The sequence below is a fragment of the Populus nigra genome, chromosome 8, assembly GCF_951802175.1.
Source record: "Populus nigra chromosome 8, ddPopNigr1.1, whole genome shotgun sequence".
Lineage (NCBI taxonomy): Eukaryota > Viridiplantae > Streptophyta > Magnoliopsida > Malpighiales > Salicaceae > Populus > Populus nigra.
Window position 1 is genome coordinate 20,177,473 of NC_084859.1, and position 130,368 is coordinate 20,307,840.

General features: G+C 35.1%; 10 protein-coding genes, 1 non-coding gene and 3 pseudogenes across 22 annotated transcripts; 8 read left to right on the plus strand and 6 right to left on the minus strand.

Moving 5' to 3' along the window:
• Positions 1 to 350: 350 nt before the first annotated feature.
• On the minus strand, positions 351 to 6,580 carry LOC133702073 (probable ADP-ribosylation factor GTPase-activating protein AGD11). Of its 5 annotated transcripts, XM_062126262.1 has the most exons (15): positions 6,482 to 6,500; positions 6,257 to 6,339; positions 6,099 to 6,157; positions 5,845 to 5,952; positions 4,679 to 4,759; positions 4,251 to 4,331; positions 3,810 to 3,890; positions 3,410 to 3,490; positions 3,001 to 3,085; positions 2,359 to 2,434; positions 1,931 to 2,094; positions 1,621 to 1,846; positions 1,272 to 1,388; positions 1,057 to 1,152; positions 351 to 825 (listed from the first exon to the last, which is right to left on the minus strand). In XM_062126262.1, the coding sequence occupies exons 4-15, from the start codon at positions 5,876 to 5,878 to the stop codon at positions 544 to 546; spliced, it is 1,404 nt and encodes a 467-aa protein (XP_061982246.1). In that variant the 5' UTR covers positions 5,879 to 5,952; positions 6,099 to 6,157; positions 6,257 to 6,339; positions 6,482 to 6,500; the 3' UTR covers positions 351 to 543. The 5 variants fall into 5 exon arrangements, with proteins under 5 accessions (XP_061982246.1, XP_061982245.1, XP_061982247.1 ...); XM_062126261.1 differs by lacking the exon at positions 6,257 to 6,339 and having other exon boundaries at positions 6,482 to 6,580; XM_062126263.1 differs by lacking the exon at positions 6,482 to 6,500 and having other exon boundaries at positions 3,410 to 3,472; positions 6,257 to 6,469.
• Positions 6,581 to 7,881: 1,301 nt separating this feature from the next.
• LOC133700740 (ABC transporter C family member 3-like) lies at positions 7,882 to 13,885 on the minus strand. The gene is made up of 10 exons (XM_062124383.1): positions 11,423 to 13,885; positions 11,124 to 11,210; positions 10,385 to 11,035; positions 10,110 to 10,274; positions 9,535 to 9,826; positions 9,223 to 9,437; positions 8,844 to 9,149; positions 8,626 to 8,689; positions 8,305 to 8,544; positions 7,882 to 8,221 (listed from the first exon to the last, which is right to left on the minus strand). The coding sequence occupies exons 1-10, from the start codon at positions 13,748 to 13,750 to the stop codon at positions 8,094 to 8,096; spliced, it is 4,476 nt and encodes a 1,491-aa protein (XP_061980367.1). The 5' UTR covers positions 13,751 to 13,885; the 3' UTR covers positions 7,882 to 8,093.
• A 1,815-nt stretch (positions 13,886 to 15,700) lies between these two features.
• Positions 15,701 to 18,399, plus strand: LOC133700680 (uridine 5'-monophosphate synthase-like). Its single transcript, XM_062124291.1, has 6 exons — positions 15,701 to 16,555; positions 16,666 to 16,749; positions 17,345 to 17,427; positions 17,517 to 17,604; positions 17,696 to 17,950; positions 18,147 to 18,399. The coding sequence occupies exons 1-6, from the start codon at positions 15,767 to 15,769 to the stop codon at positions 18,273 to 18,275; spliced, it is 1,428 nt and encodes a 475-aa protein (XP_061980275.1). The 5' UTR covers positions 15,701 to 15,766; the 3' UTR covers positions 18,276 to 18,399.
• A 912-nt stretch (positions 18,400 to 19,311) lies between these two features.
• Positions 19,312 to 23,600, minus strand: LOC133700568 (E3 ubiquitin-protein ligase DIS1). Of its 2 annotated transcripts, none has more exons than XM_062124137.1 (5): positions 23,297 to 23,600; positions 22,274 to 22,377; positions 20,965 to 21,189; positions 20,425 to 20,811; positions 19,312 to 19,891 (listed from the first exon to the last, which is right to left on the minus strand). In XM_062124137.1, the coding sequence occupies exons 3-5, from the start codon at positions 21,172 to 21,174 to the stop codon at positions 19,571 to 19,573; spliced, it is 918 nt and encodes a 305-aa protein (XP_061980121.1). In that variant the 5' UTR covers positions 21,175 to 21,189; positions 22,274 to 22,377; positions 23,297 to 23,600; the 3' UTR covers positions 19,312 to 19,570. The 2 variants fall into 2 exon arrangements, with proteins under 2 accessions (XP_061980121.1, XP_061980120.1); XM_062124136.1 differs by having other exon boundaries at positions 22,304 to 22,377; positions 23,297 to 23,599.
• Positions 23,601 to 31,897: 8,297 nt separating this feature from the next.
• On the plus strand, positions 31,898 to 36,960 carry LOC133701796 (uncharacterized). 2 transcript variants are annotated; one of them, XM_062125890.1, is made up of 11 exons: positions 31,898 to 32,043; positions 32,301 to 32,362; positions 32,468 to 32,622; positions 32,745 to 33,041; positions 33,246 to 33,375; positions 34,001 to 34,108; positions 34,227 to 34,329; positions 34,423 to 34,548; positions 35,325 to 35,518; positions 35,736 to 35,863; positions 36,433 to 36,960. In XM_062125890.1, exons 2-10 carry the CDS (start codon positions 32,310 to 32,312, stop codon positions 35,830 to 35,832), a joined length of 1,263 nt encoding a protein of 420 aa, XP_061981874.1. In that variant the 5' UTR covers positions 31,898 to 32,043; positions 32,301 to 32,309; the 3' UTR covers positions 35,833 to 35,863; positions 36,433 to 36,960. The 2 variants fall into 2 exon arrangements, 1 of the variants encoding a protein (XP_061981874.1); XR_009843624.1 differs by lacking the exon at positions 35,325 to 35,518.
• Positions 36,961 to 37,366: 406 nt separating this feature from the next.
• Positions 37,367 to 40,013, plus strand: LOC133701797 (trihelix transcription factor ASIL2-like). Its single transcript, XM_062125891.1, has 2 exons — positions 37,367 to 38,883; positions 39,239 to 40,013. The coding sequence occupies exons 1-2, from the start codon at positions 37,839 to 37,841 to the stop codon at positions 39,286 to 39,288; spliced, it is 1,095 nt and encodes a 364-aa protein (XP_061981875.1). The 5' UTR covers positions 37,367 to 37,838; the 3' UTR covers positions 39,289 to 40,013.
• A 6,073-nt stretch (positions 40,014 to 46,086) lies between these two features.
• Positions 46,087 to 52,555, plus strand: LOC133700875 (putative disease resistance RPP13-like protein 1; annotated as a pseudogene).
• A 9,145-nt stretch (positions 52,556 to 61,700) lies between these two features.
• LOC133702197 (putative disease resistance RPP13-like protein 1) lies at positions 61,701 to 66,737 on the plus strand. The gene is made up of 2 exons (XM_062126464.1): positions 61,701 to 65,587; positions 66,230 to 66,737. The coding sequence occupies exon 1, from the start codon at positions 61,851 to 61,853 to the stop codon at positions 65,550 to 65,552; it is 3,702 nt and encodes a 1,233-aa protein (XP_061982448.1). The 5' UTR covers positions 61,701 to 61,850; the 3' UTR covers positions 65,553 to 65,587; positions 66,230 to 66,737.
• Positions 66,738 to 67,579: 842 nt separating this feature from the next.
• Positions 67,580 to 102,302, minus strand: LOC133702012 (protein LNK2-like; annotated as a pseudogene).
• On the plus strand, positions 96,780 to 98,130 carry LOC133701027 (DNA-directed RNA polymerase V subunit 5A-like). The gene is made up of 2 exons (XM_062124783.1): positions 96,780 to 97,064; positions 97,823 to 98,130. The coding sequence occupies exons 1-2, from the start codon at positions 96,780 to 96,782 to the stop codon at positions 98,018 to 98,020; spliced, it is 483 nt and encodes a 160-aa protein (XP_061980767.1). The 3' UTR covers positions 98,021 to 98,130.
• A 744-nt stretch (positions 102,303 to 103,046) lies between the features above and the next one.
• LOC133702013 (DNA-directed RNA polymerase V subunit 5C-like) lies at positions 103,047 to 107,980 on the plus strand (annotated as a pseudogene).
• Positions 107,981 to 112,801: 4,821 nt separating this feature from the next.
• On the plus strand, positions 112,802 to 117,406 carry LOC133701146 (putative disease resistance RPP13-like protein 1). Its single transcript, XM_062124967.1, has 3 exons — positions 112,802 to 113,304; positions 113,442 to 117,150; positions 117,248 to 117,406. Exons 1-2 carry the CDS (start codon positions 112,802 to 112,804, stop codon positions 117,106 to 117,108), a joined length of 4,170 nt encoding a protein of 1,389 aa, XP_061980951.1. The 3' UTR covers positions 117,109 to 117,150; positions 117,248 to 117,406.
• A 1,219-nt stretch (positions 117,407 to 118,625) lies between these two features.
• Positions 118,626 to 126,222, minus strand: LOC133700884 (protein LNK2-like). Of its 6 annotated transcripts, XM_062124603.1 has the most exons (11): positions 126,083 to 126,222; positions 125,847 to 125,960; positions 123,547 to 123,889; positions 123,321 to 123,441; positions 122,430 to 122,697; positions 122,229 to 122,318; positions 120,985 to 121,336; positions 120,549 to 120,898; positions 120,312 to 120,466; positions 119,063 to 119,437; positions 118,626 to 118,966 (listed from the first exon to the last, which is right to left on the minus strand). In XM_062124603.1, exons 2-10 carry the CDS (start codon positions 125,868 to 125,870, stop codon positions 119,071 to 119,073), a joined length of 2,070 nt encoding a protein of 689 aa, XP_061980587.1. In that variant the 5' UTR covers positions 125,871 to 125,960; positions 126,083 to 126,222; the 3' UTR covers positions 118,626 to 118,966; positions 119,063 to 119,070. The 6 variants fall into 6 exon arrangements, with proteins under 6 accessions (XP_061980587.1, XP_061980588.1, XP_061980585.1 ...); XM_062124604.1 differs by having other exon boundaries at positions 118,626 to 119,437; positions 120,549 to 120,889; XM_062124601.1 differs by having other exon boundaries at positions 118,626 to 119,437.
• A 1,893-nt stretch (positions 126,223 to 128,115) lies between these two features.
• TRNAR-ACG (transfer RNA arginine (anticodon ACG)) lies at positions 128,116 to 128,188 on the minus strand. The gene has a single exon. It is a non-coding gene; the product is annotated as a tRNA-Arg (tRNA).
• Positions 128,189 to 130,368: the final 2,180 nt, after the last annotated feature.

The window sequence follows — 130,368 nt, forward strand, 5'->3', positions numbered from 1 at the left end:
TATTTCTTCAGATTTTCCTGTTATTATACATTTCCTAAACAGCTAGTTTTGTTGAAAAGGATTTCTGTTCCCTCAGAAGAGTGATTGTTGCATAACAAAATGGCATTTGGTAAACACTACTCTATCATCAGAAAAGCTGCAGAAGACTATTTTTTAATCAACCAAACAAGGATTTGTTGGAACTACTAACCACTTGTTCATTAAAGTTTTGATTTGAACAATCATCTCAATTTAAAAACTTAAGTTGTTAGGTAAAACCCTATAAATGATTTTATATTACTATCTAACAGCAAATTTGGAATCAGAATAGAGGATACCCAGCCTGACTACTTTTTTTGAGCGCTCATTGATTAAAGCAAACAAACTATATACAATTCGTTAATGAAAATCCTAACAATCCCTGTATATTCGTAATGAAACAATGGCTAAAACAGCTTATTACAACAACAGCAGGCTAAGAGGTTTTTCCATTGCGAGTTCACCACTCAAAACCGGTTTAAAATATGGCATCACAATGTTTGAAGTTCCGTACTCTCTATGTAACTATTGAGTGAGAGGAACACATTCAAGCTCAATCTCCAGCACCCCTCTCTCAACGTTCTTTAGCTTGAGACTGATTTCTTGTTTTACCTTTCCGTCTGCTAGTGAGATAATGCCATCTTTAACAAGGGTGTTATCCTGGCCTGCTATCCATTTACCAAGCTGCATCGACTCGGTGATGGTTGAATTCTCATAAGCTTTGGCAGCAGAAACAAGTGGTTGAATGTCTATCTCAGCCTCACCCATGAAGTCATCAGTTGTGAATTTATCCTTGTCGTAAACAAGCTGCATACAGCCACCTGGAATTTTAAGCATCCAAAACCAAAGACCAAAAAGAAGAGCTTGCTAATATGATTGATATATTTTGGTATAAAATTACAAATAGGAATAAAAAATTAAGAAAAGAAATGATTAATATATCTATCAGAAGTGGCAAGTGTCATGAATCATGATCATCGAATTTATGATTTTCGAATTTGTGTTAATTCCACACCATAAAAATTTGAAACAAGTTACCACTTTTAGAGGAGGAATCTGTTCTGGAATTGACAACATTAGACTTTCATTCCAGATTGGATTCAAATTGTTCTTTATGACGCGAGTCCTCACTGACTGCAACAACAATTAACAAAAAAACAGCATTGTTAACAGGTTTGTTGCTCCACAGACCATTGAAAATCAACAGAGTTGTAATGCCAATGAGGCCAAAATGAAAGGGAGGAGAGTCTCACTTGCTGGCCCAATGTAAGGACAACATATGGGTCACTAGTCAACACATCCCGGACAGCTAGGTTGGTTCCTTTGACTACATTAACCTTGATTAATCCAACAAATTCAACCATAGCTGCCTATAAACAGAACATTTAAGCAATAGAATCAGCAAGTTTCACTGAAATTTCAAGATAGGATGCATCACATTTTTCCATCCATGGCAAACCATGCATAATGATGGCTTGTGATCAAGTTATTTCAGACTAGTATATTTGTAACAGATCTCATTCTAGCTTGCTTCAAAAAGAAAAGGTTAGCTCATAATCCTCAACATAATATAAATACATTAATGAAATTGGAATTCATTACCAAAGAGTTGCTCTTTTTATTGTTCTTGTACTCAGTGTCTTTTCTTCCCCAGCTGTTACGAAATGCATTCCCAATACGATGCCTGGTTGCTTGTTTTTCATACTGTTTCTTATCTTGGGGTGAACAATGACTTGAACAACTAGAGGATAATGTACTTCTAGGACCCGGAAATGGGCAGGACATTTGTCCATCACAGTTTGAAAATTGCTTCTGCTCATATTTTCTCCTGGGTATTCAGAAAGTAAATATCTGATTTAGAACACCCTGTGTTTTTTTTATAAAGATATGATCAGTGTGGTACTGACATTACCTAATAAAATCAGATCGCTCCTCTATTGAGGCATCTGATTTTGGTTTTTGATAATCATCAGGAATAAAAGCTTCATATTTCTTGTTTGCAGCAGTATTGCCACCCAAATCTATCAGAGTGTTCACTTGTTCATCTGTCCATTCATCTAATTTGATTGATAGAACCTGACGGAAATAGAAAAAAATATAGCATCAGCAAAACAAACCATTATGGGAGACAGAGACAGCACCAAGTAGCTGTGTTGAAAATGTTAGTTTTTGTTAACATCGCATCGGAAAAACTCATTATCGAAAAGCTGTGATTTCTCCTCAAATTAAATTTCACATGCCTGTGTGTACTGAATCACGAGAGTACAAGATCTAACAGTATAAAGTTCTAAAATTTTGATTTTACAGACAAGGCCAACGAGTCAAGTTTCAAAACTGCACCTTCGTTAGATGCACCCCGAGGCTTCTATGAACGCCTGAACACTTGATACAAATAAAAACTCCAAAACTTATTGACCTGACAGCCAAAAATGATTCAGTCAAAAGGAAAATAGATAGCCAAGCACAAGAAACACAGTTATCAGGAGTTGAGGAAAAGAAATTGCATCTGCTGCAGTTGTAAATGGGTGGCCCAAAGTGTAGTTTTGGTACTAACCGAAAAGACAAATATCCCTTGCTTTTATGTGAAATTGTGACCAAAACAGTGATAAGAGTAAAAGCATATTTTGCTTTTGAGATAATGATTTCAAGTATATGTGTGTGCTAAATCTGCAATTTCCTTTGCATTATCCATTCATTTGCAGGAACAATATTTGACACTGATTCTAATGTTATAAGACTATGTTCTGATATTCAAGTATTTTTCACTAGGCATTCATACTCCAACTATTACGTTTTGATATACAGTTACAATTAACAGAGAGTGAATTGAAAGAGTATAATTCTGTGCTAATAAAAAGAAAATGGGGCATAACACAACACAGTTAAATGCGTGAAAAACAGTACTGCATTTATTATCATAAACTGTACATTAGGTGAATAAAAGTATATGGAAATGCATCAGGTTCAGTCTTAACAACTTACACCCATTTTGGATCTGGAGATCCACAATCAGCACAAATCTTGTTCCCTGATTGACTTAGCAATTGCTCCAGTCTTTGTTGTGGACCTGATTAATGAACAGAAAGATAAAATATTTGACTTTCTTACATGAAATTCATAATTTCATTTTAATATAAGAGTATATCACTACTGCCTCTCTTTTATAAACCTAAATAGGAAACTAGTCCGCTTAGCACATCATATCCCAGCATGTAAAGCTAAATTGCATAACCCTGGGAACCAAATTTTGTTAACATAATCACATAGTGAAAGAATTTTGAGTCTGTTAATGACTTCATAATATACTTCAATAATATTTTTTAGAACGTTGAGCTATTGGAATCACAAAGAGTTTCAAACAAAAAGGTTCATAGATTAAAGCTCAAGATACCAGAAGATTTCTGTGGATCTCTACTGCTGCGGCAACTTCTTCTGCCAGAATGTAAGAGATCATCGAGACAAGGAGCCGATCCTATTAGTGCAATGCATTTAATCAATTATCAGATCATCATGGAAGACTATAATGTCAGGAATGACCAGGATGCAATTATTTTGTGTGGGTCGTTATAAACATAAATAGGGGGGGGGGGGTAATTGTAGAAAAATAGAAAACGAGTCCTCTTGATAGACATATCCCTGTATGTAAGGTCAATATATTGGCATAACCATGAGAACAGAAATTTGTAAGAGATAAATCATAGAAAATTTCAACTTATATTCTGCAAAGTGATGAGCTATTGGAATAACAAATAAACTCAAACAAAAAATTCAAAGATTAAAACTCAAGATACCAGAATGTTTCCGTTGATCTTTTTTGCTGCTGCAACTTTGTTCATCTGAATTTAAAAGATTATCGAGCCAAGAAGCCGATCCTAAAGAAAATGCAGTATATTTAATCAAATATCAGATCATCGAGAAAGATTATAACATTGGGAATGATGAGAATGCAATCATTTTGTGCAGGTCTTTATGAACCTAAGTGTGAAAAAAGAAGATAATAGTACAAAAATCAGAAAATGAGTCCTCTTAATGGATCATATCCCTGCATGAAAGGTCAATATATTGCAGAACCTTGAGAGCTGAATTTTGCAAGAGATAAATTATATAGTAAGAGAACTTCGAGTTTGTTTACGCCTCTGCAATATATTTCAACTTCTATTCTGCAGAGTGGCATGCTATTGGAATAACAAAAATTTTCAAATAAAAAGTTGAATGATTAAAGCTTCAGATACCAGAAGATTTGTGTCGATCTCTTCCACTGCTGTCACTTTGTTTGTTTGAATGTAAGAGATCATCTGGACAAGGAGGCGATCCTAAAATGCAATATGTTTAATCAAACATAAGATCATCATGGAAGATTATACTGTTGGGAACAACCAGAATGCAATAATTTTTATGAAGGTCTTTATAAACCTAAATAGGAAATACAGAAGACAACAGTAGAAAAAATAGAAAACAGATCCTCTTATTAGATCATATCCCTAAAGTAAAATTAGTGCATAACTTGAGAGCAGAGTTTTGTTACAAATAAATCACTCATACTGGATATTGAGTTTGTTTATGCCTTCGCTATACCTCAACTTCTATTTTGCAGAGTGATGAAACATTAGAATAAGGAAGATTTTCAATCAAAAAATTGAAAGATTAAGGCTCAAGATACCAGACAAATTTTGTTCCTCTTTACTGCTGCTGCAACTCTGTTTGTCTGAATGTAAGAGATCGTGTAGGCAAGGAACCAAACCTAAAAATCCAAATAGCCAATCACTTGTCGGACAATCATGGAAGATTATAGTGTTGGGAACTATCAGGACGCAATCATTTCTGTAGGTCTTTTCTTCATGTAATAGATCATACCAAATCCATATTAAAAATCAAAGCACAACATACACCATGCTGGAAAGTATTAGCAAAGTCATTAACTGCATGAACATCGTAGCAAATATCACATTCCACAGTTCTCAAGTTCTGAGAACCAGAAAACTATTAAGAAAAGATCCATCGAAAAAGGACTTTTCCCGAGTACAGCCATGCTTGACTCTCAACACCATGCAAGTACAAATATAGAGATTTCGTCCCTTGAACAAATTAGGGGATAAGACAACTTTCAAGAAGAGGGGTTATCATATATATCATGAGATCTAGAAGAAGATATAATATATGACTGATTGATCCATGCAACTTAGAGAGAACAGATTTAAATCTGGTTGTTAAAGGGTTGGAGGCTGATAATAATGGGGAAGGTGACCTAAGAAAAGAAATAAACTTACAGTAGTCTGCACTGCAGATGAAAGCATAATACAAAATTGGAATCAAAGAGAAGTGAACGGAGACAATTAGTTAAGAACAACAAAAAAAATCGTGAACAGACTTCGATAGAGCTTAAGAAAGATATCAGTTACTTTCTGGCAACCAAGAAAACATAATACTCAACACTCAAACTATAAATCGACTATGTCTATATCTATAAATCTTGTAAGTGGTACGGCATGCTTGTAATTTCTAACCCCAGTTGACCATGAGCTTGATTCTACCAGACGATCAAGGGAAAAGAGAGAGCCCATCTATGCAATTGGCAAAAAGTTGAATAAAAGCAAAGAAACATTTCATCTCTATCAAAATCTGAAGTCATTTACTTTCCTATGGCAAAAGAGTATTGAAATCATATCTTGTTAGAATCATTTGACAGCAACTGAGATGATGTTTGGTCGTTTTTCATTAGGAAAATGAACCATAGAAAATGTTAACGAAAAGAAAGAAAAGGGGAAGAGAACAAAACATGTTCGCCATAAATTTATGCACAAGATTTTCACAGGACACATGGATTACCTTCAGAATTCTTGTGACTGATAGGCATCTCCATCCTCCAAACAATGGAAACAGAAATTACATGAATCGCTGCTATAATCTCATCATAGCCAAAGAAAATCCCCTTTTCTGTGTCAAATGATATGGATATCAATAAGCAATCAACTGCTCATAAACATAAACTATTCTAAATCCAAGAAAGCTAAAATTCAAACAAGATTAGATCACAAGAATTAATAATTGAAAAAAACAACAGGAATCAAAAGGGTTCTTACATATTAAAGGAATCTCAACGAAAAAGAAAAGAAAAGGAGGGGCTTGATCAGCTTCTTCTCTGCATCAAACACGTTGGCATATGTTAATATGTAAAAAAGAATTTGAAATAATCAATAGAAAAACATCCTAAAAGCAAGAATTCAAAAAGGGTTCTTACGAAATCGACAAAGAAACCAGATGGCAATGAAAATTTGGAAAAACAAGGCATCGCCTTGATAGAAGTGGTGGTTAATGGATTAGCTGGCCAAAACAATGCAAAAAAATTTTTCCAAAAAATGCAAGTTTTGGATAATGTAAGAAACAATTATTAAAAGGAAACACAACAAAGCAAAGATTCAGAGCATAAAGTTGAAATGAACTGGATATGATTAGAAGAATCTACCATATGATGATTGTATTTTATTCTGTCAGTCTTTAATTTTTTTTCTATTATTTGCAGCACACGGATATAAAGTCAACCAACCAGATTTATTTATGAGGATGCTGTAATTTCCGTTCATTGGTTGAACTTACCAGACAAAACTAAATCCTGGTCCCACGCGCTTTCACTTGCTCGTGTCTTGCACATCGTTCATCACTCATGTCCGTAATTATTAAACGACTGCACTTGAGGGCCTAGCCGCTGTGGTCAATTGTGTGACTTGTTCCGCCCCCGTTCCGGGTTCGACCCTCTATGTGCACGCCTGTCACCCCCGCGGTGCCTTACCTGCTCCTGGGCTTGCAGGATGTCCAGCGGGCCGTGGGGAATAGTCGTGGTGCGCGTAAGCTGGCCCGGACACCCCACGTAAATCAAAAAAAAAAAAAAAAAAAAAAAAAAAAAATTATTAAACGACTCAATAAATTAAGATTCAATGAAATAGTCTTAAAATTTTAAAATTCAGACCTTCGTTCAAACTAAGATTCCGTTTATTTTCGTGTATTTTTTTTAAGAAAAAAATTAATTTTTTTATTTTTTAATTGAAGAAATCGGGGAGACTTATAATTTATTCATGTGATCTCTCATCGTCATGAGAGAAGGTAATGAAAGAAATATTTATTGATATCCTCTTGGACATGTGGTGCGTCGACTTGGATAATGCATCCACGTTGGCTCATTTTCCACATGCTCGGAACCCATTTTGAGCTGTCTTTCTTCGGTTTGATTTTTAAAATATTTTTTATTTAAAAATATATTAAAAAAATATTTTTATATTATCAAATTAAAATTATCTAAAATAAAAAAAAATTAAATAAAAAATCAAATTTAAGAATAGAACACAGTGAGGTCGGGCAATGTCCCTTCTCCACAATCACACACACGCATACACGGTTTCCATTCCAGTCTCCAAGGATGGAAGAGGTCAAGGCTCTGAATTTTAAAGTTTTCATGCCTAACCTTTCTTTTATTATTAAATTAGTTTGATAATAGAATACTCTAAGACTAATTTTATCATATTAATATCTAAATCTAATGTTTTATTTGGCTTAATGGTTAATTAAGTATTTTTTTTTATTAAAAAAATCAAATTTCAAAATCATCATGTAGATGAATTTATTGAGTTTTTCTTGAATGCAACATGTAAATGTTGATGATGGCTTCTAAAATCATATGAATAAAAGATTTAATTTTGATTGAAAAGCAAACTGGATTGAAGATATACATAAACCTGTAATTTGATTTTATTAAGAAACAAATTTAAAATAAAATTATTTTAATTATTTAAAAAAAATCTTCAAACGGTATTATTTTAATTTAATTGACCTGTAAGCTGTTCATGATTTAATAACTTTCAAGGACCCTGGTGACTTAAATTTAGTTTCTATTGGGATACATTATAATTTATTCTTTTTAAGTAGTGCCATCCATTTATGCTTTAATGGTGGACCACTGATACAGAAGCGTTAATGGCGTAAAGTTTTTCCACTTTATGGAGACATTATCTCCATCATAGCATGCTACAACATCCATCGCTATACTGTTTTTGCATAATACAATTACATGGTGTGGAAGCCCATCAATTTATTCCAGCTGATTTCTCGAAACTGGTATTTGATCTCATTGTGTACTCTGCTACAAGTTGGGAGAATGACGATGACTTGTTCTCTAACAACCTTGTTGGAGAATCATATTCCTCAATGAGACCTGAGACGTGGTTGCAAATACTTAGAGAAAATTGAGGATTCATATCATTTACAGGCAATGCTACATCAAGTTTCCATACTCACCATGACTTAGAAGCAAAACCATGTCACTGTCAAGAACAGAGGTTATTCGATGTGCAATGGTTATCACTGTACAGTCAGAGAAATGCTGCCTGAGCGTTTGCTGAATAAGATTATCAGTGGCTGTGTCAACTGAGGCAGTAGCTTCATCAAGGACCAGAACCTTACTTTTCTTGAGTAGCACACGCCCTAGACAGACTAGTTGCCTCTGGCCCATACTCCAGTTCTCCCCATTCTCAATAACTGCAGCACCATCCAGGATGACCATTTAAAAAGATGTTGTGCACAAAAACAGGGTAGCGGTGATTGGTGAGAAAGACAAACCTGTGGAATCTAGCTTCCTTTCCTTTTTCCTAACTTCATCTCCAAGTTGGCACTTATCCAGAACCTGGGATCATAACAAATTTAAGTTAGCAGTTGTGCTATGTTTCAATCACCAATCCTTGAAATACTGAACATCAATTCTATGAAGAAACACACAGGCACGTGTATAACAGCATTCACACGCCCCTCATTGAGCTAACATAATAGAGACAACACACCTCCCAGATCTGTTCATCTGTGTACTCTTCAAGTGGGTCCAGATTACTTCTAACAGTCCCTTCGAACATGGTTGGATCCTGGGGAATAATGCTCAGTCTTGACCTTAAATCATGCAGGCCAATCAGTGAGATATCAATGCTGTCAATCATAATCTGACCAGCTGCAGGTTCAACGGTTCGGAAAAGAGCCTGTATGAGAGTAGATTTACCACTGCCTGTTCTCCCAACAATACCAGTTTTCTTTCCTCCTGGGAAAGTGCATGAGAGACCACGCAGCACAAGTGGCATGTGTGGGGCATATCGGACCTGCATCGTATCCAACCATTAGTAACATAAAAATAATGCATGCCAATTGGAGCAACAAACAGAACAAAATTACTTGCAGATTATCGATGTCAATTTTGCCATGTGATGGCCAAGAATGGCTAGGCCTGTTCGCTTCAATTACAAGAGGAGGCTCGGCAGGTATAGAAATGTACTGAAGAATTCTCTCTACTGATATGAGTTTGTTCTCGCAATTGCAGAAACACCATATCAACACATATTGTGCCATGTGTAGGCCAAGCGCATACGTAACAGCTAAGCCTGCAATGGCTATGGAAAAGAAAAAAAAAACGTGTATTTCAGGTTCACTCATTGGTTGACAATAGGAAGGGAAATAGAGAACAGGTGCAAGACAAGAACTGCCAACCTGGATTAATTCTTTCTGGAAAAGAGACTAAAAGAAACAGACAGAAAGCAAACGTAATAGAACTGAACATATCCATTCGGAAGCAAAGCCATTGCATTGCAGCAGAATTATGAAATTTGGGCCGAGAATATGCATCTGTTAGTTTCATATTTATGTCTTCGAATCTTGATTCTTGATCAAAGCTCCTGATCGTTGTTGCTCCTGAAATTGTTTCTGCAAAATTTTGAATAACTGGAGCGTTGCATACTCCAATCAACCGTGAAAGCTCTCTTGCTGAGGGAATGTAATATTGCTGCAGGCATCAATAAATATGTTAGAACTCCTCTCTTTCTAAATGCTAAATCATAATATATGCTACTTGTCATAATGAAACAGGGGCTGCATCTAATTGCATGCCATTGACACTATTTTTAAAATTTTCTTTCAAGCTCAGCATCTTGGGAAAAGAAACGCTAATAAGAGACATATGAAGAGATTATAAGAAACATCAGGAGATCTAATGATATTATTAGATTTTGTTCACTGAAGTAGAGCTCGGAAAACAAAATGAGATTTTAAGAAACCACAAGGAGTACCTGATACCAGATACAGGCAGCAATCACAGGGATGGAAACCATAAAAACTTGCCATGCCACCTGAGACATCACCGCAATAATTCCCAGAAGCGTGATTGCTTGGATGGCAAGTTCCCCAATTATATATGGAATTTCCATCTCTAATGCACTTTGATCTGTAGAAGCCTACGTGAGAGGAAATAGATCAATGAGGTAAAAATACTGAACATGGTACTCTCCCCTAATTAATTATAATCACTTATATAAAGAGCACAAGACACACTGAAATTGCTTACTCTGTTAATGATTCGTCCACTAGGGGTCGCGTCAAAAAAAGACATGGGAGCACGAAAAATGCACAGATGCAATTTGTTGAATAGTAGAGTTGCAGTTTTGTACCCTGCTGTTACAAGAAGCATGACTCGAGCCAGGATGCCAAAAGAACTTCCAATAACCAGAGATACATAGACGATTAACAGTCTAGATCCACTAACAACAGGTTTCACATCCTTTGACACAGGAGTTGCCCATGCCATCCAATAAGTGCTACCAATTTGAAGGATCTGAAAGAGAAGTTGTGCCAGTAATATAAAGGGCACCAGAGCTCCTCCGTATGCTGTTGTGATATATTTCCAATAGATTTGAAACCCAACTCTGCCTTTCTCTCTCTCTTCTTCTTGAATGAGTTGTGCTTGTGGCTCAGCTACCTCATCTGCTTTACCAATTTGTGAATCTTTATTTCCTTCGTTATGTACAATCCCATCAGTACTGTTCTCGCCTCCATTGTTGTCTCTGACACTTTCATTTTCGGAAACTGGTCCTGCCAGTCTGGAATCAAGAACTGATAAAGCTGCCTTATGTGCACCAACAAGAACCGTAAAATCAGATCCTGAATTGAGAATGTCATCATACTTTCCAGCCTGCGCGATCCTTCCATCTTTCATGACCTAACCAGAAGGTGCAGTCGAAACAAATGAAATGATAGGAGACATGATAATCCCACAAGCAATGAAGAAAACAAAGCATATTACTCACCAAGATTAGATCAGCAGTGGATAAGAACTCAACCTGATGAGTAACATAAATAACAGTTTTTGAACTTAAAAGACCAAGCAAAGCTTCCTGTCATGCAAAATCGAACAAGTATAATGTAAGAGAAATGCCATTTTTTTTTTATTAGGCATGAAAAGAAGAATAAAAGAGGAAGCAACTAAAGGAAAATTAAAACAAAGGGTGGTGCTTTTATCTGGACTGGTGATTTTTTCTACAGAAATCGAAAGCAAAAGTTAGCATCCACTGCAAGCAATGGTTTCAAGGAAGAAGGGATAGTTTACTTTAAACAAATGAGATCCAGTATGAGCATCCACGGCACTGAAAGGGTCATCAAATAGATAGATTTGGGCATCTTGGTAGAGAGCACGTGCTATCTGTATTCTTTGCTTCTGTCCACCACTCAAGTTGATACCCCTCTCACCAATTACTGTTTGATCACCGAATGAGAGGATTTCCAGGTCCTTCTTCAGGGAACATGCTTCAAGTACCTTCTCGTACCTTTCTCTGTCCATCTCCTGACCAAACAATATGTTCTCTTCTATCTTACCACTCTGTATCCAAGGTGACTGAGCAACGTAGGCCTTTGTCCCGCACAGCTTAAGTGTCCCTGAGATCTTGGGTAATTCTCCTAAAATGGAGGAAAGCAAGCTCGACTTGCCTGATCCAACAGTACCACATACAGCTACCTTCATACCATTGAACACTTTGAAGTTTATATCTTTCAATGTTGCACAGGGTGAAGACAAATCCCAAGAGAAATTTCCATCAACAATCTCAATTGCTGTATCAGAACTGCCTACTGGAAGCTTCTCTATAGCATCAGGCTGCAAGTCATCGAGACAAAGAAAAGATGAAATTCTGTCGAGAGAAACCTTTGTTTGAATTAGCATAGAAACTGTATTGGGAAGGTTATAGATTGGGGATTGAAGAATCTCGAATGTTGCAAGTGCAGATAAGACCTTCCCTGAGTCAAGCGGGACTCCCATAAGCATGCAAGTACCAAAGGTGGCCACAGCCACAACAGTCGGAGTAACCCAGGCGACAACAGTGATCACTTCTGAAGTATATAAGTATTTTTTCAACCACCGTGTCTCTACTTTCCTGAGTTCAAGAATCTTAGACAAAAACTTCATTTCCCATCCCTGAAGCTTGAGAATTCTCATATTTCTCAAAATCTCCGTGGTTGCCTTCATTCGTTTATCTTTTGATTCCATTAACTTGTCTTGAAACTTCTCCTCCAATCTCCCGAAAGGATAGTTTAACGACATGACAATTACTGTCGCAAAAAAGCCAGCAACTGACCCGAGTCCCAAATTTCTGTACAGTATCAGCAAGGCCAAACAAACTTGCAAGATGACCAACCATGGATCGTGCATGTACCAACTAAAGATGCCAAGTCTATTAGCATCAATAGTCATAATATTGATTATTTGTCCACTCGAATGCCCTTGCTTCGAATGACTGGAAATGGTCAAGCTTTTGTTGTATATCATCGTGGCTGTTACTGCGCGGATCCTTGTTCCAATTTGCTGCAACCTAAAGCGCAAATGCCTCTGTGCGAGGCACTCAGCAAGCTTTGCAACCACAAAGGCGGAAGCCAAAATGTAACCTTGATTCTTGAATTCTCCTCGCCCATCAAGGCATTGAACAAAAACATCGATAAGGTAGGGACCAACATAAGAACTTAACGTGTGAATCAACGCCAATAAAGCTGTCCATAAAATTTCTTTCCAGACTAACAGGAACAAAGCTTTTGCGAACTTGAACCTTGTAACTCTACCACAATCCGACTCAAGCTTATTTTTAAAAACTGGAAAAGCTCCAACCACACTATCGACACCGTGAAGTTGAGGAACATCTTCAAGGTCTAAGGTTTTCTTGTTGCCAGCAGCAATTAAAGAATTCATCCAAGAAAAGGTTAGAATACTGAAAAGACCAGCGTTTCCAAAAGGAGTCACCGTATCTGCCCCCCTGTTCTCTAAATTATCAATCGAGCTAGAATCACCATTCAAAAGGGGTTCTTCAAGTACATCTTGAATATCACTTCTCAAAGACCCAACATAACAAAGAAACAATCCAGTAAACACAGAGACCACATCAGACACTAAATACCACTCGATCTCCAAAGACACATGTTTGTGATGAAGGAAAACATCTACAAAAAAGCAATAACAAGAAATAGCCAAATAGAAACCCCACCAAACTCTCAATAACAAAGGGAACATCTTTTCACCTGAGTTAAAAAACTGGGTATGCAAGTAAACAACAAGTGCACCCCAAGAGAGTGTTCTGAGCCCCAAATCCAAAAGGGTCATTGCTTCACCATCAGACCAGACATTTCCATACAGATAAAAGTAGCTCAACAAACACAAGATGAAATTAAACACTGAGACACCCAAACAACAGACCATAGTCGGTTTATACCACATAAACCTCCTCTTCATCTTTAACGTCTCTTTAGAGCCCTCCCCATCACCCCTCCTGCTCAGTTTCTTGCACACATATGAGACAGATAAAGCGAGTAACAAAACCAAGTGCAATGATCCACAGAACCCACGTATGAAAATGGATTTAAGAAGAAAATCAATGTTAGAACCTGGCGCATGCATGATGGAAGATGAGCTTGAAACAATGGCTGCCACACCGCTCTGTTGACTCGAAAAGTTTTTCCTTGATCTATGGGTCTTCGCAGGGATTATAAGTCCACAGACAGGGAGAAAAAACAGAACACGAGACAACAAAAGTCCCGCCTAAGCAAGTTTCTGTTGCAAAGGGGCTGTGAAGATTTAATCAAAATACATATTCATCCCTAGAATACCACAAACATATTTGTAAATTTGATACCCAAACAAAAATATTTCTCTATTGGATCCCTATTAATTGGACATTTATGAAACCATCAACCCTCACCTTAAAATTTTCCTTTCAATCTTAAGTTAATCATAAAACCTGAGAGCTTTTTCTTCTTAAAACAAAGTTTTTTTGCTGTAGAATTTCGTGATGGGGTTAAATGAAACCAAATAAATTTTAGATACGAGAGGATGTTTTTACAGTATTTTTAAAGTTTTAATGATCTATTTAATTTCATAATACTTTTAAAAGGGTTATCATTCCATCTACATAGTTGTTGTTTGATCCAGGAACCATTCTTCTTGAGGTACCCTGGGCCTCTGGCCTTTTTCTACATTGACTTGTCTAAGTATTATCTTCTTCTGTTTTTTTCTTTTTATCTGAAAAATTGCCCTTACGCGCTCGCAAACAAATGCTTGAGATATTTTTGAAACAAATTACAAGTTAATCAAAACAAAGTTTTTTTAAAAAAAAAAATATACTTTTTACAGTGATGATGGATTTAATAGATTTTTTCAAATATTGATTCTAGAATTAAAACTCAAAAATAAAAAAATAAAAGAGAATATATTTTCTGAATCATATACCGTCATCTCACCTGTATTGAACAGTCATGGGGATGATTGGCTTTCAGGTGGCCTAAACTCAGTTTCTATCTTTTTGTATGATGGGATGCCCTACTTGACTAGGACCATCCATTTCTACTTTAGTGGTGGATCATTGATATTTTCTGCACTGATGGCATGGACACATCAGGCCATTGTCTCCATTGTTATAGAATGCGATACTATGTTGTTTTTAAAGTGAAAAGAACTGGATTAGGGCAAAAGTTTTTTATTTATTTATTAATATAGGTATTTAGATCACTTTACACGTATTTAGGTTAATTTTATGAATTCTAAAATTAATAACTATATAAACCTCCAGTGATTCAAAGGTTTGAAGAACTCAAACTGATAACCTCTAAAGAAACATATAAATTATTTATCTAAATTTTATTTTAATTAAATTTTGATCAAAAATTACTTGAAAATAACCTAGATATTGAAAGTTTTTAAATGATTTTTTTGTGGTTATAACATCGAATATAATAATTGGGTTATAAATGGAAAGATTAACTTGCAAGTTGAGGTGTATTATTGGATTTTTTAATAAAATAATATTGTTTTAATAAAATAAAATAAAAAGTTAAAATAATATTTTTTAGATAAAAATAAAAATTAAAAATTATTAATCAAATCATATCCAAGTTTTGATTTGGTCTAATCCACTAGATGAACTTGGTTTGACTATTCTAATTTTCTAAATAGATAAAAAAATAAATCCAATCTAGATTTCATATTAATAGATTATTAGATTGGATGGAGCCACAATTATATGTCTCTCATATTATTTATATACACTTATTTAAAACCCAGCAAAAAATTACCTCTAACCTCAGGCAGAAAAAGTGTAGTGACCCTTATTGCTAATTTCCTAAAAAAGAAATTGATGGCCATAACAATTGCTACGATTCTAATAGGAAAAAGAAAAATAAAAAGAAAAAACAAATATTGTGATAAATAATTACTCGTCATAAAAAAAAATAACTCGTCATAAAAATATCTAATTAAAGAAACAACTTAGGGAGCAACAAGTAAAAAGAAAAAAAGAAAAGGGACGACAATAACTTTCATTCCTTCCATAAACCCTTCCGTTTCCACTTGACACTGACACTTGCTCCCTCTTTCCCTCGCTTCTCTCGGCGCAACTACTGTTATCGCCACCACCGCAAAATGTCCTCCATGGAATCCCTAATTCTCCAACTCCACGAGATCTCCGCAGTCAAATTTGGTTCCTTCAAGCTCAAATCCGGTATAACCTCTCCAATCTACATCGACCTCCGCCTCATAATTTCATACCCCTCCCTCCTCCGCCACATTTCCCAAACGCTGATCACCTCCATCCCTGCCACTACCACTTTCGACCTCATATGCGGCGTCCCCTACACCGCTCTCCCAATCGCCACCACCGTATCAGTCTCGAACGACATCCCCATGGTAATGCGCAGGAAGGAAGTGAAAGATTACGGTACCTCTAAGTCTATCGAGGGAAATTTCCAAAAGGACCAGACTTGTTTGATAGTTGAAGATTTGGTTACGAGTGGGACTTCTGTTCTTGAAACGGCTTTGCCGTTGAGGGCGGCGGGGTTGAAGGTGACGGATGCAGTGGTTTTGATTGACAGGGAACAAGGAGGGAGGGAGAATTTGGAAGAGAATGGGATTAAGTTGCATGCGATTATTAAGTTGAGTGAGATGGTTAGGGTTTTGAGGGAGAAGGGGAAATTGGAGGAGGAAGTGGAGAAGGGGGTTTTGAAGTTCTTAGAGGAGAATAGGAAGGTTAGTGTTGTTAAAGGGGTGGATAAGAGTGTTAGGGTTAAGGTTTCAGGTTTTGAGGAAAGAGCGAAGTTAGCAAAGAATGAGATGGGGAAGAGGTTGTTTGAGGTTATGGTTAAAAAGGAGAGTAATCTCTGTGTTGCAGCTGATGTTGGTACTGCTAAGGAATTGCTTGAGCTTGCTGAAAAAGTGAGTGTTTTGGTATTGGGATGGTTGGGGATGATTGGAGTGCTATGTTTGTTTGTTTTTGTTTGGCTGACATGGTTTTCTATATATTTTATTTTATTTTTTGAGTGTAGGTTGGACCTGAGATATGTTTGTTGAAAACCCATGTCGATATTTTGCCTGATTTCAATCCTGATTTTGGTGCAAAACTTCGTGCGGTATGTCTCTAGACTGTGGTATTTTGAAGTTTGCTGCTTTTGTGAGGTTTTTGTGGTGTTATGATAAAAGTTATTTGCATGGAGTTTTAGTTCTTCGGATTCTCTGGAAGCATGAAAATTCTGCTACATTATGTTTTGCCAGTTGATGATATGTTTATGCTAACCTTTGACCACCAATTATCATTTTGGATGGTGCAAAATGATAATTGCATGTTATGAAGCGGAGCTGTAAATTTCATTATGTTTTCAACTGATAACTTAGTTAGCCAAGGGGCAGTTTGAATTGACTTGTTTGATGACTGTTCTTCATATGTTTGGTAATTATGAGAATGAATCTTTTGAAGTTGTTGATGATCTGTAAATACCAGAGTACAAAATTAGCATATACCAACGTTCTTAATTTTTTGAATGCTTGTGGAATTTGGTTTGGTTGGTAATTAGGTTGAAGAAGTATTGATAACATGACTATATTTTTGTTAGATGTCTTGGCAGTCGAATGGTATTTTCCTCATCATTTTTCTACTATTCCCGTTTTCTTCTAGGTGCAAAGTAGTTGTTATTTCCTCGTACCTCATTGTGCTTTTGCATCCTGTAGATTGCAGATAAGTTCAATTTTTTAGTTTTTGAAGATCGTAAGTTTGCTGACATCGGTAACACAGTGACCATGCAGTATGAAGGGTGAGCATCAGTGTTATGTGACTTTTCTGGTTTCCTTTCTGCTGGTATCTTTACAGTAGTCTGAGGTTTCTTTGCTCTTTTATTTGCAGGGGTATCTTCCATATATTGGATTGGGCTGATATAGTTAATTGTCACATTATTTCTGGTCCTGGAATTGTTGACGGGTTGAAATTGAAGGTATGCCTCACACACAACTTTTATCTGGAATCATATTACTGAATTAGTCCTGGCAGTATCTAACTTTTGCTTACTCTTGGACTCTATTTAGGGTTTGCCTCGTGGGAGGGGCCTCTTGCTGCTTGCAGAAATGAGTTCAGCCGGCAACTTTGCTAAGGGAGATTACACTTCTGCGGCAGTAAAAATTGCTGAAGAACATTCTGATTTTGTGATTGGCTTCATCTCGGTAAACCCAGCCTCATGGCCAGGTGCACCAGTAAATCCAGCATTTATTCAGGCAACACCTGGAGTTCAAATGGTCACTGGTGGCGATGCGCTTGGCCAGCAGTATAATACACCATATTCTGTACGTTCAAATGACTGTTTCACTGTTTTTTGTTTCCTTCATAAATTGCTGGATTGGTGCATTTTCATTATGTCTATTTCGTTGGCATGCATTAGTGAAGTATGTAATATGCTAGCTTTATTGAAACTTGCTATAAACTCTTACTGAAAGGGTAATTATTATAGCTCTGATAATTGTGGGATAAATGATGTTTCAGGTCATCTTCGATAGGGGCAGTGACATCATAATCGTAGGACGTGGGATTATAAAGGCAGCTGATCCTGCAGTGGCAGCTCGTGAATACCGTCTTCAAGGATGGGATGCATACCTGGAAAAATGCACATGAGATTGCATTTAGGTTGTTTTTATGTGGTTTTTGCTGATGAACAGATCAGCCCAAGTTTTGATTGAATTCTGCCAGTCTTTTATTACGAGTTTGGAATTGTGATAAATGTTGGTTGTTTTTTGAAGTGTTTTTTTATTTAGAAATATATCAAAATAATATTTTTTTATTTTTAAAAAATTATTTTTGATATTAATATATTAAAATAATTTAAAAATATATATAAAAAAATAAATTAAAACTAACAAAATTAAAATTTTATGGAATGTGGTTAACAGTCTTTCTCAACTGTGTCGATATTTCCAATGAAAAAGATGAAAAGGTTTTAAGCCCTTTTTGGATTTTGTATACTAGTGGTTACAAAGTTCATGGTTGACTTGTCAGCACCTAATATCTTCCTAAACAAGTTAAATGTTATTCTGATTGAATTTCAAGTCTGACAAAATGTGGAAAGGCCAATATGAAAGAAGCCAAGAAGCTTGGTCGTCTCCTCCTTGGTCTATGAACAACAGGGTCAACAAGTTCGACCTCCATTGACTGACCTTGGGCGAGTTTTCGGGACTTGCGTGGTTTACCAGGCAGGTTGACGCCCTCTTGGGCAGGTAGGACCTTTCCCGCTTCCATGTACTTCAGAGGGATAAAAAAAGGTGATGCTATTAAGCTACCATCACGCAGGACATTGTTTTGAGCGAGATGCAGCTTTTGTACACTTGAATGCTTGCGCTGCCTCTATCCCAGCACCATATCCCCACTTGTCTTCAGGTTGGCAAGTTCAGTTTAGGCTGATCTGACCATGGTACTAAAACAGTGTTCACAGCACCAAATGTTGAATAAGCTTCACAGATATTTGTATCACAAAAAGAGACTGGAGACCACAGTATCCTACCATGCTCCCTCACGAGAGAGAACTTGAGCAAAACAGCTCCCAGCCATTCTGCAAGTATGGGGCATGCCTAGTCACTCTTTTCACATGGCCAATGACTAATAATGAGTTTCAAGAAGTCGGTGTTAATTAAAATGCCGCCAAAGTTCATGGATCTACTAGCAATGCAATCATTCATTAATTGTCCGTGCGAGCAATGTGGCACATCTAAATCTACATAGATAAATATTATAATTGCAGGGACAAGAGTCGTGCCTCCCACTCATGTATTGATGGCTAGACAAGCAAAGAGAGTTTGCCTCCTACAATTCAAAACAGTACATGAGCAGAAGATCATGGGACTACAAGAAGAAACCAGTCACTAGGTGTGAAGGTTAACTAAAATTGAAAGTTGTGACAGAAATTGGATATCCTGTCACTGTTCTTTCCAAATTCGACCAGTCACCCTAAGCTTCAATTCCTTCCTATCCCCACCAGAGAAGAAAAGGGCCATGTTGCGTTGAATGATCAGACCATCAAAACTGTCTCGAACCTTTCGGTGGCTGTCCCTTATGCTCCTTGGTACCCCTTGCCATATCATCTTCCTCCCACCACCACCCACTTCAAGACTGTAACTATAGTTCTTTGCCTCATTGTCATCCCCCATAAACCGTAGGAATGCTATGTAGACCGGGGCCATCCCAAGCTGGAATGCTTCAAAATGTAGACAAAAATACTGACCAAAGCAGCTAAAGACCTAAAAATCAGGGGAGAAAATAGTGAGCAATCTTTTATATGTCCAAAAGCAAGTTTCTGCAATAGAATCAAACAACAAAAGTTCAAACCAACAATAACCTAGAATGCCACGTCAAACTTTGATGACAGGTCCCTTTTAACTACTACAAAAAGAACATTTTTGTTCACAAGGATCGCTAATTGAAAGGTGTCCAATTTTCACAAATATGGTACTGTGCAGATGATTGTATCCACACATTCTACATATAAATAAGAAAACCCTTCTTTGCTAAGGATTAAGGAAAGGACAAAAAACAGAATGGAAACAAGGATAAAGCAATACAATACCGTCAGCATCCATAATGCATTTTCAACACGTGGACAAGGATAGTTAATTGAGAGATGTCCAATTTTCACAAATATGGCATTTAAAGGGAACTACGCAGATAATTGTATCCACACACATTCAACATACAAGTAAGAAAACCCTTCTTTGCTAAGGATTAAGGAAAGGACAAAAACCAGAATAGAAACAAGGATAAAGCAAAACAATACCGTCAGCATCCATGTTGCATTCTCAACTTCGTGTGGATTTGATTTGACATATCTGTGATTGAAAGTACTGCCATTATGCATGTCAACTTTGTGATCATCTTTCAAATGGGCCACCAGATAAGGAATATCACCAATAACTGTGCATTCTGATCCAGCATATGGGCAGTTATATGGTCTAAAAACACATTGGGATTCATGTTTTAGCTTGCTGTAATAAGGGTATATGCCTATGCACCCAAAACTCTGATATTTACATGGAAGTTCAAGAGATGCAGCAACTTTCTCTAGCGCAAGACACCTAATGTTGCCAAGTTCGTGCCTGCAAGTGGGGCATCGGTTTTGAACCCTGGGCTTGCAACCAGAACATAATGTGTGGCCATTTGAACACTGCAACAAAAGAGAACACCAATGAGATGACCAACATGCAAGCTGGACTTCTTAACCGGAGGGGGGGTATCAAAAGGCAGAAGCCTTATAAGAATTCCACAGGAATAGAATTTCATAAGGTTATCAAGAATGGGGGAAAGGCATAAAACAAACCTGGTGAATTGGAGGATACATGGCATTTAAGCACACAGGACACTCCAGTAATTCACGAACACTGCTAGACACAGTCACGTTAGGTTTTAGAGCTGTCTGAGCAGGATCATTTACACTTTCACCAATATCCGTCAAGTCTTCATTTTGAGGAGGATCAATAACCTCAGGTTTATTTCGGATGTCATCAAAAAACAGATTGCTTGATGCCATGGTAGTATGGTCAACCTATGAGAAAAAACAAACAAGAAGTCAGTTTCAAACTCCATAAATGCTAACATTATTAATTATACTCAAGCAAAAATGACATGTATGAAAGGAAGGAGACAAGTTTGACATATATGTTGTCAATAAATCAATCAAGTCAAGATGGCAAATTCCACAAGGAGTGTTTTCTCTACAAAAAAGAGAAGAAAAAAAATCTTCCCCTGACTCCCAAAGCAGACACGCCAGAAGAAAAACACAAAAATGAGGAACCTGATTACATCAGTATGTTAAACATATCACATTGATGCAAAGTGGGAAAAAATCTATTATTTACGTGGATGCAACCACAGTTAGCTTTTGTATATCTATTTTAAAAGATATTCGACAAGCGATGCCAGAATTTGACAAAAACTTTCATTTATGAAAGATACTCGGGACTGTTATTAATTTACAGGCTTCTACTTACAGATCAACATCTAACAATTTACTCAATTTCATGACAATAATGTCCTAACAACAATACCTTAGGTGGATAATTTAAAAGCATTTTCCTGGCAAAATTAAAAGCATTTTCATTTTCCCTGTGTCCAGTTTAGTTCATAACTTAAAAGGTGGATAGTTTAAGGAATATGGTAAAATTTAAATTTCAATGAATCCCACGTTCAGATATCGAAGACACACAAAGTTAATTGTATTCAAAAACAAATCAAGAGTAGCAGCTTCTAGACCCTAAAAGGAAGGTTTGTTACTTTAATTATCCCAACTAAGAAGTCCAATTCATGCATTAACTTTCTAAGACAAACAAGAGAAAGAACGAAAAGCAATTAAGAAAACAGCAAGGAAAAGAAATTGCCCGGCATTGGCAGAACCAACAAGTTTTATGAAGAAACAGACAGCTTAGTGTTATACCAGTTAGCAATCTCATATGCTATTATGATCAGTCATTTATTTTTGTTAAGTCTAGGTCAAATCTAAATACATATCAAGCACATATTAGAAGATATTCTAACAGCCATAACAACGTCAGTGTTCATGTTGAAGTCAATTAATGTCACTGAAAAAATATATAAAAAAAACAACTGGCTTTTAACAGGAACTAGCATACACTTCTCTGGCAAGAAACTCTTAGTCTTACCACCAAATCTTGTTCTCTCCTTTATCTCCTTCACTTAATTCTTTCAGTGTATTGACAATTTATGGCTCCTCGATCTATCAAAAACATTAAATAAAAAGTTAGGAATAGAAGGTAACAATATATACCACTATTAACACAGGAAAAACGAGCAATTCATGACAGGTGATGAGCAAGACAAATTATAAAGATCAATCAGTTCACTCACTCAAAGCAACCAAGTGAGACCCTTTATAAAGATCACAGAAATGGCAACATATCTTCCAGAAACAAGGCTCATAACCTAATCAGCCATCATATGATTCATCTACTCATGCGAATCTAAAGAAACGCCCTTATAGACCATATAGAGCATGGAATTGAAGATGTACAACACAAATTACTCAGTTACTCTCACCTTCCCAAATTAAGGAATTTATTCCCCGTGACCTAACTAGTCATCATATATACAACACGAATGCATGCATTTGAAAAAAGCCACATCAGGTTTACACACCGGAATTACCACATTACAATCATTACCACAGTGTGACACCATAAGTTCCTAATCACGCTCCCAGCATTACACACCGGACAAAAAAAAATCACCACAGCAAGACCATTTCCAGTAAAAACTTTGCCAATTAGAGAACTATAAAAGGAGACTGAATAATAATATCCACTCAAGCAAAAACTGTACTTGACATAAGAGATATACAGTATACATTTCCTCAAGACTACATCATAACCACTGAGTAGATCAAATAAAACAAAAGGAAGAATCATCAAATGCCAAAAAAAAAACGAAATAAACACACACACACACACACACATGCAAATCTAAAGGAAAAAAATAGATCTAGAATATTCCAAAAGGAGCTTTGACATCAAAAAAGAAGCAGACTTTACGACTCCAAATACTAAAAAAACCAAATCAATCAACAAAAAATCAAAACCCAGATAGGATACTCGAATAACATGCTCAAAAACTAGATTAACTTACAAAAAAGATGTTACCTTGGCACAGTTTGGTTGCAATCGAAACCCCACTAAAGAGACCGTTCAAGATCCGAGTAGCCCTTTAAAAGAGATCCAGAGATAAGGGGGGGAAAACCCTCTATTGAAAGATAAAAGGCAATAAACGCACGGAATGCGCCTAAATATACAGAGATGGAAATGAAGAGAGAATTTTCAAATTAAAGCCGGTGAGAGAGGGGAGCGTGTAGAGAGGGAGAGAGACAAGGGGTAAGGAGAGAGAAATTTCTCGAGAAAATACAAAAAGGAAAGGTTAAGTTTGTGGGTCCTTTACACCTGAGTGTTGTCTCTTTCTTGCGTTTTATGGTCGTGACTCTCTACAATTATAGAAAATTGTTGAACTTTAAAAGTGGAGCTTATATTATATTTTTATGAAAATATAGAATATAAATTAATATAGTTTGAATTCAAATTGTGAAAAGACAATGCTAGAATATTAAAAAAATAATAAAAAATATTTTAAAAAAAAACACATAAATTATTAGATTAATATGATTTATTAATTGATTTTACAATATGATCAATATTTAATGACACAAAATCTTATTTTTAAGCTTTTTAATTGCTATAATTGCTAGGTAGATTTTTCATGAGCTATTAATGCATGAAAAAACCTGTTGGGGACTTATTTAAAAAAATACAAAATTATTAAATTTAGTTCGAGGTATAAGTTTATAAGTTAACTCAAACTAATCTAAAATAATATTTTTTATTTTAAAAAATTAATTGTTAAAAAAAAATTAAAAATTAAAATTCTAATCATAGTTGATCTATTATATCAATCTAGTTATATTGGATAAACTTGGCCTTTAAATTTCAAACCTAAACTAAGTTAAAAACAAGATTTGCGTGTCATCAGTTTAATCTATCATATAAATAAAGTTTAATAATAGTGATGTAAACATACATTGAAGTAGTATAAAAAAAATTATAGCATTTATAATAATAATAATAATAATTTACGACTTTAATTGGTCGATTAAATTAGAGCACGTGTTACACTATAGGAAGCATGGTATGGTCGACTAATATTTGCAAACGAAACAGAAAATAAAAAGTAATTTTTTTTCATGGATGGGACATTACTAGATTCAATTACCTAGGAGAGAATAGTAATCGTTGTGAACATTTTTAATATAAGTTAAAAACTTTAAATTATGTAAGTTATTTTTTATTTCATAGTTTTTTTTAATGAAAAATATGTATTTATTTAAAAGGTGCAGTATGTACTTTAAAGAGATTGTATGTTTGAAAACAAAATCATCACGCCTCTCATGCAAACAAATACTTGATTTAATATTGTAACATGGTGATTGTTTTTAATGTTTAATTGTCATTATTTAAATATATTTTTCACTTCAACTCACAATAAAGGTTTGAATCCGATAAAATTTATAATTTATATATTTTATAAACATGTTTTTTTAAATGTAATAACAAAAACTATTATAATATCAAATACTTCTACCTCAAATGCCTTTTTGGCTGGCTTTGATTTTTGTTTCTTTGGTTTTTTAATTAAGATTTTTATTTTTTTTAAAATAATTTGATATTGAGATTTGAGATTTAGAGTGTGTTTGGCAGTGTGGTAGCGGTTATTTTTCAAATAACTTTTCGTGTCGAAATACATGCCAATGATTTTTTTCATTTTAAAAAAATCATTTTTGACATCAGCACATCAAAATGATCCAAAACGTACAACCCATATTAAATTCTAGTAAAAAAAAATTTGAATTTTTTGGGAACGCGGTTTGCACCGCGTTCTCAAACATATTCTTAGATATGTCATCTGCTAAGAGCTCATTTGTGTTTTGTGTTTCAATAATGTTTTTTAATATAATTAAATTTTTTTGTCTGTTTTCAGATCGTTTTGATATACTAACATAAAAAATAAATTTTAAAAAATAAAAAAAATATTCTTTCAATATATTTTTAAAAAATATATTGAAGAAACAGTTAACAACCGGAGAGATACGTAGGAATAGCATTTGTGGGAAAGAAAAGGCATTTTAACATTTTGTTTGGCTTTTCCCTTGAAATATGAAAAACAACCAAAAAAAAGTTTAAATATATTTTTAAACTAACCCTTGGTCGGGTCGCCCGGGTTTGGCCAGGTTGTTGCCACAACCGGTCTTTTATTAAATCCAGACCGGTCCAGCCACCGGCTCCCTGGTCGACTTGCCGGGCCAGGCCAGGTTTAATAACAATGTATTTTTAAAGTAAAAAATATTTTGAAAAACAATAACTAGCACAACACCAAACAAGTTGTAAACTAGAAAAATAAACCTGCCTAATATACAGCTTAGATCTCTAACTAATTTTAGTTTTTAGTAAAATCAAGGAAGGATTTTAAAGATTTGGAATGTAATAGATATTCATAAATCAATTTTATCAAAAGAAACTAAAACCTATCAAAAAAATATTGCAGCTCTACACTAAAAAACACTGTTGAATTTAAAAGTTATATATATATATATATATATATAGCTAGAGTTCTGGATTTGAATAAAGTTTAGATCCAGTTTTATTGATATTTATACCAGATATTATTACTTATCAGTAAATAACCATTTTTAAAAAAAATATCTAACCATGGAAAGTTTGAATTTCCTTTTCTTTTTTTGAAATTTTAAATTGGAAAGGCTTTGTGTAAACTGTAGAGAGAGGGAGGCAAAGGGCCGGGAATACTGTGAACGGCAATAATAGTGTTTCGTGGCCCTGCTGTTCAGCTGACAACAAATCTCCAACGCTTGAGTCCGTGCGCGTAGCTTCACGCTCTTCCAATTGGAATGCTGGACAAGATTTAAATCCAGGTTTAACTACATTGACGTCTACATGTATTCATTGATGTTCCAACTCTATATTTATAGTTTAATTTTTTTCAATATTACCCCTGTATTATCTAGGAAATAAAACATCATTTATTTCTTATACTCTCTCTTATTCTTCGATAATCTATCATTTCTCGTCAAATTAATTTGAAATATAGAAACTGAAAAACTTCAATGGTGGACTCGTAATTAGGATTCGGTATGTATTTAATCATTAGGGGTAAAATTGAAACTTTAGAAAACTATAAGGATTGTATTGATAGATTCTAAAAGGCTGTAAATCAAACAATGATGAAACTATAGAGATCAAACTGTAGTTTTTCCAAATTTATTTCCCTGGTCCAAACGATTGAACCACCCAATATCAAGGGTGATTTGCTTCCAGATGAGTTATAGGTGATGTTTTTTATTATTATTTTTCGATTATTTGATGCAACAATTAAAAAAAATAAAAAATAAAAAAATTTATTTTAATATTTTTTAAAAAAATATATATATTTTTAAAAGTAACCATTACTACTATAAAATGTATTTTATCACTGGAATAGATTAAACTAGAGGCAGAGAATTGCAATTTAAACAAATATTCATTGAAATGCTACAAACCAAGCAACGCACAATTTGCATGAACAGAGCGAATAAATGATGAGAAGGATTGACTTGCGTGAAAAAGTCACGAGACAAAGAAAGTCAATCATTATTAATTATCATCTTCAATGTTACAGCAGATATCACCATCGTGAAAGGGATGAAGTTATCATTATCATTACACTTCGTAACTTTTATATCCCATAAAAAAAAACAGTTCCTCACTTTTACCCTCTTTAAATCTTCTCTTTGCTCCCTTGACTCCTGCATGGCTGGAAAGTCGTAAGATATGAGTAAATAGGCCATGAGGTTCAACAACATTACTTGTGTGGAATTATGATAGCATTTATAATTTAAAATATATTTTATTTAGAAATCTACAAATGATATATCTTTATTTTTTTAAAATTATATTTTACATCATAATATTAAAACGATTTAAAAATATATAAAATAATTCATTTTAAATTAAAAAATACTAAACATGTCCTTAACTTATACGGGATAACTCCAGTAATTTGTGATTCAAATATAATATATGTTGTTTTAAATTAAACTAAAAAATATTTTTATCTGATTGAAATCTTAACGACCCGTTGAGATTCGAATTGAAAGTAGTTAGGCAAATTCTAAGATTTTTTTAAAAATAAAATCACAGTTTTTTAAACCAAGATGATTGATGCAAGTTGACTTTGACTTATAAAATAAATGTGGTGGTTCAAGACTCATCCGTGAAAATAAAACCATGGTAGTTGCATGATGGTTAATGCGTGAATTGAAATTTTAGTAATTACATATATTTAAATAAAAAAATAAAGATACTTATAGTATAAAAATTTAATACACTCGCATCAAGTGTACATGTCTGCGTGCCATGTGTTGATTCAATAAATGTATCATTTTGTATTTATCAGAATATAAAAATATATTTTATCGTACGAGATTTGCAAACTTATATATATTAAAATGATTTATTAGGTATATGATAAATCAGAGGACCCTGAGGACCCTGCTCTTGATTTATATTTGGAAAACCGTGTTTTATAAAAATTTAATTTTTTTATTAAAAATTTTTTATTTTCATTTTAGATTGTTTTGTTGTAAAAATAATTTTTAAAATATAAAAATATTATTTTGATGTATTTCAACATAAAAAATATTTTTAAAAAAAACCGCAACCTTACTCTCAAATAGTCAACCCAAAACTGTATGCTTTGGATCTTTTATTTTCACAATTTTATTGTTTAGTGATAGCTATAACTTTCCATAGCTAATTCAATTTGCTATTATGTTCTATACAATGCTGTTTTAATACCATGGTGGAAATAAATCTGGTAGAATAACTGGTGGTCCACGCGTCAAAGCACATGATTGTGATGAAACACTAAATGAATATATATAGTACAACTTAATTATTATAAAAATTATTTAAATACTTTTAACTGTTCATGCAAGCAAACTATTATTAAGTTCATGATAATCATCACCATCACCATGTTATGCACAGTTTCGAGATCATAATCATATGCACTCTATAATTCAAACCAACCAAAATGGGGCCATTTGAAGCTGCAGCTTCGTGATATTTTGCCTTCCACGGAGTATACGCTCACACGAGGCAACATTTCCTCAGTCATTTTTTTTCTTTAATTATTTAAGATTCAATTTGAAATGTTGAAACTCAAGCCTTGTTTTAATATTAAACTCTTCACGCGTTTTTCAGTGGAAATTTCCTGGTAAAAAACAAATTCATAGCTGTAATTCTTGTGCTTTTCTGGGGTGTTTGTGTGTGTGTGTGTGTGTAAATTATAATGTGGGTAAATTTTTGTTATATGGTGTTACAAAAAAAAAAAAACATTGCTGAAGAGAAGTTGTTTCCCTTAAATGGCGATGAAGGCCTGAAATCAAATACAATTGATTCTCTGTAGAAGAGGAGATGCGGGTCCCGGGTTTCATGGGTCAACCCGGGTCAACTCGGGTCAACCTGGAAAAATTAAAAAAAATTAAAATTTTAATATTTCATATGAAAAAATTCATGTAAATATAGATTATACATATTATGAAGTTTAAAAGAATATTTTTTAAAAAAATTTATCCCACATTGAAAAAACATAACTTTTTCCTTTGAAACATGGAATATATATACTAATAGGTTTCAAATCCCACATTGAAAAAACATAACTTTTTTCATGGGAACATAGAGTATATATATGAAAGGGCTTCAAATTCCAAATTGAAAAGATATTATATTATCATTTTAAGTTGAAGTATTTAAACCAAAAGGTTTTTTATCCCACATCGAAAAAACATGATTTTTTTATTGGGAACATAAAGTATGTATACTAATGGGTTTCAAATCCCACATCGAAAAAACATAACTTTTTTAATGGGAACATAGAGTATATATATGAAAGGGCTTCAAATCTCACATTGAAAAGATACTATATTATCCTTTTAAATTGAAGTATTTAAACCAAAAGGTTTTTTATCCCACATTGAAAAAACATGATTTTTTTCTTGGGAACATAGAGTATATATACTAATGGGTTTCAAATCCCACATCGAAAAAACATAACTTTTTTCATGGGAACATGGAGTATATATATGAAAGGGTTTCAAATTCCACATTGAAAATATATCATGTTATCCTTTTAAATTGAAGTATTTAAACCAAAAGGTTTTTTATCCCACATTGAAAAAACATGACTTTTTTCTTGGGAACATAGAGTATATATACCAATGGGTTTCAAATTCCACATTTTTTAAAAAAAAAACAGGGTCTTGTCCGGGTTTGGCCGGGCTGTTGCCACAGCCGGTCTTTTACTAAACTCGGACCGGTCCAGCCACCGGGTCGACCCATCGGGCCGGGTTTAATAACACTTCGGTGATTGTCTTTTCTACATGGTAATGAACTAATGATGTTAATTTTTTGTTTGAATATTTTTTTTTATTTTTTTTATTAACGTGAATGTCCAGACTAATTTGTATATACCTTGACTAATCTCACGGGTCCTGAAGTTAATGACCACGAGCCTCCGGTGGTCATGAAGTTTATGTAACTTGAACCGGTGACCTTTAGAAAATAAATCCAGGATCTGACCAATTAAGTTATACCATGGTTATTTTTTAAAATATTATTACTTGATGAATTGGCTTTTTTTTTTATAGTTAGTAGTTCTCGTCTTAAAGAAGATGACTTGATTTGGAGCAGTGATAGCATGACTCTTTGAAGGTGTTTGTTTATGCAGTAGTTTTAGCTTTTAAAGCCAACCGCGTCAATATCATGTTTGGTAACGAAAAAAAGCACTTAACTGTTTTGTGTGGGACCATGTATTTTGGGTTGAAACTACCGGTTTGCACACAGTAGCTGAGAGTTGCTTCTTGTGTCTGCCAGGTGAATAATTCACATAGGCACTGTTCACGTAAACAATACCATGATTCTAACTACATAGCACTGTTCACACTTCACATGAATAGTGTATCTACTATTTGTTGGATCACGTCCAACCCGATATTTTTTTTTTAAATTGTATTTTACTAAAAAAACTAGTGTTTAATATTATTTAATAACACTACATAAATTAGAAGAACATCATATGATGACATAACATTTGTGGATTTTGATCGCAATTCCAATTTTATTTCTGATGATATTTTACCTGATTTTGTTGCACGCTCAAAAAACCATAGAAACTATAGTTCTTATTAGATAAATTTCATATATGATGGAATTGTATATAAGTTAATTGAATAATAAAAAATATTTGATATAAAGTATTATTTATTTAATGATGTAATAATAGTAATTAAATCTATAATATTTAAATTAAAACTATCAATATTAATATATATATATATATATTTAATTATTTTATAATATTAATTTTAAAAACATATTTAACTAAATACATTAAACTATTTTTTATTTAACTTCAATTTTAATTATAATTTTAATTAAACATATATAAATACTATTCGAGTTTGTAACGTCAAATTCTTCGTGCATTTGTTAATGGTGAATTTCTTGGTAGGAGACAATTCCATTTATGTAAATTCCTGTTCTTTTCTGGGTGTTTATATATTTTAAATACAAATATAACATAAATACTTTTTTTTCGGTTTGACACTAGTTTCCTAGTAGTTAATGGTGGTGATGAATATGTTTATGTCAACAAATAAAGCTGAATCTTGAAGGAAAAAAAATAGCTTGCTCGGCACAATAATTAAATTTAAGGTATAAATTAATTCCAATACCAAATAATTTTTTTTAATAGATGTTAGATAATTATTTATGTTGCTTCTTGTTTTTTTTTTTAAATTATAGAATCATATTGTTTATTTTTATTGTGTGTTTGAGATTAATATGATGTATAATGTTTTTAAAATATTTTTTTATTTGAAAGTGCATGAAATAAATTTTTTATTTGATTTTTTTATTATTGATATCAGTACTGTAAAATCACTTGAATATACTAAAAAAATATTAATATAATATTTTTTTTATATTAAATATATTTTTAAAAAACTTAAGAACAATTTTAAACACATTTCTAAATGTTTTTTTAGTCGAGTTAATTGAACACATGAGATAACAATAATAAAAAAAAGCACCTTTTACCTAAACTCATATAACATCATTGAACTACTTTACTAATGTAATTAATCACTAATAATAGAGATATTTGATCAATAAAGATAAACAACAAATAGCTGCGTCTACTAATGTAATTAATCACTAATAATAGAGAAATTTGATCAATAAAGATAAACAAAAAATAGCTGCGTATCATTAATTATCATCGCTGATATTTCGAATTTCGCAACATTATTCTCACCCAGTCCAAATCGAGTTCAAAATATTATTCTCCCAATTAGATTCCTAAAGTCTCAATAAATCTTCAATCAAGTATCGCCATCCATTTCCGTTAACGGATTCCATCCACCCTCACACACTTTCTCATAATTTGCAAAGAGCATAGATGGAGACTTTAATTTCGAATTTCGCAACACTTTAAGGACCCAATTGAATAAATAAACTCTTCAAGGACTCAGTCAAGACCACCCTTATACCTGGAGTACTCTTACAAGGCTTGCCTAAAAATAGTCCCCGTTGTCGCAACCCGTTTTGCTATCCATTTCATCCAAACCGGGTCGAAAAAAGAAACCATTTCCTTTCTCCGTTGTAAAAAAAAATGCTAAAAAAATAAGCTTCACTGTGAAGCTCTTAAAACTCTCTCTCGCTCGCATAAGCTAAAACCTCTTCTCTCCTCTCTCGCTCGCGTTCGCATGCTTCTTCGATCTCCGCTCTAGGTATCTCTACAGTCTCTCTCTCTCTGATTTATCCTTATCTCCTTATTTTTTCCTAATTTTATCTTAAATTTCATTTCAGGTGAAATTTGTTGATTTTTTAATCACTAGCAGTTTTTCTATTTATTTATTTTCTTTTTTACTCTGCTTGATTGCCGAGGAAACTGTAGAAATGCGAAGAAATACTAGCTTCTAAAATACTATCGCGTTTTTTCAATTCCGCAAAAAAATATTGAAAACCACAACATTTTTTTTTGCAGAGGAAAATCATGCCGGACGTGCAAGCTCTTGTCAATGATTTTCTTATCAAGCTGAAAAAACGGTGATTATTTTTATTATTGTTATACTACCGTGCATAGAGTGATTTTTTTTTGTTTGTAAAAATGAGATTATAGGCTTACTTTTGGTTCGTTTGGTTATTTGGCAGTAAGATTGAGGGTTCGCAGGCGACGGCGAGGCAGGCTGCTGAACTGTTACGATCAGTTATTTCGCAACAGCGAGTGCCTTACACGAATCAGGCTGGAGCTTTAATTGATGCTGTGAGGGCTGTTGGGGAGCAGCTGATTGCTGCCAATCCTGTCGGTAAGCATTTCAATTACTTTAATAAATAGATACTATATTTGAGTGTTTATGTCCTGGATTGGCGTGTTTTGTGTTTTTCATTGATGTTTGTGTTGTTGGTTGGTTGTATGTGCTGTTTGCAGAGGTAGCTGTGGGTAATATTGTGAGGCGCGTTTTGCATATTATTAGGGAGGAGGACCTTTCTCTGACGACTGCTGCTATTGCGGGTTTGAATTTATCAGCAGCAAGTGATGGGGATGATGATGATGATGATTGTGAGCGAGATGAGCATACAGTTCTATCAGCTGCTGCTGTTGCTGCTGCTGCGAGAAATGCTTTGCGTCCGCCTTCCTTGCAAACCCTACTGGAGGATATGCCTGAGTCAGTTGCTATTCCTCATACTTATTCATCGGGAGGTGATTCTGAAGGAAAAAGCAAATGTAAGTCTCTCATGGTTGTTCAGAGTTTTTATATCACTGCATCATATCATATGGCAGATTACCATATGCTTCGAAGTTGGATAGATTTTGATTTGGTTGAACGAGTATTTATTGCTGAAACTTGGCTGATTGTTGTGGCATGGCATGTGGGGTGCACACGCGTGTGAGGAGTATCTTGACATGTAAAGATTTTTTCTATAACAGCTGCTGATAAAAGTTCAAGAACTCGAAGGTTGAAGCATGATGTCATTGAAGCAGTTAACGAGCTTATTCAAGATATTAACACTTGTCATGAACAGATTGCTGAACAAGCTGTGGAACATATTCATCAAAAGTAATTTTTTGCCATCAAGTTCATTTTGTTACCCTATTAGCTCCTTTTCTTTGCTTTGGGTTGCTGGCACTAAAGTTCTGGTTAACATTCAAGAATCAATATGATGGTCTTTAGTTTATTATGGTTTTCACTCTAATTTCACTATGCATACCATGTTTCATTCACGAGCATCCATGGACAAGCTTGTATTCCATAATTGGCTCTCATATTTCACCAGTTGTGTATCTAGTTTGATTCTGAATAGTGCCTTTTGTTTTCACCTAGCATTTAGCATTATGAAAATGATTTTGCTCAAATTAGTAGTATTTGAGTTGAGGTGATTGAGCGAAAGAATTAGAGACAATTGAGTCTATACTGTGGGTTATCATGGGATATTTGGATGTCTTCATTCACCAATTGAGTCCATCTGCGGGTTATTATGGTTAATGGGGTAGCCATTGTTAAATTGGGTGTCATTGCATCACTTTTACTGTCCAGTGAGCTCCTTTTTTGTGCCTTAAGTGTTGGAGTGTGATCTTTGAACTTACAATTGGAGTTTCAAATGTGGATTCTTAATTGCTTATTATATTAATCCATTGCTTTTGACACTTTGTTTTACTGATTCGATTATTAAACATCTTTTCAGTGAGGTGATATTAACTTTAGGTAGTTCAAAGACAGTGTTAGAATTTCTTTATGCTGCAAAGGAGAAGAAAAGATCATTCCGGGTATTTGTTGCTGAGGGTGCTCCTAGGTTTGTACAAGTCACTTTATGTTAGTTACATTGCAAAATAACTTTTTTTAGCTGGTTGGATTTTAGTCTTCTCTTTGTTAAATACAAATTTTCTCATTGGCAATTGGTATTCAACTAGGTATCAAGGGCATCTTCTTGCAAAAGAACTGGTCTCAAGAGGTTTACATACCACTTTGATTACTGACTCAGCAGTTTTTGCCATGATTTCCCGTGTGAACATGGTATGAGAGAGTTTAATTTTTTTCTTTTCTTGTCTATTTTTTTGGTATTGGTCTGCTTACTATTTTGATCCATCTTAAATTTGTTATGGAAAGGTTATAGTTGGAGCTCATGCTGTAATGGCCAATGGTGGTGTGATAGTACCTGTTGGGCTGAATATGGTTGCACTTGCAGCTCAAAAGCATGCTGTGCCTTTTGTCGTGCTTGCAGGCAGTCACAAGGTAATTTAGCAAAATAATATCCCTCTTTGCCCCTAGAGATTTGGTAGTGAGCAAGTAAACAAACTGCCATATTTGAATTGCTTGCTCTGTTTTTGCTATTGAATGGCATGCTGCTGTCATACTGCTTAACTTGTGACGGAAAATAATGACAACTATATAGCAATAAATGGAATGTCTCTTCTGTGGCCCAGAAGATGTTTGTCATTTCCTTCTCAGCTTCTTTTTTCTGTTAGTGTTGGTGTTTGTTGCAGGGCCATGTGTTAGCTCATACTGACCTAATGAAACCCAAATAGGCTATAATTTGATTGAACTACAAGCATAAGAATTGCAAGTTATAAAAAATAAGTCCCGCCTTCGGTGCTCCTAAAATCTTAACATTTTGTCTTTTTCTAACTTGTTGCGTTCTTCTGAACTCAGATCATTGTTTATTATATTGATTTCTAGATTGTTTTTTCTAATGTTTAATTGATAGAAATCTAGTACACATAACAGGGATGAAAATGCCCAGGGAGGACAGAAGTTTTTTAAGAATCCAAACATGAAGACAAATGAAGAAAAACAAATATGGAATTTCTTTGTTTAATTGTAACTGGATGGTGTCAATAGTTAATCCTTGTGTGTTTTGTCTCTGATTTTGTGGCCTTGCTAATTATACAGTCAGTAAAACGACTTGGATAATGTTAATGACTTTTGTGATGGTAGACTTTGAATTTTAAATACTGTTCTGATTCTTGCTTTAATCCTTCGTACACTTGGCTGTTTTTCTTGGACGGCAGCTGTGTCCCTTGTACCCTCACAATCCTGAGGTCTTACTAAATGAATTGAGATCTCCATCCGAGCTACTGGATTTTGGAGAATTCTCAGATTGCTTAGATTTTGGGAGTGGCACTGGCTCTCCTCTTCTTCATGTTGTCAATCCAGCATTTGATTATGTGCCACCAAAGCTTGTTAGTCTGTTTATCACTGACACGTAAGTTCTAGTACTTTTGAGGACATCTTTTAATGTTAACCACTGATGCAAATCATTGATTAGAATAATACTTATTCCACTAAACAGTGTTAGGTCTCTGGTACCAAATCAGATGGATTTGATATAATTATGTCCAGTTCCAACTTCCAAATCTTAACTTATTTATATTTTCATCTCATGCAATTCTAACCGCTGTTAATTTCTAATTACTTCACAGTGGAGGGCACAATCCATCATACATGTACCGACTCATTGCAGATTATTACTCCGCCGATGATTTGGTGGTGCGAAGAAGGGTTGCTTTGGGAAATTGAGCTCAAGTCACTTTTGTTTACAATATTATCTGTAAGTTTCCTCATTCATGTTGGTTTGTTAATGGAAGAATAGAGTTTGCCAAGTACATACAGATTTTCACCATGAAGAAAGTTTGCTATCTGAAGCACAAATCATGCTATCTTTCTTGTAGTCTTTCACTGAACAAATTGAAATGGAATCATCTCAGTTATTTCTTGTCTTTCTCTGTATGAATTTGCTGCCCCCTGCCCCCGCATTGTTGCTGAAGTTGTTTTCATTTCTCTCATCTACCGTGGCTGATCTCAATTCAGATTGCTTTTCACAAATTATGCATAGCAAAAGGATAAATGTTTGGGTAATGCCTGCCCTTGTGTTGTATATACATTGCGATTCCATTATGGAACATAAGCTGTATCCATAGTGTCCACATGAGGGTATCTCATGACCACTTAAAACTCAACTTCTTTGTTTCTCTTTTGTTGCCATTATGGTAAATTATGACAGCTTATAATGCTTAGTAAGTGGTTGCAAATACCAATAACTTCAACTTTCTTGGGACATAATAGGGCCATTGCTTGTTGTCGCCGCTTTTCTGATATTTTCCTGTTTTCACCTTTCAGGTAGTTTAGGAGTTACCATGGTAAGAAGTGATGGATGAGGATAGAGTAATTTTGTCTCAGTGTATGGAAGCATTTAACCATTGTTTATGCTGGAAGAGAAGCAAACTTGTTGATAGGGGGCAATGCGAGGGGTAGACTAGCCAGGAAATGACCATTTTTTTTAATTATTATTGAAGCAAAGGGCTAAGAGCTAAGAGCTACACTGAGAAGGAACGAATGCCATGATGGTTGTAGCAAGTTATAAACTGTGAAAAGGAAAGGAAAAAGGAGCAACAGGTTATATCGAGTTTAATCGAAAACTTGAGAACAATTTGCACGTGGAGAATGCTATGGTTAGTGGGCTGTGTCGTGTGAGCACATTTGAAAGTACTATAGTTTATTAGTTTTTGTTAGGAGGAGTTTTCGGTTTCCAATACCTTAAGTTTTTTTTTTTTTTTTATAAAAAAAAACTTTGTATTTATATTTACTTCTCCTTTTATCTTTAATTTCTCATGAATATGAATAAAAGTACCAGATTAATTTGAAAAACTTGAGCTTGATTAGGGTTGGGTTTTAAGAGACTCTTTTCAAGTGTGTTTTTTAAAATATTTTTTTATTTAGAAATGTATTAAAATATTTTTTTTTAATATTTTGTTTTATTTTTGATATTAATACAATTAAAAAAGTAAATTTAAAATTAAAAAAATATTTTTTTAAAAAAGCATTATATAATTGCAAAATTAAAAAATAATATTGATAGAGTCAAAACCTAGTTGATCAATAGGGTTGATTTATGTTCTCGTTGCCAAATAAACCCAGTGTCAAACTTGTTGAATCAGTATTAAGGAAATTGCAAATTTGAAGTTCAAATTTATTTGATCAACATGAAGTACATTTTTTTTAAATGAAAGATGTTTTTAAAAAATAATTAGCTTGATAATATGTGAGTTTATCCAATAACCTAATAATTTGGTTTTTTGGGAGCAGTTCCAAACCACTCTGATAACATCCATGTTGAATATGGAGAGAGACTCTTGATCACCTGTAAATTCTTCGGAATGTTCAAACTGACAAAAAAAGAGAGTATATAAGTTGATTTGATGAAATATTAAGATATAGGGACCAAACATGATTTTTATCAACATAGTAGTCACTCACATACACGTGCTTTCACCTAGCAAGCCGGCAACACAATTCCCAGTCCAACTTCCATCCTTGCCGGAGACGGAATATAGCCCCCACCAATCACATTCCTCCACCTCATCCTTTCCATTCCGTTCCTCTCCCATCACTTGTCTCCTCTTCACCGTCACCGTTTCTTTCCCGTCAACCATAAAAAACCCCACACCTTGAAAAAAAAAAAACCTGCCCTCTCTCATCAGAATCATCAAAATCAGATCTGATTGTTATTTCATCGACTGCCGATCATGGAAGACGACGATGAGATACAGTCACACTCAAACACCACCGAATATTCCTCACCGTCACCACCACCACCGAACGGAAGAATCACCGTATCTGCTCCCGCCGCCGTGCATCCACAGCCGGCACCACCGCCACCGCAACAGAACAACAAGAACCGCTTAGCACTTGTTTTGCCGACGAGGCCGAAAGTGAACGGAGGCGGAGGAGGAGGAGGAGGAAGAGAGGACTGCTGGAGCGAAGGAGCAACGGCGGTGTTGATCGACGCCTGGGGAGAAAGGTACTTAGAGCTAAGCAGAGGGAATTTGAAGCAGAAGCATTGGAAGGAGGTAGCGGAAATTGTAAGTAGTAGAGAGGATTATTCTAAGTCTTCGAAAACTGATATTCAATGTAAGAATAGAATTGATACCGTGAAGAAAAAGTATAAATTGGAAAAAGCTAAAATTGCTTCAGGTGGAGGGCCGAGTGGTTGGCCTTTTTTTGATCCTTTGGATAGATTAATTGGCTCCACAGCGAGGATTCCTGTTGTTGGAAATGGTAATGTGTGTGGTAAAATTCCTACTAGGGTTCGTAGTGGTAGTAGGAGGGGTGGTGTGAATCAGTATCATTTTCGGAATCAGAATGTGAAAATTCGGATTCTGAAACACGAGGAGGATGAGGATGATGAGGAGGAGGGTGAGGAAGAGGAGGGGGGTGCGGAATCGGATGATAGTTTTCCGCCGATGAAGAAGAGGAGAGTGGTGGTGGAGAGGAAAGTGAGGGGGAAAGTGGGGAAGGAAAAAAGAGGAGGAGGGTGGGGGAATTCGATCAGGATGTTGACGCAAGCAATGGTGAAGTTTGGGGAAGCCTATGAGCAAGCTGAGAGTGCCAAGTTGCAGCAAGTGGTGGAGATGGAGAAGACGAGGATGGAGTTCGTGAAAGAGTTGGAGTTGCAAAGGATGCAGTTTTTTATGCAGACACAGATGGGGATTTCGCAGTTGAAGAACGCGAGAAGGGGAGGGAATGATACCAGTAATCATTACCATCATCAATACCATCGTCATCATACTGGTAACAATATTAATGCTAGCAATAATGTTAACAACAGTGATAGTGATAATTAAGTGAATGTAGAGTTGTTGGTTAGTGTTAAAATTTTAGAATCTTAGATTTTATTAGGTTTGTGTGTTTTGTAGTAGAAGAATGCCCCATTAAGGGTGGAGATTTATAATGTTAGCTGTGTTGCTTCTGGTGTTTAATTTGGAGTACAGTGATGTGATTTCATACTTATTTGTGTCAGCATGCATTTTGCAAAGGGCGCTAGCTTTATTAATAGTTTTTTAGAGAGTCTGTTAACGTAGCAGATGTGAAGTTTACATTTCAAGGGACGAGTTCTAGTTCTACAGTTACTGCTTTAATTTTTCAGCGGCATCTTTACTCAATTTCAGCAAGGGATTGTCTGGTGTTCATCTATAATAGCAGCAGATAACTAATTGTAGCTGAAGAAAAGCTATTATAAAGAATGGTATGCGAGAGCGATTTCAGAGGGACACATCAAACGGGAGATAATTTCTGTCTCTTTTCAGCACTGTCTCCTCTCCCCTCTCCCCTCTCTCTTCGTGCTTCCTCCCCATGAACCCGCATCCTCCTTCCCTTCTGTTCTTTCAATCTATTGGAGAAGATGTTGTATTGGTGGTGAAACTGGTTGCCTACAATATTTGTGTTCTGACCTTCATTGGTGTTCAATGGCTTTGTTGCCGCCTTCTAGCCTTTTGGTGTTGCACGGTGCTGCTGCTTTTTGGCTGTTCCCTCATCTCCGGTGTTACATAGGCAGCTGCTGGCTCCTCTTGTATCTTTTGGGTTTTGGCATCATTTGGTTCCTGCCATTTTCTATTCTCCGGTCGTAGAAGCTGACTGCAATCCTCCGACACTCTTCTCATAGTCAGATGCTTCCTCTGTTTTCTCCTGGCATTAAAATCACAGCTCACCCTCAAATCTTATTGCCTTTGGTCATTTTCTTGAATGGTGCTTGGTGTTGTCTTCAAGTGTTTGCAGTGTCGTCATTTGCTGGAGTTTTTGTAGTATTTGAATTGTGGGTGATTGAGCTGCAGAATTTGTGCAATTGAATTGAATTTGTGCTATGGGTTATCATTTGATATCATCATTCATCAACAATTAATTGAATGGGTTTCTACATGAAATATTTTTAGTTTCTTAATCAATAATTTGAAGTTTTTAATTGGAAGTCAAATTATTCTTAGAGAATAATATAATTAAACTAAATCTTGGTTAATTGATTGCTAGCAAAGGTGTAAATTTACATGGCTTGAAAATGAAGCTTATCTTCCACTTAGTTTTATCAAATAATATAATTTTGAAATAAATCTTGGTATGACGTATGCAGATATGGATATGGGTCTGGGCTTAGGATGATAGATATGGGTCCAGTAGGAGCACAATATTTTTTAATGGTAAGGAATGAGTTACGCCGACCAGGCTGGTTGCTCAGTCTTCTTCTTCTTCTTTTTTCTAGAATTCATTTCTTTATAAAGCATGAACTGTAACCAAATTTGCATTATCTATATAAAATAAAAGCAATAATCTTTTTTCAAAAATTCCACCATCTTCCTCGACCAATTTTTTTTTTTTTTTTGTTTCTATACATATTATAATTAGTTACAAATATAATACCCAATTTAATAAAATCATAAACAAAATTCCAAGACTTTCCATGGACAAAACCCAATTTAATATATATATATATATATATATATATATATATATATATAATCTAATCACATCAATTTATTTTCTCTTTATATTATGAATAAAAAAAATCAATAAGAGATGAGGAAAAAATCAAAGAGGAAAAAAAATAAAATTAAAAATATCTTAAATGGAAAAAAATTAAAGAAAATAAAATTAATTATCGGTGTATTAGACGCTTTTTGCTATGTGCTCATAGTGTCACTATAAAAAATGATAAGTCTTAAATAATTATCGTTTTTTTTTATTCTAATAAGTAAGAGACAAACAGATAAGTCTTAAATAAAAGGACTCTTCGTGATATACAAACTCACGGTTAGGCCTCCAAACTGAGGCTGTAACGAGCCGAGTTACAGCTTGGATCTACAAACCCTGGATCAACAAACACTGAAGAAATTTCATGGGAAATGGGCTGATGTCAGATGGAGAAATTTCTGTGCTGATGCCAGCTATGTTGTTGCCACTGGACAGAGAGACTTCTTCAACCACCAATCAAATTACTCTTATTGACTTTCTGTGCAGTTTGGCACGGTTTTGCTGTCAAAGTTCAGAAACCCTAGCTATTAGAATAGTCAAGTGTTTGTCTTTGTCTTTGTATTTTTAATTATTATTTTTAATTGACTCCACAAGAGAGAGATGTCATCCCCGCAATACAAAACTCTCGAAAAAATAATGATCGTGCCATCACCGGTGGTTGTGCTGTTCTATCAATATCACAAGCCACACGAGTAGCTGATTAGAAAGATTTTTTATGGGACCCAGTCGTACGTGACAGGGGCTGTTTTTGTGTTTTTTCTTTCAATCATGGCTAGATAGTAGGCATGGCATGGTTGACGAATGACGGGGGAAGGGGCAATGGGAGCCACATGATCCATTTCATGGCTGTTTCTTGCTTGTAGAAAGAAGATCATGCCATCAAGGATCTTGCGGGATAGGTATCTTGCTCGGTGTTGATTTACAATAATGGCTGCACATGAACCCGTCCAGCAGAACAAATCCCAACAAGTAATTGTCTTTCACACTCAAATTAATTTGAGATTTCTGTTTCACTGCCTCCAGAGAAGAATATAGCTATTAAACCTCTCTCTTCTCCTTCAATATTACAGTAACGATGTTATTTTAAGATTTTTTTTTTTAAAAAAACAATTATTAAGCTTTTCTTTGAGTTCAAACAAATCAAGGTTGCTTATTTGACCTGCCTGCCGGGCTTTGCTCATAGAATAAGACATGTAAATCCAGGAAAGAAAAGGTCTAATATATAGTTTTAATTTTTTATTTGGTTTAAGACCCACCCAAAAATTTAATAACCAGAATGTAATTTGATGTTTGTGTTCCATGGCTTCGTGTTATGGATGCGTGCTATTACAAAAAAATAAACAATGTAACTTACCAAATAATATATATATAGCTGTGTCTTAAGTTGCTTATATAACTAATTATAATTTTTAATCTCTATAAGCCCAACTACATCATTAAAAAGAAGTTCAATTGCCATTTCTAAAATTAATTGAGTCCAAGTTATTGATAAAAGTATTAGGAAATTAAGTTTTTATTTATTTATTTATTGTGATTTTTAATATATTTATTTAGTGAATTTTTTAGAATGTGCATACATGAAAATGAAACATCAAATATGTTATTGATGGTTCGGAAATAATCCCAAACTATACCAAATATATAATTCCTTCCAATCAATCCACCCCATTCTTCTCTGGATCGTGTTAAAAACCATGCTGTATATATATGTTTGATAATGCAGTGAATATAATTTTACAAAAATATTTTTCAATTAATAAAATATTTCTTAAAGAAATTTTCAATCAATCCACCCCATTCCCTCCTGCTGTGCTGATGATGGGGAATGGGAGATAGTTCAAAGGATTTGCCTCACATTCAAGTATGCAACTGTTTATGGTTAGCCTCACATATAAATATACATATAAGGTTACATATATATACTATGACAAGTCCTTAAAATTCCTGTTGTGATAACCTAAATTTTTACTCTCTTTTTTACTATATATTTTTTTTCAAATAATAATAAAAAATGATGGAAAAAATAAAAAATTAAAAAAATAACGATAAAAAATGAAATGAATGAAGAATAAATTAAATTTTAGTTTAAGACAACATAATTGACAGTTCAGGGACTTAATTAAACTTTGGATTAGTTTAATTAACCAAATAAAGGGCTTAAATTGAAGAGTTGTTGAGTTTAGAGACTTAATTGAAATTGAAATTAGTTTAATTAATGAAATAAAAGGGTTTAGTTGAAAAAATATCAAAGTTTGAGGCTGATTTGGATCAAATTGAAAAGGTGGGGGTACCATAGGGAGCTTAATTGATTTTTCTAGGGGTAATTTTGAAAGAATTATAAGTTAAAGAGTCAATGAAAGACTGAATTGAGAAATTTAGAAACCTAGGATTGTTTCGTAAAATGCGCTGAGATGCAGGGGTCTAATTAAAGTTTATCCAGGGTGCTTAATTACAAAACTTCAAGGGCAAAAACGCAAATGACCATTGACATCAAACAATGCCATTTCCAGACGTTGTTCATCTTCTTCACTCGACCGAAAAACAACAGATGCCCTTGCCATCGCCAACCATTACCATTACTCCTGTAATAACGGTCTTAAATGTCTTCATTGTCAAGGAAAACGCATGACATTCTTTGGCTATAAAAGCTAGAGAAGGAACTGAACACAAAAAAGAAGAGGGTGGGCTGACAAAAGAAGAACAAAAACAGAGGAGGAAAAAGGGTGAAAACACGAAGAAACAGTGGAGAGAGAAGAGGGATAGAAAAAAAAAATAGAAGAACCCAAAGGAAACAACAAACATAAAAACAAAAAGTAAGAGGGTGGGCTGACATAAGAAGAGCAAAAACAGAGGAGGAAAAGGGGCGAAAACACGAAGAAACAATAGAGAGAGAAGGGGGGCGGAAAAAAAGAAAAGAACCCAGAGGAAAAATGAACAAAAAAACAAAAAAGAAAAGGGTGGGCTGACAGAAAAAGAACAAAAACAACGGAGGAAAAAGGGTGAAAACATGAAAATACTTTTTTTTCCTTTTATGTTATATTTTTTTCACACGATAAAGAAGAAATAAATTAATAAGAGTTTTTTATATTATATAAAAGTTGAGTGATTATAATTTTTTTTCATTTGAGGTTGAGTTAAATTTTCTTATTAAAACATGTTTGTTTTTGTGTTTTAAAAATGTTTTAAGAAAAATTGAATGTTGTTTCTTTAATTGAAAATAATAATTTTTTTATGTTTTTGTATTATTTTGATGTGATGATACAAAAAATCCATTTTAATTTCTTTTATCTTAGTTTTTTTTTTCATATGGTAAATAAGAAATAAATTGATGAGAGTTTTCAATACATCGGCAACTAATTTATTTTTCTTTATTTTTTTCTCTTTAATTTTTTTGTTCTCTTATTGATTTTGTTTTCATATTGTAAAGAGAAAATAAATTGATGTGACTTTTTTTTAATATTATAAAAGTTAGGTGGTTATAATGTTTTTTCATTTCAGGTTGGGTTAGATTTCTTGATTAAGACATACTTGTTTTTGCGTTTCTAAAATTCCTCGAAGAAATGTGAAAAATTCTTAATTTTTTTTCTTTACTTCAAATTAATATTTTTTTTATATTTTTATATTATTTTTTAAATATATATTTGAAAAATATATATTGTGATTTGGTTTGCCTGTGTAATCAGACCCAAGACAAATGGGTGTGGTTACGCAGCCAGACCCAAGGTGCTTGAGTCAGCCTCCAAAGCCAGACTCAAGAAGATCTCCACATCCTTTTTCTTTTAAAGTTATTTTTAATTTTATGTTCCTTTCCTCTTATATTTTCTTTTCTTTTTTCTTATTGAATTTTTTTCCAAACTGTAAAGATGACATAAATTGATGTGACTCTTTTTATATTGTACAAAAGTTGAGTGATGATTTTTTTTTTCATTTCAGGTTGGGTTGAATTTCCTGATTAAACCACGTTTGTTTTTGCGTTTTAAAAATTCTTTGATTTATTTTTGCTAATTGTTAATTTTTTTTCTTTACTTCAAATTAATATTTTTTGATGTTTTTGTATTATTCTTTTAAATAGTTTATTAAAAAATATATTGAGATTGAGTCTGGTTGTAAAGCCAAACCCAAGAAATTAGAAAATTCTTAATTTTTTTCTTTACTACAAATTAAAATATATTGATGTGTTTGTATTATTTTTTTAATATATTGAGATTGGGTCTGGCTGCGTAGCTAGACACAAAGTTTTTGGGATTGACTCTGGCTAGGCAGCAGGACGCAGCGAGACCTAATCTCAATATATATATATTTTTTAAAAAATATAAAAAATATTAATTTGAAGTAAATAAATAAAAAAAATCAAATTGTTTCAAAGAATTTTTAAAACACATAAATAAATATGTTTTTAATAAAGAAATTAAATCCTACCTGAAAGGAAAAAAAAAATATTTTCACCTAATTTTTATATAATATAAAAAAAATTACATTAATTTCCTTTTATATTATGAATAAAAAATTTAATAAGAGACAAGAAAAAAATTCACTTCTATGCTGATGCCAGCGCTAGCTATGTGTTGACACTGGACAGAGAGACTTCAACCACCAATCAAAATTTTCTTATTGACTTTCTGTGCAGTTTGGTTCGGTTTTGCTGTCGAAGTTCAGAAACCTTAGCTATTAGAATAGTCTTAAGTGTTTATTTCTGTATTAAATGTTTTTTTTTAATTGACTCCACAAGAGAGAGATGCCATCCCCGCAATAGAAAACTCTCAAAAAAATATAATGATCGTGCCGCCACCACCGCTGGTTGGGCTGTTACGTAATTTTTTTTTTTTTATAGTTGTTGTTGTTTTTTAAAATATTTTTTATTTTTTAAAATTAATTTTTAATATTAACATATTAAAATATTTTTAAAATATAAAAAAATATTAATTTAAAAAAATAAAAAAAACATTTAATTTTTTTTAAAATATTTTTAAAATACAAAAACATACTATAACCAAGACACCACCAATGATTGTGCTGTTTTTTAATATCATATTTAGGACGTGAACGAAGTCTGTTAATATAACTCGTATTCTTGCTCCCTCAGGTACGAAGAGCCCTAGAATTTTCATGGGAAATGGGTTGATGTCAGAAGAGACAGAGAAGCGTACTTTCAGAAGATCATGACCCAAATCAACGGCTGAAATCCAATCCCTCGGTGACACATTGCATGATTGGAGACTGCTGGTCTCTAGTACGAAGAGCTGTGATGAAGGAATCTTATTTTATTATTTTTTTAAATATTTTTTATATTTTAAATATTTTAATATTAAAAATAAATTTTTGAAAATAAAAAATTATTTTTATATATTTTTAAATAAAAATTATTTTAAAAAAAGCTATGCCAGCACCGGACTCCTTATAAGAAAGAGGGAAGGTGATATTCATTATAACTTTACTGCCCCGCCTCTCTCTCCTACCTGCAGCAGCCACTAGATGTTCATGGCGTCTTCTTCTTCTTTGCCTAGACCTGGTTGGGTTTACGATGTATTTGTAAGTTTTAGAGGTCAAGATACTCGCAAAAATTTTACGGACCATCTTTACACTGCTTTACACCATGCAAGAATCCATGCATTTCGAGATGACGAAAAACTTCGTAGAGGTGAAGAAATCTCCTTACAACTCTCCAAAGCAATACAAGAATCCAAGATTTCTATAGTGGTTTTCTCCAAGGGCTATGCTTCCTCCACTTGGTGTCTTGGTGAACTTCAAAAGATTCTTGAATGCAGACGACAACCAACTGGTCAGATTGTTCTACCTGTTTTCTATGATATCGATCCTTCTGATATTAGAAAACAGACGGGGAGTTTTGCTGAAGCCTTTGATAGACATGAAGCACGTTTTAAGGAAGAAATGGAGAAGGTCCAAAAGTGGAGAAAAGCTCTTGTGGAGGCTGCAAATTTATCTGGGTTGGATCGTCGCAGTATCGCAAATGGGTACTTCTTTACTTTCCCTATATCGATAGCAAACGCTTCTAACTTTTAACCTTATTACATTTTGTATTTTAAATTTGCATTAAATTCAAAAGATTATCTTCCATCGATGAGTGATGACTTTCCTTTTCTATGCACAGGCATGAATCAAAATTAATTCAAAAGATTGTCGAAGAAGTTTCAAGTATATTGAATCGCAGAAACATAAACGAAAGGCCGCTGAAGATGTTGAAGACAACAATGATATCTGGCGGTGGGCTGCATGACGATGCTGAGGAGAAGCAGATAACAAATACAGCTGTGCGGAATTGGCTGGCCGAGTATAAAGACGCTGTCTATGAAGCCGACGACTTCTTGGATGAGATTGCTTATGAAACTCTACGGCAGGTGTTGGAAGCTGAAACTCAAACCTTCATTAACCCACTTGAATTAAAGAGGTTGAGAGAGATAGAAGAAAAATCAAGAGGCCTCCAGGAGAGACTAGATGACTTAGTAAAACAAAAGGATGCCCTTGGTTTGATCAACCGCACCGGAAAAGAACCATCATCGCCTAAAAGTCGAACAACTTCTCTGCTGGATGAACGTGGTGTTTATGGTAGAGATGATGACAGGGAAGCAGTACTGATGTTGCTTGTGTCAGAGGATGCAAATGGAGAAAACCCAGATGTCGTTCCCATAGTAGGAATGGGCGGGGTTGGTAAAACCACACTTGCTCAGCTTGTATACAATCACAGAAGAGTACAGAAGCGGTTCGATCTCAAAGCTTGGGTTTGTGTTTCAGAAGATTTCAGTGTTTTGAAGTTAACCAAGGTTATCCTTGAGGGATTCGGTTCAAAGCCTGCTTCTGATAATCTGGATCAGCTCCAGCTTCTGTTGAAGGAGAGATTGCACGGAAAGAAATTCTTGCTTGTTTTAGATGACGTTTGGAATGAGGATTATGCTGAGTGGGAAAAGTTGCTTACCCCCTGAAGCGTGGTGCACAAGGGAGTAAGATTCTTGTTACAACTCGCAATGAAAGTGTAGCATCAGTCATGAGAACTGTTCCAACTCATCATCTAAAAGAATTGACGGAAGACAGCTGCTGGTCCTTGTTTGCCAAACATGCATTTCGTGGTGAAAATCCCACTGCTCATGAAGAGTTACTAGAAATTGGTAGAGCAATAGCGAGAAAGTGTAAAGGCCTTCCTCTAGCAGCAGTAACACTCGGAGGTCTGCTACGCACCAAAAGAGATGTTGAGGAGTGGGAGAAGATATTGGAAAGCAATCTATGGGATTTACCCAAAGACAATATCCTCCCAGCTTTGAGATTAAGTTATCTTTATCTCCTGCCACAACTGAAGCAATGTTTTGCTTATTGTGCCATATTTCCAAAAGACTATTTATTTGGAAAGGATGAATTAGTGCTCCTGTGGATGGCAGAGGGCTTCTTTGTCCGGCCCTTAGATGGTGAGATGGAAAGAGTAGGTGGTGAGTGCTTTGATGATCTCTTGGCAAGGTCTTTTTTCCAGCTATCAAGTGCCTCTCCCTCATCATTTGTGATGCACGATCTCATACATGACTTGGCTACCCATGTGTCCGGTCAATTCAGCTTCAGGTTGGGGGAAAATAATTCTTCCATGGCCACTAGAAGGACTCGACATCTATCGCTCGCAGTAAAGACGCAAGTTACGGACGGTGGTTTTTTCAGCCCAGAATTAGAAAACATCCGTAAAGCCCAACTTCTACGCACATTCCAAACTTTTCCACGCTATTTGAAGTTTCTTCCCGAAGTTTATACTGAGATCTTTCATATGTTGTCAACACTTGGGCGCCTACGAGTGCTATCCTTGTCTCGCTGTGCCGGTGCAGCTAAGATGCTTTGTTCAACTAGCAAGTTGAAGTATTTGCGGTATTTGGATCTCTCTCGGTCAGATTTAGTAACGTTGCCTGAAGAAGTGAGTTCTCTTCTCAATTTGCAAACGCTGATCTTGGTAAATTGCCACGAACTTTTTAGTCTCCCTGATCTTGGAAATTTGAAGCACTTACGACATCTGAATCTTGAAGGAACAAGAATCAAAAGGTTGCCTGAATCTCTGGATAGGTTAATCAACTTGCGGTATCTTAACATCAAGTACACGCCTTTGAAAGAGATGCCACCACATATAGGTCAACTGACAAAGCTCCAAACGTTGACTGCCTTTCTCGTGGGAAGACAGGAGCCTACCATTAAAGAATTGGGAAAGCTACGACATCTACGGGGAGAACTTCATATTGGGAACCTTCAAAATGTGGTGGATGCTCGGGATGCTGTCAAAGCAAATTTAAAAGGTAAAAGGCACCTTGATGAGCTGAGGTTTACATGGGGTGGTGACACTCATGACCCGCAACACGTAACAAGCACACTTGAGAAATTAGAGCCAAATAGAAATGTGAAGGATCTTCAGATTGATGGTTATGGAGGCGTAAGGTTTCCGTAGTGGGTAGGAAAGTCCTCTTTCTCAAACATAGTGTCCTTGAAGCTCAGTAGATGTACAAACTGCACCTCTTTACCACCGCTCGGGCTATTAGCTTCTTTGAAGCGTCTCTCAATTGAAGCATTCGATAGAGTTGAGACTGTGAGCTCTGAGTTCTATGGGAATTGTACAGCTATGAAGAAGCCATTTGAATCACTCCAAACATTATCTTTTAGAAGGATGCCAGAGTGGCGTGAGTGGATTTCAGACGAAGGCGCGCAGCCGGGAAGCCTTCCCTCTTCTAGAGGTGCTTTTAATCAAAGAATGCCCCAAGCTTGCAATGGCCCTACCTAGTCACCACCTTCCACGTGTAACAAGACTTACAATTAGTGGATGTGAGCAGCTCGCGACTCCACTTCCTAGGTTTCCTAGGTTGCACTCTCTGTCTGTTTCTGGATTCCACTCCCTAGAGTCCCTGCCCGAGCAAATGGGTTTTTCACCCTCAGATATAGGGCAAATTGAAATCAACGGCTGGGCTTCTCTCAAATGCATCCCACTGGACTTGTTCCCCAACTTAAATACTCTTTATATCGGTAGCTGTCCAGATCTGGAGTCACTATGTGCACATGGAAGACCTCTCATTGATCTCAACTCTCTCCATTCTTTGATAATCTGGGGGTGCCCTAAATTAGTTTCATTTCCCAAAGGAGGGTTACCTGCTCCAGTCTTGACACGATTTGACTTAGCAGATTGCAGAAATTTGAAGCAGTTGCCTGAGAGTATGCATTCCCTCCTCCCATCCCTTAACCATTTGGAAATAAGAGGTTGTTTAGAAGTTGAGTTGTGTCCAGAAGGGGGTTTTCCCTCCACATTACATTCACTTGAGATTTGTAGATGCAACAAACTCATTGCAGGCCGCATGTAATGGGGCTTGCAAACGCTCCCTTCTCTTTCACGCTTTGCAATTGGTTTCGACGAAAATGTTGAATCCTTCCCTGAAGAGATGCTGCTGCCCTCAAGTCTTACATCTCTAAAAATCTATTCCCTAGAACACCTGAAATCTCTTGACTACAAGGGGCTTCAACACCTCACCTCTCTTAGAGAATTGACTATAAGTAACTGCCCTCTGATTGAGTCAATGCCAGAAGAAGGGTTGCCCTCCTCCCTTTCTCCTCTTGAAATTTTCTTTTGTCCTATGCTGGGTGAAAGTTGTGAAAGGGAGAAAGGTAAAGATTGGCCCAAGATTTCTCACATTCCTCACATAAGTATTGGGGGAGCAAAAAAGTAGTAGCTAAAAGGAGCTTTTCTTTCAATCGTTCAACATATTGAGGTATTGCTACTAAATAGTTTATTTTATTTTCAGTAATCAAAGTCAGTTTCAGTTAAAATTTGGATGAATGAAATACAGATATTGTCTCTCTGTTGTATGTTTTTATTTGTTGTATGTTGAAATACAAATCTCTCATTCATCTTCACAAATAATCATCATTCTATTTCAATATTTTTTTTTTCTATAGTTAATTTTTTAAGTTGAATTGATTAGTATTGTACTTTTCTTATTCTAACATTTGTGGTTAGAACAAAGTAACTTTCACTGGGATGAGATGATTTTGGTTCAATGGGAGCGGTGAAACCTTTGGCTTCTTTCCTTTGAATCCAAATTCAAATCCTACTATTGTTCCCTATCCTGTTCTGCTGCAAATAAACATCACAACATCCTTGTTTTCGATCTTGGAATTGCTGGTTCTACTATCTTGTTCTGCTGCCGGAGGATCATCACATACTTCAGATTTGAATTTAGTAATAGAAAATCCATTGCTAAAAAGGATTAAAAAAATATTGAATTATTTAAGTAATCTGCAACGGATTTTTCATTGTCGACGCGGCAAAATCAAATCTGCAACTGATTCAAAAAATAAATTAAACCCTTAATTATTTAAAATCTCCCTTCTCTAGTTCTCTCCTTTTCTCCTTTTCTGCATCTTCAAAAATTCAATTTTTTTTCTCCATCTCTTTCTCTAGTCTATTCCCCTTCTCCAAATCCAAAAACTTTTGATTTATCCTTCTCTTTTATTATTTAATTTTGAATAAATTTTTTTTATTCCTTATAAAGCTGAAGTTAAAAAACAATTTTGGAGTGCAGGTAATGCCCTTCACAGCAAAAATTTATGGTGTTTGGGGACGAACAAGTAACATCTTATTAGTTGTTCTTCAAACATACTTTGATAAAAAAAATTGATACTAAAAGAAGAGATAATAGATAATTCAGGATCTATAAAAAAATATAAGAATATCTTTATTTATAATTTTTTTTCTAGTTATTATATCTCTTTATTTTTTAAATAAAATTTATATAAATAACTAATAAGATTAAACTAATTATCCATGAACACCATAATTATATCTTCCCAAAGATGTAAGCCTTATATCACGGAGGAATGTACGAGGGATTCAAAAAACTCTTTCCTTTGTCTTTTTAATTCTTTTTTTTTCATTAGTTTATTTATTAAGGCGCTTATTAGCTTGAAAGTTTTCCTCGCCTTGTCCAATCTTCGCTAGAAGGGCTTGTTCTCAGAACGAGGAATTTAAAAGAAGAAGTGGATGACCGAAGAGGGGAATTTAAATAAGAGCTTTGGCTTTCCATATCTTATACTATTTCGTTTGATTCCAGTTTTGCTTCAACTCTCAACAACACTCCCTTCTTTCGTTGCTCGACATCATTTAAATGAACATGGCTTGATTGCCTTTTTCAAGCAATGATGGAGTAGTTGTGCAGTTAAAGAGCACACCCTAGCGGTTTGACAAAATGCCGTTGAAGATGATAGTCATTTTAGTGCTGCTGCTAGTAACAACCCCGGTAAGAAAACTAACGACCTCTTGATGTGTTTTTTTAGGAAATGCATTAAATGTTTTTATTTGTTCATGTGTTTTCTTCAGGAGGTGGTGCTAACCAGAGAAAGCTAAAGCAGAGGAGGATGGCCAAGAGGTTGGAAAGGGAAAGGATGAAGCCTTTTGTTAGAGGTCTAGGTGCTGGTGCACTAACAAAAGCACATTGCCTTGACGAAGCTGAAAATATTGGCTGCTCAATACAAACAAGGGCCGAAATCGGTAGGCAACGTGCGAGGACTTTCCCTGGCATTGGGTGTATCCTGGCATGAATGGTGGATTGGATGATGAAATGCCCAGGACATTGGGCTGTCCAAGCCGAGGCAGAAACACAGCAACATTGGATGCATAGGTGCTTGTAGCTGGCCAGTTGGTTTGTGGGGGCTGACCCAAGTACAAGCAAATCTTAGGGTGGACTGCCCAACGAGTGTGGGTTGCTTAAGAAAAGCATGAGGGATGAACTGCCTAAGAGATGCATGGGGTAGAGTGCCAATGTGCTGCTGGAATATGTAACCTTGTATAAATAGGCTTTGCTAAAGTCAGCTGTGTAGTATGCAAGACATATTTTGCATAACACACACAGAGATGGCGTATTCCTTTCTTATAGAATTAATAAAAGGTCGGGATACATACAGAGAGATCATTTTGGTAAAATTATTAAGCAAAGCAAATTCTCTCATCAGATATGGGATTTCGAAGGAAAAATAGGGATTCAAATCTTTACGGACCATTCGTAAACCATTGATCTGAGAGAGGGATATTTGGATTTCGTGCTTGTTTCATAAATAAATTAATTAAATTTTTTCTTGAGGATATGTAATAAATTATGTTCGTTTGGATCTACGAAGGAAAGAGGAAGAAGAAGTGGAATGGCTAATGGCTAAGTTCTTAAATTGGATGACCGGCTTAACAATTAAAGGGTTACTGGCTACTAAAAAAAATGATATGAATTATTAACAACAAAAAATTAAATAAAAAAGAAGCTGATAACTGAAAAATCAGCAACGAAAATCCAATGTTCTTTGGATTTACTTGGAATTGCTTCAATTGACGTGAGAAACCTACAACCCAAGCCTTCAGAAGCAAGTGAACAAAACCATAGTTCATAACAAGGAAGCATCCGCGTTTTGGAATCAAAATTCAGAAGCAAGTGAAAGTGGCCGATGTCACTCAAGAGAGCAGGCACTTAATGATTTTGCCCTGTTTATCTAAAGTTGTGCAAGTTCTCTGCATTGATGATTCCTGTGAATTTGTACAGATCTTGTTTTCTTTCTATTTGTCCTTGAATAAACTTATTGCACTTGTTGAACAATCTTTGTCTCTCTCTCTCTCAGTTAAATCTAGCAAAATTTTTCAGGTATGTTGTGACACTCATTTATTCTTGGATGTGTGTATTTAGCTCTCCTTTTCGGATTTTACCTTTTCAATTTCTTTTGTGCTTTTGTATTCAAGAGTCGAAGTTCAAGCAGGCAATTTACATAAATCAATGTAAAGCTGATCAGGAAATAGTTTACGGCAAATTTCAGAAAGATGGAAAGCTATGTAAGGTTGTGGCGACCTTCATATCCCTGGGTGAGAGTATAGGAAACAGTACAGGTGTGATGCCAGTATTACTGGTTTTTTTTTTGGTTTTGCTGAGAAAACTACAAATCCTAAATGCAAAGAGGAATAAAACATAAACTTGCAATGTAGTTTAGTTTAACAAGGAGTTTGCATAAATAAGCAGCGCAATATACGAAATTTTGCTAGATTTAGGCACTAGAGAGAGAGATGTCTCCACTAGTGTGGAAGACAAATGTAAAGGAAAACAAGATTTGCACCCAAAGAAGGTGATTATGAACAAATTCACTGGAACCAACAATAAAGAAAGCTTGCATAGCTTTTGTTAATCATGGAAAGATTAAATTTCCTTTTCTAATTAAATGAAAATCTCTACTAAATATTATGCTATTTGAGTTTTCACCTCATGACTGCTTGCTGCACTGCACTCATGGATGCTGCACCAGGGTAAAGCTACAAATGCCAACGCTGATGAAGAGTTACAAGAAATTGGTAGAGCAATAGTGAGGATTGTCTGATGTTCATCTATAAAAGCAGCAGATAAATAATTGTAGCTGAAGAAAAGAATGGTATGCGAGAGCAATTTCATAGAAATGAAACTGCTTGTATTGGACGTGAAACTGCTTGCCTACAATATTTGTGTTTTGATCTTCTAGCCTTTTGGTGTTCTATGGCTTTGTTGCTGCCTTTTAGTCTTTTGGTGTTCGACGGTGCTGCTGCTTTTTGGCTCTTGATTTAATAGAAATGCTGTCCCCCCATCCCTTGTATCGTTTGGGTTTTGGCATCGTTGGTTCCTGCCGTTGTCTGTTCTCCGGTGGTCGAAGCTGACAGCAATCCTCCGACTCTGTTATCGCAGTCAGATGCTTCCTCTGTTTTATCCTGGCATTAAAATTACAGCCTACCCTCAAATATAATAAGTTGATTTTGCAAATTTTGTTCCAAGAGAGTAGAAATTTAAAGAAAAATGTACGTTCTCATTCGTCACCTTCCTTGCAAATTCAATAAGTACCTCATAATTGGTTTATATATGAAATATTTTTTGTTATTCAATAAGTGAATCTTCGATCTGAAGAGAAACTATTTTTAGTGAATAATGTAAAGAAGAAACTAAATTTTGTTTAATTTACAATAAGTTTATATAGCTTGAAAGTGAAGCTCATCTTCTATTTAGTTTTCTTAAATATATAATTTAAAATTAAATTACTTTTAAAATAATTTTGAGTATATCTTACATGTTTAAACATTAACTTTGTTGGATGAATTCCAAACCAATAATTTGAAACTAAATGTCTGCATTTTTTTATTGTAAAAAAAACTTGAAAAAAATTCTAACAAAAAAAATGTTTTCTTAGAAAAAATATATGACTAAAAAACGTTTTAAAAACTCATGGACTAAAATGAACATTATTGAAAAGCTATTTTTTTCAACATGGGCCGGTTATTACATAAGCAGGTATGTGTATGGGTCTAGGGTGATAGGTATGGGTCCAGTAGTAGCAAATTATGTTTTAATGGTAAGATATGAGATAGGCTCATTCACCTCTTTACCGGTCTATATTTTTTAATAAATATTTTTTAAAAATTGATAAAATGGATTGTAATATTTGTAATGGATAATGACAGTTCAAAAAATTAAAATCAAATTATAATTTTGAAAATTTTAGTATTTAAAATAAAATAATTCATAAGTGATGACTAAATTAGTAACCCAATAAAAAATAACATGTCTGTTTGAGCAACAAAATCATATATTATTATAAATATTATAACACAACTTGGTATACTGTTATTTTCACTCGCACTTTTCTTTTCAAGTACAAAATTATACTAAAAACTAATCAATAAGGTTTATAGTCGGTTGCTTCCATATTTATATAAATATTGAAGCATTTTTTTATTGCTATTTTTTTTCTTTCAATTTTCTTTTTTTCCTCTTCCGTTTTTTTGCTTTCATATTTCTATAAATAGTGGACCTGAATAAGTATGAATTTTTTATATCAAAATCTAACAACTCCAAACAATTTTGATATCAAGAACAAACCAACATCAAATTAGAACAAATTGTTCATAACCGAGAAAAGTAAAGCCCAGAACAAAGAAGAAAATATGAAAAAACGTTATTACGTTAATTCCCTGATGTGCTCCAGTTTCCGATTGCTTCCATCAATGGTTTTCTTGTGTTTCACAAAAGAGGATACTATCTCGGGTAACTTGGTGTCCATACTCCATAAGCCCAACTATTATTCTTGAAGAAAAGTCCCATTATCGAGAGAACCCATGGAGGATCAAAATGATATCGAGAGAGAGAGAGAGAGAGAGATTGTAGGTGCATTGTTTTGAAGAAGTATACCTTCTTTACCTGTTTTTTACCCTTTTTTGTGCATGTAATTCGTATATACAAGCATTCAGATTGCTTTGATTTTTTTGTCAAGAAAGTATTATGTAAACTAGATTCATTATTTCTAATTTGTAAAAGAATATATGATTTTATTTAAATACATTAAAAAATTAATTTCTTCATTTCTCTTAATTTTTAAGAAAATCTTTCTTCTCTTATAATTATAGTTATTGTTTTTTTAAATCTAAAATCAATGTCATGGTTAAATAGAATGGTATGTTATCCTTATTTTTATTAAATCAAAGACAAAACCGAGTAAAATGGAGTCCACTCAGCCCAGAGCATAACAAGGACCGAGAGAGAGAGGGCTTTAGCGAGTTGTGTGTTCTGTATATTTCTCAAGTGGAGGACTAAAAGCCATCCACTTGATTAATGGTAAACACTTCAGGGCTTCAGGGCTCCTTTCCCGCCCTTTTCCTCGCTGGATCCTTGATATCTTCAAGCGGTGCAAGCGCCCTGTTCGAGGATTGAGCATAAAAGACTAAAAAGAGTTAAAGAAATACTAAAAGCCATAAAGTGAAGTTTTTATAATTTTAATAGCAATGGTCATCAGCTCATTTATAATTCATAATTTATTTATCAATGAATTAAAAGTAATAAAAGAAAAGGAGAGAAGAAATAAAGTGAAGTCTTCTTCTGCATTATTAGCACATCACGTGAAAAGAAAGACTGGCATTTAATAAAGCAAGGACAAACCATGTTACTCCATTTTCCTCTCACTTTTTCAACCGATGGGGTGTGTTGGCAAATAAAGCAAGGACAGACCGAGTTGACGCGCTCCCTAACTCCATTTTCCTGGCCCGCGCAATTCACGCATACACAAACACATCCGGAACAATATTCATAAAATTAATTAACATCCCGTAAAAATATACTTTAATTTAGAAAAGATTTTAAAATGTTATTTTTTTAATTTAATAGAAACAAAGTTTTATATTAAATTGGTTCAACTAAGCAGGTTAAATTTATAATTCGAGTTATGAAATTATAATGTATAGTTTCCAAATAACCAAATATGGTGAAGTTTTTCCATTCAAAACCCTTTTTTTTATGATGTAATTTCTAGGAAAATAAATCAAAGACAAACAGAGTAAAATTTCAAAAAAAAAAGAGAGAGATGGAATATCCCACCAATATTTAACCCACTTAAATTGAGTTCAAATCATAAGAGCATCTACGGGTGTGTTAAATGAAAAGTTAAAAATTAAAAAAATATTATTTTAACTCTTTCATGTTTATTTTACATGCTTCAAAAAAGTATTAAATAAAATATCAAAATATCTTTTTTTCCTTATAAATACTATTTCTATATATATATATATATATATATATATATATATATATATAAACAATACTAAAAAAGTGAGGCCACAACAAAATAAATTAATTAAATATAGCCATATAAAAAAAAACACCAAACTCATTAAAAAAACCACTTATTTCTCTCACTTCAATACAATTAGTTTTTCAAATAGTTTTTTCCATTAAAAAATATATAATAAAAATATATATATTTATATTATTTAAAATACTATTTTATCAATTTAGCTATTCAAAACACTGTTATTAAACATGGGCGGTAACATAAAATTTACTATTTGAGATGTAGAGAAAATTTGGTCAAAAGTTAGTGTGTGTGTAAGTGTGCATGTGTGTGCTCGGGGAAGAAGAAAAAGGGACAAAAAAGAAAGAGAAAAAACTATTATTTACATGTAAGAGAGATAGAATTGTAAAGGAAACATAAAATCTTAAGGGAAGATCTTGAGGGAACATTAACCAAGCATGTGTTTTTGAGTGTGGTTGTGGTTGTTTTTCAAAGTATTTTTCACTAAGAAAAATATGTCAATAATGTTTTTTTATTTTTTAAAAATCATTTTTTAGATCAGTACATCAAAATGATTTGAAAACATCAAAAACATATTAATTCAAAGCAAAAAAAAATTCAATTTTTTTAAAAAACGCTTTTGAAACGCAATGCCAAACAAATGTGCATTAAATGGAAGGAATAAAAATCAAGTGAAAGAGAGTAAAAAAATAGAAAAAAAATTCAGTTAAGATTAAAGAAGAGGAGGAGTTGAAAGCTTAAGCTGGGAAGTGTTTAGAGTTTAATTAGTTACTTGACAATGCATTCTAAAGACTTTTGATCTGAATTTTAATAGCTTAAAGTTCTTAATTGATTGCATTTTTGAAATTAAAAAGTTAGGGTTCTTGAATAAATTTGGGGGAAAAAAATTATTGTAATTTGCCATAGGAAATAATGTAAAAATTAGAGTAAAGTGATTAAATTATTGCAATTGAAGTAAAATTTTTGATAATTAAATAGAGCTAGTGGCCGGTCAATGATGGGAGATTTTAGGAGATTTAACTGTGAATAAATATTGTGAATTGATGAATAATGTAGTAAATAGAACTATTTTTTGAATAACTCCTTAAAACTTTTTAAATTTCATGGAGCACTTGTATTGATTCTTGAGATTGTGTGAAATATTACTACCATGAAAATCAAAAAAGGAATCAATGTTTAGACGAGGAATATCATTGAATTGTTGATCCCTATTAGATTTTGGTATGTAATAGAGTCATGGGATGTTAAAAATTCTTGAGAGATGTTAAATTGGTGGCTAAAATCCATAGAATACTCTATTTTTTAGAAATATAGTTTACTATGAAATTTAGTTGATAAAAAGAAAAGTAGGATTAAACAATATCCTTGACAGTGAAATAAGGAAAAGTAGGAACCCTGTAATATCTAGGTAATTTCTATGCTCTTTAAATTAGGCCTACAGATTAACCTCGTAACACATTAAAATTATTAAAAATATTAAAAATCAATAATTTAATATATTTTTAAATAAAAATATATTTTTAAAAAACATACATTACAGCTATTCTCTCAAACAAACAATTCTATTCCATCTTAAAACCTAAGCTATTAGAATAATCAAGTTAAGTCATTAAATTTACAATTATGATGTGGAAGTTGGGTAACTCATTAAAAAATATATTATATTAAAATAAAAAATTTAAAAAAATATTGATTAAAATGTGAAGTAAAAAGAAAGATTGCATATATAATAAAAGTTATTCCAATCAAACCCACTTTTTCGACGATGGGATCTCTTGGCAAATAAAGCAAGTAAAATTAATAAAATGTGGGACCTAACTCCAATCTCCTAGCACCCGCAGCCCACGCATACACAAGCCCGTACTTTATCAATGAATGAAAAGTGATAAAAGAAGAAGAAGAGAGAAGAAATAAAGTGAAGTGTTCTTCCGCATTATTAGCGCATCACGTGAAAAGAAAGACTATATTGCGCATATAATAAAAGTTATTCCAATCAAACTCCCTTTTTCAGCCGATGGGATCTCTTGTCAAATAAAGCAAGGACAGACCGAGTAAGATGTGGGACCTAACTCCACTTTCCTCGCACGCGCAGTTCACGCATGCACAAACACATTCAGAATAGTATTCAATTTTTTTTAATTAAAAAACACTTATTCATTACTAAATCGAGATAATTTTATTAAAAAATAAAAAATAATCAAATTTAATTTATTAAATTTACAATTCTGATTACAAAACCAAAATAATCTTATAAAAAATAGATAAAAATAAATTATAAAGTGTAATATTTATTTAATTATGTTAAGCTCAAAACATTAAATGATATAATTTGTAAAAAAAATATTAAAAAAATAATATAAAAATAAGTTAAGTTAACCCGATTTAACCCGTTAAATATTATTATTGGACAATAAAGCTTAAATAACCTAATAAAAAAATTAAAACAAATTATGAATCTTAATTCTCAATGAAACATAGTATTAAATAATATAATTTTTAAAAATATCATTTAAAAATAAATATAAATCTTCTAAATTAACTTATTATACCTGTTATTTAGTTATAAAATAAAAATAATTCAATAACAAAATTAAATTTAATATCGAATCAATTTAGTGGAAAATAGGTTGATGTCAGAGGGACAGAGAGACTTCAACCACCCATCAAATTATTCCTATTGACTTTTGTGAAGTTTGTCACTTTCCTTCGCTCTCTCTCTTTGCACCGCAAGGCGCAAACACTTGGACACGGTAAAAACCAAGCACGGTTTTGCTGTCAAAAGTACTATACCATATTTAACAGTATCTTTTTTTTATGAAGGGTAGTATGTTGGTTGTCTATGTATTTTTTTAAAAAAGCACGTATATATTCATCTAAAACTATTGATATTTAAAAATTACATTATTCTTTTAATGATTCCTTCCACCATTCTTTTAGAATTAAGCAAATATTATGCAAAGCATCAAGTTTTGTGTAATTGTTTTTAATACAAGAGAGATTAATAATTTTAAAATGTTTAATGAGTTACTTAAAATATTGAAAGTAATGTACGCTAACTAATTTATAATTGGATGATTTACTCGTGCTTCATTATACTACGAGTAAAATGTTTTTAAAAAATAAAAAATTATTTAAATTGTTAATGTTTTAATTTATTCTATATAAAAAAATTAATCATATGGTGATTTATTTGATATGACTTGATTGAATTTGCAGTTTCAAAAATAATTTTAATAACCAGTAAAAATATAGTTTAACTTAAAAAAAATTTAAGATGATATGTATTTTTTTAATATTAAGATAATAATAAATTAGATTGATTTTGGTCAACCCGAGTTAACTTGTTAAATTCATGACCCAAGTTATGAGACTATGATAATTCTATAGAAAATAAATTATGAAGTCTAATTCTCAACCAACCAAATATTAAAGGATAAAATTAAAATAAATAAAGCATGTGAAGATTGATTCGACGTGACTCAATTGATTTTACTTGTTCAGAAGCAACTCGAACAAACTATAAAAATATAGTTTGACTTAGAAAATTTTTCAAAATGATACCTTTTTTTTTAATACGAAGATAACAAAGTAATAGATTGAATTGGGTTAACTAAAGTTAACTTCTCAAATTTTTTATTCGGGTTATGAGATTATAAAGTCTAATTCCTAAGCAACCAGATATTAAATGACATAATTGAAAAAAAAATCAATTAAAAAAATGATTTAAAAATATGAACTGAGTTAACCTGTCAAGCTTACAATCTAGGTTATAAGATAGAGATATTCACATGGATAAAAAATAGAAATAAATTATGAAGTTCAATCTTAGTTAGCCAAATGTTGAAGGATAAGATTAAAAAAAGAAATCAATTTAAAAAAAAACATAAAAATAACTTAAATCAATCTACCAAACTTATAACTCGTCATGAGATCGAGATAATTTTATAAAAAAATATAAAACAATAACCTAATTTAACTCGTTAAATATGTGACTCTAATTACGAGATTGAAATAACCTCTTAAAGAGTAAATAAAAATAAATTAAAAAGTGCAATCCCCAGTTGACAATGTCAAATCCAACGTGAACAATGCAATTTTTAAAAATTTGAATTAAAAAATAACACAAAAAATATTTAGGTTAACCCGAGTCAACTTGTTAAGTATTATTCTTAGATTACAAGGTTAGGATAATCTAATAAAAATAAATCAAAACAAATCATTTTTAATGAAATATAATATTAAATAATAAAATTAAAAGAAATTAATTCAAAATTTTTTTGGTCAATTCGCTTTATTTGCTGAGCCTGCGAGTTAATTGCATAAAATATAATAATATAAAGTATAATTTATGATTTATTTATTTAATTTATCAATGAAAAGTGATAGAAGGAAGAAGATAAAAGAAATATTTATTTTAATATATTTTAAATAAAAAACAATCAGAAACAACCGTGACCACTTAAATGGATTCCTAAGCATAACAAGTTAAGAGTTAAAGAGCCGAGAGAGAAAAAGCTTTCGCCAGTTCTTTACGCAAATTCTTTCCCCTTCTGTCACCTGAACAAAATCCCCTCTTTTTCTTCTTCTTCTTCTTCTTCTTCTTGTTTGTTTACTCTTCCTTCGTTACTTTGCAAAGAGGAGAAACCATGGCCGGGGCTTTAGTAGGGGGAGCTTTTCTTTCTTCTTTCCTTAATGTTTTGTTCGACAGGATGGCCTCTCCCCAGGTGGTTGCCTTCTTCAGAGGCCACAAAGTCAACGATTGGCTGCTAACGAGGTTGGAGACAGCAATGACATCTCTCAGTGTGGTGCTTGACGATGCTGAGGAGAAGCAGATAACAAACAGAGCTGTGCGGGATTGGCTGGACCTGCTTAAAGACGCTGTCTATAAAGCCGACGACTTCTTGGATGAGATTGCTTATGAAGCTCTACGGCAGGAGGTGGAAGCTGAAGATCAAACCTTCACAGGTCAGACGCAGAGGCTTCTTTCTTTCATTAACCCACTTGAAATATTGGGCTCGAGAGAGATCGAAGAAAAATTAGAAGTCCTCTTGCAGGATCTAGATCCCTTAGTTGAACGACTGCATGCCCTTGGTTTGATCAACCCCAATGTAGAAAGACCATCATCGCCTAAAAGACCAACAACTTCTCTGGTGGATGAATCTAGTGTTTATGGTAGAGATGATGACAGGGAAGCAATACTGAAGTTGCTTCAACCAGACGATGCCAGTGGAGAAAACCCAGGTGTGGTTCCCGTACGGGGAATGGGCGGGGTTGGTAAAACCACGCTTGCTCAGCTTGTATACAATAGCAGCGAAGTACAAGAGTGGTTCGACCTCAAAGCCTGGGTTTGTGTTTCAGACGATTTCAGTGTTTTGAGGTTAACCAAGGGGATCTTTGAGGCGTTCGGTTCAAAGCCTGATCCTGATTCTGATAGTCTGAATAATCTCCAGCTTCAGTTGAAGGACAGATTGGAGGGAAAGAGATTCTTGCTTGTTTTAGATGACGTTTGGAATGAAGATTATGCTGAGTGGGACAAGTTGTTTACCCCCCTGAAATACGGAGCACAGGGGATGAGTAAGATTCTTGTCACAACTCGCAATGAAAGTGTAGCATCGGTCATGAGAACTGTTACAACTCATCATCTAAAAGAATTGACGGAAGACAACTGCTTGCTCGTGTTCACCAAACATGCATTTCGTGTTGAAAATCCCAATGATTATGAAGAGTTGCTACAGATTGGAAGAGAAATAGCGAAAAAGTGTAAAGGCCTTCCTCTAGCTGCAAAAACACTCGGAGGTCTGCTACGCACCAAAAGAGATGTTGAGGAGTGGGAGAAGATATTGGAAAGCAATCTATGGGATTTACCCAAAGGCAATATCCTCCCAGCCTTGAGATTAAGTTATCATTATCTCCCGCCACATCTGAAGCAGTGTTTTGCTTATTGTGCCATATTTCCAAAAGACTATTTATTTGAAAAGGATGAATTAGTGCTCCTGTGGATGGCAGAGGGCTTCTTAGTCCGCTCCGTAGATGATGAGATGGAAAGAGCAGGTGCTGAGTGCTTTGATGATCTCTTGTCAAGGTCGTTTTTCCAGCAATCAAGCTCATTATTTGTGATGCACGATCTCATGCATGACTTGGCTACCCATGTGTCCGGTCAATTTTGCTTCAGCTCCAGTTTGAGGGAAAATAATTCTTCCAAGGCCACCAGAAGGACTCGACATTTATCACTCGCAGTAGATACGGAAGACACGGATGGTGAAGATACCGAAGATGGAGATACGGAAGGTGTTTTTTCAAGCACAATATTAGAAAACATCCGTGAAGCCCAACATCTACGCACATTCCGAACTTCTCTACACAATCTGATGTGTCCTCCCGAATTTGATAAGATCTTTCAGTCAACACATTGTCGCCTACGAGTGATATCGTTGTCTAATTGTGCCGGTGCAGCTAAGATGCTTTGTTCAATTAGCAAGTTGAAGCATTTGCGGTATTTGGATCTTTCCTGGTCAGATTTAGTAACGTTGCCTGAAGAAGTGAGTGCTCTTCTCAATTTGCAAACGTTGATTTTGCAAGGTTGCTCCGAACTTGCTAGTCTACCTTATCTTGGAAATTTGAAGCATTTACGACATCTGAATCTTGAAGGAACAAGAATCGAAAGGTTGCCTGAATCTCTGGAAAGGTTAATCAACTTGCGGTATCTTAACATCTCAGACACGCCTTTGAAAGAGATGCCACCACATATAGGTAAACTTGCAAAGCTCCAAACGTTGACTGACTTTCTCGTGGGAAGACAGAGTGAGACTAGCATTAAAGAATTGGGAAAGCTACGACATCTACGGGGAGAACTTCATATTGGGAACCTTCAAAATGTGGTGGATGCACGGGATGCAGCTGAGGCAAATTTGAAAGGTAGAAAGCACCTTGATAAGCTGAGGTTTACATGGGATGGTGACACTCATGACCCGCAACACGTAACAAGCACACTTGAAAAATTAGAGCCAAATAAAAAGGTGAAGGATCTTCAGATTGATGGTTATGGAGGTGCAAGGTTTCCGGAGTGGGTAGGAGAGTCCTCTTTCTCAAATATAGTGTCTTTGAGGCTCGTTAGTTGTAAAAACTGCACCTCCTTACCACCGCTCGGGCAATTAGCTTCTTTGAAGCGTCTCTCAATTGAAGCATTCGATAGAGTTGAGACTGTGAGCTCTGAGTTCTATGGGAATTGTACAGCTATGAAGAAGCCATTTGAATCCCTCCAAACATTATCTTTTAGAAGGATGCCAGAGTGGCGGGAGTGGATTTCAGACGAAGGCAGCCGGGAAGCCTTCCCTCTTCTAGAGGAGCTTTTAATCCAAGAATGCCCGAACCTTGCAAAGGCCCTACCTGGTCACAACCTTCCACGTGTAACAGAACTTAGAATTGAAGGATGTAGGCAGCTCGCGACTCCACTTCCTAGGTTTCCTAGGTTGCACTCTCTCTATGTTTCTGGATCCAACTCCCTAGAGTCCCTACCCGAGGAAATTGATCAAATGGGTTGTTCACCCTCTGATTTAAGGATTAAAATCAACGGCTGCGCTTCTCTCAAATGCGTCGCCCTGGACTTGCTCCCCAAGTTAAATACTCTTTCTATCCATGACTGTCCAAATCTGGAATCACTATGTGCCCATGAAAGACCTCTCAATGATCTCACCTCTCTCCATTCTTTGGAAATCGCGGGGTGCCCTAAATTAGTTTCATTTCCCAAAGGAGGGTTACCTGCTCCAGTCTTGACACGACTTGATTTATATCGTTGCAAAAACTTGAAGCAGTTGCCTGAGAGTATGCCTTCCCTCCTCCCATCCCTTAACCGTTTGGGAATATTTTATTGTTCAGAAGTTGAGTTGTGTCCAGAAGGGGGTTTTCCCTCCACATTACAATCACTTTGGATTTGGAAGTGCAACAAACTCATTGCAGGCCGCATGCAATGGGGCTTGCAAACGCTCCCTTCTCTTTCACACCTCGACATTGGTGTGGACGAAAATGTTGAATCCTTCCCTGAAGAGATGCTGCTGCCCTCAAGTCTTACATCTCTTAAAATCGATTCCCTAAAACACCTGAAATCTCTTGACTACAAGGGGCTTCAACACCTCACCTCCCTTAAACAATTGATTATACGTAACTGCCCTCTGATTGAGTCAATGCCAGAAGAAGGGTTGCCCTCCTCCCTTTCTTATCTTGGAATTTACAGTTGTCCTATGCTGGGTGAAAGTTGTGAAAGGGAGAAAGGTAAAGATTGGCCCAAGATTTCTCACATTCCTTGCATATATATTTTCCCCCCAACATCAGCGGAGCAAAGAAGTAGTTAAAAGGAGGTTTTCTTTCAATCGTCCAACATATTGAGGTATTGCTACTAAATAGTTTATTTTCTTTTCAGTAATCAAAGGCAATTTCAGTTAAAATTTGGATGAATGAAATACAGATATTGTCCATTTTGTCTGTTTTTATTTGTTGCATGTTGAAATACAGATATTTTCTTCCTATTGTCTCTCATTCATCTTCATATATAATAATAATCATTCTATTGCAATATCTTTTTTGCTATAATTAATGCTACTATCAAATGCGGCAAATAAACATCACATGCTTCAGATTTTGAACTGCCAGCGCCACCCTTAAAAGACAACGGGCCTAGCAGAGCTGAAAAGGATTAAAAAATATTTAAGTAATCTGCAACAGCTTTTTCATTGTTGACGCGGCAAAATCAAAATTCAAAATTTAAGTAATCAAAAGGATTAAAATCTCCATTCTCTCCTTTTCTCTTTCTCTAATCTATTCCCCTTCTCCAAAAATTCAAAATCCAAAAACTTTTGATTTATCTATTTTGGAATAGATATAAAAAGAAGAGATAATATAAAATTCATCCGCGTATTGGAATCACAATTCAGAATCAAGTGAAAGTGGCCAATGTCACTCAAGAGAAAGGATTAAAGCACAGACAGTCATCAGCTTGAGAACTCACAGCAAAGAGTTCATTGTTTTGCAGTAGATACGTAGCTATATTAACAACAATACTTCCAGCATGCACAAATGCGACTTCTTGATGGTTACGCTGCTAAAGACATTTACAAATCCCCATCAATACTCGTGTTTATTCCTCGTGATGATCCAGTGAGCTGACAATAAAAGAAAACCTCGGCATTACAAGTAAATCGATCGTCACTGCAAGCATAATGCAAGCATGGAAGAGATTCGGGTAGGAATTACCCTTGTCTTCATTGAGAGGCTTTAACCTCCCTAGCTCCTTCATCAGCAGGCCCATTGTTTGATGCATCCTCTGAAGCGTCTAAGCAAGGATTGCTTACAACAAAAAATCGAGTTTCAGATCAAAACAGCTTATGGTTTTGGCTGGAAGTATCCTATTTAGACATAGATGAGCCGATTAGAAGATGATTTGAGTTCTTAAATTTTCTTGCTTAAAATGTAATGTAACATGAATCTGCAGATGATCAGTAAATTAGAAGGGAAATTTAATTTTGCCCTGTTTATCTAAAGTTGTGCAAGTTCTCTGCATTGATGATTTCAGTGAATCTGTACAGATCTTGTTTTCCTTTTATTTGTCCTTGAATAAACTTATTGCACTTGTTTAACATTCTTTGTCTCTCTCTCTTAGTTAAATCTAGCAAAATTTATCAGGTATGTTGTGCCACTCATTTAGACTTGGATGTGTGTTTAGCTCTCCTTTTCGGATTAAGGTGATTATGCACAAATTCACTGGAATCAACATTGCAGAAAACTTGCATAGATTTTGTTAATATTGGAAAAATTAAATTTCCTTTTCTAATTAAATGAAAATCTCTACTAAATATTATGCTATTTGAATTGTCACCTCATGACTACTTGCTGCACTGCACTCATGAATGCTGCACCAGGGTAAAGCTACAAATGTCAGTTTAATATCTGCCTCTACCTAGCTCGGCCTCCAATACCAAAGCTTCTCTCCTGCAAATGTCAGTTTAATATCTGCCTCTACCTAGGTTGGCCTATATACAATACCAAAGCTTCTCTCAACTAAATCAAGACATGATGACAAGCACTCACAATCATAACAGAACCAGTGGAAGCGAACTACTACATATTTGATCAACAAGGTCAAATTCAGTCAAGTTTTTAAGGAAATCCAGTGAAGGAGGAACCTAAAATTTTCTGTTTAGATTTTCTTCTACTTCTAAGAACAAGCGCGGCCTTAATTGAATTGTTTCAGTCACTATTCCTCCATTGTAAATAGAGGATACCGCTTTCAATATTTATTTCTAGAATGAGAATGGAAAACAGAAAATGGTGATGGCATTAAAAGATCCTAATTTAACATTTTCATAGAGCAAAAATGTTAAAAAACAGAGAGGATAGATTAAATTTGAAAACAGAAGCATGAGAAATGCATTGCCTTAACCAACCTTCTTTGACTGCTGGTTTCCTCTTTTGCAGCAACTTGTTCGTCCCTGCTACTATTGTTTGTACTGCCAGTATCACTAGCATAATGCCTTTGCATTGCACTTTGAGCCAGCCGGAACAAGCTATCCCGAATACAAAGTCTAATTCTGACATCCAACTGTTGAAAAACATTGGTTTGGAATCGTAACCAAGCACAAATTATTTAGCAGGGAAAGAATGCAATAGTACGTGAAGCATACCTTTGAAATAATATCTTGAAGCCTGTAGAGTACTGTGTCCTCCATTGAATAATCATTAACCGCCAGAGAGACTGTATTGGAATCGTCTTGCTCAATAGGTGAGTTTGGGTCAAATGAAGCAAGTGTACTTAGATCCTCTACTTCAAGGTCAGCTCCTTCAACATGCTGAATTTGATTTTCTTGGGAACACTTTTGATGAACAAGCTGCTGCTGCTGTTTCTGAATGGCAAGCATCGCCTGAATTTGTTGCCGCCTCCTTAATTTTTCAGTCTTTTCCTGAGGTGTCATTCTCTGGGGTTTCACTGGACAGTCAGCTAACTTGTTTATAGGATTTGCATTGCCTGAAACTTCATAACCAGAAATTTTAGGTCGATGATTAAATGACTAGAAATTTTGTTGGAAAGTCAGAAAACTTTAACAGGATTCACATTACCTGAAGAAACTTCATAACCAGAAGCTAAAGGTTGATGCTTAAAATCCCCAGACTGAATGTGGGACAACCCAGGCATAGAATATGGATTTGTAATACTTCCGTATGCAGAAGGGGCCACAAATGGATTGGAAATCTGCTGGTGCTGGTACTGCAACTGCTCGGAACCCTGTAGCTGCTTCTGTTGGCTGAGAATTGAAGGGGGAGAAGATTGCATAATTTGGGGTGCTAAATGATTCTTAAGTTGACAGGCTGGGATTCCAGAAGAAGTCCAGTTTCCATAAAAATCTTGGTATGATTTCAGTTCACCTTTTTCTTCCAGTTTTTCCCGACCTTTCAAGATCTTCTTTTGCCTGTAAGTCTGATCAACGTTTTAACCATCTAGACCTGCAGGGGAGAGTGACTAAGGCACAGTTAGTATTTTAATTCAGTACATGGTTTGTAAGGATAAATTCAATGTTATTTATTTTTTTAACTGTAACTTACGATCTAAAGGGCTTCTATTGTTCAGAATATATTGAGGTATTAGCTAATCTATGCCAAGCAAACAGAATTTGCATGTCCCTGGGAAGAGTGGATGTCACGCTAGAAATATAAGTAACTGATGCCTCCTGAATTTTCACATGTTATTCCTTTCTCCTTCCTACTAACAGAAAACCACACAATGGCTTTACTTTAGGCAATCGATATCATGGTTAAGTCATGGATTTGACATCCAGGATAACTTAATTGATGCATTATTGAAGTGATGACTAAATAATGTAAATCCATATTCACCCAACATCCAAGTTTATTCTCATTCCAAAAAATAAAACTAAAATAATAGCAAGAAATATGAAGAGACGAAGAGGAATTTAAATAATATAATTTCTCTTTTCTGTCGCCATTTTCCATTCCAGAGAAGTACTCAAGAAGTCTTAATAAATTCAAGTGTAAGGTAACTTTTACCCTTCCCAGCTCTAATTAGGTTTCGCTGTCCCTCCAATCTAATTTAAGATCTAATATGAGGAAAGCACACTGTATTAGTGAAAGGATCACAATATCAAGATTTTCCAACTTCAATTCACTGATATAACTTTTCTTGAATCCTGGACAGAAGAACTTAGAACATCAAAAGATCATAGCAGGATTCTAAAAAACAAAGATTGTATTTGGTCCTTATTGAGTCTAAAAGTTATCCTGGATGAAAAGGGTAAAAATCAGTAACATGTCTGGTTCAGTATCAAGATTTTGAAAATATCAAAAGGAAGAAAAAAAAAAGGTACCTTGTTTGCTAATTCATTTGGAAAAGCACCATTTTCCTCTGTCAGTTGAGAGTTAGCCGCCGTGTTCTTTCCCACAACAGCCAAATCTGTCTGCAAAAGCACAAAAAATAAATAAAATAAATGCTAAGCTTCTCTCAGCTCCTGCACTTGAGCATGGGGCATTAATAAGTGAACTCATTACTGAAAATTGAGTCGCTATACCTGCTCCTTCAGTATAGGCTTGTTTTTACCTTCTTCATATTCTAAATGATCAAGGCTTGCCTGAGTATTCTGCAGACCATGAGATGCAGGGTCGTTCATTTTTCCATAGCCAAGGGCAAACAGCTGGTCCTCTTCTCTCGAAGCCACAGATATTGGAAAGGGCTTTACCGGGCTGTTAGTTGTATATTTTGAAGAAGACCATAGCTCATCAGCATTACCAAGATTTACATTGCCAAAAATTGGGTCATCATTGCTGCAAAATCACCACTTGTGAGGATATTGAGGTTATTACTGTTCTCCAACAAAATCAAGATAAAATATAAGAACATTAGTGAAGAACAGAAATGCAGGAAAGCCCTTCCACAATTGAACAAGCTCACCAATTCCTTACAAATCCAGTGCTGCTATATTACATTCTTTCTGCCATTTATACTTGTAATCGAGGATATTGTGCTGCTAAAAACTGGCATCCTTCAGGTTCTTTTCCCAATTAACAAAATTAAGCTAAGGATCAAAAACCATAAATTTTCATTTAACTAGTCATTTTTTGTTAGTGTTGCTTTTAGCAGACAGCACTTATTTGGAAAAGGATATAGATCCAAAACAGAAGAAACTACATTTATTAAAAGAGTCTGGTTGTTTTTCCATCACAACAACACTCCTGTACTACATGATTTTTTTCTTCTGAAATGAAAATAGACAGTGAGCATAATTATTTTGTTCGCGAAACTTTCACTTCACATTCAGTAATAAGAAATTGTTCAAATTATCAGAATAATGAGATATACAAGCTTCCATATCAGGGTGCTGCTGACCATCTTTCATTTAGGTGCAGAAAGTAAGAAATGGTAACTGTGCTTTACCTAAAAATTCGATCAAGATCATCAAAGCTTCCAATGCTAGCCCAGCCATAATCAACAAAATCACCTTGCTCTTTACCTTCATGAGGATTTTGAAAAATCTCAGTGTCCTTATCAAGATGATCTGTCTCCGCGTTTTTTTTAAAAAAGAATTAGAATGACAGTAGCATGTAAGATACTATGCTATTGAATTGAAATCTCATCACCTGCTGATGAATCGAGTTTGGTAATCTCAGTTAGATTGTTAGAGATTGAAGTTTCCAAAGAATCCTGCTCAGTTTTGGCAGCATTACGTGAGGACAAGTTAGGCCATCGGTCCATGTCAAGCCCTAAGGAAGAAGTTCCTTCACTTGTGTCAACATTCGAAATGCTCTCCAGCTTTCTGCCATCGGTATCAACTTTAGCCCCAGGTGCCTTCTGCTCACTAGATTTAATGGTGCTAGCTTCTTCACTCGATTCCTGTTTCTTGCAATAATCTTCACTTGCCTCTGGATATGGCACGATATGGTCATCACTATCTTCAGCCTCACCCCATTTTATGTTCGTAAGCTGAAAAGATAGTGAGTAAGCATCATCACTGAATGGGGGATACATGAGAAGAATGAAACAGTCACAAGTTAATCTCTGGGATACAAAATATTTAATTGAGTCATTATTTGGTATTATTTGACACCAAGATCACAACCAAACTTCACCAATAAGTGTGTCACCGGAGAAAGAAACTTAGGTGCCCTAATACCATAAATAAAACCTATTCAATAAAAATTAGACAATATTTTATAGCTGGACATCTATAACCAAAGTAAAAGACCCAAAACTCTGAATCCTGAATATGTGAATCAAAGGTATCTCTAACTGATGCACCATCAGCAGTCTCCTATTTTGACTTGTGATTAATGACCTAGCAGTTCACTTCAACAACATTATTGAAAGGTCCCTGGTGAACATAAGTTTGAATTTCAGACCCGGCAAGAAGAAGTATATTTTCCAGTAGGCATGCATATCACCTTTTTATCAATATCCATGGAAGACAAACCAAGCAATATCAAGTTTTTTTCTGCTGGATATCCAATAAAAAATACCTCAAAGTGTGAACATCTTTAAGAAGGAGGATATCACATTGCACCCCATCAACTGATCCACAAATAAATATGCATCTTTCCATCAGTTCCAAGCTACTTTGTAAGGAAAAGGGAGGGAAGTGCCTTCAAAGATACCTTCTTCTTAGCTTCTTTAGATATGAATCCACACGACTTTCGTAATCACCAATCACTATGCGTAGCTTCTCTTATCATCACAAGCTCCATCTCTTTCCACATCCTAACTTCATTCGCTGAACTCTTCCTTCAGTTCCCAAGAAAAATTATATTCTTCCCTCCTCCAGCCCTTTCCCTGCATAATTTCCACCAGCTTCATAGCTATATGGCCCGTGAAAACGACTCCCAAATTAAAACACTTGAGAAGCTGTAATAGTTTTCTTATTATTTCTTCACTCTATGTCAGTGTGCCACATTCAAATACTACTGATCGATTCTTCCTCGTCACAACCACTCACTTTCCCCTAAATCCCATACCACAACCACTCCTTAATCTTCAACTAAATCAATATCTCTCATCACTTATGAAAACTCCATCTAATTTCCAAATGAATCACACCATTTGAACACTTTGCCAATTCCTAATTCCTTCAAAATTTTCATCCATTAAAAAAAAAACTGCAAGTCATGCTTTTTCACTTTAACACAGTTCTCCTTATAATCAATCTTCCAATATAACCATACTCTTGCCTCTAAATCTGGCACGCAAAGCTTCTATATAACCTTCCAACGTTACTTCTTGCCGCCCAACAAGGGCGGCGGCATGCATGGGCTAGGGTGGGCTCTAGCCCAGATCAAGATTTTATCAATATTTTTATACTAGTTTTATGTAAAGAAAATTTACGTGGAGCCTTCTAATATAATGCTTTAACTTGGATTAAAATTTCAGAATTTTTGGAGAAATTCAGAAATTTGATAAAAAAAATCACAATTTGACCAATTTTACATTATTGAATGTAATTTTCAATCTGACCATCAGATTGAGCTGAAATTTTACGAGGGATCTTAAAATATATTGACTAAAATCTGGTTTAAATTTTATAATGAACAGAGTTTGGTAGTGCTAACAAAAAAACACATCAAATAAAAGCAAAACGACTCATTAAGGGTAAAATTGTTATTTGCCATTAAAAAATAAAACAAATCAGTTCTTCCTTCCTTTATATGTTGCCGACTGGGCAGAAGCAGAATAGAAAAAAAAAGGCGCGAGAGAAAAAGAGAAAAGTAAGCGGAAAACATAAAAAAAATCCTAGAAAAAAAGATAAGAAAAGTGAGAAAATAACCTTGTAAACTTACAAAGTCTAACTTATAAAATACTAATCTAAGGAAGAATCAAGTGAAGGAATGAGGAATTGAGAGAGAAAAAAAATTTAATTACTTTGTTTTTCAGTTGACATGAGATTGTTTTTTTATCCCGGTTGAGGGGTTGTTACAATATCGATTCAAATTCGATTATAGATGAATTATATTCCACAAAACATCGAAGGATGCAACTTTAATAGTGAGTTTATTTTTACTTTCACTTTAATTTTATATATTTTTAAATTTATTTTTTAATATTTTAGATAGTATATTTGAATTAAAACTTTACTGTTAATTTTAAAAATTTATGTACATGAGTTAATAATTTATCTTAAAAAAATTATATATTTATTTAATAGCTCATAACAGTAAAAAAAAAAAAAAAAAAAGCTGGCTCTCCACCCTTGCCTCCCAAACTCCTCAGAGTCCTCAAAGAGGGACATAAATTGGTTAAGCCAACATTTGTCATTCTTCTATTTTCACGCTGGCATTCTGTTACAAATACTAACTGAAAGAGCGGATAAAAGAACAACTTCCAATTATCAAGCAATAGCCAACACGTGGCAAGATTCTCAGCTAAATAAAAGAAACACCAACATTTAAAGTTTAAACGATGTGTCTAGGTGGTAATTGAAACGGTGTGTTTTGTGACACAATACCCCTACAATCGTCTAACAGCCATGCGGTGCATTTAGTAGGATTCAAACATCTCTGCATCCTCGCCTCCTCCCCTTGATGATTCTTTTGACCCTGCAAGTTCTGTGACAATCTCTCTCTCTTAATTAAATCTAGCAAAATTTATTCTTTCCAACTTTATTTGTTTTGACTGAAAAATAATCTTTTATTTTTGTACTTCACAGGCATGTCGTGGCAAAAGTCTTAAGACTCTTGGTGATTAGCGGATGATGGTGTCATTAAGACTCTTGGTGTGCACCCTCATCCTTTCTGCTTATAGTTTAGTCCATTTGCAGCTTCAATGGCTACTATCAGTTGCTTTGGAACCTGATATCTCTAGTCTCATTATGGTACAGACAAGCTCAGGATGATCAATCCTTGAGAATCCACATCCAACCAGAAATAAACCGAATTTCGAGCATAAATGACTCGAACTCGCTGGAATGCTTTGGCACCTCCTTCAATCCTAGTTTGGGAAACAGAAACACTATCACCATTAGTTTTCACCGAGGAAGACAGCACCCCCATTCTCTCCTGCTGTGCTGATGATGGGGCATGAGAGATAGTCCAAAGGATTTGCCTCCCTCCTGCCGCAAGCAATTAGAATGGTTATCACCAGACCTATAAGGATCAGTTTTTCTTTTCGGACTGAAAAATACATGAAGAGAGAAGTCACCATATGTGTACCTAGCCGCAAAGACAGCTGTTTCAGTGCTGGGGAAAACTCCAGGCTCTAATAAATCTGTTGTGTGTGGTCCCGCACATGTGATGGTGGGACCACCATATTAATTAGTAAGAGACAGCAAGGCAAGGCTGTCTCTTTGAATTAATAGAGGAGCTGCCACTGTAGAGGCAGTGGCAAAAACGGGAGAAAAACAAGAGAAAAAAGAAGAAGAGGCAGCAGAGCAGCCTGTGTTCGTTCTTCGATTTCCAGCTCGTTCACCGTTGGATCGGGCTGAGATTTTGACAGCAGCTTCTAGACACATTCCTCTTCATTCTGGACGGTTGGATCGAAGATTGGTGGTGTGAAAGCTGGCCGTTTTGACAGAAAACGGGGCTGTCAGTTTTGTGAGTTTTTCTCAAATAATTCTCCTTTAATCTTGTTGTAATCCGAGAATAAGTAGTTCTTGATGATATATATGTTGTATCCCTTAGTTGAATCTGAGGAAGAACAGTTGTGAACCCATTATTTGTGATAGTGGAAGTTTTTAGGTGGACTCTGGTCCCGTGGTTTTTCCCGCATCGGGTTTTCCACGTAAAAATCTTGGTGTTAATTTGTGTGATTATTTGCATTATATTTGATCATTGTTTGAATCTGTTTTTTACTGCACAAAGAGGGAAAAAGGATTGGGACTTGTGAATTGTGAATGTATTCCGCTTAATTGATCCGGTTAGTTGTCCCGAGTTTTCCCAACAAAATCTTTGGCAGATCGTTCTGTGGCGAACGAGGGCGGTGTTATACTGCAAACTCAAAAGCAATTTGTGACACAGATTACTCAAATTTATGCCACAAGTGTCAAAGATTGCAGAAAGTATAAAAGAGATAAAAAGGGTAGAGATGAAGACAAGAATGAAGAGAATGGTACAGCTGCAGTTGTATCTGATGGTGATGTTGCCATTGTGTGTGATGATGGTTGTGTTAATCTTGCATGTCAAGATACCACCTGGGTTGCAGATTCAGCAGCTTCTTACCATGTTACACCCCGACGTGATTTTTACACATCCTACACTGCTGGTGACTTTGGTCAAGTTAGGATGGGAAATCAAGGGATGGCTAGTGTTGTGGGCATTGGAGATATTTGGTTGGAAACCAATACTGGGTGCAAGTTGCTACTCAAAGATGTTAGGCATGTGCCTGATATGCGCCTACATTTGATCTCTACTGGTACTCTTGATGAAGAAGGCTATCACAGTTACTTTGGAGATGGTAAATGGAAGCTCTCCAGAAATTCCTTAATTGTTGCTAAAGGGAAGAAGATGGGTCTCTACATGTCACAAGCCAAGGTGATCAAAGGGGAGGTAAATGCAATTGAAGATTGCTCTACTGATTTATGGCATAAGCGGCTTGGACATTTGAGTGAGAAAGGCCTTGGAATCCTTGCCAAGAAGAATTACCTTCCTTTAAAAGGTATGAACTTGAACACATGTACTCATTGTTTAGTTGGTAAACAACATAGAGTTGCATTTCAAAGATCATCTTCACATAGAAGGTCACATGTTCTTGATTTAGTTCATACTGATGTTTGCTCAATGATTGATAAGTCTCTTGGAGGTGCATTGTACTTTGTTAGTTTTATTGATGATCACTCCAGGAAGATTTGGGCTATTTGTTTGAAATCCAAAGATCAGGTGCTTGATGTCTTTAAAGATTTCCATGCCAGAGTTGAAAGAGAAACTGGTAGAAAGCTGAAATGTGTTCGAGCAGATAATGGTGGTGAATACAGGGGTCCTTTTGAGAAGTACTGCAGGGAACATGGCATCAAGTTAGAGAAGACAGTTCCTAAGACTCCACAACAGAATGGAGTGGCTGAGAGAATGAACAGAACAATTGTTGAAAGAATTAGATGTATGCGCTCTCATGCAAAGCTGCCTAAGTCCTTTTGGGGTGAGGCAATGAAGACTGCAGTTGCCATGATCAACCTTTCTCCATCAGTTCCTCTTGAGTTTGATGTTCCAGATAGAGTTTGGAAAGGAAAGGATGTTTCCTATGCACACTTGAGAGTGTTTGGATGTAGAGCATTTGTACATGTTCCAAGGGATGAAAGGTCTAAGCTTGATAGCAAGACAAAACAGTGTATTTTCTTGGGCTCTGAAGATGATGAATTTGGTTATAGGTTATGGGATCCAAAGGAGAAGAAAATTGTGAGAAGCAGAGATGTTATCTTCTTTGAAGATCAAACCATTGAAGACTTTGAACTGAAGGAGAAAACAGAGTCTACTACTTTTATTCCATCTAATTCAAATCCAGCACCTACTCCACAGTTATCTTTGATGCCTGTTAATCATGGGGGAGACTTGCAAAATGATGAAAATGGTGGTTTTCTTAATGAGCCATTAGTTGGTGATCCTGAATCAGCTAATGATGATATTGATGTTATTCCTGAACAGGTTATGCAGGAAGCTCCAGATGAGCCACAATTGAGGAGGTCAACTAGACCTCGCCAACCTTCCACCAAATACTCTCCTCATGAGTATGTGCTGGTTACTGACGGGGGAGAGCCAGAATGCTTTGATGAAGCTATGTCACATGAGAAGAAAAGTGAGTGGTTGAAAGCAATGCAAGAAGAGATGAAATCCTTGCATGAAAATCATACCTTTGAGTTAGTGAAGCTTCCTAAAGGTAAGAGAGCGCTCAAGAACAAATGGGTGTTCAGGTTGAAAATTGATGAACATTGTTCACAGCCAAGGTACAAGGCAAGATTGGTTGTGAAAGGTTTCGGTCAGAAGAAGGGTATTGATTTTGAAGAAATCTTTTCACCAGTGGTCAAGATGTCTTCAATCCGAGTTGTGCTTGGCTTAGCTGCTAGTTTGAACCTTGAAGTTGAGCAACTTGATGTGAAAACTGCCTTTCTCCATGGTGATTTAGATGAGGAGATCTACATGGAACAGCCTGAAGGGTTTGAAGCAAAAGGTAAAGAGCAGCTAGTTTGCAAGTTGAAAAAGAGCTTATATGGGTTAAAGCAAGCTCCAAGACAATGGTACAAGAAGTTTGATTCTTTCATGGTGGATCATGGTTATGACAGGACCACTTCTGATCATTGTGTATTTATGAAAAGGTTTCCAGATGGAAACTTTATTATTCTCCTGTTGTATGTGGATGATATGTTGATTGTTGGCCATGATGCTAAGAAGATTCAGATGTTGAAGGAAGAGTTAAGCAAGTCTTTTGCAATGAAAGACTTAGGACCGGCAAAACAGATTCTTGGCATGAAGATCACACGTGACAGGAAGAAGGAGAAACTTTGGCTATCTCAGGAGAGATATGTCCAAAAGGTACTTGAGAGATTCAACATGAGCAACTCCAAACCGGTTTGTTCTCCACTTGCAAGCCACTTTAAATTAAGTTCTAAGCAGTGTCCTTCAAGTGATGAAGAAAGAGATGAAATGGAAAAGGTTCCTTATGCATCCGCAGTTGGTAGCTTGATGTATGCCATGGTTTGCACAAGGCCGGATATAGCTCATGCAGTTGGTGTGGTTAGTCGGTTCCTCTCCAATCCTGGTAAAGAACACTGGTCAGCAGTGAAATGGATACTCAGGTATCTCAAAGGTACTTCTAGTTTCAGCTTATGTTTTGGTAATGATAAACCTGTGTTGGATGGATACACAGATGCAGATATGGCTGGTGATGTTGATTCTAGAAAGTCCACATCAGGATACTTGATGAAGTTTGCAGGGGGAGCAGTCTCATGGCAATCAAGGTTGCAAAAATGTGTGGCATTATCCACTACAGAGGCTGAATATATTGCTCTTACTGAAGGGGGCAAAGAGTTGTTATGGATGAAGAAGTTCTTACATGAACTTGGCCTAGTTCAAGAGAACTTTGTGTTGCACTGTGATAGTCAAAGTGCAATCCATCTCAGTAAGCATCCTACTTTTCACTCTCGGTCAAAGCACATTGAAGTTAGATATCAATGGATTCGAGATGCTATGGAGATGAAGTCATTTGTTGTTGAGAAGATCCATACTGATGACAACGTGTCAGATATGATGACCAAACCTCTACCGAGAGAGAAGTTTGAGTTTTGTAGAAGGGAAGCAGGCTTATCAGAGCCTCCTAAATTGAAGCTTACATGTTGATCGCCAATATGGCGAATTCCTCACATGGTGCGTGAGGGGGAGATTTGTTGTGTGTGGTCCCGCACCATGTGATGGTGGGACCACCATATTAATTAGTAAGAGACAGCAAGGCAAGGCTGTCTCTTTGAATTAATAGAGGAGCTGCCACTGTAGAGGCAGTAGCAAAAACGGGAGAAAAACAAGAGAAAAAAGAAGAAGAGGCAGCAGAGCAGCCTGTGTTCGTTCTTCGATTTCCAGCTCGTTCACCGTTGGATCGGGCTGAGATTTTGACAGCAGCTTCTAGACACATTCCTCTTCATTCTGGACGGTTGGATCGAAGATTGGTGGTGTGAAAGCTGGCCGTTTTGACAGAAAACGGGGCTGTCAGTTTTGTGAGTTTTTCTCAAATAATTCTCCTTTAATCTTGTTGTAATCCGAGAATAAGTAGTTCTTGATGATATATATGTTGTATCCCTTAGTTGAATCTGAGGAAGAACAGTTGTGAACCCATTATTTGTGATAGTGGAAGTTTTTAGGTGGACTCCGGTCCCGTGGTTTTTCCCGCATCGGGTTTTCCACGTAAAAATCTTGGTGTTAATTTGTGTGATTATTTGCATTATATTTGATCATTGTTTGAATCTGTTTTTTACTGCACAAAGAGGGAAAAAGGATTGGGACTTGTGAATTGTGAATGTATTCCGCTTAATTGATCCGGTTAGTTGTCCCGAGTTTTCCCAACAAAATCTTTGGCAGATCGTTCTGTGGCGAACGAGGGCGGTGTTATACTGCAAACTCAAAAGCAATTTGTGACACAGATTACTCAAATTTATGCCACAAGTGTCAAGGGTGTAAATCTATCATGAAATCATCACGTCGTTGTTTTCCACTCGGTATAAAAAAGAAATCACACGCCTTGGAGGATAAATAAGCAATGCGAAAGTTAAATAAATTTATGAAGTTCACCAGCATAATTCACACTAATTCCCCTCTCTAACTTGCACCTCATCAATTTTTATTCCTTTACTCTCGAACGAAAATAATAATATCTAAGTTATTAAACCCAACTCGAATTATAATTCAAGTAGTGGGTTAACATAAATCAATAGAAAGTGATATTACTTTAGGAGTTTTTTGAAAAAACAAATTAAAATGATGTGAATTTTTTAAAATTAAATTGAGTTTTGATTGATCAAATAAGTTGGATTATACCAGGTCAAATCCTATCCAATTTAATTTAAAATTCAATCTAAGCTCTTAACTTACCTTGAGCCGGATTTAATAACACATTGACGTAACTTTAGACAAGTTAAGGCATGTTATCTGCATAATCAGATCAAATTCTCAATCTTTATTTATCATGATCACGATCCAACCCATTAATTTTAAATGAGCCTACAAAAGCTCTAACTTGCCATAAAAAATAAAACCTCATAGGCTCATCAGCACTTTACATCCTATTTTATAAAAGACACTCCAACATAATTAATTAAAATAATATTTGATATTGTGGTAATAATTATTTTTTAAAGTATTTTTTATTTAAAAATATATTTAAATAATTTTTTTTTTATTTTTAAAAATTAATATTTGACATTACATATTAAAACAATCTAAAAATATAATTTTTTTTAAAAAATTATTATTATTATTTAAGAAAAACTGTATCACCGTATAAACAAATCCAAAAACATAATTTTTTTTAAAAAATTATTATTATTTAAAAAAAATTGTATCACCATAAAATCAAATAATTTCTAAGAGTGACAATGACCAACAGAAATAAACCATGGCAGAAACTAAAAATACCTTTAACGGAAACTGTGCTTCGATTCACAACGTTTTCATCCTTGACCAATGCTTGACAGAGTAGACGACGGGTCAGAGCAGAGCTACCAGTCCTGCATTTCTCGAAGGATAGTTTTGGAAATGCCTTAAGACCGTGGCTAATATGCTGTGTATGTTTGATAATGCAGTGAATATAATTTTATAAAAATATTTTTCTATTAATAAATTATTTTTTAAAGAAATTTTCAATAATTTTGTTAAGAAATTTGCGTGGCCAGACATTTTAAAGAATGATGCTAAATTTGGAGTTGCATAGGCAGCTGCTGGCTCCTCTTGTATCATTTGGGTTTGGCATCGTTTGTTCCCTGCCGTTGTCTATTCTCCGGTCGTCGAAGCTGACTGCAATCCTCCGACTCTATTCTCATAACCAGATGCTTCCTCTGTTTTCTCCTGGCATTAAAATTGTACAGCTGACCCTCAAATCTTATTGATGATATGCCTTTGGTCATTTTCATGAATGGTGCTTGGTGTTGTCCTCTAGTGTTTGCAGTATGGTAATTTGCTGGAGTTTTTGTAGTATTTGAATTGTGGGTGATTGAGCTGCAGAATTAGAGGGAATTGAATCCGTGCTATGGGTTATCATGTGATATCATCATTCATCAACAATTAATTGAATGGGTTTCTACATTAAATATTTTTAGTTTCTTAATCAATAATTGAAGTTTTTAATTGGAAGTGAAATTATTCTTAGAGAATAATGTAATTAAACTAAATCTTGGTTAATTGATTGCTAGCAAAAGTGTAAATATACATAGCTTGAAAATGAAGCTTATCTTCCACTTAATTTTATCAAATAATATAATTTTGAAATAAATTATTTATAGAGTAGTTTTGAGTGATATAAATCAAATAGGAATTAAATCATGTTAAAACATTTAATTTTGTTGTCCCTAGGTCCCTTCATATATTACTAACAGCAACATTACGTATCCTAACGCTTTATAAATTCCAAACCACTCATTTGAAACTAAAGCTTTGTATGTTTTTTATAAAATAAAATAAATCCTAAACTTCATATGGACTAAAATGTTTTTATAGAAAATATGAGGATTAAAAAACATTCATGAACATATATGAAAAGTTATTTTTGTCTCTATGGGGTAGGTATGATGTATTCGGGAATGGATATGGGTCTGGGCTTAGGATAATAGATATGGGTCTAGTAGGAGCACAGTATCTTTTAATGGTAAGGAATGAGCTACGCCTACCAGGCTGGTTGCTCAGTCCACTCACTTCTCTACTTGAGGCTTATATAGTTTATTGAAAAAAAATAAACTTGTATTGTTTTTTTTTTTCTAGAATTCATTTCCTTATAAAGCATGAAATTGTAACCAAATTTGCATTATCTATACAAAATAAAAGCAATAATCTTTTTTCAAAAACTCTACCATATTCCTCGACCAAAATATTTTTTGTTTTGTTTCTATACATATTATAATTAGTTACAAATATAATACCCAATTTAATAAAATCATATGAACAAAATTCCAGGACTTTCCATGGACAAAACCCAATTTAATATATATATAATTTAACTGGGTCCAAAGATATATATATATATATATATATATATATATATATATATATAGATTCAATATATTCATCTAAATGTATTTATCTGAATGCTATATTATCTTATAATTTAACTGGGTCCAAAGATAAATGACAACATTTATTTAAATGCTATTGATGATTGACACACAAAACCCTATTTTCATAGTTATGTTAATTGAAGGATAATAAATGGAAGAATGACAAATTGCCAGGTGGCAAGTTAAACCTCATCACAACAAATACTTTCCAGCAAATTGATTAATGGCTGTTACAACTAATTACAACAAATACTCTTCATTTCTTCTCTATAGTTATGTTAATGGTTAGAAAAAGTTGGAAATTATAATTTTAAAAATAAATTAAAAGACAAGTGATGATCAAATTAGAACTTGATATTTGATATAAAATATATTTTTCTTACCATTATAATAAAAATAGAATTTTTGTACATTTGTATCTATTCATGAACTTGAACAGAGAAAGAAAGAATACATCTTAATTGGAAAAGAATCAGTAGAGAAAAAAAGAATCGGCTTGAAACAAATAAAAAGAAAATGGAAGATGAAATATAAATCATGTAAGAATTAAGATTCTATAGGAATTTAATTGATATATGTTTCATGCGTGTTGTTTCAAATTGCATAAATATAAGGAAAATACATTTATACATATTATATTATAATGAATATATTTTGTTTTGTGCAAAATTGTCATTATTTTTTCAAATCAAACCCGATTTGAGTATTGAGCATAAAACAAATTTGGATTATTGAGTCATTTAATTAATTAGTGGATCTCCAATGAATCATTTTATTAAAATGATGTTTCGTTTTTTTTATAAAATAAATTTATTAATATTGATTTAATCAAGTTTGTATCAGGTTTTATGAGATTAAATAAATTATTAAAAATTGAACCAAGTAAATAAAATTTTATTTTATCAATATTTTTTTTAATTTCAATTTTAAACTTGATTAAGGCCATGACCCAGAGGATGTGCTTCCTTTTTTTCATTTTTCCTATATCAAAAAATTACATTTTTTTAGCAAAACACACGAGTTATATATATATATATATATATATATATATATATATATATATATATATAAAAAAATAAAAATAAAATTCAAACAAATTACAAATAATCTAATCAATTGATTAAAGTTGTGACACCTCATAGTACGTAGACGACTATATAATACTATAAGATATTTAACAATATTTCTTTTTATGAAGAGTAATATGTTGCGTGTCTATGTAATTTTTCTTTTAAACTGGGTTTAATACCAATATCAATGTGTAACTTTATACGTAGGGGCATGTCATAGGCAGAGTTTTGTAGGCCTATTAATTTTAAATGGGCCTACAAAACCTCTACTAGGCCATAAAAACTAAAACCTCAGATTCCCATCAATGATAGGTTCTATTTTGTAAAAGACATTTCAATAGTATTAAAATAATATTTAGTAACGTTATATTTGTTATTTTTTAAAATATTTTTTTATTTAAATTAATATTTTTTTATTTTTAAAATTTATATTTAATATTATTATATTAAAATAATATAAAAAATATAAAAATATATTATTTAAAAAATCTTGGTATCAAAGTGACAGTGAATAAGAAAAGTAAATCATGGTAGAAACCACGGATACCTTTAACAGCAATGGCGCTTCAGTTCATGGCATTTTCAGCCGCGACCAATGCCTGACAGAGTTGGTAGTCGACTGATCAGCACAGAGCTACAGGTACTACAATTCTCGAATGACAGTTTTGGAAAAGCTCAAAGACCATGGCTATAATGCGGCTGACACAGACCAGACCTCACTCGCTCACTCAATGAGCAGCTAGCTCTATTCCGTTTTCGAAAATAGCCCTGACCTTGATAGCCTCCGCTTCTCTGTTTCTCTCCGCTCCAATCCGTAGAAGAAGGTATGCTCATTATTCTCATGCTCATTTCGATTATTTTGTTGAATATTTTAATCACGTTTATGATATGGATTCTTATAATAAAATTTTAATTTAATTTGTTTATTTTCATGGGGGGTTTTAATGTAGAGAACATAGGAAGTGTAAAGGTGGCAACTTTTTTGCTTTATTTTATACTGTATTTAAAGCCAGTGCCTTTGAGGTTTTATGGCAGCCCATCAACAGTATTCTTAGTAGGATCTTCTCATTTATGGTACCAGCCTGTTGGGCCTCCCTTTTCATTATTTTGAGCGTAGTTGCCACCCACCTTTCTGTGGCTCCATGTTCCTACTCCAAACCATTCATATAGGTATCTTAAATGGTGTAACCTGAGCTTTGCCGGTTATGCTTTTTAATATATTTTTAAGTAAAATATACTTTTAAAAAATATTAAAAAAACAAACATTACTATACTGTCAAACAGATAATCCTTGCATGTTCCTACTCCAAACCTGCTTTTGTGCCACTGCAATGTTCTTTGGATTTACTTGGAATTGCTTCAATTGACATGAGAAACCCACAACCCAAGCCTTCAGAAGCAAGTGAACATAACCATAGTTCATAACAAGGAAGCATCCGCGTTTTGGAATCAAAATTCAGAAGCAAGTGAAAGTGGCCAATGTCACTCAAGAGAGCAGGCACTTAATGATTTAGCCCTGTTTATCTAAAGTTGTGCGAGTTCTCTGCATTGATGATTCCAGTGAATATGTACAGATCTTGTTTTCCTTCTATTTGTCCTTGGATAAACTTATTGCACTTGTTGAACAATCTTTGTCTCTCTCTCTCTTAGTTAAATCTAGCAAAATTTATCGTGTGTGTTGTGCCACTCATTTATGTTGGGAATTTCCGACCGGTGATGTTCTGATATTTGCTCATAGGAGGCTTAAGCACACTGACACAATATTTTACGTGGTTCGGCAAATCCGCCTACATCCACGGGAGAGGTCTATTTTATTAGAGATAGAGAAAGGATACAATAAATACATGTAGAGGAGGAGGATTACATCCACTCTACTCAACTCATCAACTCTCTTGCTGCACTTGCAGCTGCTGCAATGGCAGCAAGGTTGCTGCCATTGCAGCCCCTCACTTTCTCTCTTCTTCTCTACATTTCTTACAACTCTCACACTCTCATTTTGCTCTCTAATGTATGCCTCTATTTATAGGCATCTATGGCAGCTCATCTTGCTCTTTTGTCATCAATGGTGGCTGCCAAACTTACCAAACTTTGACATTAGACAATGGTTGTTGGCTGCCACCAACAACCCACCATTGCAGCCATCTTCTTTGACAATGGTGGCTGCTGCAATTGTGGGTTGTTGCACATTAATGGCAACCAACCTAACAATCACCCCCTTTGCCATTCATGTGGGGCAACTGTCCTCTTGCTTCTTCGGCACAGGCTTGCATCTTGCAGCTCTTCCAAGCTTACCATTCTGAGAGCGTCTGTGGCCGAGTTTACAGGTACTCGCCAAACCTTTCAATCATCAGAGTTACCAAAGCACACCTTTTCTCACACAAAAGGATCACTACAACCAGATAGTCTGTCACTTCACATCTGAAGAGTGTTAACGCTTGTCTCTGGAACACAACATTCCCCTTCGAGCGTATCAACCATGCTCGGTTCGGAATGATTCATCAAGCCTTACATCAAGGCTTACAACACCCCCTCAAACGGAAATTTCAATTTCCAAGTGCGACAGTCATTATCTGAGTATCTCAATATGATCACGAGCTCACCACTCTTCCAAGAGTCTACTCATCCAGGAGTTGCGCCTGCCCTCTGTTCCTCCCTAGGAACCACGCCTTACTTCTCCGTGAGTCTCTCGCTCTTAGTCGTAAGAGTCCAGGTAGCTCTCCACCTTCACCTATGGGGGCAGCCCATTAAAGGTTGATCCATATATGTCTTCATACTCTGAGTATTATAATGCCATTACCGAGCTCACCACCTTGACAAGAGTCAACTCGTTCTCGGAACCTGCGCATGCCCTTCTGCTTCTTCATAGCAGCCGCGTCTTAATGCTCCACAAGTCACACACTTATTGTCCAAGGCAAATGTCTTCTAGCTCATTGATCTTTAGCATGGGGGCAATATCCATGAAAGTCAATCCTGCATTTGTCTCCATACTCATCATAGCCACTTCATTGGCTATACACCTGTCCACTCATATCTAGCCATCACATTGGCTCTAGGGCGTTCTGAACTGGGCTTACATCGTGGCCCACACACCTTCTCCTTAGGTGTCTCCGCTCGTCGTCATGCGGCGGTCTGAACTGGGGCTTCTATCACGACCCTCACACACCTTCCATCTAGGTGTCTTCACCTTTCATAGGTGGTCGCATCCTCCTTCAGCTGAGATGCTTCAAAGTGGCTCCAGAATTCTCTACCACCATGTGCACTATGGGAGAGATAGCTGCCACTAATCACATAGAAAGAGAAACTTGCGGTATACACCTGTCCACTCATATCTAGCCATCACATTGGCTCTAGGGCGTTCTGAACTGGGCTTACATCGTGGCCCACACACCTTCTCCTTAGGTGTCTCCGCTCGTCGTCATGCGGCGGTCTGAACTGGGGCTTCTATCACGACCCTCACACACCTTCCATCTAGGTGTCTTCACCTTTCATAGGTGGTCGCATCCTCCTTCAGCTGAGATGCTTCAAAGTGGCTCCAGAATTCTCTACCACCATGTGCACTATGGGAGAGATAGCTGCCACTAATCACATAGAAAGAGAAACTTGCGGTATACTCCTCGCAATCCTCCACCTCGATTTCTATGTTTGGAGCTTCTATGCCTTTCTGCTTGACAGCTCCACCTACACCAACTCTCTCTGGTGTCTTCGCCTTTCGTCATAGGCGGTCGCCTTTTATCATAGGCGTTTGCACCCCCTCAATTAGGTGCCTCTGCAACAGCTCTCTTTCCATCCTTGCATGCATTGGAAAGGTCTTCGCCTGTTGTCTTCATCAAGAGCATAAGAGACTTCCTGTTGTACAAACTTTAACAGTCTCTGCTCTGAGCTTCATCTGGGAACTCTTCTTCTCCTTGCACCTGTTGTCTCATTACAGTACCTCGTTGGATCCTGCGGGTACTCCTGCACAATCTCCGTGTGCCCTCGTGCAATTTCTGTTCTCCAGATTTTCCCCTATTCCTTGCTTATGTTTGACAGCAGCTCATCCTGTCACAACACCTGTCCAAGTCAAAATAGGGTGCCAATCTTTATCCCCTTGCTGTATTTCTCTTCCATTATCAGGGTCTTTATCAATTCTCCCCTCGAGAAATCACAGTCACCGAATCTAACTTCTTTGGAGAAATCACCACTTCATCAGATCCTTGAACATATGGAACCCAACTGTTCCTTTGTGCCGTCATCCTGCTAGTCTTCAACTGTTTCATTACAAACTGCTATATATACGAAAATAGTACCATATGGATAATCCTTCCACTAAGCAAGTTCCCAGGAAAGATTGGAGGGGTCACAACGGTCCCGCTTAAAACCCAATCTCCTAGACAGAACTTCTTAGGCCATATCTATCCATCGTACTGTCTCTCCGTATATACAACCATTTGCTAGCTTTGTTGCGGCTTTCCTTTACAAGTGATCTGGGTATCTTGGTTTTATACCTGATTTCTCAACATCTGGTGAGACTACCAGTGCTTAGATTCGTCAAGATTGGTCTTCGTCAGTTTTCACTCTTCACCTCAAATTGTCCACATAACCGGGTGTCCAGAGTGTCCCAATTTTGCCTTCCCTCAAGGCAGTTAAAATTCTCCCCACTTAGCAGTTTAACACATGTAATTGGGTAAACATGTGCACATTCTTCTTCTTCTCTTCAACGACCACCATGATGACCTTCAGATGCCTCCTGATCGGGCAATCTCTCTATAATAATTCACCACCACCACTTTCGGTCTAAAATCTCAACGATCGGACCGTACCATTGCATCCGGAACGATCAAATTAGCTAGAAACAAGTCTGAAATCGTCCAAATCGCATTTTAGACGGCTAAGATTTGATCAAAACAATTCTGGCCTGATCAACGGCTCAGATTCAATCTCTGATCCGGTTGCAGATAGGATCAGCTACACTGGATCCTGTCCCTCGGCTCGCGGCTCGGCTCGGCTCCAATTCGGCTCGGCTTGGCTTGGCTCGGCTCGTGGCTGATGATGTGGCCGGTGGGTCCCACTTTGCTGACGTGTCTGATGACTGGTCGATGATGTGTCTGTTGACCGTCGCTGAAGTGTCTGCTGACTTTCGCTGACGTGGCTGTTGACTGGCGCTGACGTGGCTGTTGACTGGCGCTGACGTGGCTGTTGACTGGCGCTGACGTGGCACGTTGACTGGGCAGTCTCTTCGCCGGCTCATGAGGCCATTTTCCGACGTCCGATTTTGACGCCGTTTTCACCAGTGGCTTCGTCTCGGCCTCCTCTACACGGTGGTATGGTCAAAACACAATTTTGACAACTTTCATTTTTGAGCAAAAATCAAACACCACTTTAAACCATGTGCTCTGATACCAATTGTTGGGAATTTCCGACCGGTGATGTTCTGATATTTGCTCATAGGAGGCTTAAGCACACTGACACAATATTTTACGTGGTTCGGCAAATCCGCCTACATCCACGGGAGAGGTCTATTTTATTAGAGATAGAGAAAGGATACAATAAATACATGTAGAGGAGGAGGATTACATCCACTCTACTCAACTCATCAACTCTCTTGCTGCACTTGCAGCTGCTGCAATGGCAGCAAGGTTGCTGCCATTGCAGCCCCTCACTTTCTCTCTTCTTCTCTACATTTCTTACAACTCTCACACTCTCATTTTGCTCTCTAATGTATGCCTCTATTTATAGGCATCTATGGCAGCTCATCTTGCTCTTTTGTCATCAATGGTGGCTGCCAAACTTACCAAACTTTGACATTAGACAATGGTTGTTGGCTGCCACCAACAACCCACCATTGCAGCCATCTTCTTTGATAATGGTGGCTGCTGCAATTGTGGGTTGTTGCACATTAATGGCAACCAACCTAACAATTTATACTTGGATGTGTGTGTTTAGCTCTCCTTTTCATGAGTATTACGGGTTTTTTTTTTTTGCTGAGAAAACAACACATCCTAAATTCAAAGAGGAATAAAACATAAACTTGCAATGTAGTTAAGCTTAACAAGGAGTTTGCATAAATAAGCAGCGCAACATACTTACGAAATTTTGCAAGATTTAGCCGCTAGAGAGAGAGATGTTTCAACAAGTGTGGAAGACAAATGTAAAGGAAAACAAGAGAGTAGAAATTTTATGATTTTTTAAACAAATTACTGTTTACCATGACCATGATTTTTCGTAAGTACACTTCTTTTTACATAATCAAATGTTTGGTTGGATATTTCTCGATCGCATGTAGGGTGAAAATTGGGTTGGTAGTTCTGCCAGAAGTTCTTGAACAACAGAAATCTCTCCACCTGCAAATATCATGCATGTTAAAAATAAAAAATAAATTTTAAGAAATCATTGAAGCATCCATCCCAAATTGATTTACTGGATATACACTTACTTTGTACATCTCGTAATGGTATAAACTGGACTATATCACGCGAAGCTGCACGTCCAGCTGAACTTTCTAGGCTATCTCCTTTATCAGCATATGTAACAACAGGTGTTTACCATGACCATGATTCAAAGACAAATGTAAAGGAAAACAAGATTTAGCCACTAGAGAGAAAGATGTTTTTCAACTAAATCTCTTAAACAAATTACTGTTTACCATGACCATGATAAAGTTGTTCTTTAACCGTTAACCTTTTAACCCTTTATGATTTTTTAATTTACAAATTGTTTTCAAATTAAGGAAATTCTTAAGAAAATCTATCATATTATATATTTTTTTAATTTGACCCTTATAATTTTTTAATCTTTCAAATTTGATCTTTATTATTTTTCATTGCTATTTGTTTTTACAATTTCATCTTTCTTGAGATTTTTTTTCTATGAAATTGTATCCTCATTTTTTTGTTGCTATATTTTTTATTTTTGCAAGTTTTTTTATTAATCCCGGGTTTTGAATTACACAAGTTGCGAGTTTTAGAGTTGGACCGGGTTTAGTAGGTCCATTCGAGTTTACTTGTTTTTTTCTTCTTTCTTAAGCTGGTGTTTTTTTAATTTTTTTTAGTCTTGCTTTGTTATTTTTAACGGCCTATCTTCTATGGAGTTAGCCCTGAGTTTATCACTAGAATCATTAGTTTCAATGGGTTAACGTGAGATGATTTTTATTTTTTTTTATCTTTTTTTAATAAATTTATTTCAATTTTATCATTCAATTTTTTTTTCATACTTTTCTTTATATGAAACTAACTCAATTTTATATTCATGGTTGTGAAGTTGACGAGTTCACCTAATTTAATATGATTTTTTATATTTTTTTAAAATTATTTTTTTATACTTTCATTGTCAATATTAAGTTATTTGATAATACAGGAGGGCATTGCGTTTTTTTATATATTATTATTATTGTTATTTTTTTAGTTAATTTATTGTAGTTGTATTTTTATATATATATTTTGAACCAATTAGTTGTATCTCAGATTTGTTTTTATATAATATTATTTTTTTAAGTTAAAAAAATACTTCCTCTCGCAGTGGAGCACGGACAAATGTTCTAGGGTATGTTTTATAAGATATGATCCCAGACGATGTAGATTTTGTTAAGTAGTTTTGTGTATTAATTTGTTAATATGCATACTGCTACCTTGTGGAACTGAGTTACAAAGCTGAGTGGTACTTGCAGGTTCAAATGGTGTGAAGATTCCGAAACATTATTAATTTGTGCTCGAACTCTTTGCATTTCAGCATCCTTTACTGGTTGGTACAGGCCTTGACACGTCCTAGATGACTGGATGCTGCCGGATGTGACCTGGACCATAGCTTGATGCTGACTGGTTGGGCCTTCCTTTTCATTATTTTGAGCGTGGTTGCCACCCACCTTTCTGTGGCGCCATGTTCCTTCTCCAAACCATTCATATAGGTATCTTAAATAGTGCAGCCTGAGCTTTACCGGTTATGCTTCCTTTGAGGATGATTATTGTTAAATTATTTTTTGTTTTAAAATATATTATAATAATTTTATATTTTTTATAATTTTTAATATCAACATATTAAAATTATTTAAAAAAATAATTTAATATATTTTTAAATAAAATATATTTTAAAAAAACATATACACTACTACTATTATCTCAAACACACAATCTTATTCCATCTTAAAATCTGAGCTATTAGAATAGTTAAGTTAACTCATTAAATTTACAAGGTGGGAGTTGGATAACTTATTAAAAAAAATAAATCTTATATTAAAATAAAAAATTAAAAAAATTATTGAATAAAAAAACAACAAAACACTTATTCAAGTAATTGTATAAATATATAATAATATAATTTATAATTTATAATTTATTTATTTACTTTATCAATCTTCTTCTGCATCATCACATCACGTGAAAAGCTTGGCATTTAATGAAGTTTTTCCAACCAAACCCACTCTATTCAAAGATGAAATCTCGAGGTAAATAAATCAAAGACAAAACCGAGTAAAATGGAGTCCACTCCAGTCCAGAGCATAACATGGACCGCGAGAGAGAAGGCTTTAGGGAGTTGTGTGTTCAGTACATTTCTCAAGTGGAGGACTAAAAGCCATCCACTTGATTAATGGTAAACACTTCAGGCTCCTTCCCGCCCTTTTCCTCGCTCCATCCACTTGATTAATGGTACCCCACTGTTTAGATGAACAGTGTTTCTTGAACCGCGTCCGATTAAAAAAATTTAATTTTTTTTAAAATTATATTTATTTAAAAAATTAGTATTTAATATTATTTAATAATACTATATAAATTAGAAGGAAATCGCATAATGATATAATATTTGTGAAATTTAATTGCAATTCTAATTTTATAACCTTAATTTAAAAAGCATGTTTAACCAAACACATTAAACTATTTTTTATTCAACCTTAATTTCAACCATAATATTAACTAAACATTTATGAATATCCAACCAACCTAAACAGTTAAATAAATACTAAAAGACATAAATTGAAGTTTTTATAATATTTATAGCAATGTTCATCAGCTCATTTATAATTCATAATTTATTTATCAATGAATGAAAAGTAATAAAAGAAAAGGAGAGAAGAAATAAAGTGAAGTCTTCTTCTGCATTATTAGCGCATCACGTGAAAAGAAAGATTGGCATATATAATAAAAGTTATTCCAATCAAACCCATTTTTTCGACGATGGGATCTCTTGGCAAATAAAGCGAGGACAAACCGAGTAAAATGTGGCATACACGCATACACCAACACTAATTTGAGATATTTTTTTTACTTTGGAGTTTACAGGCAAATAAAGTGATGGAAGAAGGTCTTCTTCTGCATCATCACATCACGTGAAAAGCTTGGCATTTAATGAAGTTTTTCCAATCAAACCCACTCTTTTCAAAGATGGAATTTCTAGGAAAATAAATCAAAGATAAAACCGAGTAAAATGGAGTCCACAGCATAACAAGGGTCGGAGAGAAAAGGCTTTTGCGAGTTTTAATTTTTTTTTATGAAGGGTAGTATGTTGGCTGTATATTTAATTTTTTTAAAATCATATATATCTATCTAAAATTATTGATATTTAAAAATTATATGAATTTTTTTTGTTAACGATTCGTTCCACTGTTCTTCGAATTAAGCAAATACTATGCAAAGCTTCAAGTTTTTCCATTTTAAAATGTTTAATGAGTTCAGTTCTTTGAAATATTGAAAGTAACGTACACCAACTAATTTATAATTTATTTATTTACTCTATCAATGAAAAGTGATGGACGGAAGAAGAGAAAAGAAAGAAAGCGAAGTCTTCTTCTGCATCATCACATCACGTGAAAAGCTTGGCATTTAGTGATGTTTTTCCAATCAAACCCCCTTTTTTCAAAGATGGAATTTCTCGGAAAATGGAGTCCAGAGCATAAAAAGAGCCGAGAGAGAAAAGGCTTTTGCGAGTTCTGTATATTTTTCTGTGGTGGTCGGAGCTATTATGTTGCTGACACTGGATAGAGAGACTTCAACCACCGATCAAATTATTTTTATTGACCTTTTGTGCTGTTTGTCACTTTCCTTCGCTCTTTCTCTCTTTGCACCATAAACACGGTTTTGCTGTCAAATTCACATATAACCAAATACCTTGTTTTTGTTATCTGCATTAAAAAAGCAAAAACTGCTAAAAAAACAAACACATTTGATCGATGAACATGTTTTTAAGTTGTTTTCTTAACTATTTTTAAATTAAAAAAACATTAATCGATGAATAATTATATTTATAAAGAAGTTTCGGAATAAAATGATCCATCTACATGAAAAACAAGGTCATTTTTACAGGTGGAAGATAAAACCAATAAGACCTAATCCTATTGAATTGCATCTTGTTATTCAAAACAAACAATCAGTATCTTTAATAATGATTAAGGATATTTTTATTTTCACAATTCAACTGTAATTTTTAATATAATGATTTTTTTTATTATAACTTGCTCCACAATTCTTTTAGAGTTAAACAAATACTACGCAACATTCTAGTAACCCAATAGAAATTAACATGTCTGTTTCAACAACAAAATCATATATTATTATAAACATTATAACACAGCTTAGTATACTGTTTTTTTCACTCGCACTTTTCTTTTCAAAGTGATGGATAGATAAGGATAGGGATGAAAATAGATACTCATGTATCAAGTTTTACATTATCAAGATCCGAATCCAAAAGTGCTATTTAAATTTAACTCGAACATGAATAAATATGAGTTTTTTATACTCAAACCCGATCTGATCAGGTTACTCGAAATAATTTTGATATGGGAACAAACCAACATCAAATTAGAACAAATTGGTCATAACCGAGAAAAGTAAAGCCCAGAACGAAGAAGAAAATATGAAAAAACGTTAGTTCCCTGATGCGCTCCAGTTTCCGATTGCTTCCATCAATGGTTTTCTAGTGTTTCACAAAAGAGGTTACGATCTTGGGTAACATCCAAATTCCATCTATGGAAGGATGCAACCAAAACTTGGCAAATTCTCGTAACATGTCTTTCCTTGTTCTCTGAAATCTGTAAAGAAGCTAGCAACAGCCATGTCCATGAACGCACGACGGGAAACCTGAATTCTTTATAAAAAGCTTGGTATAAATATATTTCTTCTTAGACATTAATTATTCATGCAATTGAAGTTGAGTTTGGGTTAGGTTTTGGATATGGCATAGTAATATCCAACCTGATCTGAAACTTAATTTTTTATCTTCGAGTTTTACATCAAATCCACTTGAATTAAAAAAAATTCTTAATTATTTGAATAAGTTCAAGACAGTATCCATATAATTCAAGTGAAATCGGCCCGAGGAGGATATACAAGTAGACTTCTAGTTTTCTCAAATATTTCAATTTTAATGATTGGGCAAGAGAGCAAAAATACCATATTAATATTTTTTTTCTTTTATGCAAATAAAACATATCTTTTCTCACTAGCACATATTCATCCCAACTTAAAAATACATTTTTAATAACGTGATTATACGATGAGGTCCCCACTTGTCAGGACAGCTTTGGCACCTCCTTCAATCCTAGTTTGGGAAACAGAAGCACTCTATCACCATTAGTTTTCACCGAGGAAGACAGCACCCCCCTTCCCTCCTCCTGTGCTGATGAGAGAGAGATACAAAGGATTTGCCCACCATTGAAGTATGCAACTGTCTATGGTTAGCCTTCCACTTTCGTGATGCAAGCAGCGACCAAGCCCTGCCTTACTGTCAGGTTTGCTATTTTTGCAAGTAGACAAGAACTCCAGGGCACTGCATAAAGAAATGATTGATTCACGAAGCCTGACTTCTTTGAATTTGAAAGATTAGAATCATTGGAAGAGAAAGAAGAAAAGGTGTAAATGACAGCGGAATGCTATTATACAATCTGCCAAGGTAATGCCAAGTCTACTTGCGAGGTCTTTATGTCATAATTGTTAAATATTAGATTGTTGCCGCGTACCAAGCAAAGAGGTTTGTTTATTTGAATATTAGAGCCAAGATCCGAGTTCAACAGCTTGCGAGGTTTATTTGTTAATTTAAAATTCAATCCGAGTTGACAGGTAGGCGCATGTCATGGGTGGAGTCGGACCAAATTCTCAATTTTTATTCATGGGAGATCATGATCCAGCCCATTAATTTTAACTGGGCGTACAAAACTTTGACTGGCCATAAAAAAATAAAATCTTATAGGTCCATAATGATTTTAGGTTTAATTTCCAACACTATTAAGATAGTGTTTACATTAATTTTTAAAATATTTTTTTATTTAAAATATATTAAAATAATATTTTAAAAATTTATATTTGATATCAATATATTAAAAAAATATATTATTTTAAAAAAATTGTCTCATCGCAAAAAAAAAAAAATTAACAGTGAATAACAAATATAGTGTGTGTTTGGTAGTACGGTGACTATTATGGTTGTGGTTTGAAAAAAATAGTTTTATAAAAAGTGTTTTTAGTCAATGGTTGGTTTGGAAAAATATATGTTTGATTAAAATTGTGGTTGAAATTGAAGTTGAACAAAAAATAGTTTATCGTGGTGGCTCAATTTGATGTTATGGTATAATTATTTAAAAAGAATTCATTCATAATATTAATAAACAATTACATAAAAAGTAATCTTACAACCATTAAAATTTTACAAAGAGATCTAAACATATTAGAACAATAATTTATAATTGTGTCATTAAACTTGCAGTAATTCCATCACATACGTAATCCATTCACGAAGGCCTGTGGTGCCCTTGCATTTAAAAACTTATGGCTCAATTTGATGTTATGGTGACCACTATATGGATCAGAAAATCCATATTCATTATGATATCTTGAATCAATCAAGTAGTATTTATGTAAATACAAATATTTTTTTTATAAATTCAAAAAAAAAAAACATTAATTATCATACACACACATATATTTTAGGGTTGTTGATTGCAGTAACACAGTTTGCTTTTCTTCTTCCGTTTCTTTTGATAAAGAGAAATGAATGAAACATTTGCAATTTAAACTTTCAAGAGTAAAAACAGTTGATTTATCAAAGGAAATCCACATATCTGTTTGTCTAAAGATTGGTCACTACAATAAACATAACTTTCTACATCTACGTTTCACTGCAAGGGACAGAGTGAGGCGTCGTTAGTTGACTGCACACCAACCGTTGTTTTGCTAGCTTTTCATTTCGACGAGAGACCTGCGGAAAGTCGTCACGGCCTCAGAAGGTTCAGCCGAGGGATTGGAGGGGGGGCTAGCCAGGTTCAGTGTCAGTAGGACATATAAATTAACTAACAGAAGATCAGAGCAGTAAAGACAAACTAACCCGTTGGAAATTTCAGCTGTGGAGTTTGAATGAAGCACGTCTAATGTCCATGTTTAGGGGTTGTTGATTGCAGTAAAATGAGTTGCTGTTGTTCTTGTTTTTCTGTTGTCAAGGCAAAATGAATGACAACCGAATGTGAATAAAGAGACGCAACCATCACTTTAATTGTTGTTGGTTGTGTAGCAGTAATTGTTTCCTGAACGGTTGTTGTGTGCAGTGAAGAGAAATGAATGCAAAGAATGGACGAGAAGAGTAATAACAGAGAAGAGGATAAGTCGGTAATTTTCCATCTCTGTTATCTCTGGAAGTTCAACCTGTGGTTGAACTTGCAAAAAAGTAGTATTTTACTGCTTCTCTAAAATCACGGTCCTACCTCATTTTACTGATGGGACCCACGTTTTAATTTTTTATAACATGTGGTAACCAAACACATATTTCAGTGTGTTTTTAAAAAATACAAACGCTACCGCTTAGGCAAACGCTACCGCTTAGATAAACGGAGACCATGGCAGGAAGCATGGATACCTTTAACAGCAATGGCGCTTCAGTTCACGGCATTTTCAGCCGCGACCGATGCCTGACGGAGTTGGTAGACGACAGGTCGGAACAGAGCTACAGGCACTACATCTCTCGAAGGACAGTTTTGGAAATGCACAAAGACCGTGGCTATGATGTGGCTGGCACAGGCCTCACTCGATCACTCACTGAGTTTCGTTCCATTTTCAGAAATAGCCCTAATCTTGATAGCCTCCGCTTCTCTGTTTCTATCCGCTCCAATCCGTACAAGAAGGTATGCTCATTAATCTCAAGCTCATTTCGATTATTTTGTTGAATATTTTAACCACGTGGATTCTTATAATAATAATTTAATGTTTTTTTAATTTAATTTGTTTATTTTCATGGGGGGTTTTTTATGTAGAGAACATAGGAAGTGTTAAGGTGGCAACTTTTTTGCTTTATTTTATACTGTATTTAAAGCCAGTACCTTTTGATTTGGTTTGGAAGTATACTGTTTAAAATTGATGTGTTTTTTTTTTTTTAGTTTTGGTTTGTTGAAAATGGGTTGGTGCATATGCAAACAAAAGGGTGTTTTATGATTTTTGTTTTTTAAGATTTATTATGGGTTTTGTTTGTTTACTTGAATAAAGAAACCTTTCTGAAGAGAGAAATTCAATCGTGCTCTTTTTTTATTGCTTATTTCTTGCATTTTTATGACTTATTCTAGGGGTAAGCTTCCTGTTTTTTTTACAAGTTTTGTTCTTTGTTGGAAACATTGCTTGATGAATTGTTAAGAAAATTTGGGCTTGCAAATACAGCAGGGAAAAGACTATCTTCGAATTGGATTTTGCGGGACCAAAGACTGGGATGTTTTATGTTTTATTTTTTACTCATTTTAAGTTTTCTTAAAAATCTCATGCTTGTAGCCTGTAGGAACTTGTAAAAGTTGGAATTCTGATACAAGAACAGCTCTTGTTTAAGTAATTTCTGCAAGCAAAATTTGTATGGAAATCCTAGTCATAATTTTATTTTTTTTAACCTGGTCTGCAGAACCTGGTCATCTTCATGGGAACTGATGAAATTAGAATAGCAAATATCAGGGCTGTATATGGTCAAATTCTTAGCAAAGAGAGTATACAAGGGCTGATACTGATCTTGCAAAGCAAAATCAACTACTTTGCCAGGAAAGAGCCGGAGAAGTTTCAATTCAAAGTGGAGGTTTTTCAAGTACATCCCCCTGTTGTCTAAATAAATTTTCAGACTGCAGATTTGTTGTTAGACAATTAGAAAGAACTTTGGGTGGCCAGACATTTTAAAGAACGATGCTAATTTCTAGCCACAAGAGGTCATGCTACAACTGATTAGTTGTCTAAATGCTAATTTTCATACTGCAGGCTTGTTTCTTTGAATATTGTTGGGGATTCCGACCGGTGATGTACTGATATTTGCTCTAAGGAGGGTAAGGCACACTGACACAATATTTAACGTGGTTCGGCAAAACCGCCTACATCCACGGGAGAGAGTCATTGTATTAGAGATAGAGAAAGGGTTACAATACATACATGTAGAGGAGGAGGATACATCTACTCAACTCAACTCATTAGCTCTCATTGCTGCATTTGCAGCCCCTCTTTCTCTCTTCTTCTCTTCTCTTCACTTTCTCACAACTCTCACTCTCTCATTTTTCTCTCTAATGTATGCCTCTATTTATAGGCATCTATAGCAGCTCATCTTGCTCTTTTGTCATCAATGGTGGCTGCCAAACTTACCAAACTTTGACATTAGACAATGGTTGTTGGCTGCCACCAACAACCCACCATTGCAGCCATCTTCTTTGACAATGGTGGCTGCTGCAATTGTCAATGGTTGTTGCACATTAATGGCAACCAACCTAGCAATCACCCCCTTTGCCATTCATGTGGGGCAACTGTCCTCTTGCTTCTTCAGCACATGCTTGCATCTTGCAGCTCTTCCAAGCTTACCATTCTGAGAGCGTCTGTGGCTGAGTTTACAGGTACTCGCCAAACCTTTCAATCATATGAGTTACCAAAGCACACCTTTTCTCACACAAAAGGATCACTACAACCAGATGGTCTGCCACTTCACATCTGAAGAGTGTTAACGCTTGTCTCTGGAACACAACATTCCCCTTCGAGCGTATCAACCATGCTCGGTCTGGAATGATTCATCAAGCCTTACATCAAGGCTTACAACACCCCCTCAAACAGAAATTTCTATTTCCAAGTGCAACAGTCATTATCTGAGTATCTCAATATGATCACGAGCTCACCACTCTTCAAAGAGTCTACTCATCCAGGAGTTGCGCCTGCCCTCTGTTCCACCCTAGGAACCACGCCTTACTTCTCCTTGAGTCTCTCGCTCTTAGTCGTAAGAGTCCAGGTAGCTCTCCACCTTTAACCATGGGGGCAGCCCATTAAAGGTTGATACATGTCTGTCTTCATACTCTGAGTATTACAATGCCATTACCGAGCTCACCACCTTGACAAGAGTCAACTCGTTCCCGGAACCTGCGCATGCCCTTCTGCTTCTTCATAGCAGCCGCGTCTTAGTGCTCCACAAGTCACACACTTATTGTCCAAGGCAAATGTCTTCTAGCTCATTGATCTTTAGCATGGGGGCAATATCCATGAAAGTCAATCCTGCATTTGTCTCCATACTCATCATAGCCACTTCATTGGCTATACACCTGTCCACTCATATCTAGCCATCACATTGGCTCTGAGGCGTTCTGAACTGGGCTTACATTGTGGCCCACACACCTTCTCCTTAGGTGTCTCCGCTCGTCGTCATGCGGCGGTCTAAACTGGGGCTTCTATCACGGCCCTCACACACCGTCCATCTAAGGTGTCTTCACCTTTCATAAGTGGTCGCATCCTCCTTCAGCTGAGATGCGTCAAAGTGGCTCCAAAATTCTCTACCACCATGTGCACTATGGGAGAGATAGCTGCCACTACTCACATAGAAAGAGAAACTTGCGGTATACTCCTCGCAATCCTCCACCTCGATTTCTATGTTTGGAGCTTCTATGCCTTTCTGCTTGACAGCTCCACCTACACCAACTCTCTTTGGTGTCTTCGCCTTTCGTCATAGGCAGTCGCCTTTTATCACAGGCGTTTGCACCCCCTCAATTAGGTGCCTCTGCAACAGCTCTCTTTCCATCCTTGCATGCATTGGAAAGGTCTTCGCTTGTTGTCTTCATCAAGAGCATAAGAGACTTCCTGTTGTACAAACTTTAACAGTCTCTGCTCTGAGCTTCATCTGGGAACTCTTCTTCTCCTTGCACCTGTTGTCTCATTACAGTACCTCGTTGGATCCTACGGGTACTCGTGCACAATCTCTGCGTGCCCTCGTGCAATTTCTGTTCTCCAGATTTCTCCCTATTCCTTGCTTATGTTTGACAGTAGCTCATCCTGTCGCAACACCTGTCCAAGTCAAAATAGGGTGTCAATCTTTATCCCATTGCTGTATTCCTCTTCCATTATCAGGGTCTTCAATTCTCCCCTCGAGAAATCACAGTCACCGAATCTAACTTCTTTGGAGAAATCACCACTTCATCAGATCCTTGAACCTTCGGAACCCAACTGATCTCTTGTGCCGTTATCTTGCTAGTCTTCAATCGTTTCATTACAAACTGCTATATATACGAAAATAGTACTGTATGGATAATCCTTCCACCAAGCAAGTTCCCAGGAAAGATTGGAGGGGTCACACTGGTCCCGCTTAAAACCCAATCTCCTAGACAGAACTTCTCAGGCCATATCTATCCATCATACTGTCTTTCCGTATATACAACCATTTGCTAGCTTTGTTGCGGCTTTCCTTTACAAGTAATCTGGAATATACTAGTTTAATACATGATTTCTCAACATCTGGCGAGACTACCAGTTCTTAGATTCGTCAAGATTGGTCTTCGTCAATTTCACTCTACACCTCAAATTGTCCAGTTGATCGGGTGTCCAGAGTGTCCCAATTTTTCCTTCCCTCAAGGCAATTAAAATTCTTTCCACTTAGCATTTTAGCACATGTAATTGGGTAAACATGTGCACCTTCTTCTTCTTCTCTTCAACGACCACCATGATGACCTTCAGATGCCTCCTGATTGGGCAATCTCTCATTAATACTTCACCACCACCACTTTCGGTCTCAAATCTCAATGATTGGACCGTACCATTGCATCCGGAACGATCAAATTAGCTAGAAACAAGTATGAAATCGTCCAAATCGCATTTCAGACGGCTAAGATTTGATCAAAAACAATTCTGGCCTGATCAACGGCTCAGATTCAATCTCAGATCCGGTTGCACGTAGGATCAGCTACACTGGATCCTGTCCCTCGGCTCGCGGCTCGGCTCGGCTCCAACTCGGCTCGGCTCAACCCGGCTCGGCTCAACCCGGCTCGGCTCGTGGCTGATGACGCGGCAGGTGGGTCCCACGTTGCTGACGTGTCTGCTGACTGGTCGATGATGTGTCTGTTGACCGTTGCTGAAGTGTCTGCTGACTTTCGTTGACGTGTCTGTTGACTGGCGCTGACGTGGCACGCTGACTGGGCAGTCTCTTCGCCGGCCCGTGCGGCCGTTTTCCGACGTCCGATTTTGACGCCGTTTTCACCAGTGGCTTCGTCTCGGCCTCCTCTACACGGTGGTATGATCAAAACACAATTTTGACAACTTTCATTTTTGACCAAAAATGAAAACACCACTTTAAACCATGTGCTCTGATACCAATTGTTGGGAATTTCGATCGGTGATGTTCTGATATTTGCTCAAAGGAGGGTTAAGCACACTGATACAATATTTAACGTGGTTCGGCAAAACCGCCTACATCCACGGGAGAGAGTCATTGTATTAGAGATAGAGAAAGGGTTACAATACATACATGTAGAGGAGGAGGATACATCTACTCAACTCAACTCATTAGCTCTCATTGCTGCATTTGCAGCTGCTGCAATGGCAGCAAGGCTGCTGCCATTGCAGCCCTTCTTTCTCTCTTCTTCTCTTCTCTTCACTTTCTCACAACTCTCACTCTCTCATTTTTCTCTCTAATGTATGCCTCTATTTATAGGCATCTATGGCAGCTCATCTTGCTCTTTTGTCATCAATGGTGGCTGCCAAACTTACCAAACTTTGACATTAGACAATGGTTGTTGGCTGCCACCAACAACCCACCATTGCAGCCATCTTCTTTGACAATGGTGGCTGCTGCAATTGTCAATGGTTGTTGCACATTAATGGCAACCAACCTAGCAAATATTACAGGCAAGATGCCTCCCTCCTGCTGCAAGCAATTAGAATTGTATCACCAGGCCTATAAGGAACAGTAACCAAGATCAGTTTTTCTTTTCCGACTGAAAAATACATGAAGAGAGAAGTCACCATATGTACCTAGCCGCAGAGACAGCTGTTTCAGTGCTGGGGAAAACTCCAGGCTCTGATAAATCTTTGGCAGATCGTTCCTCTCGGAGCCACAAGCGAGGATGACATGCCAAGTAACGGTTGGAGTTCTTTAACATCTTGAAAACCACAGAGCCAAATGTAGTGTCACCTAATATAATCATTGGAAACCTATGCAACCACTGCCAATCCAGTTCTTTAACTTAAGTTTCTCATTGAAAATCTATCAAATCTTCTTCAGTTTTCGAATCTTAAGTAAGCAATGCGAAAGTTAAATAAATTTATCAAGTTCACTGCCATAATTCACACCAATTCCGCTCTCCAAATCTTGTTGGAGTGGGTTAACTTAAATCAACTAAATTGATGTAACTTTAAGATTATTTTAAAAAAATTAAACTGGTTTTTTATAAAATTAACTAAGTTTTATTATATCAAATTAAATTATATCAAATTTAATTTAAAATCCAAGATAACAAATTATTATATTAACCTACATTAAACATTAAACGTACATAACTTTATTACTTTAGATGGGTAGCATGTCTTGGACAGAGTCAAATCAAATTGTTAATCTTTTTTCATCAAGGATGATCATATCCAGCCCATTAATCTTAAATATGGCTATAAAACCTTTCACTGGCCATAAAAAATAAAATCATAGAGGCCCATCAATGATTTTAGGTTCAATTTTATAAAAGACACTCCAACACAACACTGTCTAATTTTTATTTTTTAAAATATTTTTTATTTAAGATATATTAAAATTATTTAATATATATATATATATATATATATATATTTTTTAAAAAAAAAACTTTGTTTCACCCCAAAAACGAAGTAACAGTGAATAATAAAAGTAAACCATGGCAGAAAGCATGGACACCTTTAACGGCAACCGCGCTTCGATTCACGGTGTTTTCAGCCGTGCGATCGATGCCTGGCGGAGTTGGTAGACGACAGGTCGACACAGAGCTACAGGTACTACATTTCTTGAAGGACAGTTTTGGAAATGCACAAAGACCGTGGCTATGATGTGGCTGACACAGAACTCACTCATGGAGTTCCGTTCCATTTTTGGAAATTGCCCTGATCTTGATAGCCTCCGCTTCTCTATTTCTCTCCGGTCCAATCCGTACAAGAAGGTACGCTCATTTCGATTATTTTGTTGAATATTTTAACCACGTTTATGATATGGATTCTTATAATAATATTTTAATGTTTGTTTTTTAATTTAATTTGTTTATTTTCATGGGGGGGTTTTTATGTAGAGAACATAGGAAGTGTAAAGGTGGCAACTTTTTTGCTTTATTTTATACTGTATTTAAAGCCAGTGCCTTTTGATTTGGTTTGGAAGTATACTGTTTAAAATTAATGTGTTTTTGTTTTGTTTTGATTAATTTAAAGAACCCTTTTTGAAGAGAAAAAAGGCAAAGGAATTAGCTTTTTGAGTTTTGGTTTGTTGAAAATGGGTTGGTGCATATGCAAACAAAAGGGTGTTCTATGATTTTTGTTTTTTAAGATTTATTATGGGTTTTGTTTGTTTAATTTAATAAAGAAACCTTTTTGAACTTTGAAGAGAGAAATTCAATCGTGCTCTTTTTTTATTGCTTATTTCTTGCAGTTTTATGACTTATTCTAGGGGTAAGCATCCTATTTTTTTTTACAAGTTTTGCTCTTTGTAGGAAACATTGCTTGATGAATTGTTAAGAAATTTTGGGATCAGTTTTTTTTTTTCTTTTTTACTCATTTGAAGTTTTCTTAAAAATCTCATGCTTGTAGGAACTTGTAAAGCTTGGAATTCTGATACAAGAACAGCTCTTGTTTAAGTAATTTCTGCAAGCAAAATTTGTATGGAAATCCTAGTCATAATTTTTTTTTTAATCTGTTCTGCAGAACCTGGTCATCTTCATGGGAACTGATGAAATTAGAACAGCAAATACCAGGGCTGTATATGGTCAAATTCTTAGCAAAGAGAGTATACAAGGGCTGATACTGATCTTGCAAAGCAAAATGAACCACTTTGCCAAGAAAGAGCCGGAGAAGTTTCCATTCAAAGTGGAGGTTTTTCAAGTACATCCCCCTGTTGTCTAAATAAATTTTCATACTGCAGATTTGTTGTCAGACAATTAGAAAGAACTTTGGGTGGCCGGACATTTTAAAGAACGATGCTAATTTCTAGCCACAAGAGGTCATGCTAGTCACTTTTTGATCATGTCTGTGATACTAGCGGTGATCTTTTTGAATGCTCGTTCTCCAAAGCTAATGGAAATGTGTATAAATTATCATTTTATCTTTATGTATCATATTGTCCTTGTAGCTTATATTTAGAAAGGTTACCCATTTAAGCTTTCGACAATCACTTCACGGTTTGATTTGCATTCAGATCACTGACCTGCTGGTGAACATTACCATGCATGTTCTACAGCCGAAGATTGCTAGAATCTGATGCCATTGTGCGATACTATGGACTGCAGAAGGGGCAGGTGGTGAAAATTACTTCCAGCGATGGAGTTGTTGGTCCCCTTGTAAATTACTTTTGCAAGGCTGGTAGAAAGGAACAGAGGGCTGTTTGCTATTATTGTCTTTTGATATCTCTTTTCTTTCCTTTCCTGAATTCTTTTTTAGCAAGTAAAATGAGGAGATGGGATATTTTTTTTTGTGATTGGCCTAACTCTACGAGCAAGTTGCGTCTCTTTTCTTTAGTTTTTTATTTTAAAGAAAAGAAAAACAGTTGTGTTGTTGAGGCTGATGGGATTTTGGAATGTTCTAGCATGCGGGGATGATGGGGAAAAAGGATGAATCTTGCAGCTGGGGTCGTTTTTTGGAATTGGGTTTTTGGTTGCTGCTGCCAAAAACCAATACTTTTTAGAGATGTTGACACCGACAGAAACAAAAACAAGAAGGGAGAAAGCATGGGCGATGGCTGCAACGATGAGTTTAGCGCGTATGTTGGCAGCACTGTCTGTGACCTTAGCGAAGGCCATGCCGGACCCTTCATTGGCAAAGACAATAATAAGGGTGGAAATGAGGCTTCCTTCAAGGCGTCGGGCTGAGTCGACTCATGGTGTTGCTCTGTTTTTTTTTTACACCGACTAAAATTATATTGAGAGTAAAAATTTTAAGAGTGAGAAACATTGGTATTAAAAATGTGACTCTGGCATGGTGTGAAATGATTTTATTTTGTTTCCTTTATTTTTTATGTATGTAATTCGTATATACAAGCATTCAGATTGCTTTGATTTTTTGTCAAGAAAGTATTATCTAAACTAGATTCATTGTTTCTAATTTGTAAAAGAATATATGATCTTATTTAAATACATTAACAAATTAATTTCCTCATTTCTCTTAATTTTTAAGAAAATATTTCTTCTCTTATAATTATAATTATTGTTTTTTTTTTTAAATCTAAAATCAATGGCATCGTTAAAGAGAATGGTATGTTATTCCTATTTTTATTAAATTAAATTTTTTAAAAAAACTAAATCTCTTAAAGAAATTACTGTTTATCATGATTGTGATAAAACTGTCTTTTAACCATTAAACCTTTTAATCCTCTATGGTTTTTTAATTTACAAATTGTTTTCAAATTAAGGAAATTCTTAAGAAAATCTATCAAATTACTTTTTTTTTTAATTTCATCCCATGATTTTTTAATCTTTATTTTTTTTATTGTTATTTGTTTTTTCAATTTTATCCTTAGATTTTTTTTTATAAAATTGTATCTCTATTTTTTGCTTTAGCAAATTTTTTTTTATTGATCTTGAGCCTAGGATTACACGGGTTGCGAGTTTTAGAGTTAGACTAGGTTTAATAAATTTGTTCGAGTTTGCTTGATATTTTTTTAAGTTGATATTTTCTTTTTATTATTTTTTTAGTGTTGATTTGTTATTTCTAACAGTTTGTCTTTTATGAAATTATCCTTGAGTTTATGACTAGAATTATCGGTTCTAAAGATTAATGTTAGTTGATTTTAATTTTAATAAATATTTAATTATAATTATAATTAAAAATGTTGTTTAATAAAAGATATTTTAAAAATGTTTTATTAAAATTATGATGAAAGTTGATGACTTGATGTTGTAATATTTTAAAAGTGAAGGTGGAGAGGATGAGAAAGATGATTGGGTACCTTAATAATTCTAAAATAACTTAAAAATTTTTTTGGTGAAGTTGTCGATGAATGAGAAAATACTGAGTTTATAACTTATGGTTAGACTGTAAATTATAATGGGTTTAACAATCACAAAACTATGATTCATATGTAACCAAATATATTGTTTTTGTTATTTGTGTTAAAAGCAAAAGCTGCTAAAAAACAAACACATTTGATTGTTGAACATGTTTTTAAAATGTTTTCTTAACTATATTTTATTTAAAAAATTATTAATCGTTGAAGTTTAATAATTATATTTATAAAAAGGTTTAATTTGGAATAAAATGATCCATTTATATTAAAAAAAGAGATTATTTCCACATGTGAAAGATAGAACCAATCAGACCTAATTCTATTGAATTGCATCTTATTATTTTGTTTTCGCAAACATTAAATCAAACAATTAGTATCCTTAATACTGATTAAGAATATTTTTGTTTTCGCAATTAACTGTACTTTCTAATATAATGATTTTTTCTATTATAATTTGCTCCACAATTCTTTGTTTTTTATAATATTCATAGCAATGTTCATCAACTAATTTACAATTTATTTGTCAACGAAAAGTGATAAGAGAAGAGGAGAGGAGACATGAAGTGAAGTGTTCTTCTGCATTATGAGCACATCAGGTGAAAAGAAAGATTGATATATATATAATAAAAGTTATTTCTCTCCGGTCCAATCCGTACAAGAAGGTACGCTCATTTCGATTATTTTGTTGAATATTTTAACCACGTTTATGATATGGATTCTTATAATAATATTTTAATGTTTGTTTTTTAATTTAATTTGTTTATTTTCATGGGGGGGTTTTTATGTAGAGAACATAGGAAGTGTAAAGGTGGCACCTTTTTTGCTTTATTTTATACTGTATTTAAAGCCAGTGCCTTTTGATTTGGTTTGGAAGTATACTGTTTAAAATTAATGTGTTTTTGTTTTGTTTTGATTAATTTAAAGAACCCTTTTTGAAGAGAAAAAAGGCAAAGGAATTAGCTTTTTGAGTTTTGGTTTGTTGAAAATGGGTTGGTGCATATGCAAACAAAAGGGTGTTCTATGATTTTTGTTTTTTAAGATTTATTATGGGTTTTGTTTGTTTAATTTAATAAAGAAACCTTTTTGAACTTTGAAGAGAGAAATTCAATCGTGCTCTTTTTTTATTGCTTATTTCTTGCAGTTTTATGACTTATTCTAGGGGTAAGCATCCTATTTTTTTTTACAAGTTTTGCTCTTTGTAGGAAACATTGCTTGATGAATTGTTAAGAAATTTTGGGATCAGTTTTTTTTTTTCTTTTTTACTCATTTGAAGTTTTCTTAAAAATCTCATGCTTGTAGGAACTTGTAAAGCTTGGAATTCTGATACAAGAACAGCTCTTGTTTAAGTAATTTCTGCAAGCAAAATTTGTATGGAAATCCTAGTCATAATTTTTTTTTTAATCTGTTCTGCAGAACCTGGTCATCTTCATGGGAACTGATGAAATTAGAACAGCAAATACCAGGGCTGTATATGGTCAAATTCTTAGCAAAGAGAGTATACAAGGGCTGATACTGATCTTGCAAAGCAAAATGAACCACTTTGCCAGGAAAGAGCCGGAGAAGTTTCAATTCAAAGTGGAGGTTTTTCAAGTACATCCCCCTGTTGTCTAAATAAATTTTCAGACTGCAGATTTGTTGTAAGACAATTAGAAAGAACTTTGGGTGGCCAGACATTTTAAAGAACGATGCTAATTTCTAGCCACAAGAGGTAATGCTACAACCGATTAGTTGTCTAAATGCTAATTTTCATACTGCAGAATTTTTTTTTTTGGTGAAGTTGTCGGTGGATGAGAAAATACTGAGTTTGTAGCTTATGGTTGGCCCGTAAATTGTAATGGGTCTCACAACCACAAATCTATGATTCATATGTAACCATATATCTTGTTTTTGTTATCTGTGTTAAAAGCAAAAACCGCTAAAAACCAAAAACATTTGCTTGTTGAACATGTTTTTAAATTGTTTTCTTAAGTATTTTTTTATTTAAAAAAACATTAATAGATGAAGTTTAATAATTATATTTATAAAGAAGTTTTGGAATAAAATGATAAGAGAAGAGGAGAGGAGACATGAAGTGAAGTGTTCTTCTGCATTATGAGCACATCACGTGAAAAGAAAGATTGGCATATCTAATAAAAGTTATTCCAATCAAACCCACTTTTTAGACGATGGGAACTCTTGGCAAATAAAGCAAGTTATTCCAACATGCCTAGCTCCGTTTTCCTAGCACCCGCAACCCAATTCTTTCTATTGACATTGATCGATACCGAACATGTTAATTCATAATACAATCAAGTAATTCGATACAAAATTTACTAATATAATTCATTTCGGCTTAAACCTTTGAATATAGCCAAATGCAGAGAGGTTATGAAAGTGAAAGGACCTTGACAATTTTGATCTCTTTTAATTTTATGAAAACTAGAGATTAACTATATTAAAAGAGATCTTATTTAATCAATTTTTTTTATTGATCTTAAGCCTAGGATTACATGGGTTGCGAGTTTTAGAGTTAAACTAAATTTAATAAATTTGTTCGAGTTTGCTTGATATTTTTTTAAGTTGATATTTTTTTTTTTAGTATTGCTTTGTTATTTCTAACCGTTTGTCTTTTATGAGATTAGCCATGAATTCATGGCTAGAATCATCAGTTCTAAAGATTAATGTTAGTTGATTTTAATTTTAATAAATATTTAATTATAATTATAAATTAAAAATGTTGTTTAATAAAAGATATTTTAAAAGTGTTTTATTAAAATTATGATGAAAGTTGATGACTTGATGTTGTAATATTTTAAAAGTGAAGGTGGAGAGGACGAGAAAGATGATTGGGTATCTTAATAATTGTAAAATAACTTGATTTTTTTTTTGGTGAAGTTGTCGGTGGATGAGAAAATACTGAGTTTGTAGCTTATTGTTGGACCGTAAATTGTAATGGGTCTAACAATCACAAAACTATGATTCATATGTAACCAAATATCTTATTTTTGTTATTTGTGTTAAAAGCAAAAAAACAAACACATTTGATTGTTGAACATGTTTTTAAAATGTTTTCTTAACTATATTTTATTTAAAAAATCATTAATCGTTGAAGTTTAATAATTATATTTATAAAGAGGTTTAATTTGGAATAAAATGATCCATCTATATCAAAAAAAAAAAAAGGTTATTTCCACAGGTGAAAGATAAAACCAATCAGACCTAATTCTATTGGATTGGATCTTATTATTCAAATCAAACAACTAGTATCCTTAATACTGATTAAGAATATTTTTGTTTTCGCAATTTAACCTGTACTTTCTAATATAATGATTCTTTCTATTATAATTTGCTCCACAATTCGTTGAGTTAAACAAATACTATGCAACATTCTAGAATGTGTAATGAAGTTTTTTATAATATTCATAGCAATGTTCATCAACTAATTTATAATTTATTTGTCAACGAAAAGTGACAAGAGAAGAGGAGAGAAGACATGAAGTGAAGTGTTCTTCTGCATGATGATCACATCAGGTGAAAAGAAAGATTGGCATATATAATAAAAGTCATTCCAATCAAACCCACTTTTTAGACGATGGGATCTCTTGGCAAATAAAGCAAGTAGAATTAATAAAATGTGGGACCTAACTCCATTGTCCTAGCACCCGCAGCCCACGCATACACAAGTTCATACACACACATCCAAAACAATATTCATAAAATTAATTAACATAGATTATGATATAAAAAAATTACATTTGTTAGCAAAATACACGTATTATATATACATATATACATACACATGCCCCCACTCCGCCACGGTATTTTTCTTCTATTATTGTATTGGTTGTCAAACCCAAGTCATCTAGGTCTGACTTGATTCTAGTCTCATGACACTTGGATCTGATATGTATAATTGCGAAACTCAAGTCGCTTGGATCTGATCTAATTGCTAGACTTAAGCCGCTTGGGTCTGGCGTGGTTACCAGACTCAAACTGTTTGGGCCTTTATTTTTTTTTCTTTTGATAATTGTGCGGATGACATGTCGTTCGTCTCAGTTGAATTAAAAAAAAAGACATGACACTCATCATACCCACATTCTAGCCATCACAGTTGCCAAAAACTCAGGGTAGCTAGTTTTTTTCTTTTAAAAATCTATTCTCAACCCAGAACACCTAAAAATCACATTGATAACCTTTTTAAAAGAATTCTTAACTCCAAAAGTGCAAAAAACCGGTTACAAACCCAAAATCAACCAAAAAACCAATTTCTTCTAGATCTCAGATCCAATTTTTTTAGACACTTTAAAAGTAAAAAACACTCAAGCCAAACTTCCATCGTTATATGCAACCATTTGAAACAAAACGCTAACATTTTGGTATTCGGAATCAAAGAAATGATGTTTTTCTTCTTTTAAACCATCCCCTCTCTCTCTCTCTCCTCTCACCTCTCACCCATCAGTACTTAGATCTGGAAAACCCTGACAGGCCAAGGCTCTTGGGCCTGACATGGGTGTTAGACCAATAGTGCTTGGGCTTGACACCTAAGATTTGCATAATTTTTATGAGCTAGATAAATGTAATGGTTTTGTTGATGACCAAAATACTCATGAAAATGTGCTGAATAGTCTGAGGATAATTGATAATTCCTTGTGAATCTCTGATGTATTGTTAAGAAAAAAACAATAAATACTTCTGCCAAGTACCTTAGTCTGACAAGATTTGGGCTTGACATAGTTGTCAAACTCATAACGCTTGGGTCTAGCATGGTTGCAGACCCATGGTATTTAGGACATGTTAGAAGGGAAAGTTACACTATGGTCCTCTAATTTTTAAATAAACACAAATTATATAATTTTGTATATAAAAAATTGTCGAATTCATTATAGCAAAAATATTTGGGCAAGTTTTTTGACTTGTGAGACATCAACACATGCCTCTTGTTTGTTGAACATAACATGGTTTGAACTTAAAGATTTTTTTAAAATTATCGTGAAAGCATAGGTAAGGCATTTAGTTTGAAATCATGAAAAAAAAAAACAACAATATATGAAAGGATAAAACAATGGGAAAAATTAAAAATACCGGTAAGAAAGAAACCTAGAATGCAACAGTAGGAAAGCAAAAAAATAAAAAATGAACCAATCAAATGGCTAATTAATCAAAATATGAAATATACAATGTTATGTTGGTGGTTACATGGTTATCATGCAAAAGAAATGGTCCACACATTTAAAAAAAAAATCAACATAAAACGAACCAATCAAATCCGAGAGAGAAGGTCTAGAAATTTATAGAGCAAACAAATTTATGAGTCATAATATAGTTGATTAATATGTTAAAGGAACCAAATAATCGTAACCGAACAATTTTAAAGCTATTTGAAGTGTCGGAAAATATTGTTTTTAAATAAAAAAAAATTATCATAGCAGCAAATTCTAACCTAATCAATGAGCAGAAACCAAACCTATCAAGCCATTTAAGAGGAAAATAAGATGATGATATTTTCTAAAAAAATAAAAAAATTTAATTTAATTTTAATCAGGTTAATTTATTCTTGGATTTACGTACTATATTATAGATCAATAAATCATCAGCAGTTTAATTCATTCATTGAAGCGAGCCGGGTTTAATGGTAGTGCTTTCTTTACGGTGTCTTTGTTCTTGTGCCTCAGGGTTCTATCTGAGCTCTAAATCTCCTGCTTTCATGCATCACCTGCACTCTTTGTTTTTGCTCTTGTTTTTTTCTATTTTGTCGCAACTTTGTAAAGTTTGGATATAAAGTGTTTTTAAGATAGATTTATCGAAGAAGATACTGTTTACAAGTGTATGAAAGGTACGTAGTAATGAATATTTGATTTCTTTTTTATGAAAACTAGAGAACTATATTAAAAGAAGAAAAACTGCTATTTATCAAGAATTAATTAATTTCATCGATTAATCAATTCTTTCTATTGACATAATTGATCGATACCAAACATGTTAAATCATAATTAATACAACCAAGTAATTCTATACAAATTTACTGATATAATTCATTTCGGCTTAAACCTTTGAATATAGCCAAATGCAGAGAGGTTTTGAAAGTGAAAGGACCTTAACAATTTTGATCTCTTTTAATTTTATGAAAACTAGAGATTAACTATATTAAAGAAGACGTGCTAGGTTTTTTTTATTTAAAAATATGGTAGTGTTTTTTATTTAAAAATATAGTTGCTTTTTTTAAATACTTTTTATTTAAAAATATATTAAATTAATATTTTTTATTTTTAAAAAATTATTTTTAACATATAAATATTAAAATAATTTAAAAATATAATTTTTTAATTTTTTTACCGAACGTCCATATGTAAAGCAATACTTAAATGGGCGCTTCAAAAGAAAGAGGGAAGGTGACATTTTACTGCCCCTCGATCCTCTCTCTCCTACCTGCAGCAAGCCAGCAACCCTTACTAGATGTTCATGGCGTCTTCTTCTTCTTCTTCTTTGTCTAGACCTGGTTGGGGTTACGATGTATTTCTAAGTTTTAGAGGTGAAGATACTCGCAAAAATTTTACGGATCATCTTTACACTGCTTTACACCATGCAAGAATCCATGCATTTCGAGATGACGACGAACTTCGTAGAGGTGAAGAAATCTCCTTGCAACTCCTCAAAGCAATTCAAGAATCCAAGATTTCTATAGTGGTTTTCTCTAAGGGCTATGCTTCCTCCACTTGGTGTCTTGCTGAACTTGAAAAGATTCTTGATTGCAGACACACAACTGGCCAGATTGTTCTACCTGTTTTCTATGATATCGATCCTTCTGATATTAGAAAACAGACGGGGAGTTTTGCTGAAGCCTTTGATAGACATGAAGAATGTTTTAAGGAAGAAATGGAGAAGGTCCAAAAGTGGAGAAAAGCTCTTGTGGAGGCTGCAAATTTATCTGGGTTGGATCTTCGCAGTTTCGCAAATGGGTACTTTTTTTCTTTCCCTATATCGATAGCAAATGCTTATAACTTTTACTCTTATTACATTTTGTATTTTAAATTTGCATTAAATTCAAAAGATTATCTTTCATCCATGAGTGATGACTTTCTTTTTCTATGCACAGGCATGAATCAAAATTAATTCAAAAGATTGTTGAAGAAGTTTCTAGTAAACTGGATCCCAGATTTTTGTTTGACGATAGGCTGCTGAAGAGGTTGAAGACAACAATGATATCTGGCGGTGGGCTGCTTGACGATGCTGAGGAGAAGCAGATAACAAATACAGCTGTGCGGGATTGGCTGGCCGAGTATAAAGACGCTGTCTATGAAGCCGACGACTTCTTGGATGAGATTGCTTATGAAGCTCTACGGCAGGAGTTGGAAGCCGAAGCTCAAACCTTCATTAAACCACTTGAAATAATGGGGTTGAGAGAGATACAAGAAAAATCAAGAGGCCTCCAGGAGAGTCTAGATTACTTAGTAAAACAAAAGGATGCCCTTGGTTTGATCAACCGCACTGGAAAAGAACCATCATCGCCTAAAAGACGAACAACTTCTCTGGTGGATGAACGTGGTGTTTATGGTAGAGATGATGACAGGGAAGCAATACTGAAGTTGCTTCTATCAGATGATGCAAATGGACAAAACCTAGGGGTCGTTCCCATAGTGGGAATGGGCGGGGTTGGTAAAACCACGCTCGCTCAGCTTGTATACAATCACAGCAGAGTACAAGAGCGGTTCGGTCTCAAAGCTTGGGTTTGTGTTTCAGAAGATTTCAGTGTTTCGAAGTTAACCAAGGTTATCCTTGAGGGGTTCGGTTCAAAGCCTGATTTTGATCATCTGGATCCCCTCCAGCTTCAGTTGAAGGAGAGATTGCGGGGAAAGAAATTCTTGCTTGTTTTAGATGACGTTTGGGAGGAAGATTATGCTGAGTGGGACAATTTGCTTACCCCCCTGAAGTGCGGAGCACAAGGGAGTAAGATTCTTGTCACAACACGGAATGAAAGTGTAGCAACAGTCATGAGAACTGTTCCAACTCATTATCTAAAAGAATTAACGGAAGACAGCTGCTGGGCCGTGTTTGCCACTCATGCATTTCGAGGTGAAAATCCCAATGCTTATGAAGAGTTACAAGAAATTGGTAGAGCAATAGCGAGAAAGTGTGAAGGCCTTCCTCTAGCTGCAATAACACTCGGAGGTCTGCTACGCACCAAAAGAGATGTCGAGGAGTGGGAGAAGATATTGAAAAGCAATCTATGGGATTTACCCAAAGACAATATCCTCCCAGCTTTGAGATTAAGTTATCTTTATCTCCTGCCACATATGAAGCAATGTTTTGCTTATTGTGCCATATTTCCGAAAGATTATTCATTTCAAAAGGATGAGTTAGTGCTCCTGTGGATGGCAGAGGGCTTCTTAGTCCACTCTGTAGATGATGAGATGGAAAAGGCAGGTGCTGAGTGCTTTGATGTTCTCTTGTCAAGGTCGTTTTTCCAGCAATCAAGTGCCTCTCCCTCATCATTTGTGATGCACGATATCATGCATGACTTGGCTACACATGTGTCCGGTCAATTTTGCTACGGCCCGAATAATTCTTCCAAGGCGACTAGAAGGACCCGACATTTATCACTCGTAGCAGGTACGCCACATACTGAAGATTGTTCTTTCAGCAAGAAATTAGAAAACATCCGTGAAGCTCAGCTTCTACGCACATTCCAAACTTATCCACACAATTGGATCTGTCCTCCCGAATTTTATAATGAGATCTTTCAGTCAACACATTGTCGCCTACGAGTGCTATTCATGACTTATTGTAGAGATGCATCTGTGTTGTCATGTTCAATTAGCAAGTTGAAGCATTTGCGGTATTTGGATCTTTCCTGGTCAGATTTAGTAACGTTGCCTGAAGAAGCGAGTACTCTTCTCAATTTGCAAACGTTGATCTTGGAATATTGCAAACAACTTGCTAGTCTACCTGATCTTGGAAATTTGAAGTATTTACGACATCTGAATCTTCAAAGAACAGGAATCGAAAGGTTGCCTGCATCTCTGGAAAGGTTAATCAACTTGCGGTATCTTAACATCAAATACACGCCTTTGAAAGAGATGCCACCACATTTAGGTCAACTGGCAAAGCTCCAAACGTTGACTGACTTTCTCGTGGGAAGACAGAGTGAGACTAGCATTAAAGAATTGGGAAAGCTACGACATCTACGGGGAGAACTTCATATTGGGAACCTTCAAAATGTGGTGGATGCTCGGGATGCTGTTGAGGCAAATTTGAAAGGTAGAGAGCACCTTGATGAGCTGAGGTTTACATGGGATGGTGACACTCATGACCCGCAACACATAACAAGCACACTTGAGAAATTAGAGCCAAATAGAAAGGTGAAGGATCTTCAGATTGATGGTTATGGAGGTTTAAGGTTTCCGGAGTGGGTAGGAGAGTCCTCTTTCTCAAATATAGTGTCCTTGAAGCTCAGAAGATGTACAAACTGCACCTCCTTACCACCGCTCGGGCAATTAGCTTCTTTAGAGTATCTCTCAATTGAAGCATTCGATAAAGTTGTGACTGTGGGCTCTGAGTTCTATGGGAATTGTACTGCTATGAAGAAGCCATTTGAATCCCTCAAAACATTATTTTTTGAAAGGATGCCAGAGTGGCGGGAGTGGATTTCAGACGAAGGCAGCCGGGAAGCCTTCCCTCTTCTTCGGGATCTTTTCATCAGTAATTGCCCCAACCTTACAAAGGCTCTACCTGGTCACCACCTTCCACGTTTAACAACACTTTCAATTGGAGGATGTGAGCAGCTCGCGACTCCACTTTCTAGGTGTCCAATCATCAATTCAATTTACTTGCGCGATGCTTCTCGTACTCTGGGCTGGAGGGAATTAGATTTACTTTCAGGGTTGCACTCTCTCTATGTTTCTCGATTCAACTTCCAAGACTCCCTACTCAAGGAAATCGAGCAAATGGTTTTTTCACCGACTGATATAGGAGATATTGCAATCGACGGCGTTGCTTCTCTCAAATGCATCCCACTGGACTTTTTCCCCAAGCTAAATTCTTTTTCTATCTTTAACTGTCCAGATCTCGGATCACTCTGTGCACATGAAAGACCTCTCAATGAGCTCAAATCTCTTCATTCTTTGGAAATCGAGCAGTGCCCTAAATTAGTTTCATTTCCCAAAGGAGGATTACCTGCTCCAGTCTTAACACAACTTACGTTACGACATTGCAGAAACTTGAAGCGGTTGCCTGAGAGCATGCATTCCCTCCTCCCATCCCTTAACCATTTGCTAATAAGTGATTGTTTAGAACTTGAGTTGTGTCCAGAAGGGGGTTTTCCCTCCAAATTACAATCACTTGAGATTTGGAAATGCAACAAACTCATTGCAGGCCGCATGCAATGGGGCTTGCAAACGCTCCCTTCGCTTTCACACTTTACAATTGGTGGCCACGAAAATATTGAATCCTTCCCTGAAGAGATGCTTCTGCCCTCAAGTCTTACATCTCTTACAATATATTCCCTAGAACACCTGAAATATCTTGACTACAAGGGACTTCAACACCTCACCTCTCTTACAGAATTGGTGATATTTCGCTGCCCTATGCTTGAGTCCATGCCAGAAGAAGGGTTGCCCTCCTCCCTTTCTTCTCTTGTAATTAACAATTGTCCTATGCTGGGTGAAAGTTGTGAAAGGGAGAAAGGTAAATATTGGCCCCAGATTTCTCACATTCCTCGCATAGTTATTTTCCCAACATCAGCGGAGCAAAAGAGTAGCAGTTAAAAGGAGCTACTAAATAGTTTATTTTCTACTAAATATATTGAGGTATTGCTACTAAATAGTTTATTTTCTTTTCAGTAATCAAAGGCAATTTCAGTTAAAATTTGTCATGTTCCACTATTAATTCTATGCTTTTTTTTAGGTAGGATCCAAATCCAACTTTCCACTTACAGTTCATGAAGGGTTTGTCACCCTTCCTTCTTGCCAGAACAATATGCACAGGATAAAATTGATCTGCTTGCTCCCTAAGGTATGGCTCATTGTGAACTTTTCCATTCGATGTTCTTTCTCAGTTACTCTGTATTTCTCCACCATTATTAATTCTTTGCATTTTCATGTCAGTATCACCAATTGCGCATTGCAGATTGGAGCACCATAGTTTCACAAAACAAGATTGCTGCCTGCAAACCAACAGGTTTTTCAAATATCATTACGTAGCTATTTGTGTATTTTACGTATCCTTTTCATGCTCTTGGTCTAAATCCTCCATTGTTTCTTTGCAGGATTCTGATCCAAATTTTCTTCTACAAGCGTGAGCGGCTCATAAGTTTGGATGAATGAAATACAGATATTTTCTTCCTATTGTCTCTCATTCCTCTTCATATACAACATAAATAATCATCATTCTATTTCAATATCTTTTTTGCTATAATTAATTTTTAAAGTTGATTTGATTAGTATTGTACTTTTCTCATTCTAACATTTGTGGTTAGAACAAAGTAATTTTCACTGGATTTTGGTTCAAATTCGTTACATAAATTGCTTCTTAAAAAAAATTAACAATTTAAACAAGACAGGGAGAATGATCAATAGGAGCTGCTGCTGCTGTTTCTGAATGGCAAGCATTGCCTGAATTTGTTGCCGCCTCCTTAATTTTTCAATCTTTTCCCGAGGTGTCGTTCTCTGGGGTTTCACTGGACAATTTAAACAATTTAAAGGTCATTTCAATACCTTTGGCTTCTTTCCTTTGAATCCAAATTCAAATCCTACTATTGTTCCTCTATCCTGTAATTCTGCTGCGAATAAAGACATGCTTAGTGAAATATTAAATTCAATACCTTTGGATCATCACATGCTTCAGATTTTGAATTTAGTAATAGCAAATCCATTGCTAAAAAGGATTAAAAAAATATTAGATTATTTAAGTAATCTGCAACGGATTTTTCATTGTTGACGCGGCAAAATCAAATCTGCAACTGATTCAAAATATAAATTAAAGCCTTAATTATATAAAATCTCCATTCTCTCCTTTTCTGCATCTTCAAAAATTCAAATTTTTTTCTCCATCTCTTTCTCTAATCCATTCGCCTTCTTCAAAAATTCAAAATCCAAAAACTTTTGATTTATCTTTTTTATTATTATTTAACTTTGATTAAAAAAAATTTATTCCATATAAAGCTGAAGTTAAAAAACAATTTTGGAGTGCAGGCAAGGCTTTTTCCAGTCAAATTTATTTTATGGTGCACAGGGTTATTCTTGAAGTTAACTTTCATAAAAGAAGCAGATACAAAAAGAGGAGATAATATAAAATTCGTCCGTATTGGAATCACAATTCAGAATCAAGTGAAAGTGGCCAATGTCACTCAAGAGAGCAGGCACTTGCAAATCTACTAATAATTATTGGAGCATCACCCTTTCGCACAATCAACAGAAAGGATTAAAGCACAGAAAGTCATCATCTCGAGAACTCACAGCAAAGAGTTCAATGTTGTAGTAGATATGTAGCTATATTAAAAACATTAATACTTCCAGAATGCACAAATGCGACTTCTTGATAGTTACGCTGCTAAAGACATTTACAAATCCCCATCAATACTGGTGTTTATTCCTCATGACCCTCATTTGGTGATGATCCAGTGAGCTGACAATAAAAGAAAACCTCGGCATTACCAGTAAATCGATATAATCGCCATTGCAAGCGTAATGCATGCATGGAAGAGATTCAGGCAGGAATTACCCTTGTCTTCATTGAGAGGCTTTAACCTCCCTAGCTCCTTCATCTGCAGGCCCATTGTTTGATGCATCCTCTGAAGCGTTTAAGCAAGGGTTGCTTTTACACTGACTGACAGCCTGAGCATTGGTCAAGAGACTAGAAAGTTGAGACCCCTTTTGCGAAAAGTTTGGTTTACTTTTTGGAGTCTCAGGCAGGCTTGCCGTTGACAGCTTTGCTAGGCCCATTGTCTTGTGCTCACACGGGAGCTTAGTTGAAAAAGGTGATTCAGGTGTATCAGGATGCTTCCCAGGAATATCCATCGGTCTATGAAACAGCAAATGAGCCACAGTCCGGTCTACGGGATTGGTCTCTGTTTCCACCTCAGGCACCTTAACCACCCTGCAGTAGACTCATAAAATCCATGAGGAAAATGACAGGCAAGTTTGAGATTGCCATACTCTAAACAAATTGATAAACACTTGATTAATAATTTTGTGCAAACAAATTGAATAATTTGAATTGGGAAGGACGAGGTGTAAAGGAACAAACCCGTTGGAATAAGAAACAATCACATTGTCGTAGACAACAAAAAATCGAGTTTCAGATCAAAACAGTTTAGAAATGCATCAAAATAATATTTTTTATTTTTTTAAAATTATTTTTAACACCAACATATCAAAACGATATGAAAACATAAAAAAATTTATTTTATGCAAAAAAAATTTGAATTTTGAGGGAACCAAGCATGCTCTAGCTACAAATGTCAGTTTAATATCTGCCTCTACCTAGGTCGGCCTACAATACCAAAGCTTCTCTCCTACAAATGTCAGTTTAATATCTGCTTCTACCTAGGTTGGCCTGCATACAATACCAAAGCTTCTCTCAACTAAATCAAGAAATGATGACCAGCACTCACAATCATAACAGAGCCAATGGAAGCGAACTACTACATAGTTGATCAACAAGGTCAAATTCAGTCAAGTTTTTAAGGAAATCCAGTGAAAGAGGAACCTAAAATTTTCTGTTTAGATTTTCTTCAACTTCTAAGAACAAGCATGGCCTTAATTGAATTGTTTCAGTCACTATTCCTCCATTGTAAATAGAAGATACCACTTTCAATATTCATTTCTAGAACGAGAAAGGAAAACAGAAAATGGTGATGGCATTAAAAGATCCTAATTTAACATTTCCATAGAGAAAAAATGTTAAGAAAAAAGAGAGGATAGATTAAATTTGAAAACAGAAGCATGAGAAATGCATTGCCTTAACCAACCTTCTTTGACTGCTGGTTTCCTCTTTTGCAGCAACTTGTTCGTCCCTGCTACTATTGTTTGTGCTGCCAGTATCACTAGCATAATGCCTTTGCATTGCACTTTGAGCCAGCCGGAACAAGCTATCCCGAATACAAAGTCTAATTCTGACATCCAACTGTTGTAAAACATTGGTTTGGAATCGTAACCAAGTACAAATTATTTAGCAGGGAAAGAATGCACTAGTACGTGAAGCATACCTTTGAAATAATATCTTGAAGCCTGTAGAGTACTGTGTCCTCCATTGAATAATCATTAACCGCCAGAGAGATTGTATTGGAATCATCTTGCTCAATAGGTGAGTTTGGGTCAAATGAAGCAAGTGTACTTAGATCCTCTACTTCAAGGTCAGCTCCTTCAACATGCTGAATTTGATTTTCTTGGGAACACTTTTGATGAACAAGCTGCTGCTGCTGTTTCTGAATGGCAAGCATTGCCTGAATTTGTTGCCGCCTCCTTAATTTTTCAATCTTTTCCTGAGGTGTCATTCTCTGGGGTTTCACAGGACAGTCAGCTAACTTGTTTATAGGATTTGCATTGCCTGAAGAAACTTCATAACCAGAAAGTTTAGGTCGATGATTAAATGACTTGAAATTTTGTTGGAAAGTCAGAAAACTTTAGCAGGATTCGCATTACCTGAAGAAACTTCATAACCAGAAGCTAAAGGTTGATGCTTAAAATCCCCAGACTGAATGTGGGACAACACAGGCATAGAATATGGAATTGTAATACTTCCGTATGCAGAAGGGGCCACAAATGGATTGGATATCTGCTGGTACTGCAACTGCTCGGAACCCTGTAGCTGCTTCTGTTGGCTGAGAATTGAAGGGGGAGAAGATTGCATAATTTGGGGTGCAAAATGATTCTTAAGCTGACAGGCTGGGATTCCAGATGAAGTCCAGTTTCCATAAAAATCTTGGGATGATTTCAGTTCACCTTTTTCTTCCAGTTTTTCCTGACCTTTCAAGATCTTCTTTTGCCTGTAAGTCTGATCACAGAACTATAATAAATAGACAAATTACTTATAGAATAGATCAACGTTTTAACCATCTAGACCTGCAGGGGAGAGTGACTAAGGCACAGTTAGTATTTTAATTCAGTACATGGTTTGTAAGGATAAATTCAATGTTATTTTTTTTTTTAACTGTGATTTACGATCCAAAGGGCTTCTATTGTTCAGAATATATTGAGGTATTAGCTAAACTAGGCAAAGCAAACAGAATTTGCATGTCCCTGGGAAGAGTGGATGTCACGCTAGAAATATAAATAACTGATGCCTCCTGAATTTTCACATGTTATTCCTTTCTCCTTCCTAACAGAAAACCACACAACGGCTTTCCTTCAGGCAATCGATATCATGGTTAAGTCATGGGAAGCTGAAATGACATCTCTGTCAGGCATTTCAGCTTCCCATGACTTAACCATGATATCGATTCCCATCATGATAATTATTGAAGTGATGACTAAATCATGTAAATCCATATTCACCCAACATCCAAGTTTATTCTCATTCCAAAAAATAAAACTAAAAATAATAGCAAGAAATATGGAGAGACGAAGAGGAATTTAAATAATATAATTTCTCTTTTCTGTCGCCATTTGCCATTCCAGATTAATATGTGGAAACCACACTGTATTAGTGAAAGGATCACAATATCAAGATTTTCCAACTTCAATTCACTGATATAACTTTTCTTGAATCCTGGACAAAAGAACTTAGAACGTCAAAAGATCATAGTTACTGATTCTAAAAAACAAAGATTGTATTTGGTGCTTATTGAGTCTAAAAGTTATCCTGAATGAAAAGGGGGAAAATCAGTAACATGTCTGGTTCAGTATCAAGATTTTGAAAATATCAAAAAGAAGAAAAAAAAAGGTACCTTGTTTGCCAATTCATTTGGCAAAGCACCATTTTCTTCCGTCAGTTGAGAGTTAGCCGCCGTGTTCTTTCCCACAACAGCCAAATCTGTCTGCAAAAGCACAAAAAAATAAAATAAAAAATGCTAAGCTTCTCTCAGCTCCTGCACTTGAGCATGAGGCATTAATAAGTAAACTCATCACTGAAAATTGAGTAACTATACCTGCTCCTTCAGTATAGGCTTGTTTTTAGCTTCATCATATTCTACATGATCAAGGCTTGCCTGAGTATTCTGCAGACCATGAGATGCAGGATCGTTCATTTTTCCATAGCCAAGGGTAAACAGCCGGTCTTCTTCTTGTGCATACTCTTCTCTCGAAGCCACAGATATTGGAAAGGGCTTTACCGGGCTGTTAGTTATATCTTTAGAAGAAGACCATAGCTCATCCGCATTACCAAGATTTACATTGCCAAATATTGGGTCATCATTGCTGCAAAATCACCACTTGTGAGGATATTGAGTCAGATGGTTATCACTGTTCTCCAACAAAATCAAGATAAAATATAAAACATAAGAACACAGTGAAGAACAGAAATGCAGGAAAGCCCTTCCACAATTGGACAAGCTCACCAATTCCTTACAAATCCAGTGCTGCTATATTACATTCTTTCTGCCATTTATACTTGTAATTGAGGATATTGTGCTGCTAAAAACTGGCTTCCTTCAGGTTCTTTTCCCAATTAACAAAATCAAGCCAAGGATCAAAAACCACAAATTTTCAAACAACTAGTCATTTTTTGTTAGTGTTGCTTTTAGCAGACAGCACTTATTTGGAAAAGGATATAGATCCAAAACAGAAGAAACTACATTTATTAAAAGAGTCTGGTTGTTTTTCCATCACAACAACACTCCTGTACTACATGATTCTTTTCTTCTGAAATGAAAATAGACAGTGAGCAAAATTATTTTGTTCGCGAAACTTTCAATTCACATTCAGTAATAAGAAATTGTTCAAATTATCAGAATAATGAGATGTACAAGCTTCCATATCAGGGTGCTGCTGACCATCTTTCATTTAGGTGCAGAAAGTAAGAAATGGTAACTGTGCTTTACCTAAAAATTCGATCAAGATCATCAAAGCTTCCAATGCTAGCCCAGCCATAATCAACAAAATCACCTTGCTCTTTACCTTCATGGGAATTTTGAAAAATCTCAGTGTCCTTATCAAGATGATCTGTCTCCACATTAAAAAAAAAAAAAGGAATTAGAATGACAGCAACATGTACTATGCTATCATCACCCTATCTACATTTTTTCCTTGTAATTGAAATCTCATCACCTGCTGATGAATCAAGTTTGGTAATGTCAGTTAAATTGTTAGAGATTGAAGTTTCCAAGGAATCCTGCTCAGTTTTGGCAGCATTAGATGAGGACAAGTTAGGCCATCGGTCCATGTCAAGTCCTAAGGAAGAAGTTCCTTCACTTGTGTCAACATTCGAAATGCTCTCCAGCTTTCTGCCATCAGTATCAACTTTAGCCCCAGGTGCCTTCTGCTCACTAGATTTAATGGTGCTAGCTTCTTCATTCGATACCTTTTTCTTGCAATAATCTTCACTTGCCTCTGGATATGGCACGATATGGTCATCACTATCATCAGCCTCACCCCATATTATGTTCGTAAGCTGAAAGGATAGTGAGTAAGCATCATCACTAAATGTGGGATACATGAGAAGAATGAAACAGTCACAAGTTAATCTCTGGGTAACTTAGCAAGACTATTTTTCCCAACATAACATTCTGAATAATGCACTAATTAATCAGTTCAGTTCCTTGTAAGGTGTGCGTGGGCACATATGAGCACACATGTGTGTACGAGAGAGAGTTGCTAGTGTCAATGAGTTGGGAACAAAATATTTAATTGAGTCATGCAGAAAATACTAAAATGTTCTAAATTGTGTTAAAAATAAAATAGAAAGTAGAGGCCGTTGGCATGATTCATTTAAAATTTGCAACAAAATTAAAAAGAGAAAAGAAAATAAAAGGAGGAGATGGCCCAAAGCATGCTCTCAATAAGATGAAGTACGACCTAAAGCTTCATTGCATGTAAAGAGCACTTTGGAAACTTCAGTCTGGACAAATAAACCAAGGCAAAGTATCTTCTTTTCGGAACTAATTTCTTCACAGTAAGATATAACATCTAACGCTACCTGCATCACTTTCTCAAGGTCCTCTCTGACTCGAATGATCATAAACCTTCTCAAATCCAATTTAAAGAAGATTCCCTTTCTCACTATTCGTTGGTATTATTTGACACCAAGTTCACAACCAAACTTCACCAATAAGTGTCACCGGAGAAAGAAACTTAGGTGCCCTAATACCATAAATAAAACCTATTCAATAAAAATTAGACAATATTTTATAGCTGTACATCTATAAACAAAGTAAAAGGCCAAAATTCAAAATATCCAAAAGAAATATTACCTACTTATATGCCAAAAATGGCCAAAACTCTGAATCCTGAAAATGTGAATCAAAGGTATCTCTAACTGATGCACCATCAGCAGTCTCCTATTTTGACTTGTGATTAATGACCTAGCAGTTCACTTCAACAACACCATTGAAAGGTCCCTAGTGAACATAAGTTTGAATTTCAGACCCAGCAAGAAGAATTACATTTTCCAGTAGGCATGCATATCACCTTTTTATCAATATCCATGGAAGACAAACCAAGCAATATCAAGTTTTTTTCTGCTGGATATCCAATAAAAAATACCTCAAAGTGTGAGCATCTTTAAGGAGGATATCACATTGCACCCCATCAACTGATCCACAAAAAAATTTGCATCTTTCCATCAGTTCCAAGCTACTTTGTAAGGAAAAGGGAGGGAAGTGCCTTCAAAGATACCTTCTTCATAGCTTCTTTAGATATGAATCCACACGACTTTCGTAATCACTATGCTCAGCTTCTCTTATCATCACAAGCTCCATCTTTTTACGCATCCTAACTTCAATCGCTGAATTCTTCCCTCAGTTCCCAAGAAAAAATATATTCTTCCCTCCTCCAGCCCTTTCCCTACATATTTCCACCAGCTTCGTAGCAATACGGCCCGTGAAAACGACTCCCAAATTAAAACACTTGAGAAGCTCTAATAATTTTCCACAAAGACCTACTTTTCTTATTATTTCTTCACTCTATGTCAGTGTGCCACATTCAAATACTACTGATCGATTCTTCCTCGTCACAACCACTCACTTTCCCCTAAATCCCATACCACAACCACTCCTTAATCTTCAACTAAATCAATATCTCTCATCACTTATGAAAACTCCATCTAATTTCCAAATGAATCACACCATTTGAACACTTTGCCAATTCCTAATTCCTTCAAAAATTAAAAAAAAACTGCAAGTCATGCTTTTCACTTCAACACAGTTCTCCTTATAACCATACTCTAAAACTAACCCATAATCCTAAAAAAAAAATCATTTCTTCTTCAAATTAGTCCTAAAAAACTTCAAAATACAAGTAACTATCCATTTTAAACAAGATCAGTGAAATCTAAAAGCAACCCAAAAATCCAATTCACAAATCAACTGCATATTCCAAAATAGATAATGGAAAAAAAATGATTTAGTTACCTCTTCGTCGTTCCAATCAAACATAGCTAAAGAAACCAGAACAGATCACAAAACGAAAACCCAATTCACATATTATATCTTGAATTATCTCACACATCGCCAATCCTTCAAAACCTTCACCAAAAAAAGAAAAAAAGAAAACATTAACTTACGTTAAAACAAAAACATCAAAACCCTTTAACCCTAAAAACCAAACCAAGACAAAAACTTTACATGCAAAACAAGAAAACAAGAACCTTAACAGTTGTTAAAGAAGCAACCAAAAGAGTTTTCCAGAGACTGAAACAAGAGCATAAAAGAAAGGGAAAAGACAAAGGGTTGTAGAGCACGTGAGAATCACGTGAGTTTGATTGGCTATTTGACTGACACGTGTGTTGACGACAGTATCTTAGTGTGTGGTTAGAATGTAAGGATAGATCTAATACTTGAACGTGATTGGTTAATACGTGAGGAGTTTGATTTGAGTTTGATTTGGGTTGAATGTCATGTGAATTTGGAGAAATTTGGTAGGCAGGTCTAAGTTGTGGCTGTGGTTGCTTCGAGGGTTGGTTTCGCGCGTCGGTTTCTTGGGCCCATGTTGACCAAGTGGTGTTTTTTGGGATAGCCACGTTTTTGGATTTAAAAAAAAAACAGGAGAAGGATTATGAGAGTGGCTTAATTATTAATTAGGTAATGATTGAGGATTAGGGTTTAAAGAAGGGGGTTAGGCCTTTTGACTCTTGACATAGGCCCTACGCATGTGATTTGTTGTTATTGTGCCATTTCATTAAATTCGTTCAAAATGTTTATAGACAAAAGATACGTATAAAATTAAAAAACGTTAGCTCTTTTTTCTTATTTTTTGAAAAAAATTAAAATCTCACAACTAACCTATCGAAACATTGTTATAAAATCTAGGTTGCTCAATGGGTCAATTTGGATCTTATTTACTTCAAAGTTAGCACTAGTTTAATTTAAAATAAATAAATTTTTTTAATGATTTAGTTAAAAATTTGATTTGATTTATCACATTTTTGTCAACTTACATGATTAAAATCATATTTTAACTCCTTTTTTTGTGTTTTTTTATATATTAAATTAATAATTTTTTATAAAAAATATATTTAAGATTGATATCCGTATCTCAACTTCGCTCCATGTTAAATTTTGTAACTATTTATCAAAGTATTTTAAAAATTAATATAGGAACACTTTCTAAAATTTAAATTTAAATAACACATGAAGTACTTGAATATATCTCATATATTTAAAAATAAAAAATAACTTGTACATCTCTCAAAAGAAAGAGAGTTCAAACAGCCCTACTCATGTAAGTAAGAAAGCAAGAAGAAGCACTTGAGGGTCTAGCTGCTGTGGTCAATTGTGTGACTTGTTCCGCTCCCGTTCCGGGTTCGACCCTCTATGTGCACGCCTGTCACCCCCGCGGTGCCTTACCTGCTCCTGGGCTTGCAAGATGTCCAGTGGGCCGTGGGGAATAGTCGTGGTATGCGCAAGCTGATCCAGACACCCCATACAAATCAACAAAAAAAAAAAGCAAGAAGAAGAGTAAGAAGACCCTCATGAGGATTGTTAAGAATATAGAAATATAACTCAAAATCATGATTAATATATCACCTCCTGTATCTTCATATCAAATATATCCTAACATCCAAATTAAGCTTTATTCTAACATCCAAATTAACTTTTCCTTTTTTTTTTTTATCTATTTCTAATTTCTACAAAATTCAATAATTTACGTGTCAATCACTTACAATCCAATAAAAATACTTTAAAATATAAAAAAATATAATTTTAAAAAGAAAAGAGACTTTCAATTATTCCTCGAAGCACAATTTAGACTATTACATATCATTGTAATCACAATTATAAAATCTAGCCTAATGATTTAATTTAAAGATCAGTCAAATTAAAAAAAAAATCAATTTAAGTTTGGTTAACTTAGCAGGTTAACATGTAAATAGTTGATCCGATGTTGATCGAGTTGTTTTTAAAATAAGTAATGGAAAACAATATCATTGTGGCTTTATTTTAAGGAAAGGTTAATCCACCTGGCCTAATCTGGTTCTAGAACAAGTTTAATTACATTGACTCCAATAATTAGCCTTGAACCCAGTTGTAGAAAAACGAAGAAGGGAAGCAGAACGAAACTGGGCTGAGGCCTATGGACATTAAATTGATTCTAGTCTTTATTAATGGGCTTGTGGCCTCAGCATGAAAACTGGCAAAACATTAAAAAAATAAAAAAATAAAAGAGGAGGAAAATCAACCACGACTCCACTGGGGATCGAACCCAGAATCTCTGGTTCCGTAGACCAGCGCCTTATCCATTGGGCCATGGAGTCCTTCATGCCAGTGTTTCTATCCATTTAATATATTTATAAATCGTACAACTCTACCTTCCGAGCCTCTACTAGAGTCATCGAGGGTGGCCAACAACTTCAACCACTTGTATAATTTGAAAATGGTATCCTGGATGTTGCTTCACGGGTAGGTCTTTACTGCTCATCAATATTTGAAAATGGTATCCACGCATGAATCACTTGGAATTTGAAAAAAACAAAAAAAACAAAACATACAGATAGTTTCATTGATCGTTTCGCGCGGGTTTACCAAGGTAAAACTGCATGCAAAAGCTAGCATCAGAAGAGAAGAGAAGAAAAGACAAAACATTTTTGCTGCGGCATTCACATGTTCATGCATGTTTCCATGGACGGCAACTGCTGAGATCTGCAACCCAGTACTACTTGTAACTTCAAACCAGCTTTCCCACCTATCTCTTCACACGTTGCAACATTCTACTAGAAAAAAACACCAGAATTCACACGTTAATTATCCACCTGAAAATGACTCCCGGACACATAATCACCATTTCTCTTCTCTCTTTCACTCTTTTCACTCTTTTTTTAGTCGTTGAAGGGTTAAAGATGTTGATAATTATATTTTCTTATTCTAGTTATTAAACATTAATTTATTCGGTGGATTAAATCGAGAAATTTACAACCCAAAACCTTATTTACTTTGAGTTTTAAATATATATTAACTCGGTAAAATTTAATTAATGTTTTATGTTTTTAATAATTTAGCTGACTCTCCAACCAAAACCTATTTAATTTTTTTTAGAAGAACAAAATAATATTATTTTACTAAAAATATTGAATCAAATTAACCCAATAATTTATATTTATTTCTGAGTTGATCTCCAGCCGGGTCTGAGTAGTATATATGCTATTATATATAACAAAATAATTAACGTAGCATAAAAGAAACAAAGTAATTAACGGCTAAACATGATACGTCTGACCCTCTAGGCAAGGCGATACTTTCAACACAGTATCATAAGTTCTCTTGTATCTGTTTGCATGTATAAATAGGAAGCTAATGGTGGTATAATCTTTCACAATTCACTCACGTTTCTTAAGAGAAAGTACTCAAGAAAAATAAATTCAACAATGGCTAGCCTAATTGCTCCTGTCGACAACCATGTTCCTAGTGAGGATGCCGAAGCCCTCTACAAGGCCTGTAAAGGTACTTCTCTCTCCTTTTCTTTCATACTATAATCATATATTATATGCTCTACATGCCAACAATTAAGAAATAATCATATATTATATACTCGACATGCCAACAAGTAAGAAATAATCATATAGCTGTTTGATTGAGAAACAATCACCAGCAATATTTAAACTAAGAGAGGGTTAATTGGGAGGATTTCCTGTGTCAGTCCAACCTTAAAAACATACAGCTGCCTAACAGACAACTTAAATGTTGACATGCCTGAAAAAGATATTCTGTAAGAAATGGTAAAAAGTGGTTGTGCTGTAACAATCATGAGAAAATATTCTATGAAAAAGAGTAGTAAATATTTTACTTTTAGAGAAACAAAAGGCTGGGAAAGGGAAAAGGAAAAAAAGGGAAAGTATTAATGACAGTATGATTTTCTTTGTTGTCAAATTTTTATTTGAAAGTGAAGAGGTTGGCGTGAATGATTTGTCAGCATGAGTTGTTCCTTCTGCTTTACTTTCTGGCAAAATATTTATAATTTTTGTGATGGGATGACACACCGGACTAAGTTATGCCTCATTAGGACACCACAAACTTGATGCATAAAACCAGGATAGAAAAATAAAAGTATCTCTCCAAAGGAAAAAGAGAGAATAAATGTATTTTCTGCAATAACAAAAAATTATAATTATTAAACTTTATCTAGTTTGACGAGCCGACAGAAACCAGGATATATCCTGAGGGGCTGGTCTAGCGGCATTTAAGTAGAGATTTAAGGGTTTGTTCACTTCAAGGTCTTAAATTTGAATTTCACTTGCATCAAATCTCTTGGGACCATTGGTTGCGGAGCTTAACCTTGTATAAAAGGCTGGTTTCAAGTAGTAGAGGTTTAGTTTGGTACATGCAAGCTAGTTTAGGATACCATATGTTTTTTTTTTTTTAAAAAAAATTAATCGAAATCTTATAAATTAATTTAGACTAATTTTCGGTTAAACAGGTCGAGTCAACATTATAATTTTTT

Bases quoted from the DNA above. Each gene is read 5' to 3' on its own strand.
- LOC133701796 (XM_062125890.1), top strand. From the start codon at position 32,310: ATGCCGGACGTGCAAGCTCTTGTCAATGATTTTCTTATCAAGCTGAAA. The intron at 33,042-33,245 runs GTAAGTCTCTCA...TTTCTATAACAG, and splicing joins TTCTGAAGGAAAAAGCAAAT to CTGCTGATAAAAGTTCAAGA. The intron at 33,376-34,000 runs GTAATTTTTTGC...ACATCTTTTCAG, and splicing joins GTGGAACATATTCATCAAAA to TGAGGTGATATTAACTTTAG.
- LOC133700740 (XM_062124383.1), bottom strand. From the start codon at position 13,750: ATGCATGCGCCAGGTTCTAACATTGATTTTCTTCTTAAATCCATTTTC. The intron at 11,211-11,422 runs GTAAACTATCCC...TTTGCATGACAG, and splicing joins CTGGATCTCATTTGTTTAAA to GAAGCTTTGCTTGGTCTTTT. The intron at 11,036-11,123 runs GTGAGTAATATG...CCTTCTGGTTAG, and splicing joins CCACTGCTGATCTAATCTTG to GTCATGAAAGATGGAAGGAT.
- LOC133701027 (XM_062124783.1), top strand. From the start codon at position 96,780: ATGGCAGGAAGCATGGATACCTTTAACAGCAATGGCGCTTCAGTTCAC. The intron at 97,065-97,822 runs GTATGCTCATTA...CCTGGTCTGCAG, and splicing joins GCTCCAATCCGTACAAGAAG to AACCTGGTCATCTTCATGGG.
- LOC133702197 (XM_062126464.1), top strand. From the start codon at position 61,851: ATGGCCGGGGCTTTAGTAGGGGGAGCTTTTCTTTCTTCTTTCCTTAAT.
- LOC133700568 (XM_062124137.1), bottom strand. From the start codon at position 21,174: ATGGCATCAAGCAATCTGTTTTTTGATGACATCCGAAATAAACCTGAG. The intron at 20,812-20,964 runs GTTTGTTTTATG...CTTTTGTTGCAG, and splicing joins TGTATCCTCCAATTCACCAG to TGTTCAAATGGCCACACATT. The intron at 19,892-20,424 runs GTATTGTTTTGC...CCTGATTTTTAG, and splicing joins ATGCAACATGGATGCTGACG to GTCTTTAGCTGCTTTGGTCA.
- LOC133701797 (XM_062125891.1), top strand. From the start codon at position 37,839: ATGGAAGACGACGATGAGATACAGTCACACTCAAACACCACCGAATAT. The intron at 38,884-39,238 runs GTAACAATATTA...TTAATTTTTCAG, and splicing joins ATACCATCGTCATCATACTG to CGGCATCTTTACTCAATTTC.
- LOC133701146 (XM_062124967.1), top strand. From the start codon at position 112,802: ATGTTCATGGCGTCTTCTTCTTCTTCTTCTTTGTCTAGACCTGGTTGG. The intron at 113,305-113,441 runs GTACTTTTTTTC...TTCTATGCACAG, and splicing joins CTTCGCAGTTTCGCAAATGG to GCATGAATCAAAATTAATTC.
- LOC133702073 (XM_062126261.1), bottom strand. From the start codon at position 5,878: ATGGAGATGCCTATCAGTCACAAGAATTCTGAAG. The intron at 4,332-4,678 runs GTATCTTGAGCC...ATTGCATTTTAG, and splicing joins AGAGGAACAAAATTTGTCTG to GATCGCCTCCTTGTCCAGAT. The intron at 826-1,056 runs GTAACTTGTTTC...GGCTGTATGCAG, and splicing joins AGATTCCTCCTCTAAAAGTG to CTTGTTTACGACAAGGATAA.
- LOC133700884 (XM_062124603.1), bottom strand. From the start codon at position 125,870: ATGTTTGATTGGAACGACGAAGAG. The intron at 121,337-122,228 runs GTACCTTTTTTT...TTCTGTGATCAG, and splicing joins CAAATGAATTGGCAAACAAG to ACTTACAGGCAAAAGAAGAT. The intron at 120,899-120,984 runs GTAATGCGAATC...CTGGTTATGAAG, and splicing joins TGGTTATGAAGTTTCTTCAG to TTTCTTCAGGCAATGCAAAT.
- LOC133700680 (XM_062124291.1), top strand. From the start codon at position 15,767: ATGTCCTCCATGGAATCCCTAATTCTCCAACTCCACGAGATCTCCGCA. The intron at 16,750-17,344 runs GTATGTCTCTAG...TGCATCCTGTAG, and splicing joins TTGGTGCAAAACTTCGTGCG to ATTGCAGATAAGTTCAATTT. The intron at 17,951-18,146 runs GTACGTTCAAAT...ATGATGTTTCAG, and splicing joins AGTATAATACACCATATTCT to GTCATCTTCGATAGGGGCAG.